The sequence below is a fragment of the Conger conger genome, chromosome 3 (genome assembly GCF_963514075.1).
Source record: "Conger conger chromosome 3, fConCon1.1, whole genome shotgun sequence".
Taxonomy (NCBI): domain Eukaryota; kingdom Metazoa; phylum Chordata; class Actinopteri; order Anguilliformes; family Congridae; genus Conger; species Conger conger.
The window spans coordinates 49751224-49868926 of NC_083762.1; the positions used below are offsets into that span (position 1 = coordinate 49751224).

Consider the following 117703-nt stretch of genomic DNA (forward strand, 5'->3'; position numbering starts at 1 on the left):
GCTGTAGATACCACAAGGGATATTTTTCCTCAGTAATTTTCCTGTTGAACTAACAGCATGGTTATTTGAGGCTGGTTTGATACCGCAGACCCTTGATGACTTAAAGCCTTTCGCCAACAAATGTGTTCCATACTGCATCAGCATAATTTACAGCTGAATATCTAGTCCCACCTTCCAATTCCCCTAGAGATGCATTCAAATGTGAAGAGTTATAGTATTGCTTGTAGGACAACCTGAAAATAAGATTCTGGTGATGTTGATCGGTCAGAGATCGGGAGTTCATGGTATTCAATTCAGTTCAATTCAATTTTATTTGTATAGCGCTTTTTACAAAGGGCCCTTGTCGCAAAGCAGCTTTACAGAGAAACCGGGCCCCAAGAGTACGCCTAGGGCAACAGTGGCAAGGAAAAACTCCCTGGAACAGGAAGAAACCTTGAGCAGAACCTGACTCAGTAGGGGAACCCATCTTCTGCTGGTTGACACCGGTTTGTAAAAACAATGGTTTTAAACAGAAAACCAGATTAAATAAAAGTACATAAATGTCCAATAACTTGAAGCACAGATGAGGTTGAGGGCTGGCAGGAACACCAATGGGTGGCACTGTCAGGCAAGGAGACAGGCTTGGGAGGAGGGAGTTGTATGGCTGGTCTTCAGCTGGAGCTCCTGCAGCAGGTGCCCAGAGCGGGGAGAAGAGGAAAGTAACATTGTTCGGGGGTCCAGATAGTAATTGTTCTGTCACAGCAGGAGGGAGAGGTACCTGCGTGCGATAAGAAGAACCCCGGCAGAATAAGGCTATGGCAGCGTAGCTAAGGGAAACAGAGGCAGTGGCCAACACAGCCATGAGGGCAGGCTTGAGACGGTCACCACCAGACCATGACTGGTTATGCTTAACACAGCACTACCAACAATGATCCACTGACAGCACTGACTGCCAAGTCCACCAGAGACTCTATAGCTTATGCCAGCCACCCACTCCTGCCCCTCAACTAAAGAGATACATTTTTAGCCTAGCTTTAAATAAGGTGATAGTGTCTCACCCCGAACATGAGCAGGCAATTTGTTCCACAGGAAAGGAGCATGATAGGAAAAGGCTCTGCCACCTATGGAACTTTTAGTTATTCTAGGAATAACAAGGAGGCCTGCACCCTGCGAACGGAGTATTCGTGAGGGAGTATAAGGATGAAGTAAATTGTTTAAATACAGAGGGGCAAGCCCATGTAAGGCTTTAAAAGTCAGAAGTAGTTTTTAGTAATCTATTCGGAATTTAACAGGCAGCCAGTGAAGTGAAGCTAACACTGGGCTGATGTGCTCAAATCTCCTTGTTCTAGTAAGAATACGAGCTGCTGCATTTTGAATTAGCTGGAGCCCTTTCAGAGAGGAATTTGCACATCCAGACAAAAGAGCATTGCAGTAATCTAATCTTGAGGTAACAAAAGCATGCACTAGCTTTTCTGCATTATTTAGGGACAGTATCATCCGAATTTTGGAGATTTTCCTCAAGTGATAAAAAGCAACCCGAGAGATGTTTTTAATATGTGCATCAAACGCAAAAGATCTGGATCAAAAGTAACACCAAGGTCTTTGATGACAGCACTTGAAGTGATGCAAATTCCATCAATGTTTGCCATATCATCAGATAATTTACATCTCAAGGACTTGGGCCCCACTACCATTATCTTAGTCTTATCTGAGTTTAGCAAAAGAAAGTTATGATTCATCCATTTCTTTATGTCTTTAAGACAAGCTTCCATTTTTGACAGCTGGACAACGTCCTCAGGTTTGACTGATAGGTACAACTGTGTATCCTCAGCATAGCAGTGGAAGTTAATGCCATGTTTGTGAATAGCTTGTCCCAGGGGAAGCATATAAAGAGAGAAAAGCAAGGGCCCAAGCACAGATCCTTGTGGTTCCCCGTATCTAACCCTGGATTGATAAGAGGAGTCATTGTTAAAGTGCACAAATTGATAACGATCTGATAGATATGATCTAAACCAAGAGAGAGCCTGTCCACGGAGGCGTACAAGATTTTCAAGTCTATCCAACAGGATCAGGTGATCAACTGTGTCGAATGCTGCACTTAAATCGAGAAGCACAAGTACAGAGATGCAGCCACTGTCAGAAGCGAGGAGTAAGTCATTGAGTACTTTGACCAGGGTTGTTTCAGTGCTGTGGAAGGGTCTAAAACCAGATTGAAAAACTTCCAATATATGATTGGGGTGCAGAAATGAACAAAGTTGTTTTGAAATGACCTTTTCTAGTACTTTAGACAGGAACGGGAGGTTTGAAATGGGCCTGTAGTTGGACAAATCATTCACATCTAAGTTTGGCTTCTTAAGAAGTGGTTTGATGACTCCAAGTTTGTGGTATGTGTCCAGATGCTAAAGAAGCATTGACAATATGTAGGAGTGGTGCTCCAATCACTGGTAGTAGCTCCTTCAAAAGCTTTGTTAGGATAGGGTCTAGAAGACAAGTAGAAGATTTTGAAGAATTAACTATGGTATTAAATTCAATGAGCTCTATTGGAGTAAAAGAGTTCAGATAGGCCATCGGTCATTCCGAGGATTGTGCATCTATGTGTTGAGTGGATGGAAGGACAGAACCTATAGGAGGGGAGGCAGAAGAACTTTGAATCTTGTCCCTGATTTTGTCATCAAAGAAATTCATGAAATCATTGCTACTAAACGATATTGAGACACAGGAATCAACATGATTCTTAGTCAATCTGGCAACAGTTTTAAACAGGTGCCTAGGATTGTTTCTATTTTCATCAATTAAGGTAGAGAAATATGATTAATGTGCTGAAAGTATGATCTGGTGACACGTGATAAGCTTGTGAAACTTGAAAAGTAATTGAATAATGGTCTGCTAAGACATTGCTATTTTTGCTATTTCTGTGTCATAAGTTAAGATCAGATCAAGAGTATGGTTATGGGAATGTGTGGACTGATGTATATGTTGATCAAAGCCAATACATTCAGTGATAGACAGGAATGCTGATCTGAGATGATCACCTTCACTTTCCATGTGAATATTAAAATCCCCTGCAATTACAACTTTATCTGAATTAATAACAAGGCTGGAAAGGAAATCGGCAAACTCAAGTAAGAAACCACTGTATGGCCCTGGTGGCCTGAATACAATTGCAAGGACAAAACTGACTGCTTTTTTGTCTGGATGTGCAAAACTGAGAACAAGCACTTCAAAAAAAGTTAAAATCAAAGCCAGATTTCAAAGTAGCAAGGAGATTGGAATTATATACAGCAGCAACTCCTCCTCCACGACCTGTCAGACGGGGAACATGACTATAACTGTAACCGAGAGGGGTGGATTCATTTAGGGCAATACATTCATCAGTTTTAAGCCAAGCTTCAGTTAAACATAGGATTTCAATTTGATGATTTAATTAATTAATTTACAAGAGTTGCTTTAGGAGCTAGTGATCTGATATTAATCAATCCAATTTTCAGTTTGGTTAGCCACATTATAAGTAGAATGACAGGGTCTGATTATTTTTTTTTGATTAGCCATACAAACACCCTTGATGGGCTTTTTAGCAAGAGCAGCACCCTCCCACGAGGGGTGAATACCATCTCTTCTCAATGCAGATGGATATGTACCTGAATATAAAACATGACTATTTTATTTGACATGATGTTAAATTGTCTCAAACACTGAAATTGGAAGGGGGGGAAGCTACATATAAAAACTGCTGTAATTACTACAACCCAAATGTGGTTTAATAAAAGCTGAGAATCTGCAGTTTACCCACATATTAATTGTTTGATTACAAACAGTAAACATAAAACATAAATTAAAAAAGCCAGAAAAGGGCAAGGTGTGTCCAAACTTTCATAAAAAAAATAATATATATATATATATATATATATATATATATATATATATTTTTTTTTTAAAGAAAAATCTAAATCAAATCAATATTTGGTGTGACCAACGTTTGCCTTCAAAACAGCATCAATTCTTCTACATTTTGGAGAACTAGCCACAGTTCTTCTGTGGATTTAGGCAGCCTCAAATGCTTCTGTCTCTTCATGTAATCCCAGACAGACTCGATGATGCTGAGATCAGGGCTCTGTGGGGCCATACCATCACTTCCAGGACTCCTTGTTTACTCCAACTTTACTTTACACTGAAGATAGTTCTTAATGACATTGTCGTTGTCCTGCTGCAGAATCAATCAGATGCCTCCCTGATGGTATTGCATGATGGATCAGTATCTGCCTGTACTTCTGATGGATAAGTATCTGCCTGTACTTCTCAGCATTGAGGAGACCATTAATTCTGACCAAATCCGAAACTCCATTTGCAGAAATGCAGCCCAAAACTTGCAAGGAACCTCCAGCATGCTTCACTGTTGCCTGCAGACACTCATTCTTGTGCCTTCTGCTATAGCCAAATATTTCATCAGTCCAGAGAACCTGCTGCCATTTTTCTGCAATCCAGTTCCTGTGTTTTCACAGTTCAGTCGCTTGGCCTTATTTCCAATTCTTCCATGAAGACCACTTCTGACCAGACTTCTCTGCACAGTAGATGGTGTACCTGGGTCTCACTGGTTTCTGCCAATTCTGAGCTGATGGCACTGCTGGACATCTTCCGATTGCGAAGGGAAGTAAGCATAATGTGTCTTTCATCTGCTGCAAGTTTCCTTGGCCGACCACTGCGTCTACGGTCCTCAGTGTTGCCCGTTTCTTTGTGCTTCTTCAACAGAGCTTGGACAGCACATCTGGAAACCCCTGTCTGCCTTGAAATCTCTGCCTGTGAGAGACCTTGCCGATGCAGTATAACTACCTTGTGTCTTGTTGCTGTGCTCAGTCCTGCCATGGTGTATGACTTCTGACACTAAACTGTCTTCACCTTGGAAGCAGAGTTTGGCTGTTCCTCACCCAGTTTTAACCCTCCTACACAGCTGTTTCTGTTTCATTTAATGATTGTGTTTCAACTTACATATTAAATTGATGATCATTAGCTCCTGTTTGGTATAATTAGTTAATCACACCTGACTATATGCCTACAAATCCCCGACTTTGTATGAGTGTAGCTAGAAGAATTGATGCTGGTTTTAAGGCAAAGGGTGGTCACACCAAGTATTGATTTGATTTAGATTTTTCTTCTGTTCACTCACTTTGCATTTTGTTAATTGATAAAAAGAAACCAAAATTTATATTTTTGAAAGCATTCAAAATGCATATATATATATATATATCAGTGGAGGCTCCTCCATAGAGGTGGAGGAGGCCTGGCCTCCCCAATAATTTGAGAGAAGAGAGAGATTTAAAAAAAACAATAAATATATTTATTTTATTTATTTATTTTAACAAAAAACATATTTTTTATTTTTTATATTCATATTATTTTAGTTTTGTTCATAAATCTAAATTTTCCCATGGCTAAAACCCAATATTGCAATTGTAAAGCAACAGGCCAGATTTCCCTATCAGTTTGTATTAAGGGAGGCCAGGCCAGGCCAGGCCTCCCCTAGGAAATGAGATTCTCATAGAAGTCAATGTAATGCATTTTTTTTCATGCCAATATGTGATTGGCCAGATCACTGAAAATGGGTGGGCAACGGAGGCCTGGCCTCACCGTGCATTGTGTCCAGGGCTGAAAGATTGACATTTTGTTCGTCCAATCACATGCTACTGGTTCATTTGGAATCAACTATCCTTTCCTTTCCTATTCAACACAGAAGCCATTTTGAGAATTCGCTAGTCACTTCAGTCAAACAAACACTCGCCATAGTGGCTACGAGTGTCCTATCAACTTGTGCTTTTCAGGAAATTTAGCGAACACCCCTGGCTATCATCCCTGGAGTTTATAGCTCATTTGGCCAAACACTTTTGCTTAAAACTACCTCGGAAGTCGGCGAGATTCTAGCGCAATTTGAGCTCTTGGGCTGGAGATATGCAGATTCCAGATACTAGGGAGTGAGAATGACATTCAATAGGTCATGTTAGACACCATTTGGGATTTATTGAACAGTTTTATTTTTAATGTAGTCCATTTCGTTTTATTACAAGTCAATTTAATAATCTTCCATATCAAATTACCGAATTGTTGCTCTGTGAGGAAATTCACTCTAAATACGAATAGAGTGCTGCCCTCTAGTGGATAACGTTAACGTTAGATAAAGCCAACTGGAACCATATTTTTACATATTTTATATTAAATATATTGAATAAAACTACATATGATAAAGAAAGTTATCTTATCTTTTTTATATGCTAAACTTGATTAAATTGGTGATTACCTGTTGAAGCTGTAGAAGAATGAAAAATGTAAGCTAAACAAAATTGTTTTTAACTACATAATTAAAATTCCTGCCTTTTACACATGTTCACTTGGCATTTATATTACATCCAAATGTCATTTATCAGCTTAATTATCAGGCAGGCTCATAGACTTACAGCAATGTCATTTCTTCAGGAAGGCACAAGGCTAAGCTCTGCACAATGAATTTCATCAGCCAGAACTTTCTGACTGTAGCTTACACTCCAAATAGTATGCCTTTGGCCAGCACAAAGACAGATAAGAGAACAGGGAACATTCCATCGCGAGTGAAGTGAGCAAGCGGAAAAAAATGGCCTCCTCAATTCTGGAAGTCACCAGCCTCCACTGATATATATATATATATATATATATATATATATATATATATATATATATATATATATATATATATATATATACATACATACATATACATATATACGTATATATACACACACATATATACATATATACACATATAATAAATAATAAATACCTGCTGCTGCCAGGAGAGGGAGGTTGAGGGATAGCTTGATAGGCAGGGGAGAGTGAGAACACTTTTACATTACATTACATTATTAGCATTTGGCAGACGCTCTTATCCAGAGTGACGTACAGTTGATTAGACTAAGCAGGAGACAATCCTCCCCTGGAGCAATGCAGGGTTAAGGGCCTTGCTCAAGGGCCCAACGGCTGTGCGGATCTTATTGTGGCTGCACCGGGATTAGAACCACCAACCTTGTTGTCCCAGTGTCCCAGTCATTTACCTTAACCACTACGCTACAGGCCGCCCTATACACTTCTTCAGAAGCATTTCAGGAAACTTCTTACAGGATCATTTTAGTAGATGTGGTATAGAAAAGAAGTCAGACAAGGACTGGCTTATCTAAATGTTAGTAAATGTTCTTGTGAAAGCAAGGTTAAGTACTGTGATAGTATCAAAAGATTCAAAGTTTTAGCCTCTTTCTGAAAACAAAGCATGAGTAGGTTTTTCTTCAGGACAGATACTATCCATGTGACAAGCCCAGTCGTACTGTGTTGACTTCCACTTAGAATTGGAATTACCTCTAAAATAACTTTTTCTACATAAACATTTAGACTTTCAATTCATAAGTCTATGGCATTCAAATTCAAAACTAAAATGGAAACCATGATCCTAATGTTATTCTGTGACAGCTGACCCCAATAGTTTGGGTGTTCTGCGTTTCTTCAGGAGGTGATGAGACACCATGATACCTCAGATTTCTGTACATACACCGACAGGCGGATCGGCGTAGATAAGGTGATGAGTGTGGCTTTTAGTTGCTTCAGGACATTCCTTTCCGTGACTGTGGAGGGGAGAGAGAAACAGCAGGCCAGAATGCAATATAGTCTGGACCATGCGGAAGTTTTCCAGAATTTACAAATTATATGGTCTCTCTCTCAAAGGTGATAGTCTAAAAATGAGATACCTGACACATGAATGCAGCAACACAAGCAGACACATTTGATTTTTGGTCATATGGGTTTTATTAAATGAGAAATGCAAGTGACATATGCAACGTCAAGGGACTTGAAAAAGTGTGACTAACATGTTTTCAGGTGGCTTGAAACCAAGCGAGTAAACGCTTTACATCTGACCCAAACATGTCCAAATCTCAAATTAAGTTCAGTGTTCAATAGTGTAGTGTCAATGGGGTAAAGATTGGTCCAACTCAAAAAGATTAGATTTCAACAATGTGGACTAAGAGAGGAGGTCTTTAGAGACTGTAGTATGATTCTCTCTCAGGCATTTACACAAATAGCTGTGTGACCTCGTCCACCAGAGGCTTCAGTGCTCCAAGGTCCGCCAGAACAGAGGACAACCCCATGCAGCACCACTGATCCTCATTGTTGGCCACCGATGCACTGAATGACTCCATCACCACACAAGCATCGGCCAATACACCTGAAGAAAAAGAGGCAGATGGTAAAGATGGTAAAAGAGGCACACTTTATTGTCCCTCCCCTAGTTCAAGCCAATGCCTTGAAGCAACCCGGAGCCCCAGATGCATTACCCCGTCCCTGTGAGCTGCATATTAAAGGCCCTTCATTTACACTTTCAACTTTACCTGCAAGTTTAATACCTCAGCTGTTACCTGCACAACCCAATTGATTATTTGCAACTACATTCCTGTTTCTTCCATTCGATCTCTACATCAGGCCGGCCAATGGAGGAGGGGCTCTCCCACTACAGGCAGGGTTTTTCTCACCACAGAAAGTTAGTTAGTTACAAACTGTGGAATGCATGACACGGCTTGCTTCAACCAGATGAGTATGTGGAGAGATGCACAAGTTATTCATAATATTCCATGACGTCACTCAAAACGAATCGCGGCCATATTGTACGGATGCACAGTGCACCAGCTGGCTAAAATACTAACCTCCATCAAGGCATTAGTCTTATCAATGGATTAGATCCATACCACATGGACAAAACAAAACTTGACAATTGCCACTCCAGTTTTCCTGGAAATAAAGTGAAGATATCATGTTTAGCCAAATGACAGACAATTCAAGATCACTAGCAGAGTGGCCAGTGTGCTCATTTAAGATAAGGATCTACCTCTGCTAATGTTAACGTAAATTAGCGAACGCTCATCACAATACTATGAATAGCAATAAGGGCGGTTTTGAACCTTTTGAGGGCTATCCTGCAAGTTAGAAATTGAAACTGCATCCATGTGATGAGATTGGCACCCTCTCCACAGACAAAAAGCAACCAGCCACATGGACCCATCCACAATCCAAAAGTAAGACTCATCTGAACATTCAGACAATAGCTTCTGAAAGCTTCTGCTTGTTCTTTTAAGTGAAGCATTTAAGTGATGTATTCTTCGCTTGGATAATAAGCAATAGTATAGATAGCTTGTATGGAGTGCAACTTGGGCAGCTACACGCAAACAATCAGAATAAGCGCCCACACTATTGGCTGTGGCAATTAGAACCTGTTTTGGGACAGAGTGATGGTCTGCCTTCAGTCTGTGAATGAAATGCTTGCTGAACTGGACTGAGGTCAGATGATTGACTTGACTGTTAAAAAAATAATAATAATTGGTTGCTTTGGCTGTATGTTTTGAATCACTGTCCTGCTGTATGATGAAGTTTTGATGCATTTGCGCATTTTTGCACATGCTTTATGTCCAACATGTGATCTATTTGAGACCACATATCCTGTATCACTCTTTCAACATAGTGTGAATAATTGATAGATCCTGCATTATTTAATCAGCCAATCATGAGGCAGCAACTAAATGCATAAAAGCATGCAGACATGGTCAAGGGGTTCAGCTGTTTTTCAGACCAAATGGCAGAATAGGGAAGAAATGGGATTTAAGTGACTTTGACCATGGAATGATTATTGGTGCCAAACAGGGTTGTTTGAGTATCTCAGAAACTGCTGATTACCTGGGATTTTCTTGCACAGCAATCTCCTTTTTGGAAATCTAGGTATACAACACTTGGTAGCTTCCTCAAAGAATGCCAAAAGGTTTGTCAGGTTTGCCCCCCAAGTCCCTAGTTTAAATAATCGTGTGCTACCCTAAGCATACGCATTTAAAAACAAGCCATGTTGACCAAAGTGCTGTACAATCAGAGCAGGCAGTAAAATAGTTAAAAATCACTATAAAAAAAAGATTGCCAAAGTTGACAGACAAACTTATATCGTAGTTAGGATGTGAACCAGGTCAAGGCAGTCCCACCAACACCGACCCCGTTCTGGAGATTAAAATGTCATGATCCACTGTTTGAGGTCAAGAAGAATCAAGACGGCGCAGTCACCAGAATCGAGAGAGAAGCAGGTCATTGGACACTTTGAACAAGGCAGACTCTGTACTATGGTCGGCCCTAAAACCTGAATGAAATCTTTCCAATATGTTATTTTGGTGTAGGTAGGGCAGCAATTGACAGAGAATTACCTTTGACAAAAATGGAAGTTTAGAGATTGGTCTGCAGTTACTAGGCGAGGTGGGGTCTAGGTTGGTTTTTTTCAGGAGGGGCTGGACCACTGCGTGCTTGAAGCAGGTTGGAACCCTGCCAGTGGCCAGAGAGCTGTTAATTATAGAAAGGATGCTAGGACCAGCTACATCCATGACATCCTTCAGGAGAGCAGTGGGGACAATATCAAGGGCGCAGGCGAGAGGAAACAGTCACTATAAGGGAGGGTAGCATGATGGGTTGGAAACAGTCCAAGTCAGATGGGCAGACCAGTGAAACAGCAAGGTCATTTGAGGAGGGGGAAATGTTCATCTTGATGTCCTCAACTTTGCTAATGAAATATGAAAAATAATAGAAATTACAGGTAATTGTAGATCATCTTTGATCTTTCTGGAGCTGATAAATGGCTGAATCTTTGCCATTCTGACTATTTTTTGATCTGTTTTAACAGTAGTTGCTTGTTTTCTTCCGCTGGTTTCGGGTTTTTGTTGCCATTTTAAAGCATTTGGGATAATTTTATCTGAGCATCCTATAATTTACTGCACTTCCTTATATGTATGAACGACGTTTGGAACGGCCCACTTTACTGAGCAATTCAGAAGGAAATATATTTTGTAACAATGTGTGAAACATTCTTACTTGACAAAGGACAATTAATGACACCTGGTTTTTCACAGAATGAATGAATTCTCTAATTAAACTCCATACTGCTATTATTTTGAACACACCCCTTTCAATGAATGAGTCAATTACTCAGAACAAGCAGCATGCATGTCATGACAGTTGGGTCTGTTGTTTTTCTACTACACTACTACATCTACAAGTAAAGTAGTTGCCATGCAGAAATATCACTACTACTAATAACAGTGGTTCATCAGGTTACTGACGCTGTACTGCTATTTTCTTGAACATAAGTTTCTTGTAAGTAGTTTATATAAACCACCTGGTGAAATCACATTCAGACAGCAGAAATGAGTTCAGCTGAGTTCAGAAAAGAATTTAGAAGGGAAGGTTTTTTTCAGAAAGACAAGACCTTTTAATGTTATCTTTATGAGTGCCTGCGATTTAGTCATGAGGGAATCAGATCTCTGTTTGTACTGATGAGCTAATTAAAAAAAAATATATATAAATTTATTTCAGATTTTTTCCCTTTTTCTCCCATCTAATCCAATTAGAGTTAGATACACCGACCACGCCTTCTTCAAGCCGTCTCGTCTCATGCTCATGACCGTGATTCCGAGGCGTCCGAGGTGCTTATTGTGTGGCGATTAGCTAACCCTGCCAAGTCCCTCCCTCTGGAGCAGCGAGCCAATTGTGCCACTCCACGTGAGCTGGCCAAACCGCAAATCCGCTGCATCTTAGCCTTTTGCGCCAGCGTGGCTCCTCTGATGAGCTAATGTTAACAACATCCACGTCTCTGTAAGGCTAGTCTCAAATACATTGCAGTACGGACCAGGTCTAGCTTGGCTGTAGGCTATCGAGATAGCATATTCATATGCCTTTGAATTGCACACAAGCTTACATGAATAATGCAGCATACACTCACTGAGCACTTAAATAGGAACAATTGTACATCTACTTGGACTTTCGGTTGGCCTCGAGGAAGTTCTGGCAAACCATCCGACAACTCAGAAAGGGAAAGCAGGGCTTGTCTCAGGCTGTTTTCAGCAGGGGAGGAGAACTGCTGACCCGGAGTGGGGATGTTGTCGGGTGGTGGAAAGAGCACTTCGAGGAGCTCCTGAACCCAAACAACACGTCCTCTGTGGAAGAGGCAGAGCCCGAAGACTTGGGGTAATCTGCACCTATATCCCTGGCGGAAGTTGCTGAGGTAGTCAAAAAGCTCCTCAGTGGCAAGTCGCCAGGTATGGATGAGATTCGCCCTGAGATGCTGAAGGCTCTGGACATTGTTGGGCTGTCTTGGCTGACGCGCCTCTTCAGTGTCGTGTGGAGGTCAGGGACAGTACCTGCAGAGTGGCAGACCAGGGTGGTGGGTCCCCATTTTCAAGAAGGGTGTGCTCCAATTATCAGGGCATCACACTCCTCAGCCTCCCTGGGAAAGTTTACTCTAGGGTGCTGGAAAGGAGGCTCCGACCGACGGTCGAACCTCGGATTCAGGAGGAGCAATGTGACCGTCCTGGTCATGGAACAGTGGACCAGCTCTTTACCTTGGCGGGGTAGCTGGCGGGGTCATGGGAGTTTGCCCATCCAGTCCACATGTGCTTTGTGGACTTGGAGAAGGCTTTCGACCGTGTCCCCCAGGGAACTCTGTGGGGGGTACTGCGGGAGTAAAGGGTACCGGGACCGTTGTTACGAGCCAATCCGGTCCCTGTATAACCAAAGTGAGAGCTGTGTCCACATCCTCGGTACAAAGTCAAGCACGTTTCCAGTGGGTGTGGGACTCCACCAAGGTTGCCCCTTGTCACTGGTCCTGTTTGTGATATTCATGGATAGGATCTAAAGGCGCAGCCGAGGTGAGGAGAGTGTGCGGTTTGGGGACCTCAGAATTGCGTCTCTGCTTTTTGCGGACGACATGGTTCTGCTGGCTTCATCGGACCATGACCTTCAGCACGCCCTGGAGCGGTTTGCAGCCGAGTGTGAAGAGATGAGAGTCAGCACCTCCAAGTACGAAGCTATGGTTCTCTGCCGGAAAACGGTGGATTGCTCCCTCTGGGTTGGGAACGAGTCATTGCCCCAAGTGAAGGAGTTCAAGTATCTTGGGGTCTTGTTCACGAGTGAGGGTAGAAGGGAGCATGAGATCAACAGGCGGATCGGTGCAGCGTCAGCAGTAATGCGGGCGTTGCACCGGACCGTCGTGGTGAAGAGGGAACTGAGCCGGAAGGCGAAGCTCTCAATTTACCGGTCTTTCTACATCCCAACCCTCACCTATGGTCACAAGCTTTGGGTAGTGACCGAAAGAACGAGATTGCGGATACAAGCTCCCAAAATGAGCTTCCTCTGTAGGGTGGCTGGGCTCAGCCTGAGAGATAGGGTGAGGAGTTCAGACATCCGGAGGGAGCTCGGAGTAGAGCCGCTGCTCCTTCCTCCTTTTAAGAAAACAGATGTCAGGAATGAGATGTTTGAGGGGAAGGTAACAAATTGAATTTTTGGGAGATAAGAATGATGATTTACGGGACTATGCAGGATTTATGATTTTGAGAATGTCCATCATTTTGTGACTCATGGAAAATGGAATGTTCCTGAAGCGCCAGCTGTTGGCTAAATGGCCCAATACTCACGTGTAGCTGGATCAGCTACTCTATAAAACATCATTATATCTTAAGAAATATATATTCAATGGTATCTGTTCATTAGAAAATCAGTAGCCTAATAATATTGTCCGCTGCCAACAGCATTGTCACACGTGCTAGCTTCATGTATCAATGTAACGTTAAGTATGTGCTCCCTTTGGAGAGAGAAAAGCGCCTGGGAGTTTAGTGCAGCGTCTGCTGTGGCTATGGAGTCCAATCTGTGAGAGAGGCAGACCCAGCCGCAGATGTCACGTGTTGGCCGGCCCTGATGATGTTGATGGTGTGGTGGTGTCCAGTTTCTTCCTCTTTGTTCTCTTTGCTTCACGGTGTTGAGCCAAGGTGTTTCATATGTTCGCAGCTGACTGCGGAGTGTCTGCTGCCACTGAAGATGGTCCTGACCAGCACCTTCCCAGGTGACAGGGTTGATGTTGAAGAACTTGAGGTTTTGCTTGCAGACATCCTTCTAGCGTAGCTGTAAGCAGCTAGTTGGCCTCTTGCCAGATGATAATTCTGCGTAAAGAATGTCCTTCAGGATTCATCTGTCGTCCATCCGCTGAACATGGCCCAGCCAGTGAAGACGTCGCTGCCTCAGGAGGGAGTACATACTGGACGCTGTGCTCTTGATGAGATTACATGATCCAAGCTTAGTTGCCATACAGGAGTGTACTGATGACACAGGCTCTGTACACCTGTACCTTTGTGTGAGCTGTGAATTTGCCATTGTCTCATACTCTGGCTGCGAGCGTCCCAAAAGTAGAGGCTGCTTTTCCAATGCGGCTGCTGAGTTCAGCATCGAATAACAGGTTCTTGGTGATGGTGGACCTAAAGTAAGTGAAAATGCTGACAGCTTCCAGTGTGTAATTGTTGATGATGATGGCGGGGGGGTCGTCAGTGCCCTGTCCGGCTGAAATCCTGGCATGCTTGGATGAACTGGTTCATGAGGGTTTGCAGGTGCCCCTGGGAGTGTGCTGCCACTGCTGAGTCATCAGCAAACAGCATGTCCCAGATGATGAGTGGTCTGACCTTTGATTTAATTTTCAGTCGAGTGAGGTTGAATAGTTTACCGTCAGTCCTTGTGTGGAGGAAGACTCCCTCAGTTAATGCTCCGAAGGTGCAGGAGGAGGAGAGAAAAGAATATCCAAAACAAGATGGGCCCCAACACACATCCCTGCTTGGCACCACAACAGATTTTGAAGGGGTCTGCTCTCTGCACTTCTCCTGCAGCTGTCTGAGATAGAAGATCATGTCTGTAGTAGATCTTCCTGCTCTGAACCTGGCCTATGACTGCTCTGTCAAGCTCTTCCATTACGGGTTGATGTTCCACAATGGCGGAGTGCTATGTCAGAGGCAGTGTTATCACTGGCATAGAGTTCAGAGTAGTGTTCTACCCAGCAGTCTAGTTGTTTGGAGCTGTCAGCGATGCTTTCGCCTGAGGCTGATTTCAGCGGAGCATTGTGTGAGGTGACGGACCAAGTGCCTTTTTGATTCCGTCATACATGCCTTTGATGTTGCCTGTCAGCAGCTGATTGGATGTTCCTACAAAGCAGCAGCCAGTTCCTACAATGCTGTGCCAGCTGTTGGCACAGCATTGTGAAGCTTGCTGGAGTTTCTTTCTTGATGTTCTAAGGGCATGTAAATGGTAAATGGTTGGCATTTATATAGCGCCTTTATCCTGTTGGGATTACAACTTCCACATTCCCACAGAAAAATTCCGCGACGTCCACCATGAATGACGTCTAACTTAGTTCAGCCAATCCCGTAATGGCGGGAGCAATAAACGGTCCCGTATAAGAGCAAGACACGTTCTTGGGATCTCTCTTCTACTTCTTCTCTTCTCTCTTCTCTTCCCTTTCCTCATTCCCTTCCTCGACGCACCCTTTTTGGCCATTCGCTTCGGCTCATCTGCTCCGAGACTCGGACAGAGGCTGAATGCTGCACAGCGCACTACCAGGCCTACGGACACACCTAGTTACCTTGCGGTAACTCCTTGGCCTATAGCGAGTGGAAACTGGTGTACGCGGAACGCTACATCAGTTTACTCCTGCAAAGCTCACCAATGAACAACAGCAACAAACTTTTCCACCCGGAAAAAGGACAAGCGAACATCCTTCCAGCAACCGAGTGGACCAGACGCTCCAGCCTGCGCATCTCTCCAGTACATTCACATTAACATCGCCGTTCTACAAGGACAGCACGTCTTTTGGATCCAGCAATGCGTATGGACTTAGTAAGACAACAAACATTCAGGCATAGCCAGTGTTTAGTTTAGTCTAACTGTTTCTGTGAATCTGTGTTTCCATATTTGCCGTCTTATCATTGGAATGTATTTTGTTAGCTATATATGTACGTGAATTGATTCGCCGTCTTTTGCACATATATAGTAAACTACACAAGTAGTCTTCTCACAGCTAACAATAACTAACACACCCACTGTACTTTCCTTGGTTCAAGTGACACGCGCGCTTGCGCGCGCCCACACACACACACACACATACGCTCACATACCCAACTAAATTTCCTTACTAACTTCCCGTTAGTTTATCGTGTGTATTGTGTATTTATTCCTGTGTTTTACGTTTGTTTAATAAATATATTTTATTAAACCCCGGTGTCCGTTTTGGAATCACATAGACATGAGAGCCGAGTTAAAGCAGTCTTTCGAAGAACTTCCAACCTTCAGGTTATCGGTATGTTCAATCATTAATATTGGTTATTTTAATTAATTAAAATACTAAATTTGTGGTTGGATATTTCTGATAACAGTAATTTTATGAGACTGATTACTTTTCGCAGTTATACTGCTACATAATATTAACTGGCGTCCCGGTTTCATAGAGTAAAATCCCTACGTTATTTGGGAGCCCCGTGCGAGGACCCCTACATATTTTGGGAGCCCGTTGCGAGGACCCCTACAATCCAAAGCCCTGTACAATTGATGCTTCTCATTCACCCATTCATACACACACTCACACAGCAACGGCGATTGGCTGCCATGCAAGGCGCCGACCAGCTCGTCAGGAGCATTTGGGGGTTAGGTGTCTTGCTCAGGGACACTTCGACACAGCCCGGGCGGGGGATCGAACCGGCAACCCTCCGACTGCCAGAAGACTGCTCTTACTGCCTGAGCCATGTCGCCCCATGTAAGTTCTTGTCGTTTGGGGTGCATTTGTAGTTGGTGAGGGACATATGTTTTCCTTCCAGGATCAGTGCCAATTTCATTGAATTGGCTTCGAACCAGTCTTTGGACTTTTGCCAAAAACCATCAAGGCCATGCTATGGATGTCCCGTAAGCTGCAGCTTTGTTTGGATTAGCTGCTTTGCTGCTGTCAATGCGAGGGGCTTGATTCATATTTTTTTGTCTTTAGCTTGACTCTGCAGCACACAAGGGAGTGGTCTGTGTTGCACTGTGCAAACTGTTTGAAGGATGCCTGTGAGATCAGCACATCATGTTATGATCAGGTCCAACTGGTGCCAGTGACCTGATAGTGGAGACTTTGTGACGGGGTTTAGTCTGAAAGTATGAGTTGGTCATGCATAGATTGTGGTAAGTGCAGAACTCAAGGAGTCCGTTCTCATTAATTTTTACCAATGCCATGGTGTCCCAAGTAAGATGGCCAGGAGTCTGCTCCAACTCTGGAATTGAAGACATCAAGCATGTAAAGCTGCTCTTGTTTGGGGATGTTTTTTTACAGTCGCCTGAAGCTCATCATAAAACTTGTCCTTTATTTCTTGAGAGGAATAGGTGGACAGCCCCCATGGTTGTGTTCAGGCTGAGGGCCAAGATTCTCTCCGAGCCGCCTGTGGGTGGTACTATTGCTCCCAGAATTCCTGACAGCAAAACCCACTCCATATTCCCGGGTTTCCTCAGGGGGCTTTCCCCACACAGAAAAAGATGTAGTTAGAAAACAATACCTTAGTTTCCCTGAGTGAGCCTGATGAGTGGAGTCAGGTTTCCTGAAGGGTTGAGATGTCAATTTGTTGCTTCTGGAGTTTGTTGTTTATGACTACTGTCTCGCTTATTTCTTGCAGGTTGTCTGTAAGCTCAGGTGTCATGGTCCTGACGTTCCAGCATCCCAGACGTAATGCTGGAGTCTTTACTTTCTTTGTTTTGTTTGGAGCACAAATTTACAGCCCACTTATTAGGATAAATCCCTAAGCTTCAAGCATCCAATGAAGCAGGTAGGCTGTGGCAGGACAGCACCTAATTGGCTGGGGGCTGCCCAACTTGAGGCGGGCGGTAGCTGTTCAGTGAGATATAGCATCTCTCTCACTGTCTGAGGCACCTATATCTCTAGGCCAATTGAGAAAGGGCTTAAAACTGGTAACTGCTGCCTCCTGTGTTGTGCCTCCACTGCACAGTGGAGCTGGAATTTCTCTCACAAGAAGCCAGGGCAAAGTCTATGGAGGCCCTGTGTTGCCCAGCAGGGCTCCCCTCTTGGCCACCCAGGCGTGGCCCAAAGGAAAGGCGAACTGGTACATTTGGCGTCAGTTTGGCTGCAGGATTTGCCAGAACAATGCTTCAAACATTAAAGGCCTGACGGAGTCCAAGCCGTGTTTTTCTGTAAGGGATTGTTCCCTTAACTTTTTCCATTCTAGAGGATGGCCACAAGGCAGCGGGGGTGTTATTTGACCCACAGGTGGGTATTATTACTACAATACAGCAAATACACTTTCTTTTTTTTTTTTTTTAAGATATTTTTTCGGCCTTTTTCAGCTTTATTGGACAGTATAGTATAGAGAGACAGGAAGAATGGGAGCGAGAGAGGGATGTCAGACAGTCGGATTCGAACTGCTGACGTCGCGGCTCACAATGAGCATGCGGTCAGTGCTCTACAGGCTGCGCCACCGAGACACCCAGCAAATACACTTTAATAGAAAAGGTTAAAAGAACCTGTGGTTAATTTCCATAATTGAGATCGCATTTTCGCCACATATATATGAGATGGCTTCTGCAGGATATACAGGTGAAACTCGAAAAATGAGAATATCATGAAAAAGTTCATTTATTTCAGTAATTCAACTAAAAAGGTGAAACTAATATATCGTATAGACTCATTACATGCAAAGTGAGATATTCCAAGCCTTTATTTCTTATATTTTTGATGATTTTGGCTTAAAGCTTATGAAAACCCCAAATTCAAAATCTCAGAAAATTTGAATATTGTGGAAAGGTTTAATATTGTAGGCTCAAAGTGTCACACTCTAATCAGCTAATTAATCCAAAACACCTGCAAAGGGTTCCTGAGCCTTTAAATTGTCTCTCAGTATGGTTCAGTAGAATTCACAATCATGGGGAAGACTGCTGACCTGACTTGTGCAGAAAACCATCATCGACACCCTCCACAGGGAAAGCCTCAAAAGGTAATTGCAAGAGAAGTTGGATGTTCTCAAAGTGCTATATCAAAGCACATTAATAGAAAGTTAAGTGGAAGGAAAAAGTGTGGAAGAAAAAGGTGCACAAGCAGCAGGGATGACCGCATCCTGGAGAGGATTGTCAGGAAAAGGCCATTCAAAAGTGTGGGAGAGCTTCACAAGGAGTGGACTGGGGCTGGAGTTGATGCATCAAGAGCCACCACACACAGACGGATCCTGGACACGGGCTTCACATGTCGTATTCCTCTTGTGAAGCCGCTCCTGAATAACAAACAACGCCAGAAGCGTCTTACCTGGGCTAAAGAAAAAAAGAACTGGTCTGTTGCTCAGTGGTCCAAAGTCCTCTTCTCTGATGAGAGCAAATTTTGCATCTCATTTGGAAACCAAGGTCCCAGAGTCTGGAGGAAGAATGGAGAGGCACACAATCCAAGATGCTTAAAGTCCAGTGTGAAGTTTCCACAGTCCGTGTTGATTTTGGGAGCCATGTCATCTGCTGGTGTTGGTCCACTGTGCTTTATTAAGTCCAGGGTCAACGCAACCGCCTACCAGGAAATTTTAGAGCACTTCATGGTTCCTTCAGCAGACAAGCTTTATGGAGACGATGACTTTATTTTCCAGCAGGACTTAGCACCTGCCCACACTGCCAAAGGTACCAAAACCTGGTTCAATGACCATGGGATTACTGTGCTTGATTGGCCAGCAAACTCACCTGACCTGAACCCCATCGAGAATCTATGGGGCATTGCCAAGAGAAAAATGAGAGACATGAGATCGAACAATGCAGAAGAACTGAAGGCTGCTATTGAAGCATCCTGGTCTTCCATAACACCTCAGCAGTGCCACAGGCTGATCGCATCCATGCTATGCCGCATTAAGGCAGTAATTTGTGCAAAAGGGGCCCAAACCAAGTACTGAGTACATATGCATGATTATACTTTTCAGAGGGCCGACATTTCTGTATTTAAAATCCTTTTTTGATTGATTTCATGTAATATTCTAATTTTCTGAGATTTTGAATTGGAGGTTTTCATAAGCTGTAATCATCAAAATTATAACAAATAAAGGCTTGAAATATCTTGCTTTGCATGTAATTTGTCTATGTAATATATTAGTTTCACCTTTAAAGTTGAGTTATTGAAATAAATGAACTTTTGCACGATATTCTAATTTTTCGAGTTTCACTTGTATATGATGGTAATCTGTTGTGGTGACTGAGAACATTACTCCAGGATGACAGACAGACAGACCCAGACAGACACATGACAGCAAACTACCCTCAACAGTAAACTAGTAGTAACGTTCAAAGAAAGCAAACCATATTATAGGCTACACAATCCAAAAGGTTAGCTAGTACTATGCTATGTCATGATCTATTTAATTGCCTAAAGGTTAGCTAATGTTACAAATGGCTACTCTGACACATTCTGAACTGGGGATGAACATCCATCATTAGGGCTATATATCCTATATTTGTATAGCATAGGAAGGTGAAGTTGGGCAATTGTAAAATATAAACCTTATCTAATGTTACCAATTTCTGAAATTGAAATTTAGTTAAATTCATTAGTTATCACAAACTGAACGGCTTGAAGAAAGTAAAAGCAAAGGTGATCGATGTTCCACTTCGCTTTTTACACTTTAAGCGAACAGGAGAAACCACTGTTTGTCTCAGTCAGATTCGGAATTGAACAACATAACGTTATTGCATCCATATCGATTGCATTTTTGGTAATTTAGCGAACCCAAGCATCATTTGGTGTTGCAGTAGAAAATGTGTTAAATACAATTTATGTAGACTGTAGAACATGTTTTACATTATGTAATGTGAAGTGTGCATATTATTGAGGCTACTAAACAAAAATAATTAATAAAGAGTTCAACTGATTCATCAGTGACTGAATTGGCAAACATGCTGTAAGTTTGATTGGTGCTTAATTGGGATTTTACCAATAGGGCATTTTATTATTAAGAAAGACTTACTATTGATTCCAACTGTGTCCTAAATTAATGTAAAGAATACGAATGATGAAATATCATATTGGAATGGCTTTTGGTATTGTAGAGGGAGAGTCAGCCTCCCCACCAGAGCCAATCAGGCCCCAGTCAGGCCCCAGTCAGCCTCACAGACAGGCCTCACAGAGAGCCCCAATGCCAGCCTCACAAAGAGCCTCCATGCAGTGCAGAGATAAAGGAGGAAGAAGCCCATGCCCTAATAAACAAATCAGTTCAAATTGTTAGTCAGGTCAAATCAGTTCCCAGTCTCCGAGAGGAGCTTAGCAGAGCATTGGTGTCTCGTGACATGGGCTGGGAAGAGTCTGACATGGATGACTGACGATATAAACCTAATAGTTCAATTTGTACACAGTCAAATTAGAGTAATTGTTCAATATCATTAAAGTGAAACATTTATCTTTTACGTAACGCTTTGCAAAATACTTTGTTTATTCAAGTAAAGAGTTAACATTACCATAATTTCTTCTTTCTGAACAAATTTCTGGTTAATGGCACTACAAGATTACATTTCATGTGATGTCAGTGTATTTGAACGTAACAAAATGCTTAAAGGTACAATAGGTCATTTCGGACTCCTAACGGTCAAGAGAGGAATTGCAACAACAGATGTTTTAGCGGCATCGTAAAATATTTAATGCAGAAAAATACCGTGAGTTGTAAGCCTTTCAAATTGCACTGTGAAAAAAGCAATGAATGCAAAAAAAAAAATTTGCGAAGCCTACTTCTAAATAGAGGCCTTACGTTGAAGGACTTCCAAGGAATCTCTTGTATGAGTGAATATTTCTGAGTAAAACAGTGAAAACACTGTTGATTCCAGAGGGCATTTTCAGTGACGTAACCCCATTTCATAGCCACAAACTAAGAACATTCTCTAAATATTTTACATTTTACATTTAAATTTTAGTCATTTGGCAGACGCTTTTAATCCAAAGCGATTTACAAGTGCAGAGAAGAAGACGGATACGGCGTATATTATACAGAAAGAACCTGCAGGTTCTGGCAGTGGAGGATACTTGCGGAGCCAGGGTGAGGCAGTTATCAAGAGTCACCCCAAGATTCTTTGCCGTACGGGAGGAGGAAAGTACAAAGTCCTCAACAGTCAATGAGAGGTCGATTGACGGAGAGGACTTAGCAGGGATGTAGAGAAGCTCAGTTTTGGCAAGGTTGAGCTTCAGGTGATGGGAAGTAATCCACGCAGAGATATCAGCCAAGCAGGCAGAGATCCGTGTGGTGATTTGGGTGTCGGGGGGGAAGGAAATGAAAAGTTGGGTGTCATCAGCGTAGGAATGATAAGAAAAGCAATGGGAAGAGATAACAGAACCAAGAGACATGGTGTATAGCGAGAAGAGGAGAGGCCCAAGAACCGAGCCCTGCGGGACTCCAGTTCGTAGGGGGTGAGGGTCGGAGACTGAGCCCCTCCAAGTCACCTGGTAGGAGCGACCAGAGAGGTAGGAGGAAAACCAAGCGAGTGCAGAACCTGTGACACCCATCCCAGACAGCGATGAGAGCAGAATCTCATGGTTGACTGTATCGAAGGCGGCCGACAGGTCGAGGAAGATGAGGACAGAGGAGAGGGATTTTGCTTTAGCAGAGTGGAGTGCCTCAGTGACCGCGAGCAGGGCGGTTTCAGTGGAGTGGCCACTCTTGAAGCCAGACTGGTTGGGGTCATGGAGATTGTTCTGGAGAAGATAAGTGGACAGTTGGGAGCAGACCGCCCGTTCCAGAGTTTTAGCGAGAAAGGGAAGAAGAGAGACAGGCCGGTAGTTGTTCAGGGCAGAGGGGTCAAGAGTAGGTTTTTGAGCAGGGGAGTGACTCTAGCCCTCTTCAGGGAAGAGGGCATGGTGCCGGAAGAGAGGGAGGTGTTGATTAGAGAGGAGAGAAAAGGGAGAATGTCATCAGATATAGATTGTAGGAGGGGAGAGGGGATGGGGTCAAGAGGACAGGTGGTTGGGCGGTGGGAAGTAAGGAGTTTCAGTGTGTCGGCGTCAGAGAGGGGAGAAAAGGAGGTTAGGGAGTTGGGGAGGGTAGGAGGGTCAGCAGGGGTGGAGGGTTGGGAGAAGGAATTGCGAATAGCATCGACCTTCTTTTCAAAGAAGGAGACAAAGTCATCAGGTGTGAGTGATGAGGGGGGTGGGGGGGAAGGGGGGGAAGGGGGGGCCAGAAGAGAGGAGAAAGTTGAAAACAGTTTGTGGGGATTAGAGGCGGCCGCGTTAATTTTCGAGTGAAAGAAGGAAGATTTAGCTAGAGAGACAGAGAATGGAAAGATGATAAGAGGGCATGGAAGGAAGCTATATCACTGGGGAGACAGGACCTTTTCCATTTTCTCTCCGCTGCCTGCAGTTCGGTTCGGACAGCTCGTAGAGCATCAGAAAGCCAAGGACTGGGGGGGGGGAGGCCCGAGCTAGTTTGGTGGTGAGGGGACACAGAGAGTCAAAGGAAGATGAGAGGGAGGACATGAGAGTTGTAGCCGCATCATCGTGAGACAGTCGAGAGAAAGACTGCGCGGATGGTAGGGAGGAGAGGATTGTAGATGAGAGGGTGGAGGAAGACAGGTGGCGTAGGTTCCGTCGACAGGTGACAGTGGATGGTGGGAGAGATGGATGGGTGTAAGAGGAGAGTGGAAGAGAGAAAGAGATGAAGGAGTGGTCAGATATATGGAGTGGTGTTACAGAGAGGTTGGTTGTTGTGCAGCTCCTTGTGAAGATGAGGTCAAGAAGGTTGCCTGCTTTGTGGGTGGGAGGGGAAAGAGTGAGGGTAAGGTCAAAAGAAGAGAGGAGGGAGAGAAAGGTAGACTGGGTGGACTCTGAGTTGAGGTTGAAGTCACCCAGGAGGATCAGGGGGGTGTCATTGACTGGTGAGGAGCTGAGGAGGATGTCCATCTCATCCAGGAGGTTCCCCAGAGGACCCGAGGGGCGATAAACAACAATAATAAACAGTTTGCACGGCAGAGTAACAGAAACCGCATGAAATTCAAAAGAGGAGAAGGAGAAGGATGAGGAGAAGACACTAGATCTCCATGAGGATGAGATTAGGAGACCTGTGCCACCTCCTCTGCCAGAGGATCTGGGTGTGTGGGAAAAAGAGAAGGCAGAGGAAAGTGCAGCCGGGGTGGCCGTTTTCTCTGGTGAGAGCCACGTTTCAGTTAAAGCAAGAAAGTCAAGGTTGAGGTGGGAGGCATAGGCAGATATGAAGTCTGCTTCCTGGACAGCGGACTGGCAGTTCCAGAGGCCACCAGCCACACAGAGATCAATACCAGGGGAACTGGGAGGGAAGATGAGGTTAGAGATATTCTGCCCATGTTGGCGGGAGGCGAACCTCCTACCTGACTGGGACCTGGGGAGAGGAGAGAGGACAGGGATGGGAAGGAAACACATGGAGGGAACTAGGGAGGACAAGAGGAATACTACACAGTGGAATGAGGGCAGGCAGCAAAAACAAAATCAAACATCAGGCTCTCGGACAGCCTCGATGGACACCCGTAGATAGACACCCCCGACTTTGTACACCTGCGACTTCGTACGCCGAGGCAAGTAGCCGAGGCTGCCGCACACAGCTGCCGCTGGTGCGCTACACAACTGCTTAAATAACACTGACACTGAATACAGAAAATGCAACCAACCCACTGCAGAACACTAATGCACACTGAAGTGAGTTCAGGTGTGCCAGTAATTATACCCTGAGCAGGGTGCAAAGTATTGGCTCCTACAACAAAAGCTGTGGCCTGCCAGCCAGTAAAACAATAGCCTAACTTAATAGCCTAGCTTACCTGAGAGAAACAAACACCTAACCCAGTTTCACTGAATCTAAATAAACACCACTTGTAATAGCTAACAAACACAACAGAACACTATAATGACAACTAAACTGAATTTAGAATCAGCAAGCAAACAAATAATACTTAACTAATCCAGGAGAAAATGCAACCAACCCACTGCAGAACACTAATGCACTAATTTTATTACCATTTAGTATGCTAATAAATAATAATAATAATAATTAGCATGTGAAATTGTGGAATGTATTTGACTTGTTGATGGGGGTTGGGCATTTGACAAAAAGTTCAATCAATGGACCTCAATGAATATATTAGTATACAAGATTCATATTACTGTGATTATTGTACTTTAAAAAAATCTATTTTTATCTTCTCAACCGGTTTTATCGTCTGAACCCCTAGGAAGAGGGTGACAGACATGGGGGAAGTGCAAACAGTTTCTTTTCAGGATAAGTGTTATAAAAAGGATAAAAAGTATTGTATAGTTTATAGTTAAGTAAGAAAAATGCAGCATTTTATACCTAATAAGTCCAATAATATAATTTTGTTTGCATATGTCCTTATGGAGTCTCCAAATATCCTTTTTTGGGAAACTGCATAGACATAGCTTAAAAAACTATTCTCAATGCTCATTTCTGGTGATAATGTCATAAAATCAGAAAATTAATTTGTCCAGTGTTGTGGCTGCGGTTGTGTTTATAACTGCACCAGCCACAGCGGCAATAATCTGTATCCAGTCAAAAACAAAAAAATATTTTGAGTGAGAAAAGAAGCTTCCTCTTTCACTGTGTTTGAGCTTCTGTAACTTTGCTTCAGTAATATTTGGAGTAATTCTTGGAGTCTTGGAAAAAAAACCCCAAAGGGCTACCTTTCAGAAGAGACCAGGATTAGGCATGTCATTTTCAAGCCTGTGTCAAGAAAAGGGGCGATACTTAAGGGGTTAAACAAGGATGCAGCAGTGCACATTACAATGGCAATTTGTAAAGCACCTTTAAAATCAACTGACTGCAGATGCCTTGGGATTTTTGGCCATTCTGGGACCAATACAGACAATACAGAGTGTAGACAACTTGTTTCTCACAGTCAGGGCCACAGAAATGATCAAATGTCAGTACTGTATATAGAAAGGTGAGGCACAACTATCTTACCAGAAATAGAGGACAGAACCTGAGGAGTTGTCCTGCCCTTGAAGAACAGCAAGTTCCCTGAGAGAGGGATAGGTTGTCTGAAGATGCTGTCATTAAGGTCCAGCAGGACTGGGACTTCCCCTTGGACTGAACCAGTCGCCTCATACCTGGACCCACCAGCAGAAATCTCCACAGTACATAAGCTCTTGGCCAGCTTCTGGTCCCCATCGGCATGGTTTCTGATGATCTGAAAACAACAAGGTATTGTATCAGGATCAAAGGCTTGTCTACAGATCCAGTCAAATAAAATGAGCGTGGGATTCTGGAGATCTTTTGAATTTCCACAGGTAAATCCCATGTTTTTCCGCTGGGGTCTCTGTTAACTCGAGTTAAACAAAAAAAATACCAAAAAAGAAAAACAAATTACAATGGGTTACAACAAGACACAGTGTACTTGTCACCGGTTTTGGAAGTTCAGCCTGTTTAGTAGGCTCGCAGTAATTTTTAGCAAATTATTTAATGACTGCCAACAGAGCTAAGAACAAGACACGACTTAAAATCAGGTCAACACATTAGAAATAGACTACAATATGTGGTTACTATACCTCTTACTTCCGGCTGTGGGTAGCCCTTGGACTGAGCCCACATGTGGATTCAATTGGATGGGCGTGTTTTCTCTTTCAGGCAACAGATTTGGCCGGCTACTCTATAAATCATCATTAGGCATATATCTTTAAAGATATATATATTTAATGGTATCTGTAAGTATACAATCAGTAGCTTAATACTATTGTCCACTGCATTGTCATACCTTCTAGCATCATCTATCAATGTAATATTAATTATGTGCTCTCATGGGAGAGAGGAAAGCTTACTGCTGCTCTCTGTGCTGACATCTTGTCATTTTCTCTGCGAACGTGATGTAAAAAGGCACCTCATCAAAATCAGCGGTGGGTTTGTTGTATTTCGTTGTATTTGTTGTAATTTCACATATTAGCTAGCTAGTTAATGAATATGTCATATCAGCATTTAGCCAGTTAACAACCTACCCTCAACCCTAAAATAGAAGAATAAAGTAAACCATATTATTGGCTACACAATCCCTAAGGTTAGCTAGTACTATCCTTTATTGTGATCCATTTCATAGCCTAATGGCTAGCTACAATTGGCTACTCTGAATAGTTTGCTGACTTTGGGTAACATGATCAAAATTAACATTGATATTAATAAGAATATAGACTACCAGGCATCATTTGCAACAAAACGTCAATTTAATAATTTCCCACACAGGCTTACAATGGACAGCAACATGCCTCCTAAAAGGAAGGCAGACCCTGGACCCGGACACCAGACAATAACAGGCTTCATAAAGAAGCAAGTTATTGGTCACTTGTCTAACGTTATCTGTAAGATATACTCAGTGAGAACTTCAGTAGGTATTTATTAGACTTCTTTTTTAGACTACTGTTGTAGCCTATCCACTTAGAATTATGATGCATTGTGTGTTCAAAGATGCTCTTCTGCATATCACTGTTGTAACGTGTGGTTATTTGCGTTACTGTCACCTTCCTGTCAGCTTTGACTAGTCTGGTCATTTTCCCCTGATGTCTCTCATTAACAAGGTGTTTCTGTCTGCAGAACATCCCAGGAGATCAGCAGTTTCTGAGATACTCAAGCCACCAAAAATCATTCCACGGTCAAGGTCACTTTTTTCCCCCCCCGTTCTGATGGTTGATGTGAACATTAACATAACATTAACTCCTGACCTGTATCTACATGATTGTTTGCATTACACTGCTGCCACACAATTGGCTGATTAGATAATTGCATAACGTAACATAAGGTAATAGTGAGAACAGGCCATTCAGCCCAGCAGTGCTCGCCTTTTCCCACTAAGTGTACCTACTGCGTAAATTGCCTCAAAGCCAAGTAGAATCTAACACCGTATCAAGCCTGGTCTTGAAAACCCCATGTTTCTGCCTCCACTACAATTTACATTTGTGTCCTCTCGTTCTGCTAACTGAACTCAATCTGAAGAATCCCCAATAATTCACTTTGTTAATCCCTTTAATAAATTTAAAAGCCTCAATCAAATCCCCCCGAAGCCTCCTTTTACAAAGCTTAAAGAGATTAAGCATCCTAAGTCTATCCTCGTAACTCTTTTATACATGGAATCAATCTGGTTGCTCTTCTCTGTGCCTCTATGTCATTCTTATTGTTTGGTTCCCAGAACTGCACACAGTACCCACCTCTCTTACTAGATCTGTCCTTCCTAATAGGTTTATAGCCCTCTATATTATATTCCTCCCCGTCTTCATCCCCAAGCCAAATAGGTAATAACTGCCTCAAGTTCCAAAAACATATTTTTTATGCTTCTAGCATTTAAACAAAGACATTTCAGTTTGTTGCTACATATCCTTTCCTGTTCCCTCACTCCCTGCTGTCCCCAGCCACCATTACTTGATTTTTTAAAAGACTTTGTTATTGCTCTCACCATTACATGTACAGGGCGTAGTGGTTAAGGTAAATGACTGGGACACGCAAAGTCGGTGGTGTAGCCACAATAAGATCCACACAGCCGTTGGGCCCTTGAGCAAGGCCCTTAACCCTGCATTGCTCCAGGGGAGGATTGTCTCCTGCTTAATCTAATCAACAGTACATCGCTCTGGATAAGAGCGTCTGCCAAATGCCATTAATGTAACATGTAGCCTTTGCAGTTTCCATCTAGGCAGTCTGTACCTCCCTGCCCATTACCCTCTAGATCCTCCCTGCCCCCCAAGTCCCTTATTTAAATCATCCTGTGCTACGCGAAGCATACGCTGACCCAGTGCAAAGGAAGGTGTAATAAAGTAAAATGTTCCTAATAAAGTGCTCTGTGAATGTATGTGTTGACTTTTGGGTTGATGCCAGGTGCTCTTTAGATAAGGGCTGTGCTTGAAGTGGGCTGGTACTCATCACAACGCAGTACTGGCACTTCTTCGTTTTGCACTTTGGAGCATTGTAACATTTTCTTGCATACTGGCACTTAATTTAAGCTCCCAGTACTCCTTTCTCTCCCTGTTCAACCATATTCTCTCCATATTAAAAGACTATTGTAGTTAGTCTGGTATTGTACAGAGGGTTCCCCAAAAATGTAAGTAGTAGGCCAAACAGAAAAAGTAGCCGGCCAGGACGGTTCAGATGATGTCCCCTGGCCTTTTCGGAGACAATTTGGAGGCTTCTGGTGCATTTTAATATGTTTAATTAATCCTTAATAAATGGCTTTATTGTTAAGCATTTTATTAAGTTTACATTCAAATATACCAACATCACATAAAATTTCATCTTGTAGTGCCATTAACCAGAAATGTATTCAGAAAGAAAATATGGTAATAACCCAAACAAAGTATTTGACAAAGCATTAAATAAAATATAAATGTTTCACTTTAATGATATTGAACAATAACTCGAATCTGACACGTTAAACTATTAGGTTTATATATTCAGTCATCCATGTCAGACATAGTCCATAGGCTACATAAATTGTATTTAAGACATTTTCTGCTGCAACACCAAATTAAGTATGGGTTCGTTAAATTACCAAAAATGCAATCGACATTATGACTGATGTTCAGCCCCTGATGTCTCGTATGATATCATCAGATTTCCGAGTGCACAAAATCGCATTTTAAGAATGAATTGATATAGGATATCTATGTCTTACAGTAAGGCAAGTGACCAATAACTTGCTTCTTTACAAATTATTGTCTGCTGTCCAGGTCCAGGATTTGCCTTCCTTTTAGGAGGCACGTCGCTGTCCACTGTAAGCCTGTGTGGGAAATTATGAAATGGTTTTAGGCTTTGAAATGGATCACGATATAGGGCAGTACTAGCTGACTGGATTGTGTAGCCTATAATATGACTTACTTTATTCTTCTAAGGTTACAACTATTTTACTGTTAAAGGTAGTTTGCTAAACGGGTAGACGCTCATAGAACTTAATGTGTTAAATAGCTAGCTAATTTGTGAAATAGCCTTCAGAAAATACAGCAAACTCACCACTGATTGTGATTAGGCGACTACGTTACATCACGTTCACAGAGAAAATGATGAGCTGTCAGCACAGAGAGTGGCAGTAAGCGTTTTCCTCTCTCCCAAGAGAGAACATAAATGAACGTTAGATTGACACTAGCCGGCCAGCTACAAGTGAGTAGTTGGCCATTTAGCCGGCAGCCGGTGCTTGGGGAACACTCTGATTATGGCATCATACAGTGGCATCATGCCCATTCTGAAATCTGACTTTTTTTGCATTAGAATAGAACTGTATCAGACAATTCAATTACAATCGAAGCACAGCCAAGTTATTTTATTGATAAACAGTTTTTCTGTGTGCAAAGAATTGGTGCATGATGCCCCTAACTATCAGTGCTTGGAGCCAGCTGGAATGGACCATATGCCGTAGCCTACCAGGACAATGGCACTTTATTTCCACTTCAAGCACTAGATAAGGGTAGCCGACAAACAACTACAACTGGCTGGGGCTGGATCAGTGTGTGGTATTTTTGCATTCCTTCCTTTTTTCACAATGCAATTTTCATTATGCTACATGTAATGAGTACAGCCAGACACACTTTGTCTGCCATTTAAGACTTATTTGGTATCTTAATTACCATGTCCATTATCTCTAGTGCCACCACGTGGCCTGGTATTATGTAAGATCATTACATCTTCCCTTTTCTGAACTTTAATTGTACAATTATTATTGGTTGAATAATAATTGATAAATAATTGGTATTTTACTCGAGGACATTGTGCTACAGGCGGCACGGATGGTGCAGTGGGTAGCACTGCCGCCGCCCTGCGCCTCACAGCAAGGAGGTCCTGGGTTTGAATCCCGGTCGGCCGGGGCCTCTCTGTGTGGAGTTTGCATGTTCTTCCTGGGTTTGCGTGGGTTTCCTCCGGGTAGTCCGGTTTCCTCCCACAGTCTAAAGACATGCAGGTTAGGCTGATTGGAGAGTCTAAATTGCCCATAGGTATGAGTGTGTGAGTGAATGGTGTATGTGCCCTGCGATGGACTGGCGACCTGTCCAGGGTGTATTTCCAGCCTTTCGCCCAATGTATGCTGGGATAGGCTCCAGCTCCCTGTGACCCTGTTCAGGATAAGCGGGTTAGGATCATGAATGAATGAATGAATATTGTGCTACAGTCAATCATGACCAATGTAACCGCTGTTACGTCCCAGTGTTTTAGGATGTATAATGCTGTTGCTTTTTGGCTGTTTTGGGTTGGGTACTGCTGTGCTTTTATGTTTCCCTATACAGGTGGAGGGGAGCATGCATTCCGTTGCTGAGAAACACACTTGGACAAAGAGGATGAAGCATCTCGTCATGTTGGAGACCGGACCAGATACAGCCGTTGCTTAGAATGCCGGCGGTCGTCGCGGAGCAACACATGCCAAGAAGAATGCAACTATATAGGAGCTGCACGCTGTCAAGAGCGAGACAACATCAATTCACATATAGCTGGAAGCTACGCCGCTTTGACCTCCGCTACCAACAAGTTGTCTGTGACTTTAAGAAGATCTTTAAGAGACCGAACTTTGGAGAAGTTTCACCCCGTTGTAGAACAACTTAGACGGTGAGACTTCTGAATAACGGACCTTTAATTATCGAAGGACATTATTAGTATAGGACTCTATTTAGCTTTGTAATGATTAAAAATTCTCTTACTTCTTTATAATGCTGCATACTGGTTACTTCTTTCTGAAGGGTTTGTGATAGTGAATGTTACGCCGTCATCAACTCTCTTTGTTATTGAAACATCGGTGAGTATCAGGTCGTAACAGATTGGGGGCTCGTCCGGGATATGAACATATATTACAGATTTGGCTCTGTTTTCGTTCATACCTTTGCTAGGCTACTTTAGAGAGGCTACGAGGTGTTGACTAGCTTCGATCTAGGTGTATTAAGTTACACAGTTACTGAGACTTAACGCTAGTTTGTGTTGTTGTCGAGGACCCGGCCCTAGGCCCTCCTGATGAGAGATTGACAGAAGATGGGTTAGGCAGGAATGCATTGTTAACCCCTCGCACACGCCAATGGGGTAGGAGTAAAAGCTCCCGTAAGAGGAGAAGTATATGGTACAAGATAAATGTACAACCGTATATGGATACTGAGGAGTCTGAAGTCAGAGGACTTAGATTCAGGGTTTTAGAGAGCAAGGCTAAAGGCCTGACTGAGGCCATGCGTAGAATGTGTTCTAGCATGACCATGGAAGATGCTGAACACGCAGAACGGAAAATTGGAGACCCAGGGAGTTTTGCATTCAAGGAGACGATAGATGTGATAACATACTTGGTTGACACGTGTGGGCTGGCTCCTACAGGGGAGGAGCACGAGGCCTGGTTAAAAAAACAGGATGAGAAAGACAATGAAGATAATTGGGAAATCAAAGAGCAGGAGGAGATTGAAAAATGTAAAAGAGATAAGGAAAATGGCAAGGACGTCAATACCGAAAGAAAATTAAGAGGCTTCAAGGGCCTCCCTGAGGATAACACAAATAATTTATCGAATAGATTTAAAAGACTGACTATAGAGGAGTTAAATGATGAATTACACTCAGCTATTAGCTGGATGACCTTTGTAGATCCCTTAAGGCGCCACAAAAAGGGGCACCTGAAGAGGGTGTTGAGATGGTGGCAGGCTTTAACGTCTGGCTTGCATGAGATCAAAGTTTGGAGGAAGTCAAGGAGAGATTATGAAACTGACACAGACACCAGTGATGAATAGGTTCATTAAAAACAACATAAGGGCTAGTGTTTTTCCACTCGTATATTAAGATGGTGGAAATTCCCAAACCAGAGGGGCCCATGAAATAAAATATTGGGGACATTTCTTTTGAGGTATGAGATAAATGTCTTCCCGCTTGACATAATGGGGGCATTTCTTATCAAAAAAGGTACACTTTTGTATGCAAAAAAGATATATAAAGAATAAGCTTTTAGACCTTAGAGCAGGATCCCAGAATTTGGCTTCAGAAGATATCTACGAGCTGGTGAAGAAAGAGCCACGCAGAACAACTATAACCAAGCTGGAGTGGTAATTATAATCTATATTACTTGTAGAAGTAGGAAAAGTAACATATTATAAGTTTACTTTTATATATCTTTTATTTCTCATTAGGGTACTATATAAAGTAGAAAAATGTAGAGAAGTTATCATATTTAGATAAATATAATATTCTAGGAATAGTTTCTTTTTAAATGTCAAGAAGGGGGAGCTATAGGATAAGGCTAAGGCCAAAGAGGATGGATATAGGAAGGGTGTACCTTGATTTTTAAACATCGTGGTGGAAAGGTAATTTAGAAAGAGCTAAGAGGGGTATATGTAACTTGCATGTGATTAGCAAACTGCAAAAGATGATATGTACACTGTAATCTGTATAACTCTATTCTTTTGATTGATTATAATAAAGTATATCTTACTATAATCATATGTGATAAAGAGTCTTTAGAGGAATACATTGAATACAGGACATCGATTACCAGATTTGCATCACACCCTTCACTTCGAAACTGGGCTGGAAGTTCAGTAGAACTTACCAGGGCTCCAGGACGTTCGGAGTACTTGAGTTCGTCCCCGAGACACCTCATTGTGAGGTACTGCTCGTGGGAACGTGAGGTCTGAGCTCGGCAAGGGGTCCGTGGCTCATGACATTGTATTCTGGTGAAATACATAGCATTTGCCTTGCAGTTTGTAACCGTATTTATTTTGTTGCTGTCTATTTGGGAGCGTGTCTATGTTCCCACAGCTCTATGTTCCCACAGCCCGATGTTCCTACAGCTCTATGTTCAGTTGACTTCACACTCAGCAGGCTGCTTGCATGGGACCTGAAGAAATCCAGTGTATGTTTGTGCAATTTAGACACAGTACACGTTCAATTATCTATAAGTTTTTAATGAACAAGCAAACAAGCGAAATAAGAAAAAAAAAATACACTATTTATGCAGTTCACTTAAAACTGGAAAGGGCTCTACATCAGTACTTTTCAACCTTTTATGTGCCAGGAACAGGCATCTGCAAGTGCTGTCCTTTGAGGACTATTTTGACATCTAAATATATAAAGTTCAGTTTCCACGATCAATAATAAACATTTAATTTTGAAAAAAAATTAAATGTGGGAACATAGGGCTGTGGGAACATAGGGCTGACCCCGTCTATTTCCTTCAGTTGGTAGCCCGAAGCATAAGTTGTGTCATTTTGAGTCGCTAGTTACTTAGTGGCGATTGTCTGTCACATTCCACTTGTATTCCGAATCGTAGGCGTTGCTGTGGTAACTGAGTAGAAGGGAGTGCTGCGTTTTCTTTTCTTGATTTTAAAAGCCGCAGGCGATAGTAGGTAGCGACCATGGAATTTAATCTGGAGAGGTTTTTAGATAGTCCTACCTTAGAGCAGCTGGACAGCTGTAAGAAAGCCGATCTCCTGGAAGTCGCGGACTGCTACTGGGTTGACATAGTTCGCTCAGGGACGAAACAGTCTATTAAAGCCTGAGTTAAGGAAGAGTTGCTAGAAGGACAACTGCTACCTATAGGTGCTGATGTCGGGCAATCGTTCCGTAGTGAAACTGACTCGTCCCCTGTTAAGCCCGAGTGCTCTGATGTTGCGCTTCAGCGCCAATTCAAGCTGGAAATGAAACGCTTAAAGCTAAAGGGGAGAGAGGCTGAGGTGCGCTTAAAGGAGAGAGAGGCTGAGGTGCGCTTAAGGGAGCTGGAGGATGAAGCTATAAAGGCTGGTTGCTCTGCTGGTAACAGAGCAAAGCCAGCTGAATTTTATGTGAGTAAGCACCCCCCATTCTGTGAGGCAGAAGTTGAAAAATACTTTTCCCTGTTTGAGCGTGTTGCTATCACGCTCAAGTGGCCAAAAGACGCCTGGGCGTTAGGCGCTTTCAGAAAGCGGACAACCAGACCTTTGTCGAGTTCGCCCGTGAAATGGAGAGCTTGTTTGACCGCTGATGCACCGCACAAGAGGTTGAAACATTTGAACAAATCCATGCTCTATTGGTCATGGAGGAGTTTAAAAACTGTTTACCCGAACGTGTCACCACCTACTTAAATGAGCAGAAAGTTACTTGAGCAGGCGGCAGTTTTAGCGGACAAATTTACGTTCACGCATTCAAGTTCGTCTGCTGGGAAATCTCTGCTACGTCATAACGACGTCACTCCTCAGAGGGAATTCCCTAGTAGGTCGCTCGTTCCCCCAAAGGCCAGTACTCCCGTTTCTAGCATGGGGCAGGAGACGTGGGGAGATAAGGGAAAGGTGGTGTGCCTCTTTTGCAAGAAGACTGGCCACAAAGTGGCTAATTGTTTGACCAGGCTGAGGAGGAATAATTCCTCAAAAGGAGTCTCCTTGGTGAAGACCTCTTTGCCAGTGCTGGGGCATGATGAGACTTTGTCGATGGAGAATAATAGTTTGCTTAAGGATTATGCTCCATTCATTACAGATGGTTCTGTGACTGGTGAGCCTGGTTCTCAGAGGCCAGTTAAAATTTTGAGGGATACTGGTGCGGTGCAGTCTTTTATCTTGGAGGATATTTTGCCCCTCTCTGAGGAATCCTCCCTAGGCACCAGCGTACTTGTGCAGAGTTTCGAAATTGGCTCGATCACCCTGATGAGCTGGCACAGGAATACCCTGACGTATTTCCAACGTGTGCAGTCACTCGTGCCATGTCTAAGCGACTGGCAGATGACCCCGATTCCTTTAGGCCTAATGGTGAGCTGGAGGAAGATAGGGTGGCTATTCAATCTGACCAAGGGACCAATTTCATGTCTAACATCTTTGCTCAAGTGCTAGACCAGTTAGCAATTAAGCATTGTCCCGCCAGTGCTTACCATCCGGAGTCACGGGGCGCTTGAGCGGTTTCATCAAACTGTCAAATCTATGCTTTGTGCATACTGTCTTGAGTTTGAGACAGACTGGGATGAGGGTGTGCATTTAATGCTTTTTGCAGTGCGGGAGGTGGTTCAAGAATCTTTGGGATTCAGCCTACACTGTACGCGGTCCTCTGAAGCTGCTCATGGAGAAGTGGTTGACAGTCACACGAACCTGCTTGATTTTGTGTGCAATCTTCGTTACAAATTGCATAGAGCAGGCGAGTTAGCGAGAGAAAACCTGAAGACTTCTCAAAAGAGAATGAAGTGCTGGTTTGATCGCAGGGCAGAGTTGCGAACCTTTTCACCTGGTGATAAGGTTATGGTGCTCCTGCCCATTACGGGATCGACTTTGCAAGTGCGCTATAGCGGCCCCTATCTGATTGAACGTCGAGTGAGTGACCATGACTACCTGATAGCCACTCCTGATCGCAGGAAAAGGAGTAGGCTATGTCACGTCAACATGATCAAGCCCTACTTAGATCGCCAAGCCGAGGAGGATAGTGAGGTGAAAGGTGTGGCACTGTCGAGTGTTATCTTTGCTCCTCCCGAACAGGAGGAGGGAGATGTGCTTGTACCCCCGAAGAGTACAAGCATGCCTACAAGCATGGAATTGCAGAGGAAAGAAAGATAGATAGAAACCTTTATTGCAGGGAAGTCCCACTGAGACCAAATTTATAGTTTGGATCCAAAGGGATAAAATAATTAAATAAATAAATAAATATATAAATAAATAAATAAATAAAAACATAGGACAATCAGATCACTATTCTTATCATGAAAGGCAGGTACATCGTATCATATCCATCACTAATTTCTTGAAGGACTCGATCAGGGTAAGGCAATCTAACTTCATTATATCCTGACATTTATTCCACATACGAGGTGAAAATGCGCTAAAAGCGCTATTGCCCAGTTCTAGTTCTGGGTGCCTCAAACGCAATCCAATCTTGAGATCTGATACAATGACTTGTGGTTTTGATGGACAGAAGCCTCGTCAGGTAAAGAGGAAGTTTGCCTAGCAAGGTTTTATAAATAAATAGCATGCTATTTTGCGTCCTTCTACAATAAAGAGAATACCATCTTACTGAACTATATAAAGCACAGTGATGTGTTTGGAAACCATCTCCTGTAATGAAGCACAATGCGCTATGATAAATTGCATCCAAGGGCCTTGAAGTACTGTTAGAGGCATGCCTGTACAGGACTTCTCCGTTGTCAAATAAAGGTAAGATTGTCACCTGCACAATCCTCTTCCTGTTGTCCAATGAAAAAGGGAATCTATTTCTGTAAAGAAACCCGATTTTGGTCTTAATATTTTTGGACAAGTTGGCCACATAAGTATTGAAAGAGAAATCATGATCCAGCCAGATACCCAAATATTTGTCGTACTGAACTTGCTCAATTTGAGCACCAGTCAATGAGGATAAGGCAGTATTTGGCATAGTTGTATTCCGTGCAGAAAAGGTCATGTACTTAGTTTTTTCAGTATTCAAAACAAGTTTAAGACCAGCTAGAGCATGCTGTATAAAGACAATTTATTCACAAATAATTTACCCCAAATGTGCCCTCAGGAGAGAAAACAATATCAAACACACTGCACCAACCCTGACCCTGGATGCCAACAAACTACTGAGGCAAATTCAACAACAATCAACAACAATAAAGACTCTCTCAATGAGTTTCAATGAGCACTTATTCGCTGAATTTAAATTGCAAAATAAGATGGCGACGAGCCAATTGCAAAACAGCAAGGGTGCTTTGGCTTGCTAACTTTCCATTGTAAAAGGGAGATTGTTTTATAAATAGGTATAGTTGGATATCTAAGTCACATAACTGAACAACAAGCTTTTAAGAATCGCCGGTAAATATAAAATTTGCTGGTTGTGCAAATCTAAAATTGTTGATTTCTTCTGCTAGCAAGCTACCTCTCCACAAATTCTTCAAGATATAACAAACACAGCTTGCAGCATCATGACAGTTTTAAAATGAAACAAAACAATTCACTGTTTGTTTATGTAGCTGTACTTGCAGCTGTATGTAGTGTCATACAGTTGCAATGAGCACTTATTTGATTCACTGAATTTAAAGGGCTAACAAACAACATGGCGATGACACAATGCTTGGTTTTGCAATTACCAGCTCGTTCAAAATAAAATGCATTTACAAAATAAGTATTGTAAAAGAACTTACATTTCAACGAGATGATCACCATTCTGTTCATTAAAAGAGTCCCCTTCGAGAAAATCAGTCGTCCATAGACTTGCTTCAGGCAAACAATGAACTCTCACTATGCAAAAAAAGACTGTAAAACTAAACTGAAACTGTTTACTATTCATAATCCAACTAATCAGGGTGGCTATATAAGATAAATAAAGGCATAAAGGCGTCACAGAAAAGCGCGTGGAAAGCAATAATACGGTCCCCAGTTTTACGTGTCGCCATAGCAGGATCCTCTATGGAAGCATAGGAGGCATGACATGTCTTGTTTGGAAGAAGAATGTCTTAGCTGTTGGTTGAATAAATTGACAGATCTAAAACACAATGGAAGCAAACCAGATCTCAATCTGGGGGCCAGGTCGGGCTCTTATCGCAACTTTGAATATACTGCTCTGCCTATCAGTCGAGATAAGTCAACCAATTGAGAATGGTTCATCACAGAACTTTGTAAAGAAGATAAACACCCCTCTAACAACAAGAACAACATAGTGAACTGCAGAGACGATTCACCATTTTGTGCATAAGCTAGAGAACACCAAACAGGCAATGAAATTACTCGTGACTAGTATTGGAAAGCGCAAGCAATTATAAACAGCCACATTGAAAGTTCTGAAGTGTATTTTTTTAAGGCTAAAGGTATAACGGTTTTTCAAACGGAAGTTTTGTGAAAAACAATAGGAACAGTCTGCTTGCTGATTGTTTACAGCCTCACAGCAGGGTGCAATAAAATAAGGTGGAGTTTCCAACATCATTGTTGGCTTAAACCCCACTTTATCAGAAAGATTGATGTCTCTTAAGGTTATTAAATGAATTTTGAGGTGATCAGTTCATTATATTTTACTAAATTAATAAATTATAAAATGTATGTAATCCCGAAGAGCCCACGCTTCCGCTAGGAGGCATCTGACACGAAGAGGCTAAGCAAAGCTTGTTTGACCAGGTTTAAAGGAAAGCTAACAGGTAAGCATATGGTCACACATCTATTAGTTAGATAACTTTTGGTATTTAGCTAATTGTTTTGCAACATGAATAGTCAAATTATTATTTGAATTGTACGTAATGTTAGCAAGGACATTTCTGAGTTGCATTTCCTGCTAGGCTATTTTCTCCTATTGCAGGGGGAAATGGCTAGCATTATTAGCAAATGCGAACAGTCTATTATGGCCAATGTGAATGGAACACTAAATAAATAATTGAAGACCCGTTCTTATGCATACAGTTCATGCTTCTTCATCTTCTACCAACTTACTCAACAAGTCAATGTCAGCACAGCTAGAATTTGCTGCAGCCATGTGGATGGGCAAAATTAAAAGCTTCCAATAACTGGAGGAAAGCAATGATGATAACTTGAATGCCAGTATATTACAGCATAATGTTATGGATGACTGCGAAAAGCTGTGATGAACAAAACATACGAGTGCTTACATTCAGCCCTCAGTTGTACTTCTAATTTTACAATTATACATGCCATACACCATTGGAAAGCATATACTGTGCACTACTAGGTGAAATAGGTCTCAATCGAACCAGAATGAACTGAAAAGTTTTTTACACAGCATAAATAGCAACTTGGTTGCTAAATGTGGCCACAAAACGCCTTTTTTCAAGACAATAAATGACTGAAGGGACATCTCTATGTGTAAAACCAATGTTAAGATTCCTTATTTGGTTGCAGATATTGACAGTACAATTACATGGTATAATTATACAATAATGCTTCAGTTTTTCACTGCAGTATCGAAAAACATTCAGACTATTTTCGCCTTATCTTTTTGATATGACAGAATACACATTTTTGGATACTGGTGGGACTCTATATTTGATTTACTTGACATGTATAGTCATCAAAACGAGAATACAGATTTAGGAGCAATGAATGTCTGAGTCGAGCAGTCTCAGCATACCATCGCCATGGCCACAAGGGTGCTTGTGCGAAGGGGTTAAATACTTTATGTTTGACAACCCATCCATCTCATTCCTATTCATCTTTTCTAGTCCATCATGTCATGAAATTATTTTTATGTTGGTCTCAATTGATCTCAATAAAATTGATCACTCAATTCAAATTAGGATTGAGTGATTGTGGTTTAGCTGGTAATAGAAGCTGAAATAATTTTGGATCACAAGTACAATATACTTTTATTGTTGATCCCCCGTCCCAGGTTCCAAAGTAATATTTTATTTTATTAATACTGATTAAATAACAAAATATTATTTTATTAACAAATTGTGTCAATCAAAAATAAATATTTTGAGCACACTGGAAATAAAGTAACAGACAGCTGCTTCCTCCTAAAACTAATCAATAGCGAGTTTACATTAATGAACAAGCAATTTTAAAGCAAACATTTCCATAGTTTCATTTCAAGTTTGCTGAGGGTGTGCAAGTTTAAGCAGAGGTACTGTACCATGATGCCTGCCTCCTGAGCCAGAGTCAGCACATTTACCAAGTTGGGGCTGTTCTTGGGGCTGTCCTTCAGAAACCCCACCATTACCGCTGACCCAAGGAAGCCAACTGAATCTTTCAGGGATTCTCCTGGTTGGGAAAAGGAACCATAATTACTTTTCAAATAACTCACAAATATCATTCAATAATTAATTTAATAATTAATAGATCATTATGAATTATACTATTATAAAGCTTACAAATATTCGCAATCTGGAGGTGACCAACCACTCAAGATTTATTTCTGATTGATCAAGCACATCTGGAAACCCCTGTCTGCCTTGAAATTTCTGCCTGTGAGAGACCTTGCCGATGCAGTATAACTACCTTGTGTCTTGTTGCTGTGCTCAGTCCTGCCATGGTGTATGACTTCTGACATTAAACTGTCTTCACCTTGGAAGCAGAGTTTGGCTGTTCCTCACCCAGTTTTAACCCTCCTATACAGCTGTTTCTGTTTCAGTTTCAGTTAATGATTGTGTTTCAACCTACATATTAAATTGATTATCATTAGCTCCTGTTTGGTATAATTGGTTAATCACACACCTGACTATATGCCAACAAAATCCATAACTTTGTGCAAGTGTACAGTGGGAGCAATAATTATTTGATCCCTTGCTGATTTTGTAGGTTTGCCCACTTACAAAGAATGGAACTGTGTAGAATTTTAATCATAGGTAAAAACACCCCCAAAGCATAAGGTTTCCACCTCCATGCTTCACAATGGGGATGGTGTTCTTGGGGTTGTACTCAGCATTTCTCTTCCTCCAAACACGGCGAGTCGAGTTGATGACAAATAGCTCTATTTTGGTCTCATCTGACCACATCACCTTCTCCCAAGCCTCCTCTGGATCATCCAGGTGTTCTTTGGCAAACTTCAGACGGACCTTGACGGTGTAGTGTGTTACTGATGGTTCTCTTCGTGACTGTGGTCCCAACTGCCTTCAGGTCATTAAGCTCCTCCTGTGTAGTACTGGCCTGATCCCTGACCTTTCTCATGATCATTGATATCCCACGAGGCGAGATCTTGCGTGGAGCCCCAGACCGAGGGAGATTGGCGGTGACTTTGTGTTTCTTCCATTTTCAAATAATTTCTCCAACAGTTAACTTCTCACCAAGCTGCTTGCTTATTTTCTTGTAGCCCATCCCAGCCTTGTGCAGGTCTACAATTTTGTCCCTGATGTCCTCAGACGGCTCCTTTGTCTTGCCCATGGTGGAAACGTTGGAATCTGATTGTGTGGACATCCATCCATCCATCATCACCCGCTTATCCGGAGTCGGATTGCGGTGGCAGTAGGCAAAGCCGGGTATTCCAGGTGTCCCTCTCCCCAGCAATGCATTCTAGCTCCTCCTGGGGGATCCCTCGGGGTCTCCGCCCTGTTGGACGAGCCCAGAAAACCTCCAAAGGGAGGCGCCTGGGAGGCATCCTGATCAGATGCCCGAACCACCTCAATTGGCTCCTTTCGACGCGAAGGAGCAGCGGCTCTACTCCGAGCTCCCTCCGGATGTCCGAGCTCCTCACCCGATCTCTAAGGCTGAGCCCCCGGCCACCCTACGGAGGAAGCTCATTTCGGCCGCTTGTATACGCAACGGTCCGGTGCAATGCCTGCATTACTGCTGACGCTGCACCGATCCGCCTGTCGATCTCACGCTCCCTTCTACCCTCACTCGTGAATAAGACCCCGAGATACTTGAACTCCTTCACTTGGGGCAAAGACTCGTTCCCAACCCGGAGGGAGCAATCCACCGTTATTCGGGCAGAGAACCATGGCCTCGGACTTGGAGGTGCTGACTCTCATCCCGGCCACTTCACACTCGGCTGCAAACCGCTCCAGTGCGTGCTGAAGGTCACGGTCCGATGAAGCCAGCAGAACCACATCATCCGCAAAAAGGAGAGATGCGATTCTGAGGTCACCAAACCGGACACTCTCCTCACCTCGGCTGCGCCTTGAGATCCTGTCCATGAATACCACAAACAGGACCGGTAACAAGGGGCAACCTTGGCGGAGTCCAACACCCACAGGAAACGTGCTTGACTTTGTGCCGAGAATGCGGACATAGCTCTCACTTTGGTTATACAGGGACCTGATGGCTCGTAACAACGGCCCCGGTACCCCATACTCCCGCAGTACACCCCACAGGGTTCCCCGGGGGACACGGTCGAAAGCCTTCTCCAAGTCCACAAAGCACATGTGGACTGGATGGGCAAACTCCCATGACCCCGCCAGCAACCCTGCCAAGGTAAAGAGCTGGTCCACTGTTCCACGGCCAGGACGGAAGGCACATTGCTCCTCCTGAATCCGAGGTTCGACCGTCGGTCGGAGCCTCCTTTCCAGCACCCTAGAGTAAGCTTTCCCAGGGAGGCTGAGGAGTGTGATACCCCGATAATTGGAGCACACCCTCCGGTCCCCCTTCTTGAAAATGGGGACCACCACCCCGGTCTGCCACTCTACAGGTACTGTCCCCGACCTCCACGCGACACTGAAGAAGCGTGTCAGCCAAGACAGCCCAACAGTGTCCAGAGCCTTCAGCATCTCAGGGCGAATCTCATCTACACCCGGCGACTTGCCACTGAGGAGCTTTTTGACTACCTCAGCAACTTCCGCCAGGGATGGTGCAGATTCCCCCGAGTCTTCGGGCTCTGCCTCTTCCACAGAGGACGTGTTGTTCGGGTTCAGGAGCTCCTCGAAGTGCTCTTTCCATCGCCCGACAATATCCCCAGTCCGGGTCAGCAGTTCTCCTCCCCTGCTTTCCCTTTCTGAGTCGTCGGATGGTTTGCCAGAACTTCCTCGAGGCCAACCGAAAGTCCTTCTCCATAGCCTCCCCGAACTCCTCCCATACCCGGGTTTTTGCTTCAGCGACTGCCGAAGCCGCAGCCCTTCTGGCCACCCGATACCTCTGCTGCTTCAGGGGACCCCCGGGTCAGCCAAGCCCGAAAGGCCGAAGTCGCCCAGCAGAACTATGGAGTCTCCGGGTGGCACCCTTTCCAGGATGCCGCCCAGTGACTCCAAGACGGCCGGATACTCTGAACTGCTGTTTGGTGCATAAGCACAAATGACAGTCAGAGCTTTCCCCCCAGCGACACGTAGTTGCAGAGAGGCGACCCTCTCGTTCCCTTGGTGGAACTCCAACACAGTGGCGCTCAGCCGGTGGCTTGAGAGTATCCCCACACCCACCCGGCGCCTCTCACCTTGAGCAACTCCAGAAAAGAACAAAGTCCAGCCCCTCTCCAGGAGTTTGGTTCCGACTCCCTGCTCCCTGCAGGTGGTCGGCATCGACGCTCGCTGACAAGCTCCCCTCCTGGGTCTGGCTCCAGCAGGGGGCCCCGGTTCCCCTTTTCCAGGCGAGGTAACTGGGTTGTTGTGTGGCCGTATCATGGAAGTCTTTGAATCGCTCTTAGTCCGGCCCCTCCCCCGGGACCAATTTGCCTTGAGAGACCCTACTGGGGGCTAACAGTGCCCCCGACAACCTAGCTCCCAGGATCACCGGGACACACAAACCCCTCCACCACGTTAAGGTTGCGATTCCTGGGAAAAGAGTCGGTGTGGACAGGGGTCTTTTATACAGCTACATAACGATGTAACGAGTTGAAACAGGTGTTTTGGGTAATGAGTTGAGATTAGGAGTGCTTCTTCATGGAAAACGAACTGGTCTGTGGGAGCCAGAATTATTGCTGATTGGTAGGGGATCAAATACTTATTTCATGCAAAAATACGATAATAAATGTATAAAATTTATATGATGTTGTTATTGTGGATTATTTTGTGATATTCTGTCTCTCAATGTTAAAATGTACCTATGATTAAAGAGATTTACATTTATTTCCGTTCAAATAATCAAATCAAATCAAATAGATCAAATAATTATTGCTCAATTAATAATTATTGTACCTAGAAGAATTGGGAACAACACCAAATATTGATTTGATTTTACTTCTGTTCACTCACTTTGCATTTTGTTAATTTATAAAAATAAACTATTAACATTTTTATTTTTGAAAGCATTCTTACTTTACAGCATTTTTTCCCACACCTGCCTAAAACTCTTGCACAGTACTTTATTCAAACTGATCCATAATCCCTGGTATACAAACCCATCACTGTAATATGAAAAACATTTTGCGCCACCATGCTTCACTGTCTTCACAGTGTACTGTGGCGTGAATTCAGTAACCGGGGTCGTCTGGCGTACTGTTGACGACCACTAGACCCGAAAAGAACAATTTTACACAGAATGTTACACCATTTCTCTTTGGACCAATCGATGTGTTCCTTGCCAAATTTTTTTCAACAATGGTGCTTTACGGGAGCTTCTGTTGTAGATCATCTTTGATCTTTCTGGAGCTGATGAATGGCTGAATCTTTGCCATTCTGACTATTCTTCGATCCCTTTTAAAAGTAGTTTGCCCGTTTTCTTCCGCTTGTTTCGTTTCTTTGTTGCCATTTTAAAGCATTTGAGATCATTTTAGCTGAGCGTCCTATAATTTGCTGCACTTATTTATACGTTGTCCCCTATCCAATCAACTTTTTAATCGAATGACGTTGTTCCGCCGAACAACGTTTGGAATGGCCCATTTTACTTAGCAATTCAGAAGGAAATATATTTTATAACAATGTGTGAAATATTTACGTCCCTACTTCCTTAATAAAGGACACTTAATGACACCTGTTTTTTCACAGAATGAATGAATTCTCTAATTAAACTCCACACTGCTATTATTTTGAACAGGCCCCTTTCAATGAATGAGTCAATTACTCAGAACAAGCAGCGTGCATGTCATGACAGTTGGATCTGTTATTTTTCTATTACTTTACTTGTAGATGTAGTAGTGTATTTGCCATGCAGAAATATCACTACTACTAATAACAGTGGTTCATCATGTTACTGATGTTGTGCTGCTACTTTATTGAACACAACTGAATATTCTGCTTTGTGTCAGCCCGAAGTTTGCTCTTTGTGACAGATTTAACAGTCTAATGTTAGCTAGGTAACTGGATAGTGACTCAACTGTTGCTATTTCAGGGAGGTAAATCAAGGAACCCTTCCAAAACTGGTACATGCACTGAAATAAAAACAATTGTTCCTGGTTTTTATCCTTATCCACCTAACTCCGTAATTCTGTTCCACAATATCCCACCTGAGCATCTGAATGTCTTCATAAATAAATAAATGCTCAAAATGAGGACATAAATACCAGCATTGTAAATAGTTATTTGGTGCAGTGTGTTCTGGGAAATAACTGTAGAAAGAACGAGGTTTAATAGTTGTGCCATTCATGAGTAGACATTCTAAACTTGTGTTCTAATCACACCGGTGTGACCGTACACTTCAGGGACCAGAGAAACAGATTTGATAACTTATACAGTGAGCATTTTTAAATGGGAAACGGCTTGGCTGCATCGAGATGGCAAAGTATGGAGATAGATGAGTCTCAATATTATTCACAAATGTGCGTAACATGATCCACAAATAAGAGAATGATTCACAAATGTGTTTTATATATCCACATGACATTACATGACATGCTTTTATCCAAAGCAACTTACAGTTGATTAGACTAAGCAGGAGACAATCCTCCCCTGAAGCAATGCAGGGTTAAGGGCCTTGTTCAAGGGGCCAACGGCTGTGCAGATCTTATTGTGGCTACACCGGGGATCGAACCATCGACCTTGCGGGTTCCAGTGATGTACCTTAACCACTACACCAGGTTGCCATATACAAATATATCTCAGCTTGTGTCTTCTGATTTGTACAAATGCATACATATGCGTACATGAAGGGCAAAAATACATCTCAAAATTTTTGCAATAACGCAGTCTCAAATGTAAAATCTGCATTTGCAGATTAAATGAGACGTGTGCATTCAATGGCGTGAGTTCTAAGTTTCCTTTATTTTTTATTTTGAGACTTTACTTTTACAGTTCCTGTGCAATCCACACACAAATAGCTATCGATCCAGAAATGTGGCAAGCTGTGTATGGAACTCCAAAAGGGTCAAAATTCACCAGGTTTTCGCCATGGTCCCTTTGCTCAGATGGCTAAAGTGCTTAAATAAGACTAGTAAATAAGAATATGACTAGATATCTAGCTTGATGTTTTAATATGCGTTTAACAATGGCAGTTTGTTAGCTGACGTGACCAGCTGGCTCGGTGTGCAAGTGTTAGAAGTAATGTTAATTCAGTTAAAATATACAGCTAGCTCGCTATGAACAAAATAAATGCTAGGCTGCATCGCTTTAGGCTCTGTTACACACACATATATCAAAATAGCAACCTAGATACCTAGGACTACGGTCTTATTTAAGCGCGCTAGCCATCTGAGCAAAGGAACCATGGAAAAAATCTGTTGAATTTTGAACCTTTTGGGGTTCCATACACATTTGCTAATCAATAGCTATTTGTGTGTGGATTGCACAGGAAGGAATGTCTCTGAGACTGGGTTATTGTAAAAAAGAATTTTGAGATGTATTTTTGCCCTTTATATACAAATATATGCATTTGCACAAAGATGAGAGATATTTGTGTGGATATACAAAACACATTTGTGAAACGTCTCTTATTTGAGGATCATGTTACGTGCATTTGTGAATAATATTCAGACTAATCTCTCTCCATAGCAAAGCCTGTCTCTGAATTATACTGAAGCTTATCTGCATATTGCAGTAAGTGCTGGGTAGATTTTTGTGACAGAAAGGAATTGTGAATGCAAGCTTAAAAAGTATAAAATACTGTACATAAGCGAGCTTGTTTAGTTTTATAGTACATATTCACTGAAACACGGATGAAGTGAATGGATAGGCTATCCTACGTCAGAGATTTGTTTGGATTACAACTCAGTGGGGATACTGCTTCTTCCACAGTTACGGTAACCTCACTGACAGGCTCATCAAAGAGTTAAACTTTGCAATGTAGGCCTACCAATACAAAGATTTGATTTCCGCTCCTCTGTTGTTCAGTTTGCTGCTGAATAGCGGGTCAGACACATTCCCACTTAGACTATTGTCAAAGGAATGTTTTCAACATCTTGTAGAATCCATACCACAAAGAATTGAAGCTGTTTTGAGAACAAAGGGAGGCCCTACCCATTATTAGTATAGTGTTCTGAATAAAGTGCTCAATGAGTGTATATCTAGTGTTGTCATGGTCAATATATCTGTTAAATGCAATATATTTTGGAAGTACAACAAGCTATTGACATAGCCATGTTACATAAAAGTTGCCAATTGTTGTTTGCTATTGTAGCTCTAAGCATGTCTTGCATTCGTTATTTTTATTGGCATTTGGCAGACGCTCTTATCCAGAGCAATGTACAGTTGATTAGACTAAGCAGGAGACAATCCTCCCCTGGAGCAATGCAGGGTTGAGGGCCTTGCTCAAGGGCCCAACGGCCGTGCGGATCTTATTGTGGATCTTATTGTGATTCGAATCACCGACCTTGCGAGTCCCAGTCATTTACCTTCACCACTATGCTACAGGCATTCAAAAGCAAGGGCAGTGACGTATAATCCAGCATCTGCTTTTTCTCTATCTAGCTAACGTATATTCAAGTTGTTTCAGTCCCAATACCTTTCTACCAAAAAAATCTACCCTGTACTACAATATGCAAGTAAGCTTTGTGTAATTCAAAGGCACAGTTTGCCATCTTGATGGGCTACAGCCAAGCTACACGTGTTCCATACTGCAATGTATTTGGAACTAGCATTATGGACTGTACAAACTCTGTACAAACATTAACTTAACATTAAAGTAAACAAATGTTTGTTATACAACTAGCTGATGTTGTCTTGCAAAGCTGGACAGGGATGCAATGTTACAAGAGACCAGAAAATAATGTTATTGTTCATTTTTGGCAGTGGTTTTAAGGTCTTGGGAACTCGTGAGGGATAAAGTGAGGTTTCAGATCAGTTTTCTGAGTAGCTATGGCCCACTATTTGCATTTGTAGTGCAAATAAATTAGGATTGAAAGAAAGGGTTTTATTGCACAACAGACCGCAACAACTGTGATTGGTCCGCTTGGTAGCATCGATTATGCATTTCCAGCTGCTTTGCCATTGATCAGTTTCAGTCGCCTGTGGCTGTGTCTGAAACTGAAGTCACTTGACTTGATGCCTTATTGTCTGATTAGGAATCTGTCCTTCAAAGGCGATTTCGGAGGTTCCTTTGCAGCACACGTTTGAGACAGACATTGAAGGCAGAAAGATGTCAGAGTGAAAGTAAAGTGATTACATGATGTGTAATTACAAGCAATTTAGCTGGCTAGCTCACAGAGGCTTAAAACATTACATATATAATTTCAGTGTGAAAAAGTGTAACTAAAACAAAATGTTGAGATCGTTGTTTACTTGCACTTGTAGAAAAGCTCTTTTACAGTTCTTTACAAACTCCACTGTTTTCAGCTGCCATTCATTTAACGGAAGTAAGAATCATACAGTTAATCGCAAATGATTTTGGGATATAATGCCCGGTAAAAACTAGCTTTTGGCGGTGTAATTGCAGAGCAACGGAGACACCCCAGCGCACAAGTATAAATTCTCACAACGGCGTAGGCCACTTGTGTAGGCTATGCCATAGGCTCTGCATTGAATCTACTTTAATCTAAGTATAAATCAGGCTTAAGACATTTTTGCTGGAGCGAACGACTCAGAGCCTATGAGGCGGTAGTTGCCTTCTATACTATATACACTTGATTGATTACACTTTTTTCTTTTTCTTTTTTTTCACTGTACTGTGTGTCCCTGTATTTGTGTCAGATTCTGATTCCCTTGGGTGTCTTGAAGGGCACTTTAGAAATAAAATGTATTATTATAATTAGTATTACTTGACTAATCAGAAACGGTTGAGAAGCCAACTGTCCAATTACTTTTGGTCCCCTAAAATGGAGGGATTATGAATAAAAAGGATGCAATTCCTACATGGATTACCTGATATGGATGTAAATACCCACCAATTAATGGTGAGTCTGCATTGTAACCTCCTTATTCATTTCATTTACCACTACCACTGACCAAATACTGCACAGTATGTACACTCTACCACACAAAAGTTTGGGGTCACTTAGAAATGTCCTTATTCTTGAAAGATTAAAATAACATTAAATTGATCAGAAATACAGTCTAGACATTGTTAATGTGGTAAATGACTATTATAGCCGGAAACGGCTGATTTTTAATGGAATACAGTATAGGAGTACAGAGGCCCATTTTCAGCAACCATCACTTTCAATGGCACATTGTGTTAGCTAATCCAAGTTTATCATGTTAAAAGGCTAATTGATCAGTAGACAACCATTGTGCAATTATGTTCAACACAGCTGAAAACCTTTGTGCTGATTAGAGAAGCAATAAAATTGGCCTTTGTGAGGCTAGTTGAGTATCTGGAGCATCAACATTTAGTCTCAAAATGGCCAGAAAAAAAGAACTTTCTTCTGAAACTCCTCAGTCTATTCTTGTTCTGAGAAATATAAAGGCTCTTCTATGCCAAGAAACTGAAGATCTCATACAACAGCATGTACTACTCCCTTCACAAAACTGCCAGGCTCTCACCAGAATAGAAGGAGAAGTGGGAGGCCCCAGTGCACAACTGAGCAAGAGGACAAGTACATCAGAGTCTAGTTTGAGAAACAGATGCCTCACAGGTCCTAAACTGGCAGCTTCATGAAATGGTACCTGCAAACACCTGTCTCAATGTCAACAGTGAAGAGGCAACTCCAGAATGCTGGCCTTTGAGGCAGAGTAGCAAAGAAAAAGCCATACCTGAGACTGGCCAATAAAAGGAAAATATTTAAATGGGCAAAAGAACACAGACATTGGACAGACAAAGATTGGAAAAAAGTGTTATGGACAGACAAATCAAAAAAAAAGTTTGAGGTGTTTGTATCATACAGAAGAACATTTGTGAAACGCAGAACAAATGAAGATGCTGGAAGAGTGCTTGACACCATCTCACCCAAAGCACAGCTCCAAACTATGCAAGAACTATTTAGGGAAGAAGCAGTCAGCTGGTATTCTGTCTACAATGGAGTGGCCAGCACAGTCACCAGGGGCCCCATTTATAAAACTGTGCGCAGGATTCACGTCAAAAGGTTCCGTACGCTTGAAACCCAGGACGTGCGTACACACAAAAATATTCAGATTTATAAAACAGTGCATACGCACGTCCCACGCCAGTTTTCCTTTATAAATCACAATCAACTCTAAATGTGGCGCACCTTTGCCAGCTTCATGTCCCGCCCACAGTTGCCTATAAATAGGCAGTGAAACACCCCTAATGAATATGCATTTCACGAAGATGACAATGGCAAACGCTGAAAAGAACGCCAAGAAAAGGGATTTCAGCCATTTGATTGCCTCTGAAAAGCTACAGGTGTGGGAATTATCCTGATTGATTGTAAATGACGAACAGTTCTGCACAACGAATGTGATGATGACGATGATAATAATAATAATAATAATAATAATACACGTTATTTGTCGAGCACCATTGAAAACACAGTTACAAAATTAAGAGATAAAACAAACAAAAATCCATAACAATAAACACATTATAAAACATAATATATAAATATGATAACAATATATGAAACTATGCACTTGTATCTGCCCGACTGACGCATTGTAAACGGCATCAGTGCAGCGTAATTTGTCCGACTGTTCACCATATTATTTATGAGAATACATTTAATAACATGAAGTATTGTTTAACAATTTGTGTACATATTTGAGGGATTATTTTACAACAACATCTCCGTTTATAGTTATCATCCTAAATCATATTTTTTGGGCACTCCAGGGAGCATCAATCAAACAGCTGTTTGTTTATTCGTTGTAAGAGAGGCTTTTATCCGTTTTTGCAAATTAACTCTTCATGTATGATACGTGAGAGGTAATACTTTGATTTATTTTACACAGTGGTATCAATTTCACACCATTTCTCGCGTTTCATCCCATTGCCATCGGAGTCACAGTTTCTCATTTCTCCAGTTAATATGTGTACACATGGGTCAGAGTTTCCGTGGAGGACCGCACATTTTCCCGTCAAGTTCGTTTTTTATAAATGCTAAAGTTTGCTTAGAAAGTGGCGTACGCATTCTTTTGTGCATACGCAACATTTATAAATGAGGCCCCAGATCTCAACCCTATTGAGCTGTTGTGGGGGTAGCTTGACTGTATGGTCCATAAAAAGAGCCCATCAAGCCAATCCAATTTGTGGGAGGCGATTCAGGAGGCATGGGGTGAAATGTATTCAGATTACCTCAACAAATTTACAGCTAGAATGCCAAAGGCCTGCAAGGCTGTAATTGCTGCAAATGGAGGAAATCGACAAAAGCAAAGGACAAAATTATTATTTCAAGTAAAAATAATGATTTCTAACCATGTTAATATCTTGACTATATCTTCTACACCATTTGCAACTCATTTGATGAATAAAAGTGTGAGTTTTCATTTTCTGGGTGACCCCAAACTTTTGAGCGGTGGTGTCTGTTTAAATGATTTCATATCGTCTAAAAATTGAGTCGTTCTCTAGATTGTTAGATCTGGGGAATGGGCCCGTAGTGGTGTAATCTCAGCTAATATGGGCAATTGGAATAGATAGGGTACAATTGGTTACCAAATTTGGGGGGAAATGGGAAAAATCTTAAAAAAAGGAATTTGCACCATACATTCTACAGAAGCCAAAACAAAATAGTGGTGATACATATGGATACATAGTATTACTAGTCCCTTACCTATAGTTGTGACCTGCACTTGACCATACGGTTGCTTGGAAGCACTGCATGTCCTCAGCACCAAGCCCAGAGCCTCTCCCAGCTTGATCCACTTGTGGGAATCAGGGGAGAATGTGCTGGCCAACACATGGGCATTCACCTGGATTCAAACAGAAAATCTATGAAAATGATGGATCGCGGCCGTATTGAGGTAATGCACTAGCCCCTTGTAGAGTGATGCACTCCACAGTTAGAAGGCTACAATTAAATCCCAACAATGCATGTCAATTGTGGCTTGCAAAGTCTGTACTTTGTAGAAACAAGACACCTGCAGTCTGCTGCATTGCCAAAACCCCCTGGGGTAAACTAAGGAACACTGGTGATGTGCCATGCTCTGATATTTGTGTAATTTTTTATCAACTTTATATACAGTGATTCCATAGTGTTTAATATTTTTGTTTTCAGCACAAACCCAGGTACAATAATATGACAGCAGTGAGTAGGTCAGACTCATATGAGGGTTGTAGAGTGCTCTAAATTACACAAATTGTAAACAGTAGTTTTTAACATGTACAAGAATGCTGTAAAAACACACACTAACCAGCAGTAATATACATTTTTTGATCACAGAAATTTGTTCATCAAGGTCTTGGGTAGCAACAGATGACAAAATAGTTTAACAAATCCAATGAGATATAATATAAATTACTAAAACTTTGTGCTGTCATTACTATTTTTCACATCAGGTGACAATGGGAGGGCTACTGACTTTTCTGTACGAGTAAGGGAGAACTTCCAAGGTAAGGAGGGTTTTCACACCAGGCCTCACCCCACCTCATCTCGAAGGCAAAGCCTTTTCACAATTAAGTTCTCAGTAAGCCATTTCGTAGACAAACAAATAAACTTTGGGGGATTTTGTAACATTTATTGAAAGCACCACACTATATAGATGGAAGATGCCATTCACACACACACATATACACACATACACACACACACCTCGAGGTATGACACCATACAAAGCCACCCAGCTGACATACAGAGTCTGTGTGGCGGTAGGCACAGGCACATGATCATAACTGGCCCTTCTGAGATGGTACCTTCTGAGACACCACGCAGCTGTGCAGCGAGCTCTTAGCTGGTGGTGAGCTAGGCTCTGTTTCATATTTAGCATCTCTGTAAATATTATTTAAAAACATTTATGGAATGTGACATCAAATCAAACTTTTTTTATAGGCTATCACACAATTAATTCAACATGCTTTACAAAAAAGGGACAAACCCACACACAACATAATAATACAATAGCAACAGCAACAATAACAAGAGCAACAACAATATCAAATAAACAATAGTAACAAGAAATTACATGTTAATTGCATCAAACACAAATGAAGAGTGCCCCTTTTTACTACATATCTACAACTAACACAAGGAATGGTCAATTCTTTACAAATAATGCACGATATCAATGATACTGAAACCACATTAGCTAAACTAAATCCCAACTCACTTAATGCCTTAATTTGGAGGAGGTCTATTTCGCGAAGTGGTTATTTTTCTTCTACATTCCAAATGCACATAGCCTACATTATACTAATATTGATCGTGCTAGGACACTCATGGTTTTAGAATCATGGCTACACCACTACACAGCAGGAATATTGACCAATACGATCCTAAAAAAAAAAATACAGCGAGCCTACACTTTCTGGTCATCTCTGTAAATAAAATAAAACCTAAATTGTTATGAAATGTGAGATTTACAATATGTACAAACACAGAATGTGTCTCTACCTACGAATACAAACAGGCACAGAGAAGTAGGCAAGTATGTTGAGATATACTGGTTAGGACTTTCATTCCTAAATTCAGTGTGTCGAAATTTACAAACCTGAACCAAATATTCCCTCAAACACACAGAGAAGATGCACTACAGAACACATATTTACCAATATGGATGTAAGAAATAGAGCTATAGTTACTCCTGAAGTTAATCAAGGGGTGGCCTGTAGTGTAGTGGTTAAGGTACATGACTGGCACCCGCAAGGTCGGCAGTTTGATTCCCGGTGTAGCCACAATCCGCACACCCTTAACCCTGCATTGCTCCTGGGAGGATTGTCTCCTGCTTAGTCTAATCAACTGTACATAAGTCTGGATAAGACCATCTGCCAAATGCCAATAATGTATGTAATGTAATCATCAGCTGGATCAGTTGTCTGTCCGAAATGACACCGTGCTTCACCATCACGATATGATTAGTTGTTTCGTGCATAAGTGAAATCATACAACTTTGCCTATGCTTTGGTATGACATTTTATTGTGCCTGACAGTAGACGTTCCCACACATGGCATCGGCTTCCCTTGCCATCTAGTAATGATCATTTTGTTACCATGTGAATGAGACGGGGCGGACTCTCTGCGGAGTACGATACGATACGATGAACTTTATTGTCCCGCTCAGGGAAATTTGTCTTGGACTCTGCGATGAAATTCACATGGTAAAGAACAATGAATAACAATAGTCTCATTTTTCTAATTTAAGGTTCTAAGGTTTCAGTCAATATTTTTGTTGCATCAACATGATAAAATCTCACGCAGTTAATCATTCAAATCGAATGGAAAGTTCACCTGATCTCGTGGGCATCGTCAACGAAGCTCCGGATCCCAGATGGTTAAAAAGAGCTACCCTCCAGTGCAATTATTCCACAGCTGGTGGACTGTTAAAAGTACAGTGGTTTCGTGTTTCATTTTACGTTTTGTCTCTGAGGCAAGAATGCTGCCGACCTGGAAAAAATTGTTGCGACTAGGTTCCGACAGTAAGGGGCAGCCACGTTGCATTTTGGCCTATAGCAGGCAGAGCAGTCATTCATAAAACGATTACCCATAAATCACCACAAGATGGCAAATGTGAAATTATTGTCAATTTATACACAGCACAGTAGCTAACTTACAATGCAACTTGAGTGTTAACCATGTATTTTACATACAGATTTGTGAAATCATTAAAAAATTTAAAAATAAAACTACTACCGACCTCCAAGCATTGGTACACGACACAAAAAGCAAACAATGCGGAAAGTGTTCCGCAAAACTTCTGGGTGACACTCATCTACTATGCACGTGTAGCTTGCAAGCTCGTCCTCAACAACCCCTTAATTTATTATTAGATAATTCATTAAAACTCACCACGTTATGGCACATGGAAAAACAGGAGGCAAATGAGAGGGTGATAGTATGCCACCTCTAAAGAAAAAACCCATGGTAACGATGCCAGAGAGGATCTGGACACCGCAATTGCTACAGCAATGAGAACCGCTTCGCTGGAGCAACAGAGTGGCCTGATGATACAGACATGAAAGAAGGGGTCAATAGCATCTTTATCCCACAATTCTATATTCAAAAAGCTTTTGAAAACAACAGGGCTAAAGACTCAATGCAGTCTCACTACAGGCAAGAGGGTGAAGAAGGATCGGATGCCGGAAGGATTCCTGATCAGAAATATGGCAAACTGGATCCAATATCACCAAGGCCGGGTCATCCACATAGAGAGCACATAGACTTCACAGCATAGAGAAAGATGCCAACAACCGTCCATGCACACTGATCTTAAAGCTGCTGGACAACACGGATCGCCACGCAATTCCAGAATCCGACTGATCAAGCATGCTGACCAAAACCTGCTGTTCTTCCCCGGTTATAGCAAGGACACAACCAGCAAGAGGAAAGCTTTTACAAGAAGATGGCTTTGCTCGGGATCCAGCCGTTTCTGCGATACCCACCCCAGCTTAAGATTACCTATCTAGGGCAGCTCCTCCACTTCTGATGCAGAAAACTTCCTTCAAAACACTTTTCAGATGCTTTGTGTCTGGCAAAGCAACAAGATTGCGCCTCTGCAGGAACCTGATGAGATAGATGCATCCTTATTTATACATACACTTGAGTTGCACAAGCTGCAGTTGGATGTAATTCACTCAGATCCGTAGACTTGACCATTTTCCTGCTTCCAACACATCAACTTCAAGAACTGACTGTTCACTTGCTGCCAAATATATCCCACAGGTGCAATTGTAAGATGATCAATCTTATTTACTTCACCTGTCAGTGGTTTTAATGTTGTGGCTGATTGGTGTACATGTATAGTACTGTGCAAAAGTTTTAGGCAGGTGTGAAAGAATGTTGTAAAATAAGCATTTAAGATCAAAAATGCTTAATTTTTAGATAATTTTGACTCATCAGTCCAGTGAACCTGCTGCCATTTCCTGTGTTTTCGTGCATAGTTGAGTTGCTTGGCCTTGTTTCCACGTTGGAGGTATGGCTTTTTGGCCGCAATTCTTCCATGAAGACCACTTCTGACCAGACTCCTCCACACAGTAGATGGGTGTACCTGGGTCCCACCAATTCTGAGCTGATGGCACTGCTGGATATCTTCCGACTGCGAAGGGAAGTAACCATGATGTGTCTGTCAAGTTTCCTTGGCCAACCACTGCATCTACGGTCCTCATTGTAGCCTGTTTCTTTGTGCTTCTTCAACAGAGCTTGGACAGCACATCTGGAAACCCCTGTCTGCCTTGAAATTTCTGCCTGGGAGAGACCTTGCTGATGCAGTATAACTACCTTGTGTCTTGTCGCTGTGGTCAGCCTTGCCATGGTGTATGACTTCTGACATTAAACTGTCTTCAGCAACCTCACCTTGGAAGCAGAGTTTGGCTGTTCCTCACCCAGTTTTAACCCTCCTACACAACTGTTTCTGTTTCAGTTAATGATTGTGTTTCAATCAAGGGTGGTCACACCAAATATTGATTTGATTTAGATTTTTCTGTTCATTCACTTTGCATTTTGTTCATTTATAAAAATAAATAATTAAAATGCCTAATTTTGAGAGCATTCTTTACTTTACAGCATTTTTTCCACACCTGCCTAAAAGCTTTGCACAGTACTGTATGTGCTAAAAGAAACACCGACAACATGTGACTGGGCCAAGAAGTTCTATGAATAGCCATATATAAACGTAAATTTGACTGTAATACAGACGAAAAATGGTATGTGTAAAGAATAGCATGTCCACATTTAGAGCATGGTGTATTTTCCTTCCTAAAACTTCCCCCCTCATTTTCATTAAGATAATGCACTACATAATGGCCCCCTTGCATCTCCACACACTTGCACTTTCAAAAAAGAAAATGAGCTTAATTCATACAAAATATGGATAATTGTGTTCCTGATTCATGGGCTCAATGTTCCTATCAGGCCATTGCCCAATTAATGTACTTAATCTGCCTTACTGTTATCCAGTCAACCCAACAAACTCATTCTGATAAAGAACAGCTCACGTATTCTCAATCAGTGACCACTGACATATGACACGGAGGTGTGAAAAGCCCAATGCATTAGCTGCTACCCCAAGCCCATGAAAGGTACCAATATGTTCTTTATTTATGTTCTTGACATGGTACTGAGAATGAGTTTGTTTTCAATGAATTAAGGGGAACTTTAAGGAGAACAAAGTTTTATACAACATTTAATTTGTCAGAACGTCTAGTGTATGATCATATGCAAATATGTAATTGCGCCATCTCAGGCTTATCGCTTAGAAACCAAAAGAGCATTTCAGATTATGCATTAGAACTCAATAAGAAATCTCTTTTCTCACATTTTTCACGTCTTACTCAATTCCTCAAAAGTAGGCCCGCGTGGAATTTGTGGCCGGGGAAATCTGACTAAATTCCATGGAATTCAAACGTTCCAAGTAATCCACAAGTAAATATAACCTTGCGTCCTCTCGTGTTTGTGTCCTGCGTGTCATTGATTAGGTCAGCTAGTTCATATAATAACTGACAGAAAACAAAACAATAGTGTTCAAAATTAGATTTACATCTGGGGAGCTAAGGAGGCTTCATTTATGTACAATGAGCTGTAAGGACAGAGCAAATTCATTCCTCAATTATCTTTTTGTGGATGGGGGAGTGTATCTATTTGTTTTATAGTTTCTCAGCACTCCGCAGACTACCTCAAGCGACACAAGCTGCTTGTGCATCTCACTTCCACAACATGCAGGAAGGCGAGTGGTTGGTTTAGGCAAGTGCCATGTTACTACTCGCTTGCAAACATGCTGAATTTGTTCAGAAACAAATCAGTAAGCAGCTAGCTAATTATCAGTGTTCCACAAGAATTTTCTCATTTTAGTTTATACATTTTTGCCTATAAACCATGAGGAGGAAGGGTGAAGATTATCATTTCCTAAATTAAGAGATCATTTTGCAATTGTTTGCAATATAACATAATGAGTTATATTGCATACAGACAGGGCCATTCTACCAGTACTCTCACACAAATGACAGGGAAATCGACAACTCAAAGGTAGTGGATGCAGTTATGTTAGACTTTAGTGCTACATTTGATGTGACTGACCATGATTTGTTAATTGGAAAGCTCAAATGTTAGGGGTGCACACCACCGGCTATTGCACCTTGATGAAGAGTTATCTTTTTGCTAGAACACAGAGGGTTTACTACAATGGTAGTTTATCCAACTAGTTTATATGACAAGACAATGTGCACCTTGCATACCATCCCGTATCCTGGAACAAGTCTCTAAATTGTTAATTTTATTCCATCTGGATTACTGTTCGGTTGTATGGGCTTCAGCCTCAAAAAGAGAGCTGTCTAAATTACAAGTTGCTCAGAACAGGGCTACTAGGCTTGTTCTAGGTTGCTCTATTAGAACTAGCATTGATAAGATGCACTCTAGTCTATTGTGGCTTAATGTGGAGAAGAGGCTAGCCTCACATGTCACATTTTTTAGTAACACAATGCGTACACATGAGCCTGAGTTCTTGCAGGATGAAATCGTTTTTTGTAACAATGTTCATAGCCACAAAACCAGAAATGCTGGCAATGGTAATATTATCCAAACCAAACCAAGAACTCAACGCCCAAAAAGAACAGTACTTTACAGAGCCATTACAATTTGGAATCATTTACCCCTTGATATTCGCCAAGAAAAAAACACGATATCGTTTAAAAAGAGACTTAAGACGCACTTATTGGGTTGCAGATGACAGGCCGCTGTTTATTTTGGTTCATTGGTTGCTTATTTTGGTTGGAGAGATGTCTGCGTATTTGTGATGCTTTTATAACAAACAAATTTTCTCTTGTTTAAATTGTATTTATTTTTATATTGTTACTGTATTAATAATGAATGCACTTAAAGAAAGATGTACCTTTTTATTTTTTTTTGCTATATTTTGTTTACTATTTATTTATGTCACTGTATTAATGTGGTTTTTGTGGCAATGTTTCTTGTGTGTGGACCCCAGGAAGACTTTTGTTACAGCATGAGGTAATGGGGATCTTTTAAATAAACAAATACACTAATTTGGCCAAATTTGGCCGAATGTGGCCAAAGGGGGGTAAATAATCTCTCTAAAAAATTGTAAAAGATTTTTTAAAGAAACATTACAAAAATTAAGATAAAAAAAAAAAGTAAAAGGAAGCACTTGTTGAAATCCGGGGATGGCAACTGTGGTTGGAAGGAAAACCAGCATACCCAGGATCATGATTGAGAACCATTGGATTAGTTTATCTCACATTTCGCAAAATAATATTCTCTGATTGGTTAGATTTTTATGTCTCCGCGACAGCCGTGGCCAGAGGCAGTGTTTTTGGGTGTCCGTCCGTCCATCACTCCCATTTTTGTGAACCCGATATCTCAGGAACATCTTGAGGGAATTTATTCAGATTTGGCACAAACATTCACTTGGACTCAAGGATGAAAGAAAGACTTCTAAAGTTCCTGATTAAACAGATTTTTCTTTTAACCTCTGTGGTCCTCTCAGCTTGAATTAGCACATTTAGCAGGGCTGTATTTGCTCAAAAACACATCGAATTGTCAGACATTTCTGGAGCAAAAAACTGCACCCCACAGATTTTCCTTCACAAACACTGCAAAAAATTAAACTGTTTCAAACTAAATTAAGACAGTACTGGTGAGCTTACTATTCACAAAGGGACTGACAGGACAAGGAAGATTTCCACAGCTGATGACAGAAGAATTCTCTCCATAATAAAGAAAAATCCCACAAAATCTGTCCGACAAACCAGAAACACTCTTCAGAGTAAGGTGTGGATTAGTTAAAGACCACTGTCCACAGACAATGTCTTGAACAGAAATATAGAAGCTACACTGCAAGATGCAAACCAGGTTACCGTTTGCCAAGAAGTACTTGAAAGAGCAACCAGTTCTGGAAAAAGGTCATGTGGACAAATTAAACTAATATGAACTTATATCAGAGAAATGGCAAGTGCAAGTATGGAGGAGAGAAGGAACCGTCCAAGATCCAAAGCATACCACCTCATCTGTGAAACACGGTGGTTGGGGTGTTATGGCCTGGGCATGTATGGCTGCCAAACGTCCTGGCTCACTTAACTTCATTGATGATGTAACTGCTGATGGCATACATACAAACCAAATATACTGCTGAAGCATCAAAGGAGTTTTTCAAAGCAAAAACATTTTTTTTTTACATTAATGGCATTTGGCATATGCTCTTATCCAGAGTGACATACAGTTGATTAGACTAAGCAATGCAGGGTTAAGGGCCTTGCTCAAGGGCCCAACAGCAGGGCGGAACCACCAACCTTGCGGGTCCCAGTTATGTACCTTAACCACTACACTACAGGCCGCCCTCTCCACATCTGACCCCAACTGAGCATGCCTTCCATGTGCTGAAAAGAAGACTTATTGGGACTACCCCCCAAAACAAGCATGAGCTAAAGATGGCTGCAATACAGGCCTGGCAAGGCATCCCCAGAGAAGATACCCAGCAACTGGTGATGTCCATGAATCACAGACTTCAAGCAGTCATTGCATGCAAATGATATGTAACAAAATACTAAACATGACTACTTTAATTTACATAACATTGTTGTGTCCCATACATTTAGTTACCCCAAAATGGAGGGACTACATAAAGACTGCTGTAATTTCTACCTGGTGAAACCTAAATGTATAAAAATTTCCTTTATTAAAATCCGCACTATGCACTTATGCACTTTAGCCATATATGATTCTTTATTATAAATCTCCAATTGTGGAGCACAGAGGCAAATAAATAAATGATGATCTTTGTCCCAAACATTATGGAGGACACTGTATAAAAGAATAGCAATAGATTTAACAAACTTTCGACCCCATACCTGGATGCAGCAAATGTAATTGTTGTCAGCCTGTGGTTTTAATTTGCATTTCTCAAGCACTATCAAAATGTACAAATCTCCATGCTGTTGTTCTCGCTTGCTCACTGTCTCGGTCATGCTATATACTGTAAAAAATGCTGCATGAAATTGCTGGATCATTTGCGTGATGGAAAGTGGAGGCGTCTTTTCTCACTGAAACATTTTTTTCATTTTTGACTGGATACAGATTGCATCTGTGGCTGGTGTGGTTAGAAACACAATGGAACCACAGTCACAACACTAGAAAAATTCCTTTTCATATTTGATGACATTATCACCAGAAATGAGCGTTCTGCATTGTTTCTTTGAGCTGTGTCTATGCAGTTCAAAGCCTCCAAAAGGACACATGGAAACAAAATGATATTATGGGTCTCATGAGGTATAAAATACTGTTTTTTTCTTACTAAACTATACAACAATTTTTCCTTTTCAAATTTGATGACACATGTCCACAAATTAGTATTCTGCATTGATTTATCTAAGCTATGTTTAGGCAATGTAAAATACTGTATTTTGCTTACTGAAGTAAACAACACTGATCGTGTTCGTTTTGGTTCTGGGTTTACTGTCTTGAGAACTTGTGGGAGGGACAAAGTGAGGTTTCAGAACTTGCAGAAAAGTATACATACCTAGTGTGTTGTTAGCGTTTACTGATCCCCAAATTAGGTTAGTACGATGTAGCTTGCATAAGCCAATAGCACCAACCCATTCAATTTGTTTTTTAACGGTATTTTGTCAGTCAAACGAAAAAATGAAAGCAGTCCATTATAGTCGGGACCAAAGATTTCCGTGGCACCATCCATAAACGGCAAAAGTCCCACTATATACAGTATACAGTATTTCTACATTTATACAGTATAAATATATGTACTGAAATAAGATAGAGATGTAATCAATGCAAAATATGTGCCTGAGACTTAATTCCTTTCATTCCAGAGGTATGATGAGGTTTGCACACCCCTGTATTCGATTATGATGTATTGCGTGAAGTCTGAGAATACGCCCTGATCTCCCCTATCTTAAGAAAGTATTCAATCTAAACATTCCATTGCTGGTCAGGGGCATGCACGACTAAAGGAGGTCACTAGTTTACACTTCAACAGGGTGGTACAGAGTGACAGTAATTTAGGAACATCACCCTTGTAAAATGTAATGCTTGCAATCAAAAATGCATCTGTCAAAAACTGCACCTAAAAAATAGGAAAATACTTAATGGAAAAAGTAACCCTTATATTACAGCAAACAGCAAAGATCTGTTGGAAGTGGCTTTATGAAATACTTTATGTTAATAAACAGAACTGAGCACAATTGTGTTCTGCAAGCCCAGTGACTCTCTGAAAGATACATACAGAATAGACGGGCTGTGGCCCTACTCAGAGAAACCTACACAGCAGAGTGTAGCAGTTACTCACCGCGCCCACAAGAGCTTTACCCTGCAGCATGTCCACAATCTGAAGGGCAATGTCCTGCCCACAGCGTGCTTGGGCCTCCTTGGTGCTAGCACCCAGATGTGGGCAGCTGATCACATTGGCATGGTTCACCAGGGTGTAGTCCTTCGGCGGTTCCTGTATAAACAAATGTAAACCTCCAAAAATTGGTGGAAAAGTGTATGCGGCAAAACTGTAAATAATCAACATGTGACAACAGTTCACACTACAAATATGTAGGTTGAAATCCCTCAGAGGGACAAACCCTCTTGATAATTTATAGCATTCATATCACTCATGTTTAAATCATCATTTGTTACACTCTACTGATTCCCAAATAAGGTTAATAAGGTTACCATTCACAGGCAGAACCACAGTATTGCTTGCTTATATATTTGTTAATTATCATTAATTATCATTTTATTAATCAGTTATTTTAAATCAGACAATATTAATGTAAGCATTGCATCAGTAAAATACACACATATAGTGGTGTGAAAAAGTATTTGCTCCCTTCCTGATTTCCTCTATTATTGTATAATGATCACATTGAATGGTTTCAGATCTTTAGAAAAATGTAATATTAGACAGAGGGAACATGGCTCAGCACAAAACACATTTTTAAAATTATTTCATTTATTTAATGAAAGTTATGAAATACCTATATAACCATTAAAATTATCTTTAGCAGCAATAACGTCAACCAAATGCTTCCTCTAATTTGATATCAGTCTTTCACATTGTGTAGGGGAAAAATTACAGAACAAAAGATCTCCCTCCTAAAAGCATGATAAACAATCACAAGTCAAAATCAGACTCCACCTTAGTGAGCAGGCTGGTTCCTCCAAAACTCTCGACGATATATGCTAAAAGTGTATCAATATATCCATATTAAAGTATGATATGTACCCTGTATAGTTTCAAACTGATTAACTGCTAAATTTTGCTAGAATTACACAGTGAGCCAGCCAGCTGGGGGGGAGGCGTCTCGAACTGTCAAGGACACGGGCAGAGCGAGATATGACTTTACAGCTGATTTCTCCGGGACTCTCAATGTTTTATGCCAGAAGTGTATCTATATGCAAGTGACTTATACTCACTATATCCCATGTATGCTGCTCATTATCAAATCAAATGAACCTAGAACATTAATCATAGCTGAGCTTATGAAAACGCAAGAAACCACAGTGAAAACTGTTGAAATGAGAGCAAAGAATGCAAAGAATGAAACGTACATTTACTCCCTTAGAAGATAATAATTAATCAAATGTTTTGTATGTCTGTATATTAGAAAAGCATATTATAAGTGAATATTAATGAAATGTTTAGTATGTCTGTATATTTTCAATGATTACTGCTGCTTAGTTCGTCTTATAAAAGCGAAAGATACAGAGTGACGTGTATGGATGACGTGTGTGTTAGAGGGGGGGCATCCAGAACTTTATGAGGTCTGGTAGTTTGCCAAGAGCAGGTGCGGGGTGAAGTGAGGACAGGGGGAGTCCTGAACTTTGTTCGTAGTTGGCAGAACGCCCTGAACTTTGTACAGAGTTGGCAGAGCATAAGGACCGTTGGCGATTTGCCACAATGACGTTGTGGGAGGAGCTTTGGGAGGAGTTACGATAAGAACAGTGTGGGTGATTTGCCAGAATGAGGTTTAAGGAGGAGTTGTAGGTGGAATAACTGTGTATAAAATGGGTGTAAAAATTACAGTCGGGGTTCAGTTCTGGAGAACTGATCCGGCTTTATGCACGTGTGCTAATAAAGTCGAATTTTCCTGAAGAACTTGCTGCCGTGGTGTCGTCTTTTCCCTCGTGAAGATGTTTTTTGACAAATTGAAGATTTGGACTCTGTCGTTTCCAAGACACCACAATTGCTGTGGATTAATTTTAGCTCACTTTCTTTGCAAAACTACTTGAATACAGACAAATATAAAATACAAACAGGCAAATTACTTGTTTCAGCTCCTGACACGTTAGATTTAGGTGTTTTCAAGACATAATGAGTTAAAATGTTTTACACGCAAGTTCTGCTCCTATTACCACACCTTCAAATGCATGTCCCCACAATCACCCCGTTTTCCCCACTCTATTTAAATTTCCTTTCCTGGCCTTGATTTGAGGTCTAGGTGCCGACAACCATTTGTCTTTGGCCTAAACAGGAAACCTGTCAATAGACATTATCATATCTAAAGGAGTGCTTTGTCACAAAGGATGAAGCACTTCCTTTCAGATAGTTTCCATTGTTCAGATACTGATATAAACGGTGTCATTCCCAATAAGGACAGTGTAAGATTGGTCAGGAGAACGTACATATTACCTGGAACTGAACTTGTCTTACACCCTCGAAGTAACGACTCTTTCCTTCCTGAACACGATTCGAAGTACCAGCAGCGAACAGTTATAATTAAGAAGAAGAAACAAGAAGTTCTTCACACAGCATGCCTCAGACTCACGACTGTCAAAAGGATTCAAAATAAATGTTGAATTTGGTCTATGTACACTTACAGTGTTACAGTAGCACATTGTGTTTCGGAATTGCCTTCATGTAGACAGCAAGTCAGCTGAGTGTGAATTAACCTCTTGGAAGCAAATCCCTGTTGGTAGGTAGTTTGCCTCCAGTGTAAGGGTTACTGATAGCGTATTTGCAAGTATAAACGTAGTCCGGATAATACTTTGGGCATATTTTTGTCTGAATAAAAATAAAGGACAAGCAAGTTGTATAGCTTCGTATTACACAGGCTCCTTTCTGTTCTTTATAAAATCAAGCAGCTACACTTGGTTAGTAGATTATATTGTTGATTATATTGTTGACCTTAGCGCCGGATAGCTTTATTTGTGCAGTACATTGAATTAGCTAGCTAAGCTTATAGTTAAGATGCGTTTTTATCTCTCTGGTGTTCTGCTGCTAGCTGTTCAGAGCCACCCCGGGCTTTTTTTAAGCCGTGGTTTTGCCGTTACATTTGGGCAGTAACTTTCAGAACTAGGGAGAGAGAACGGCATAGTGAGGGGTAAAAATGTGGCCGAAGCAGAATGATTGCTCTGCTGGAAAGCGATTTCCTTGAGTCATTCATCATCATTGTCTGCTTGTTGAGCATCTTCAGAACACGATTCTTGATCTGGAGGGCCAGCTAGCGGGCCGATTGCATAGCTCTGAACTGGAAGAGTTCCAGAAACTGCATAGCACGTCCTTTAAGGAACTAGTGTGCACGCCACAGCCGGCAGGGGGAAGACTTCAGACCAGGCAGGACGAAAGAGTTGGGTGACAGTAGGGCGCAAGCGAGAGAAAAGGCGTGCACACTACTCAGGGGCTGTATCTACAGAGGTGGGGGGCCCACCTTTTCCAGCCCAAGCAGGAATTGGACCCGGCCCCTGTCTCTGAGAGTGGGAGGATTGATGAGCCTCAGGGCACCCCGATGGCCACATCCTACAGGAAAAGGGAGTTAGTGATAGTGGGGGACTCAATTATTAGAGGTATAGACAGCATAGTCTGTGCTCGTGAAAAGGAGTCTCGTATGGTGTGTTGCCTGCCTCGTGCCCAAGTAGGAGATATCATGGAGCACACGGACCAGCCCCTGGCCAGAGCAGGGAGGGATCCAGTTGTCATGGTCCACGTCAGAACCAATGACATAGGTCAGGGTAGATTTGAGGTTCTGCAGGACAAATTTGTGGAGTTAGCAGAAAAGATTAGGAGCAGAACCTCCATGGTAGTCTTCTCCAGAATTCTATCTGTACCACGTGCAAGCAGAGGGAAGCAGCACTTTATCTGGAGGTTTAACATGTGGTTACAAAATCTTTGTAGGAGAGAGGGGTACACGTTTATGGGGCATTGGGACTTTTGGGACAGGGGTGAGCTGTACAAGTGTGAACCGGAGGGGAACCTTTGCACTGAGTCAGCGTATGCTTAGGGTAGCGCAGAATTATTTAAACTAGGGACTTGGGGGGCAGGGAGAATAGAGAGTGAAATGGGCAGGGAGGTACAAACTGTGCAGATGGAAACAGCAAAGGCTACTTGTAATGGTGAGAGTAATAACAAAATCATTTCAGGGCAAAAATCAAGTAATGGTGGCATGGGACAGCAGGGAGCGAGGGAACAGGAAAGGATGTGTAGAAGCAACAAACTGAAATGTCTTTGTTTGCTCGAAGCAAACAAAGCATAAAAAAATGCTAGAAGCATAAAAAATAGGTTTTTGGAACTTGAGGCAGTTGTTATTAGTGGGGGCTATTACATTGTAGGGATTACAGAGACATTGCTTGGGGATGAAGATGGGGGATGAGTATAATGTACTTATTATAAACTTATTAGGAAGGACAGATCTAGTAAGAAATTGATCAACACATGCCTAGGAGGATATTTGGATTCAGCTTACTGGGGAGGAAGATGAAGGTCTCAACATTGGAGTGTGTTACCGACCGCCAGCTTCAGATAGTAGTGTAAATACAATGCTCTTTAAAAATATAAAAGAAGCTTGCCAGGCGAGACTATTATCATGGGAGACTTCAATTACCCAAATATTAACTGGAATTCAGTGAGGGGAAAAAGTGAGGAGGAATTTTTGGATGTTATAAATGACCTTTTTTGACACAGTATGTCAGTCAACCTACAAGAGGGCATTCGATTTTAGATCTGGTAATACGTAATGATTCAGACAGAATTTGCAGGATAGAGGTAATGGAACCACTTGGGACAAGTGACCATTCCACAATAAGTTGATGTATTTTGGCAAATTAAGAGGGGTTCCTCCAAGTGCAGGATTTTTAATTTTAGGCCACTTTTAGGCCAACTTTAAAAAGATGTGATCAAATTTAAGTAATATAGTCTGGGAGCAAGTGTTTGATTGCAGGACTGTGAATGAAAAGTGGAGCAGGTTCAAAAGGGTTATACTTGACGCACAGTGTAAATTTATTCCTAAAGTGCAGAAATGTAAATTGAGAAAATCTCCACAGTGGATGAATACAGCTATACGTAAGAGTTTGCAAAAAAAGAATAAACTGTATCAGATATATAAAAAGGACAGCACTGAGAGTAATAAAGCAGAATACTGTAACATGCCTGCTAAGGTTAAAAAAGAACTAAGGGTAGCCAAAAGACAATTGGAAAGGAAAATCGCGGATTTTTTCAATACTGCAGTAGGAAAAGGAAAATTAAAGAGGAGGTCAACTGCATTAAGAATAACTGCTGTACAAGAATAAAGACATTGCAGACGCATTAAATGCCTACTTTTTTGAGAGTTTTACCAGGGAGGAGGTTACTAGTAGGCAGGAAGGCATAACAAGGTTTTAGACAATATTGAGATTGGGGATAATATTAAATATTGGATAAATTACATAAGCTAAGGCAGCAGGCCCAGATGGCATATTCCCAAGGGTACTCAAAGAGTTAAGTGAGATCATTTTTAAACCACTGGCAAGCATTTAGACAGTCCTTAGAAACTGGAGAAATACCAGCTGACTGGAAACAAGGTAATATAATAACAATATATAAGAAAGGGGACTGTACCGATCTACAGGCCTGTCAGTCTAACTTGTATCACATGTAAAATACTGGAATCTATAATTAGGGACAAACGTATACCTAGATTTACAAAAAGCATTTGATAAGGTACACGTGATAAACTCGTAATCACAATGAGGACAGTAGAAATTGTAGGAGCCATTTCGAAGTGGGTTCGGAATTGGCTATGGGAAAGGACACAAAGAGGAGGGGCCTTATCCGAGAAGGGTATCGTGGGAAGTGGAGTCCCACAGGGATCGGTGCTGGGTCCACTGCTCTTCCTCATTTCCATAAATGACCTAGACATAGGCATTAAAAGTAATTTAATTACATTTGCAGATGATACAAGACTTGGAGGTTTAGCTAATAGTATAGACTCTACTAAAGTAATCCAGGAAGACTTAAACAGAATCCAGATGTGGGCGGAAACCTGGCAAAAGAAATTCAATACAACTAAATATAAAATATAAAGCAGGACTACTTCTTGGGAGGTACAAAATGGAATAGTGCTCAAGTGGAAAAAGACTTGGGGGTCATAGTTGACAAAGGCTTTCGGGTTCTAGTCAATGTGTGATGATAGTAAAGAAGGCCAATAGGATGTTAGGATACATAGCCAGGAGTATTGATTATAAGTCCAAGGAAGTTACGCTCACCTTATACAATACTCTTATTAGACCACACTTGGAGTACTGTGTGCAGTTCTTGGGACTGCACAATTAGAAGGACATAGAGGCACGAGAAAAGGTTCAGAGAAGGGCAACCAGATTGATTCCAGGTATAAAAGATATAGAGTTACGAGGATAGACTTAGGATGCTTAATCTCTTTAAGCTTTGTAAAAGGAGGCGAAGGGGGTATTTAATTGAGGCTTTTAAATTCATTAAAGGGATTAACAAAGTGAAGTATAGGGGATTCTTCAGGTTGAGTTCGCTTAGCAGAAAGACACAAATGGAAATTGGCTTAGGAGAAATTCTGTACAGATATTCGGAAGTATTTTTTCACACAGCGTGTGGTCAATGTGTGGAATAGCTTGCCAGCGCATGTAGTGGAGGCAGAAACACTGGGGGTTTTCAAGACCAGGCTTGATACGGTGTTAGATTTTATTTAGCTTTTAGGCAATTTAGGTTGTAGGTACACTTAGGGGTAGGAAAAAGGAGAGCATTGCTGGGCTGTTATGTTATGTTATGAGAACATTTCTATGTGTGGATATGACTCCCTTTGCATTGCGCTCATTCAAGGCATCTTTTTTGCTTTCAAAACAGCAAGATTCTTTGAAGAAACAGTCAAGGAAATCAGATAAATAATTAACATTAGACAATTATTAAATAAATATAACAACATATTTATTTTATATATTCAGTGAGCACTTTATTAGCTAGACACGGACTCCAGCTTGTTAATGGAAAGATTTAATCATGTGGCAGCAACTAAATGCATAAAAGCATGCAGACATGGTCAAACGGTTCAGCTGTTTTTCAGACCAAATATTAGAATGGGGGAAAATGTGATCCAAGTGAGTTTGTGCCAGACAGGGTGGTTTGAGTACATCTGCTGATCTCCAGGGATTTTCACAGTCTCTAGAGTTTGCAGAAAATGGTGCGAATAACAAAAGAAAACCATCCAGTGAGCAGCAGTTCTGCGGGCAAAAACACCTTAATGAGAAAGGTCAGAGGAGAAGGGCCAGACTAGTCAAAGCTGACAGGGAGGTGACAGTAATCCAAATAAGCACACAATACAAAAGTGGTATTCAGAAGAGCATGTCTGAACACACAATGCATTAGACCTCTTAAGATGATAGGCTAGCTGATAGCAGAAGACCAATATGTCAAAAAAGAAGTCTAATAAAGTGCTCAGTGAATGTACAGTCAGGTCCATAAATATTGGGACATCGACACAATTCTCATCTTTTTGGCTCTATACACCACCACAATGGATTTGAAATGAAAGAAAGATGTGCTTTAACTGCAGACTTTCAGCTTTAATTTGAGGGTATTTACATCCAAATCAGGTGAACGGTGTAGGAATTACAACAGTTTGTATATGTGCCTCCCACTTTTTGGATTTGAGGAGCAGGGTTGGTAGTTTTAATGTAGTTTCTTTTTTCTTTGTTTTATTTTGATTTCTATTATTGATGATAATATCTTTTTCTCATGCACTTTTCATTATAGCATTACAATTTTGGGAATGTGTGTAACATTCATTTTCAGGTTAATTGCACAATAATAGTGCTGTTGTGAAAGTAATTTTGCACATTAAATCAATCACTCAAAATTAATTAATTGCAATGGGCCTTGTGATGAAAATGTTGAAGACTGGTGAGATTAATTATTGTGACAAAATCAAATAATAGTTTTTATTCAAAATACAGTGGCGTAATGTTTCAGTTTATTCTCCTTTGCTTGTTGCTGGCATCTGCACACACTTTTGCCGGTCTCTCTCAAAGATGCTCAAAATAAAATAATTTGCTACACATCAATATACAAAATGTTTTTGTTTATTTCAACAAACATAGGCTACTATATATATATATATATATATATATATATATATATATATATACATACATACATACAGTGGATAGAAAATGAATACACCCCCTGAACATTTTTTCAGATTTACTTGACATATAGCCTGTAATTAAAGTGCAATTAATTTATGTGTTTTTTCTACAAATCTACATACAGTACTTAACCTTTTCAAAATGATAAACCAATTTAAAAATTGTTTTAACATTAATTAAAAATTAACAATTGCAATAAATTGGTTTGATAAGTATCCACCCCCTTTACTGAATCATCCCATAAACTATCTCAGGAAATGGCAAATTGCCTTCAAGACCAAACAATAGTGAAATCACAGCAATTAACTTGATGACATGAATAAAAACAGCTGTTTATCATGGTCCCTTAGTATGCAAGAGCAGTCTCACCGAAAGGCAGAAACATGGGCTCCAAAGATCTCACAAAAGAAGTCTGTGACAAAGTTGTGGAAAGGTACGCATCAGGTGAGGGATATAAGAAGATTTCTAAGGCTTTGAAGATACCTTGGAGCACTGTTAAGACCATAATTAAGAAATGGAAAGTGCATGGCACCACTCACAGTCTGCCAAAATCAGGGCGTCCGTCTAAACTGGATGACCAGGAGAGAAGACAACTAGTCAGAGAGGCTACCAAGAATCCAATGGCAACATTGAAAGAGCTCCAGGATTTTATGGCCAACAGAGGGAAACTTGGCATCATACAACTATATCAAAGATATTGCACACATCTGGCCTGTATGGAAGGGTGGCAAGAAAAAAGCCATTTCTCAAAAAGGTCCACCAGGAGGCCCGCTTGAAATTAGCAAAAGAACACCTTGGGGAACCTGCAACAAACTGGCAGAACGTTTTGTGGTCTGATGAAACCAAAATAGAACTTTTTGTCATGAATGCCAAATGCTATGTTTGTGGAAAACCCAACACCGCTCATCACCAAAAAAACACCATCCCGACTGTGAAGCATGGTGGTGGCAGCATAATGTTATGGGGATGTTTCTCATCTAAAGGGACTGGTGAACTTGTCAACATTGAAGGGAGGATGGGTGGGGCCAAATACAGGGATATTCTGGAGAAGAACCTGAAGAAGTCTGCAAGGAGACTGAGAATGGGTCCAAAATTCATATTCCAGCACGCCAACCTTGTGCAGAGCTACCCAAAAAGACTGGTAGCTGTAATTGCTGCCAAAGGCGCTTCCACCAAGTATTGACTCACGGATGTGTATACTTAAAAAATTTGAAAAAAAATAAAAAGTTTTGTCCATTAAATGCACTCTTTTTTTCAAATTAAAATAATTTCACTGCATTCATATGGTATGTTGTGTTCTTTGGGTCAGGGAAAAACAAGTCCCATTTTAATCCATTAAATTTACATTCCGTGACATAACAAGACATAAAAAATATTAAAGGGGTGCATTCATTTTCTATCCACTGTATATATATATATATATATATATATATATATATATATATATATATATATATATATATTTAAACAAGACCGGTTAGTCTTGAGGAAAATAATCCATTCTGAGTTTAGAAGGACCGTTGGCATAAGGCACTCTATTACATGCAGCATGGAGAGAAATACATCAGCACGGTGCATTCTCTGAAACGAAGCAGCAAGCTCTCTGATATATGTACTCTGCCTTTTACGTCAAAACTATACACTTAGCACATTCTATGTTGTTCCAGCCATGCACATATTCTTCTTGTTCCTAATGAACAAACACACACAAGCACACACATGATTGTTTAAAAGTCATCCGTAAGTCATTAGACATTAGCCAGCACAAATCATGTGCAGAATAATCTACAGCACAATAGGTGGCAAATACTGGTTTAGAACTCAAACTGATTATCAACCTTCAACTGTGTGATTCTTTCATAGTTTCTGCTCTTTTTGACTACATCTTGAGAAATTGTGTTGGTGTGCAGGCATCTTTTCAGACATTTCAAACTATACACAAGTCACAACTTGACGACAAAAGCGGTCATGTTTTTTTTGTTTTTTTCCAGCAATGGCAAGATGAGAGGCTCCCTGTTACAATGTGACAAGTTTCATACAGAGTTCATTCTGTCAGAACGTCTAGGCGATGATGCCAATAGACCATCAAGAGTCCAAGTAACATACATACAGTGGTGTGAAAAAGTGTTTGCCCCCTTCCTGATTTCTTTTTTTTTTTTTTTTTTTTTTTTTTTTTTGCATGTTTGTCACACTTAAATGTTTCAGAACATCAAACAAATTTAAATATTAGTCAAAGACAACACAAGTAAACACAAAATGCAGTTTTTAAATGAAGGTTTTTATTATTAAGGGAGAAAAAAAATCCAAACCTACATGGCCCTGTGTGGAAATAGTGATTTGCCCCCCCCCTGTTAAAACTTAACTGTGGTTTATCAAACCTGAGTTCAATTTCTCTAGCCACACCCAGGCCTGATTACTGCCACACCTGTTCTCAATCAAGAAATCACTTAAATAGGACCTGCCTGACAAAGTGAAGTAGACCAAATGATCCTCAAAAGCTAGACATCATGCCGAGATCTAAAGAAATTCAGGAACAAATGAGTAAGAATGTCATTGAGATCTATCAGTCTGGAAAAGGTTATAAAGCCATTTCTAAAGCTTTGGGACTCCAGCGAACCACAGTGAAAGCCATTATCCACAAATGGCGAAAACATGGAACAGTGGTGAGCCTTCCCAGGAGTGGCCGGTCGACCAAAATTACCCCAAGAGCGCAGCGACGACTCATCCGAGAGGTCACAAAAGACCCCACAACAACATCCAAAGAACTGCAGGCCTCACTAGTTAAGGTCAGTGTTCATGACTCCACCATAAGAAAGAGACTGGGCAAAAATGGCCTGCATGGCAGAGTTCCAAGACGAAAACCACTGCTGAGCAAAAAGAACATTAAGGCTCGTCTCAATTTTGCCAGAAAACATCTTGATGTTCCCCAAGACTTTTGGGAAAATACTCTGTGGTCTGACGAGACAAAAGTTGAAGTTTTTGGAAGGTGTGTGTCCCATTACATCTGGCGTAAAAGTAACACCGCATTTCAGAAAAAGAACATCATACCAACAGTAAAATATGGTGGTGGTAGTGTGATGGTCTGGGGCTGTTTTGCTGCTTCAGGACCTGGAAGACTTGCTGTGATAAATGGAACCATGAATTCTGCTGTCTACCAAAAAATCCTGAAGGAGAATGTCCGGCCATCTGTTCGTGACCTCAAGCTGAAACGAACTTGGGTTCTGCAGCAGGACAATGATCCAAAACACACCAGCAAGTCCACCTCTGAATGGCTGAAGAAAAACAAAATGAAGACTTTGGAGTGGCCTAGTCAAAGTCCTGACCTGAATCCTATTGAGATGCTGTGGCATGACCTTAAAAAGGCGGTTCATGCTCGAAAACCCTCCAATGTGGCTGAATTACAACAATTCTGCAAAGATGAGTGGGCCAAAATTCCTCCACAGCGCTGTAAGAGACTCATTGCAAGTTATCGCAAACACTTGATTGCAGTTGTTGCTGCTAAGGGTGGCCCAACCAGTTATTAGGTTTAGGGGGCAATCACTTTTTCACACAGGGCCATGTAGGTTTGGATTTTTTTTCTCCCTTAATAATAAAAACCTTCATTTAAAAACTGCATTTTGTGTTTACTTGTGTTGTATTTGACTAATATTTAAATTTGTTTGATCTGAAACATTTAAGTGTGACAAACATGCAAAAAATTAAGAAATCAGGAAGAAATCAAACACTTTTTTTTTTTTTGCTTGGTTAAGGAATCGGTCCTGGAATGTCCTAGAGCGGCCTTCTCAGTCCCCAGATTTAAATACCACTGAAAATCTTTGGTGGGATTTATAGAAAGTAGTTGCAGCATGGAAGCCATCAAATGTCAATGAGCTGAAAGCTTTTGCACATTAAGAATGGGCAAAGATTCCAAAAGAGAGGTGTCAGAAGCTTGTCATCACTTACCGAAAATGCTGGTATTGGAGGTTATAAAGGCTAAAGGAAGCTCCACAAAGTACTGAAGTTGGGGGTTCAATAATAGGTCATATGGACATTTGTGAAGATAAATCTCGTTTTTTCTTTGGAACTCAAGATTAAGCCAACTTATGTTCTCAAAATAACTTAAATATTCCTTCACTGTTTAATAACGCTTTTTGTTGTGAATAGAATTGAATGAAAACATACATCACCTTAATGTCTCTATCCTGTAGCCAATTCAGAAACCCACTTTGAAATAGCTCCTATAATTCCTACCGCCCTCATTTCGATAATGGGTTTGCCATGTGGTACCTTATCAAATGCCTTTTGGAAATCTAGTTATACAATATAATAAGCCCTGCAACAATCAAACCACTTGGTAGCTTCCTCAAAGAATGCCAAAAAGTTTGTCAGGCATGACCTACCCTTTCGAAAACCATGCTGGCTGTCCCTTAGAATGTTATTATTTTCAATAAATAATTCCAGCCTGTTCCTGATGATTCCAGTGATACAAGTTAGATTGACAGACCTGTAGTTTCCTAGATTGGTACATTTAAGGTCTCAGCAATGTCTTTATTCTTATTCAGCAGTTCTCCTTTGTTATTCTTATAGTTTTGAAAGAAGCGTTTTGGATTGCATTTAGTATCATCTGTGATTTGCCTTTTGGCGAAACTTTTTTCACCTCCGCCCGCATATTACAATATTCAACTTTATTACTCTCAGTGCTGTCCTTTTAGATATGAATTTACACTGTGCGTCAAGTATGACCCTTTTGAACCTGCTCCACATTTCATTCACAGTCCTATAGTCAAGAACATGCTCCCAGTCTACATTATTTAAATTTGATGGCATCGTTTTAATGTTGGCCTGCTAATTCTGTCTGAATCATTACATATCACCAGATCTGAAATCGAATGCCCTCTTGTAGGCTGACTGACATACTGTGTCAAAAAAAGGTCATTTATAACATCCATAAATGCCTCCTCACCTTTTCCCTGTCCGGTCACCAAATTCCAGCTAATATTTGGGTAACTGAAGTCTCCCATGATAATAGTCTCGCCTCCCTGGCAAGCTTGTTTTATATCTTTAAAGAGCATTGTATTCACAGTAATAGCTGGCGGTTAGTAACACACTCCAATGTTAAGACCCTCATCTTCCTCCCCAATAAGCTTAATCCAAATATCCTCACTAGGCATGTGCTGGAATCACTTCCACACTAAGATTCTTACATAAACAACTGCACCCCCACCTCTGTTTCTGGAACTGTCCTCCCTAATAAGTTACCCCTCTATATTATATTCATACCCATCTTCATCCCCAAGCCACATCGCTGTAATACAATGTCATAGACCCCACTAAAAATAACTGCCTCAAGTTCAAAAAATGTAATTTTTATGCTCCTAGCATTTACACAAAGACATTATAGTTTGTTGGTTCTACACATCCTCTCATGTTCCCTCACACCTGCTGTCCCAAACCACCATTACTTGATTTTTTCCCTGAAAAGATTTTGTTATTACACTCACCATTATATGTAGCCTTCGCCGTTTCAGTCTGGGCAGTCTGTACCCCCCTGCCCATTACACTCTATCCTCCCTGCCCCCAAAATCCCTAGTTTAAATAATCCTGTGCTACCCAAAGCATACGCTGACCCAGTGCAAAGACATCAAGTCAGGAAAATTAGTCAGGATAAATGTCCCTTCGTAGTATCTACAGCATATCTGGCAGAAGCACAATGGCTCATCCGAAACCTTTGACCCTTGAAGATATAAAGCCATTTAGCCAATAAATGTATTCTGTACTGTTTTGGCGTAATTTACAGCTGAATCCAGTCCCACCCCCCAGTTCCCAAGGAGATCTATTCAAATGCAAAGAGACTTTCATATCACTTGTATGTCAACCTGAAAATATGATATCCAGACTCTGGTGATTTTGATAGGTCACAGACTTCAGGAACTCATGGCATGTAAACAATACACTATTTTAAATAACATTAATTTGTCTCAAAACAAAAATACCCTTTAATAAAAGCTGAGAATCTGCACTTTGACTAAGTATGAAGTATGAATTACAAACAGAGAAAAGAAAACATTAACAGATGAAAAGAGCAAGGTGTGTCCAAACTTTTCACTGGTACTGAACGTAAGTATTCAAACCCTCTGCTGGTGCTTCAAATTGTGGCCAGGTGCATCCTGATTGCTTCAATAATCCTTATCTTGAACTTGATTGGTGGCAAATTGAATTGATTGGGCATAGTTTAGAAAGGCACACAATTCACACTGCATGTATGGACAAAAACCAAGCCAAGGAACTCCAAGGAACTCTCTGTAGACCTCCGCGATAAAATTGTGGCCAGGGATAGATCAGGGCAAGGGTATAAAAAATATTGAACTCTTGGGCAGAACACCAGGCACTGCTCATCACCTGGCTAATACCATTCCTAGGTGAAGCATGGCAGTGGCAGCATCATTCTATGGGGGTGCTTCTCAGTGTTGTGTATTGAGTGAAGGATGAATGCACCTAAATACAGAGAGGTCCCTGAATAAAACCTGCTCCAGAGTACACGCAACCTCAGATTGCGGTGACAGTTCAAGACAATGTTGGTGTGGCTTCAGGCCAAGATTGTCCTTGAGTGGCCCAGCTGACGCCCAGACTGAAACCCCATTGAATATCTGTATTGACCTCAAAATGGCAGTTCAACGTGACGGAGCAAATAATTGGACAAACTGCCCAAATCCAGGTGTGCAAAGCTTGTAGAGACTTACCCAAGAAGACTTGAAGCTACAATTGCTGCCAAGGTACTGGGGGTCTGAATATTTACTCTAAGTAAGTGAGATTTCGGTTTTTGATGGCTTACCTGAACAAATACATCCAGGCCTGCCCCACCACACTGGCCAGACTCCAGAGCTCTGAGCAAAGCTGCCTCATCAATGATGCCTCCACGGGCACAGTTCACAACCTTCACACCCTTCTTACACTTGGCAAAGGAAGCATCATTCAACAGTCCTGTAAAACAAAGTAGTGAAGCATTAAAACAAGCTCGGCAAAATAACATGATTTTGCTTATTGGTGTTAACAGTTCTCTTGTTAAAAAGTCTCTGGTGTTAATTGCCAAATACGCATTAAACCTGGGAAACAGCCGAAAAGGGCTACACCTTGCATTCTATGGCTCATGTTAAATGAAGAGGTCAACATTTACATGAAGAAGAGGTTGCAGGGACAAGAACAAGAAATAAAATGTAAAAATATGCATAACCACTGATGGTTGATCACGAGAGTTCAGCTTAACCCTTTGCTGAAAGTAGGAAGGATGCGAAGTAGTGTTGCATTTATGACAGAACACGTTCTCAAAAGCATCAGAACTTAAAGTTGCCTTTACTCCATGAACGGTGTAAATATACATATAAAGTGCAGACTAGGGATACACAGATATAAAAATTTCTGGCCAATACTGACATCCAATTATTTGGGGGGACACCAATACCTATGCCAATAGTTTTGTGGTTCTGCTTCCACAAGGTTGACATTTCTTCACATTCATCCAACTTGAAATGCATTCCTCCAACTGAAAGTGCATTCCTGAAATATCAGTATTTTCTCAACAATTTTTTTCAAACCTGGTGGTATGCCCTGAAAAAAACCCAAACAAGGGCACCAAGCAGGGTGACATATTGGAACGGTCGGAGAGGATAACGTAATACGCCGCATTTATTCCAAAAAAATAAGCCCTGTAACCTATGCCACATTATAATTTAGAGTCTACAATTGAAAAGAGCATCTTTAACAATGTTAAATGTGTGACAAGGTATTTGAGAACATTCAATAAAAATATTAGATCAAATGAATTTACATAAGATTAAATTAAAAGGACAATAGTTAAAACATTGTTACAAGACCATTGTAAAAATCCCTTCCGATCGTTGAAAAAGGCTGACTGACATGTTAACTCACTCTCTGCCTGTGTTTATAGATTCAAAATATACAGTTGATGAGCCGTCACTCGGTACCAAAACATTGCACAGCTATACAATAATTCAAGTTCATTGGTTGAAAAATTTTCTAGTTTCTAAGTTTCTAATTGCCACAGCCAATGGTGTGGGGGCTTATTCTGATTGTTCGCCAAATTTCACTCCAGACAAGCTATCACTGAAACTCTGTATACTATTGGTTATTATCCAAGCGAAGAATACATCATATCTAGTTGTAAAACAATACCAGTTTGCTATCGGTAGCAACAAGCAAATTAGCCATAGTTAGCTTGACGAATTCACAAATATCCATATAGGCAATACGAACATAGTAGCGAGCTTTGCGAGCATAGTTGCACAAGCGTTGTGTCTCAGGTGGATATTTGTAAATTCGCCAAGCTAACTATGCTTGTTGCTACCGATAACAAACTGGTATCATTTTATAACTAGATATGTATTCTTCGCATGGATAATAAGCAATGGTATAAACAGTTTCAGTGATTGCTTCTCTGGAGTGCAATTTAGGCAGCTACACGTTGCTTTTATCTCTTTACATGTTGAATCATGTGTGTTTAGCTAAACCTTTGTCTCAAACTGTAAGTTGCAGTTGCATCATTTGTGGTACACTATCATATCTTAGTTATATAGCCAGCTAGTTCCACAGTCAAATAAGTTGCTTGCACATAATATAGTTGGTTAGCTAAAGTGAAAACTTCTGTGCAGCAAAATAAAGTCAACATTTCATAAAGTCACCCGTTCGGTGAACATTTTCTTACTAGAACACTACGAAAAGACAGCAGGATCTGTCGCGTTTGTCACTGTCAACTTTCCAAAACAGTGCATGTTGTGGTTTGAGGGTGTTTGTTGCTGCAATTCCTCTCTTTACCATTAGGAGTCCGAAATTGTATCATTAAGTTATACAGGGTACTGAAACATAACCAACCACCGATGGTAAATATGGCATTCAGATTGGTCGAGACGTGTCACGTGGGTATGCATTCATTTCATATAACCTTGCTGATGAGAACAGATCCAACATGGGTGCAGAATTTTTTCACAGCTAAAACATCCGACAAATATCAATGCTTGCAATGAATCATACACAATGCATTTTTAATTCACACAGTTAGTCTGGTTATTGCCGACCTGGTGATAATAATATGTTACTGTAGGCTGTATTGCATTGAGTTACACTTCATAATGCCGAAAAAATAACCATGAGAGATGTAACATAATGTAACCGAGTGTTTTAACTTAAAACACACATGCTCCTGAGGATAGCACCCCACTGATTCTCCTTGGAGACTTCAACATCCACCTTGAAGCCTCCCAGGCTGCTGCCTTCCTACCGCTAATCCACTCCTTCGGCCTCTCCCTGCAACACTCTCCTCCAACCCACAAGGCAGGCAATGTCCTAGACCTTGCCTTTGTGAGGAACAGCACATGCTCCGATTGCACGGTTACCCCGCTGCATACATCTGATCACCACTTCATCTCATTCTCCCTCCCTCTTCCTCCCTATCCTCCTCCCCCTCCTCCCACCCACACTTCCTCAGCCCGCCGTAACCTCCACTCCCTCTCACCCTCTTCCTTTGCCAGCACTGTCACCGCCTCACTCCCCCCTCTCGAATCCTTCTCCAAACTCCCCACTGACTCTGCATCTGCCACCCTCCTTTCATCTCTCTCCTCCACCTTTGACTCTCTCTGTCCCCCTGTCTCAAAGCCACCTCGCACATCCCCTCCCAGTCCTTGGATATCTGACACCCTCCGTACCTCCAGGACCAGCCTCCATGCAGCAGAGAGGAAGTGGGGAAAATCCAGAGATCCTTCAGACCTCACAATTTACCAGTCTCTCCTGGCGGCATTCTCTTCCGCTGTCACTGCCGCCAAAGCAAAATACTATCAGACACAAATTCAGAACTCCGCTTCTAACCCCCGGAAACTATTCTCCATTTTCTCCTCTCTCCTCAACGCACCGCCTCCTCCACCTCAGTCCTCCTTCGCTGCTGATGACTTTGCTGATCCTTTACAACCGCCGCCCTTACTGTGCCCTTCCCCCCCTCTAGGCCCATCCCTTCCTTTTCCACTTTCTCCCCCCTTACAGACTCTGATGTTTCTCAAATCCTGCTCTCCCACCGCCCTACAACCTGTGCTCTTGACCCTATCCCCTCTTCTCTTCTCCAGACTATCACACCTGACATTCTCCCATTTGTCACCTCCCTTGTCAACTCCTCCCTGTCTTCCGGCTGTTATTATTACATCATGAACATAGGACAGAGAAAAAAAAAAGAAAAAAAAGTGGTTGTCCACCCCACACATTTGAGATTTTTCGAATTTTAGGTGGTACATGCTCACGTTAACTATTGATTCAAGTTACTCACTGTCCGCTGCATGACAGAAAAATTATTTTAGGGTATGTTAACTTGCTCAAAGTGATTACAAAATTGATAGCTAATGTTTGCTAACTATGACAGTATCAGTGTTATTGAGTAAGTTGTGGTATGGTGTGGGTATATAGAGGGGAAACCTTATCGATACAATGCGGTAAAGTTAGTTTATTGTTGACAGTGAAACCAAGAGGTACAGAGTCACGGTTCCATGAGAAGATGATAATTATCAGAAAATGACTTTCAAATTACGTCAAACCTTGGAGAAGACTCAATGAAGATAAAGAAACCAGCATGGGTGTGTCCCAAAACTAAAAAACCGTATACACCACCTACTCACTCGGCAGTAACAGAATGGGACCACTTTTGTAGAAGCAGATCACCACGATATAATAGACCTCTATGGACCACTCATTTTCTGGTAATCAATACACAAACATCACTGGAGTTCAAATACACATACTTTAATCCACAATTATTAAAATTCCAGGATTTGAACAACAGTATTGATGCAAGCAGAAGTTTCCAATGAAACACACCAGTTCAACACTGCGAGCTAAAGAGTTCCTTTATTGTTTTGCCACAATTTCGCTGACAAAAGGTGTTGTCACACGATGCAATTTGGTTGCGGCAACTCGTTGCTCATGATGTCATTTTATGCAATTCCACTGTTACACGCTAGGTTAGCCTAGTTAGCCAGTTCATTTAGGTAATATTAGTTAGCCAGTTATAGTTTATCATTTAGCCAGCTTGTTGTGTTATCGTAGTAGGCTACGCGCAGACAGGTCTGCATTCGCGTGTGATCAATATCTCTCTTCGGATTGGTTATTGCATGCAGTCAGTTGCATGAAAGTTGAACTGCTTTCAACTTGTTGCAACCAAGTTGCACAGAAATTGCAGGGAATGTCACACAAAGTAATCTACGCGTTCAGCAATAAAAGCAATAAAATAGTTTTGTGTAACAACACCTTTAAGTTCATAGCTGGCGAATGTCCACTTTGATGTTTCAATATGCAGGCCAAGCGCAGCAAACAGCTGGCTAGAATACTGAACAATTCACACTTTGCCCCAGAATACTGGTGTGCTTTTTTCCCCCCTGCTAGCACAGACACAGTTGGTAAATCCCGGCAGTAGTTCTGGATGAAGATATGGATTTGAGCCATCGATGTTGAACAGAATGCAACAGGACACAACCTTTATATCTGGAGTAGAAAGATAATTTTGGCATTTTTAGAAAGGTTTCTCCACTTTCAAATAGGTTCTAAAACTCAAAATACATTTTGGGGTCAATGCAACTGATTTTGATAGAGCAGGTCACTATAGGAAACATACTTTAATTAAATTTTTAGGTGAACTGCCCCATTAAATAAATTAATCATATATAGAACTTGATTGCAAATTATTTGGATTCAATGACTGCATCAAGTCTCCGAACAATAAACAGCACCAGATGCTTTGCCATGTACAGCATCCATTTTCAGTTCAAAATGCTTCATAACTGTTCAACAGATAAAGAACACTTCTCCAGGATGTAGGTCTGTCAAAGACAACCATCAAGAGAAGACTACACCAGCCTGACCTTATAAGATGCAAACCCCTGGGAAGCCTCAAGAATAGAATCGGCAGGTTACAGTTTAAAAAAAGAAAACGTACGCAAAAAAACATGTAGTGTTCTGGAACAAATTGTGATAAACAGATGAGACGAGGATCAACCTGTACCAGAGGGATGGAAAGAGGAATGTATGGAGAAAAAAAGGAACAACTTTTCATCCAAAGCATATCACCTCATCTGTCAATCATGTCAAAATGCATACACAACTCACATTAACTCAATTGATCAGCTGACTGACAACATAGATTACATACTTTGCAGGTATTCCCTCCATGCCTGGAAAGACAGCCTACTAACCTATAAACATGCCCTCTCCACAGCACTTTCATCATATTTCTTAATTGATGAAAATAGAAAATAGAAACAATCCTAGGCAACTGTTTTAAACTGTTGCCAGATTGACTAAGAATCATGTCGATCCCTGTGTCTCAATATTGTTTAGTAGCAATGATTTCATGAATTTCTTTGATGACAAAATGATAAAAATCAGGGACAAGATTCAAAGTTCTCCTATAGGGTCTGTCCTTCCATCCAGGATCTGTGCTTGGGCCTTTGCTTTTTTCTCTATATATGCATCCCCTGGGACAAGTTATTCACACAAACATGGCATTAACTTCCACTGCCATGCTGAGGACACACAGTTGTATCTATCAGTCAAACCTGAGGAAGTTGTCCAGCTGTCAAAAATGGAAGCTTGTCTTAAAGACATGGATGAATTATAACTTTCTTTTGCTAAACTCAGATAAGACTGAGATAATGGTAGTGGGGCCCAAGTCCTTGAGATGTAAATTACCTGACGATATGCCAAACATTGATGGAATTTCCAACACTTCAAGTGCTGTCATCAAAGACCTTGGTGTAACTTTTGATCCAGATCTTGCATTTGATGCACATATTAAAAATATCTATCGGGTTGCTTTTTATCACTTGAGGAAGATGCTGTCCCTAAATGATGCAGAAAAGCTAGTCCATACTTTTGTTACCTCAAGATTAGATTACTGCAATGCTCTTTTGTTTGGATGTGCAAATTCCTCCAGCTAATTCAAAATGCAGCAGCTCGTATTCTTACTAGAACAAGGAGATTTGACCACATCAGCCCAGTATTAGCGTCACTTCACTGGCAGCCTGTTAAATTCCGAATAGATTACAAAATACTACTTTTAAAGCCTTACATGGGCTTGCCCCTCTGTATTTAAACAACTTACTTAATCCTTATGCTCCCTCTCGAATACTCCGTTCGCAGGGTGGAGGCCTCCTTGTTATTCCTAGAATAACCAAAAGTTACATAGGTGGCAGAGCCTTTTCCTATCATGCTCCTTTCCTGTGGAACAAATTGCCTGTTCATGTTCGGGGTGCAGACACTATCACCTTATTTAAAGCTAGGCTAAAAACTTCTCTTTAGTCTGTCCTATAGTTGAGGGGCAGGAGTGGGTGGCTGGCATAAGCTATAGAGTCTCTGGTGGACTTGGCGGTCAGTGCTGTCAGTGGATCATTGTTGGTAGTTAAGCATAATCAGTCATGGTCTGGTGGTGACTGTCTCAAGCCTGCCCTCATGGCTGTGTTGGCCACTGCCTCCGTTTCCCTTAGCTATGCTGCCATAGCCTTATTCTGCTGCGGTTCTCCTTATCGCACGCAGGCACCTCTCTCTCCTGCTGTGATTGACCAATTACCATCTGGACCCCCTAACAATGTTACTTTCCTCTTCTCCCCGCTCTGGGCACCTGCCCGGAGTGCTAGCCCAACTTTTCCTGCGCACCCCCTCCTGGCCCGGAGCTCCAGCCCAAGACCAGCCGTACAAGTCCCTCCTGCCACTGCTGATTCAGCTGTAGCACCAAGCCTGTCCCCTTGCCTGACAGTGCTATCCATTGGTGTTCCTGCCATCGCTCAACCTCATCTCTGCTTCAACTTCATAATTGGACATTTATGTACTTTTATTAATCTGGTTTTCTGTTTAAAACCATTGTTTCTACAAACCGGTGTCAACCAGCGGCAGATGGGTTCCCCTACTGAGTTAGGTTCTGCACAAGGTTTCTTCCTGTTGCCAGGGAGTTTTTCCTTGCCACTGTTGCCCTAGGTGTACTCTTGGGGACCGGTTTCTCTGTAAAGCTACTTTGTGACAAAGGCCCTTTGTAAAAAGCGCGATACAAATACAATTTAATTTAATTGAATTGAATGGTGGAGGTAGTGCTATGGCTTGGGCATTTATGGCTGCTACTGGAACTGGCTCACTTGTGTTCATTGATGATGTCAATGCTGATGGCAGCAGCAGTCTGAAAGCCAAAGTATGCAGCGATATCTTGTCTGCTCAGATCCAAGCAAATTCATCAAATGTCATTGACAATGCTTCATCAGTGCAGCAGGACAATAATCCAAAACAGAGTTTTTTCAGGCCAAAAAGTGGAATGATCTTCACTTGACCTCAATCCAATTTTACACCACCATGTTTGTCTAAAAGGGTCTTAATATATTACTTCTTTTAAAAAAATTGGTGAAAATATATAGAAAAATACGATCGTAGGCAATGAGAACAAAAAAATTATTCCCACAACTACATTGGGGTAAAAGTATGGCTAATAAACAGAAACACTGCAAACATATATTTTTTTGAAAAATTAAAATTTTTATTTTTTTTACTTTTGCATAGCATGAATCCATGTTTGAAGGCTCATTCCATGATTGTTGATGCTATTTGTTTGTTTAATTTGTTTAAACTGGTTTGAGCAACATTATTCTGCAAAATTACTTCTGATTGTCAGTTGTTCCAGTATATAAGGTAACACAAACTTTGAGTAGTGACACAGTGTTAGGGCGGCCTGTAGCATTGTGGTTAAGGTACATGACTGGGACACACAAGGTCAGTGGTTCGATTCCCAGTGCAGCCACAATAAGACCCGCACAGCCGTTGGGCACTTGAGCAAGGCCCTTAACCCTGCATTGCTCCAGGGGATCGTTGCCTGCTTAGTCTAATCAACTGTATGTCGCTCAGGATAAGAGCATCTGCCAAATACCATTAATGTAATGTAATGTTAAACACGATGGCACGATGGAAGGAGCTCTCTGAGATTGTTCGTAGCCACATTGTAGCCTAACATGATGCCAGTTGAAAATAATCATCTGGTGAGATAAAAGTTATGACTTGGCCTGCTCAAGACCCTAATCCGATTAAGCACATCTGGGATATGCTGGATACCAAGATAAATAAATATGTTGTAACATCGAAAGAATCTCTTTGGAATGAACTTCAAACCATATGGAATGGTTTAACAAGTGAAGATATGCTGTAATCAAAGCAAAGGGTGGCCATACTAGATATTGACTTTTTTCTCCAAAAGAGACAATTATTTATATTTTCACAATATATTGTTATTGGTTTACTTATTTTCATCTACATGAACCAATATTACATGAAATAAATACTTGAATAGTACTTGGTTTCTGATTTATCTTTATTGTGTTAAGTGTATTATCATCAATGCACACTACTGTACTTATTGTGCCTGTCAGGAAGACTATCAGTACTATTGTATTAGTCCATATGACAGGTTTGTATATTCAATTACAAGCTATTTTTAAATTATTGTACTGGACTGTGTCAATACATGATCTACTGAAAAAGAACAATTAATCACCAAAAAACTATGTTTTAAGTAAAATGTTTGCATTTGCTGAAAGCCTCAAAAGAGAGGAAATTAAATTGATCAGCCCTAACATGAACATCAGCTTGCTCTCTATCAAGGCATCAACACAGATATCTGACAACTGCTACAGCCATGTATAATGCCTACTGTACCTCAAACATGTGCTAACCACTCGGCAGATTGTGGATTCTTTCAGAGGTTTGAATCTTAAAATAGTACACTAAAGTGTATTGGCAATCTTGCATTTTAAAGTTAGAGGCAATCTATTAATTTTGCACAAAATAAGTATGCTTAATTTCCAACATTTCCATGTGGCCTATTTAAGACAACATATCTTGTATCAATTTTTAAACTAGTCTGATTAATTGCTAGATCCGTCATTAAAGTGTACAGTGGTTTCCTGTTTCAACTGGCGGTTTGGCTCTGCGGTCAGAATTTCACTCGCAGGGAAAAAATAATGAAGAGGGCTTTCGACCTGTGAAAGTCAGATACTTAGCCTTGTACTAAAGTCTTTTAGCCATCTGAGCAAAGGGACCATGGAGAAAACCTGGTGAATTGTGACCCTTTCAATCAAATTGGGCTTCAATATGCAAGGCAAAGGCAAGACTCAATTTAAATAAATCTTTTTTTTTTTTTTTTCGCGATTTTTGGATTTACTCACAGATTAATCACATTTTTGCCTCGATTTTAGATTTTCTTATTGATGTTACTTCACCTTTGAAATGTTTTTGGAATTAAAATCTATTATGGATTTGGTTCTCTAGATCATTGCCGTTGTTGGTAAATGAGGGTATTCAGCTTTAACAGTGGGAATCCAGTGATTGGTCTGTGTGTGTATGTGGGTACGCTGGGCATGGTGAGAGAGTGAGTCGAGTTTTGCGCCCATTGTTTGTGTGTTTTCAAAGGTAGCATGGTCACAGAGAAAAGACTGTAGTACAAGGGAGTTAATGTAATTTTCAGTGCAATAAAGGAAGCAAATGCCTAAGTACTGCTCCTTTTTGCAGCAGAAACCAGCTAAGTCGTTAAGTTGAGTGTTACTCCAAGGTTGCTCATGAGTGAATGGTCCCAGCTACAGATAACTATGGAATCATGGCTGTGGAATCGAAAAGGAGTAGTGGCCCTGTTCCTGTGTCTCCCAACCATGGTTCGAAGACAGAAGCAGGAAAAAGTAACACCATGAAAAAAATACCAATTTTATCCTGATTCAAGTCATCTGTGAAGTTATGCATAGAAGGTATTTTCCTTATTTTATGTGCTTGTTTTGTCACCACGCATAAAATAAGGAACCTTTGTTGCTAAAACAATGATATTGCAAAATCATTTATACAAATAGAACTAACGGTTGTATTACAATCACCGTTAAAAAGAACTGAATGGAAGTAAAGTGACTCTGGCCACATGGTTTAAGGGATTAAACAGGATTCCTTAATATTTTGTATTAGAATGATTTGTCAATATTACAGCAATGTTTTCCCTATTGTTTGTATATGTCACTGTCAAAACGTCATTAAATAGTTGAAATATCAGGTGCAACGTATTGAATCTCCTGAAATGCTAACTATCATTGTTCCATTCACAAAGAAAGGACAGTGTTTAAAATTAAAACAAAAGATTTATCCTGGAATTCAGCATCATTGTAATTATATAATGATATTATGTATTTTTTAAAATGTAATGTCACTTCTTACATCACATTTTTACCCATTTAAAAAAAATAAAAAATGAACTCTGAAATTGATGATCCTGACACATCAGATAAGAAAGGAACAATGCGAGAGATCTATGAAATCACTGAGGGAGGCAGACGGGTCCAGTACCTATGATCCTGTCCTCATCAAAAATACTTTTAAAGAATATTACGTGTCTTCATGAATCACATAAGGCATCAAAATCTGACACAGCATCATTCCTTGATAAACTACCACTTTCTACCATATCTGATGCCGTTAGAGGAAACCTTAATGCCTCATTTTCTTTGAAGGAGGCTTTGGAGGCAATTCAGTCAATGCCCTCAGGGAAGTCGCCTGGTCTGGATGGATATCCATCAGAATTTTATAAGACATTCTGGCCAGAGCACCATCCTATTTTGTTACCGGCACTCAACAATTCGTTTGATCAAACCTCAGCTCCTGAAACTTGGAAAATGACATTGATTTGCTCGCTTCAAAAGAATGATAAAGACCCTCAGGACTGTGCCTCCTCTAGGCCCATAAGCTTCGTACTCAATACAGATTGCAAGTTGGTAGCCAAGGTGCTCGCACAGTTATGTGTTATCAACAAATAAACAAACAAACAACAAAGCAAAAGTGACCAAACATAACTATCCAAATACTGCTTACCTAGCCAACTAAAAATACCGAAACACTACGTAAATCACAAAGACAACAATTAAGGTTCACAGGGAGGTAGGGAGGGATGGGGAGAGGTGCTGCTTGAAGAGGTGCGTCTTCAGTTTGCGCTTGAAGGTGGGGAGAGATTCTACAGTTCTGACCTCAACAGGGAGTTTGTTCCACCACCGTGGAGCCAGAACAGACAGTAGTCGTGAGCGTGAGGTGGAAGCGGCCTGTGGAGGCTGAACGAAGAGGTCTGGCAGGGGTGTAGGGTCTGATGATTTTTTGTAGGTAAGCTGGGGAAGACCCCTTAACTGCTTGGAAGGCTAGCACCAATGTTTTGAATTTGATGCGAGCCATGACAGGCAGCCAGTGGAGGGAAGTAAGCAGGGGGGTGACGTGTGAGTATTTGGGAAGGTTGAAGACCAGACGAGCTGCTGCATTCTGGATAAGTTGGAGGGGTCTGATGGCGGACGCTGGGAGGCCAGCCAAGAGGGAATTGCAGTAGTCCAGGCGGGACAGAACCATCGCTTGGACCAGGAGCTGGGTCGAGTAGGGGGTGAGAAAGGGGCGGATTCTCCGTATGTTGTATAGGAAGAACCTGCATGACCGGGTCACCGCCACAATGTTCTCGGAAAGGGACAGTCTGCTGTCCATCACCATGCCGAGGTTCCTTGCACTGGGTGATGGCATGAGTGTGGTATCCCCGAGGGAAATGGAGAGATCCAGGTGGGGAGAGGTATGAGCAGGGATTAATATCATTTCAGTCTTGCCTGGGTTGAGCTTTAGATAGTGGTTGTCCATCCAGCTCTGGATGTCACTCAGGCAAGCAGAGATACGGGCAGAAACCTGTGTATCAGATGGTGGGAACGAGATGAAGAGTTATGGTATCATCCGCATAGCAGTGGTAGGATAGCCCATGTGCAGTGATCACAGGGCCAAGGGAACGAGTGCAAAGAGAAAAAAGAAGCGGTCCTAGGACTGAGCCCTGGGGAACCCTGGGGGCCGAGGTGTCGATACCGTACCAGCCCAGGCAACCTGGAAGGAGCGACCAAAGAGGTAGGACTCAATCCAGTCCAGGGCTGTGCCACAGACGCAAGTTGCTGACAGGGCGGACAGGAGGATGGAGTGATCCACAGTGTCGAAGGCAGCAGAGAGATCTAGAAGAATGAGGACAGAGGAGAGGGAGGCTGCTCGTGCGGCATGGAGCGACTGACGGAGAGGAGCGCGGTCTCTGTCGAGTGGCCCGATCTGAAGCCAGACTGATGGGGGTCTAGCAGGTTGTTGTTAGAAAAGAAAGAAGAAAGTTGAGTAGAAGCAGCTTGTTCTATGGTCTTAGAAAGAAAAGGAAGAAGAGATAGCGGTAGTTCTGGATGATGGAGGGATCCAGGGTAGGCTTTTTTTTTGTGTCTGATAGTATTTTGCTTTGGCGGCAGTGACAGCAGAAGAGAATGCCGCTAAGAGAGACTGGTAAATTGTGAGGTCTGAAGGGTCTCTGGATTTTCCCCATTTCCTCCCCGCTGCGCGGAGGCTGGTCCTGGAGGTACAGAGGGTGTCAGATATCCAACTGGGTGGGGAAGTGCGAGGTGGCTTTGAGACAGGGGGACAGAGAGAGTCAAAGGCGGAGGAGAGAGATGAAAGGAGGGTGGCAGATGGGGAGTTTGGAGAAGGATTCGAGAGGGGGGAGTGAGGCGGTGACAGTGCTGGCAAAGGAAGAGGGTGAGAGGGAGTGGAGGTTACGGCGGGCTGAGGAAGTGTGGGTGGGAGGAGGGGGAGGAGGATGGGGAGGAAGAGGGAGGGAGAATGAGATGAAGTGGTGATCAGATGTATGCAGAGGGGTAACCGTGAAATCGGAGCATGAGCAGTTCCTCACAAAGACAAGGTCTAGGACATTGCCCACCTTGTGGGTTGGAGGAGAGTGTTGTAGGGAGAGGCCGAAGGAGTGGATTAGCGGTAGGAAGGCAGCAGCCTGGGAGGCTTCTTGGTGGATGTTGAAGTCTCCAAGGAGAATCAGTGGGGTGCCATCCTCAGGGAAGGAGCTGAGAAGGGTGTCTAGCTCATCAAGGAAGTTTCCCAGGGGCCCTGGAGGACGGTAGATAACTGCAATGAAAAGGTTAGTAGGGTAGGATACTGCAACAGAATGGAATTCAAAAGTGGATATGGACAGGTCAGAGAGGGGGAGAAGAGAGAATTTCCATGAGGGGGAAATTAAAAGACCAGTACCACCGCCACGGCCGGAAGGGCGGGGAGTGTGCGAGAAGGAGAAGGAGGATGAGAGGGCAGCGGGAGTGGCGGTGTTGTCAGGTGTGATCCAGGTCTCCGTGAGGGCAAGGAATTGTAGGGACTGGAGGGAGGCATATGCAGGGATGAAGTCAGCCTTTCGAGTGGCAGACTGGCAGTTCCATAGTCCCCCTGTGACAGCAAAGGGGGTTAGCGGGGGGTAGCTGAGGTTCGAGGGGTTCCGACGCCGTGGAGGCCCAAGTCGCAGGGGGGGTCTTCGAGGGACAGAGCAGATTGGGATGGGGTGAAACATAACATCACAAACTGGGACGGAGTGTCCCTCTTAAATCGCCAACAATTGCTCACAAGCAATATCAAATCAAAGCTAATCTACTGATAAATTCCACAGCTATTTCGCTATTCGACCACTTTAGTAAGTTCAGAATAAAAGAAATCCCAAGCATTTTGAACATCGAGTATTAATTGGAATCTTTCCCATTTAATATCAATTACATCAGAAATAAACTTGTCTGGGCCCATTTGCTTATATTGTCTAATTCTAATTCGTTTTGGCGGGGATCTCAGTCGGCTATGGAGTGGTCACTAAAACAAGCTGACAAAACACCAGCTTTTTGAGATTCTATTCGAAAGTGAGACATGAATCCAGTCAAGTAATAGCTGAGAGGTAGGAGTAACTCTGGTGGGTTCATTAATTAGGTGAGTTAGGTTCAAATGAGAAGAAACTGTTTTATCTCTGCCAGAAGACCTATCTAACCAGTTTTTGAAATCACCTAAAATAATGAATTAATTACTACAGTCAATTGAGTTAATGGTTGAACTGAAGAAATTAGATGATGGTGCGGCTGGGGGCCTATATACATTTCCAATAGTGACATATTTATTCTCATGAAAAATTACTTTTACAAAAAGACACTCAAAGTATTTTGGTTCTATATGAGGTATTATTAATTCGGAAGCTAAATTTCATGAAACATTTGCAGCCACACCACCGCCTCTGCTACATCTGTCAGCTCCATATAACACAGTTTGGAAGTTTGATTTCAGTGTCTGCAATTTTGCTACTCAACCAAGTTTCAGAGAGTGTAATTATACCTGGTTTGTGAAAAGTAACCCATGTTCTGAGTGAATCAATTTTAGGTCCAAGGCTCCTGATATTCACATGTATGATTTTTACTCCTTTAGTATTATCCATGTTATAGTCAAATAATAATCAGCACTGTTACTGTTCAAACAAAAGCAAAAAGACATAGTTGACCCTATATATAAGAAAAGGTTGAAAAGAAGACATTCATAACAGACACAAAAAAAAAAAAAAAACCACATCACAAACAAAACAAAATTGGATTGTAGCCCAACACCAGACCCAAAACCAGTAGGCCAGGGCATCTCAAAAGACACATGAAATAAGGACGTAAATAGCCTCAAATTGAAGGTGAGGCTGGTTTAAAGACAGTACAAATAGTATGAAAAAAGATATTTTTTCTTGTTAAAAGTATATAAATAAAATAAAGTACAGTACCTGTTGTAGAGGGCATGAGAGGTGTGTGCACAGTGATGTAATCACACTGAGGCCACAGCTGTTCCAGAGACATCTGCTCAACCCCCCAGGTAGCAGAGATATCGGGGGGGGTGATGGGGTCATAGCCAATAGTCTGTCAAAGCAAACACATTCTTTCAAAATACAATCATCTAGAGACTGCTTCCAACAGAGTAACTGTCACCAATTGCCATTTTGAGGACACAACAGAAAACAAAATCCAATTTTCAGTTCACCAACCTTCATTCCAAAAGACTGCATCCTGGTTGCAACTTCCTTCCCAATTCTCCCAAGACCAACAATTCCAAGAATTTTGCCATTCAGCTCTGTACCCATAAACTGCAAAAAGTGTAAAACAACTCTGGTTGGGTCATAGTCAGCAGCACATTAAAGACCAGTGCAGTGCTCAGACCTGATTATGGAATTCATTTCTGATTTATTTCACAGTCAACTGGCTTGTTGTTCTTTTCCAGAAGATTACGACAAAAAGCAACAGAAAACAGCCATAGCAAGGTCCTTGTGTAGCTCGGTGATGGGAAAACAGTGAAGCAAGAAAAATTATGAAAATGCTTTATTTTACAGCCATTATTTACTTTATCTGGTGTAAATATCAGGTAGGCTACTTGAACTATTTTGATTTCAGAGGTACAGTGAGCACCATAATTCATTGGACAGTGACGCCTTCTTATTGTTGGTTCTTACATTTTTGTTTGGCAGACATTCTTAATCCAAAGTGACTTACAAGTGCATAGGTTCTTCCACAAGCTAAAAGCATCACATCCATAAATAGCAAAACATGCATGAAGCACTGTTCTAAACAAAAAGACAATAGTCATTGTAAGTGCAATTTTTAAAATTATTTTTGTATTAAGGGTTAGGGTTAGACAAGAGGGATATTGGAAGGGAGGGAGGAAGAAATCAGGAGGGAGGACTAAGGTAGAGTCTGGAAAGGTATGTTTCTAGTCTGCGTCGAAATATGTGGAGGGATTCTGCTGTCCTGACAGGGGTAGGCAAGTCATTCCACCACTGAGGAAACAGAACGGAAAACAGGCGTGAATGTGCAGCTTGACCACCTGGTGCCCATATGCTCGTAATGAAGGAACCACAAGGTGACCACAGCTGGCAGACCGGAGTGGTCTTGCTGGGGTGTAGGGAGCAATTAAAGGCTGGATGGAAGTTGGGGCAGCCTGGAATGCCAACACTAGCGCCTTGAAGCTGATGTGTGCACCAATAGGCAGCCAGTGGAGGCCAATGAGGAGTGGGGTGACATGAGCTGACCTGGGCGGACTGGTGGTCAGGTGGGCTGCAGCATTCTGGACCAGCTGGAGGGGCTTGATGGCACAAGCTGGGAGACCGGCCAGGAGGGAATAGCAGTAATCCAGACGGGAGATGAGTGCCTGGACTAGGAGCTGGGTAGCGTTCTCCATCAGGAGATGACAGATACAGCGTATATTATAGAGGAAGAACCAGCAGGTTCTGGTAGTGGAGGATATATGTGGAGTGAGGGTGAGGTGGTTATCAAGGGTCACCCCAAGATTCTTGGCCATATGGGAGGAGGCTACTACTACATTGGTTTTCATGGTTTTTGAACCCTTTTGACAACAGGCACAATTATGGTCTATTCTGAAAAGTAACCCATGGGAGTGTTTGCCAAAAGCCAGAACCGCTCTAAATTCTATGAAAACAAAGTAACAAATGTCCATGGTTATGTTGGGGAAGCTTAGAAACAGAATGGAACTACAGCAAAAATCCTGGACAAATTCCATGATATTTCATGACAGTATCACCAAAAATGAGTGCAATTCTGCATTGCTTTTTCTAAGCTACAGTGGTGTGCAAAAATGTGGGTGCGTCTGGTCAAAAAGCCTTTAACAATAAATATCTAAGAGAACAGAAGCGAACCTGACCTCTAAATGGTACAAAGTTAAACATGACATTTCTTAAATCAAGATTACATTTTATTGACCTTTTTTTACATTTTCTTTTAAAAAGGAAAAAGGCCTTGGGCAAACGTTTTGGAACCCTGTCAGTACTTTGTAACTCCTCCACGGCATATTTGAGATCTCCCCACAGATAATATTCAACTCTGGTGACCGTGGTGACCATTCCAAAACCTCCATCCGTCTTTCCTAGATATATTTTGTGGTTGATTTCAAGGTATGCTTTGGATAATTGTCTTGCTGGAATACTCAACCTCTCTTCAACTTCAATGTGTAGATTGACCTTCAAACATTAGCTGACAGAATTTCTTGATATTTGTTGGAATCCATTCTTCCATCCACTCGCACAATATTTCCTATGCTCCCAGCTGCCGCACAACCCCAAAGCATAAAGGATCTCCCTTGAGGCTTCACAGTTGGCATGGTGTTCTTCTCTACAAAGGCTTCACCCTTGTTTCTCCAAATATACCTTCTTTGGTGGTGGCCAAAAAGTTCAATTTTGGTTTCATCAGCACATTGTTCCAAAAGGCTTCAGGCTTCTCAATATTTTCTTTTACATACTTCAGACGCTTAATGTTGTATTGAGGTCGTTCTTTCTGGCAACTCTGCCATGTAGGTCTTTGTTGTTGTATGTTATATTGTTGTCCTGTGATCAGCTAGACCTGTGCCCGCTACACTTTCTTTCAGCACTTTTGCAGTGATGTGTGGGTTCTTCTGAGCATTTCTTGGGCTGTTCTATTTTAAATCTTTCTTGGTCTTCCAGACCTTGAATTGACTTCAACCGTACCATTCATCTTCCACTTTCAAATAATGTTTCTGACAGTGGAAATAGGTTTGACACTTTTGAAAGTTGAGGAACCCATGGTTTTTAACACCAGACAGAACAGCTACTGCAGTTGGATACATTAGAAGGCATGGAGTTACTTCAGAACAAAAAGTTCAGCCATGGAATTATACTCACCTGACTCCTTGAAACCTTAATGGGTAAATCACCTGGGTCTAGGCCTTGGTAATCATCTTTTTAAAAAGTAACAAAGACTAATCCAAAAGGGCTCCCAAACATTCGCACAGGGCCTTTTTCCTTTTTAATATCATTTATACAGTAAGAAATGAAAATAAAAATTGGCAGAAAGGTCTCATGTTTAACTCTATGCCATTTATAGTTCAGGTTTGCTTTTGATCACGTACATACTCATTTTAACACATTTAAACCATTTTCAGAACGTATTTAGATGGTTTCATATCACTTGAAAGTGCCATCTAGTGTGGAGTCAAATGTGTTTTCACTGTCCTTTCACTCAGACGAGTCTTCTATTTAGACTTAGTCATCACACAATACTTTTTTTGTGGTAAAACATCAACCTTTTTAGGCAAAAAGTCTCTGTGTAATTGTCTTAGCGTGTATAGTGAAAATTAAAGCACATGATTACGCCAGCGTAAAAATTCCTGTTATTTCATGCAAGCCCAGACATCAATACATCGTTTAGCATTTTGGCAAATGTCACTTGTACTCAGTCAGCACTCTAATACCATACTCGTAACGGGCTGTATGATGAACAGAAGTCATACTCTAGGTGATTGGTCACGGCGAGGGCCGTTGGCAATACCATGCAACTGCATTACTGGGACTGGTCAGAGAACCTTGTAGTTTCGCTGAACGTGTTCAAGAGCCAATACAAAACATTAAAAATAGCATTCCTATGTACAAGTATGTATACATGCAACGGTTCAACGGACAAAAATGAGAAATTCTAAGCAGCCAAACAATCCATTCTATCAATGTGTAAACAAATTAAAAGTTTTTGAAATAAGCTATAATCGATTTGGTTCACTGCACAATCGCTGTGAAAAGGACCCCCCTCGCTTGTTTTTCCACCCCACAAAAAAAGAGTTGCAGTCACTAAAGCAATGTCATCATAAACTAGTTTATACAGATAGAACCGTGAGTTTTAACACTTGAACACCTGAATACGGGCCGATGTGACTTAAGGGGTTAAGGCACGACAAGTATTTGTTGAATTGGCTTCACAGATGTTGGCTTTACAATTACTCCACCCTGTAACATCGGAGTCTACAATGTAGACAAGTCGTACTATCACTTCTTCCATGGTCACAAACTTTATTGACATATTAACGGCTTACCTTGATGTCAACATTTCAGATGGATTCGCTATTGCTTTAGGAAAAACACTTGATGCAGTTGCTACATTACATTCGGTGTGCAACTGCATCAAACTGATGTCTGCATCAAGGTCCGATGCTTTAGCAGTGCACCACTATGGCACAACAAGACACAACTTTATACATCTTTTAAGCCAGGTGAAGCTGTCCAGCTAGCCAAATTGGAGGCCTGTCTTAAAGATATTAAGGCCTGGAGGAAGGCTAAAGTGATCTCTTATTGAATTCAGATAAGACTGATATACCGATAATAGGTCCCAAATCACTGAGAGATAAATTCCTGCAGTTTTCTTTGAAATGAGATGGTTTCTGTTTCTACCAAAGCGGTTGTTAAAAACCTTGGTGTAACTATTGATTGAGAACTGTCTTTCCAGGCCCATATTAATAATATCACCAGAGCGGCCTTCTCCAACTTTTTTCAAATGAAGGAAAATGAAGGACACTGATCAGATAGTGCATGCATTGGTTACCTCACGGTTAAATTACTGTAATGTTTTACTGTCTGGTCACATTAATTCAGCCCTTAAATGCCTACAACTTGTACAGAATGCAGCCGCTAGGGTTCTTCCTAGAACTAAGGAATGTAAGCATATCTTTCCGGTGCTCAAAACCCTTCTGCCATCAGACCCCTACAACTGATCCAGAATGCCGCAGCCCGTCTGGTACTCAATGTTCCCAGACATTCACGTCACCCACCTGCTCAGCAACCTCCACTGGCTGCCTGTTATGGCTCGCATCAAATTTAAAACTTTGGTGCTCACATACCAGGCAGTTAAAGGATCAGCCCCTGTATATATTCAATCGCTTATCAAGATATATACACCAGCAAGACTCCTCCGTTCCGCCACTTCGTGCCATCTGGCACCTCCCCCTCGCCACACCTGCACTTCTCGCTCACGACTGCTGTCTGTCCAGGCCGTGGATGTCAGAACGGCAGAGTCTCTGACCTCTTTCAAACGCAGACTGAAGACTCATCTCTTCAGGCGGCACCTTTCCCTCCCTACGTCACCACCATGAATAGCCTTGTATATGCCATAGACTATACACTCTATAATGGCACTTATATAGTTATATATAGTTATTGTTGTGTTTTGCATTAGCTATTGTATTGTTGTACTTGGGGTATCCTAGCTACCAATCATGGTATGCTAGTTTGTAAGTTGATATATTCTTCAAGGGTTCCGATTGTATCTGTATGGTCACGCTAGGACTTGGAACTGTACTGTACGGCCTGTAGCGTACTGGTTAAGGTAAATGATGCCAATAATGTAATGTAATGTACTGTCCTCTAGGGTCCTCTTCACACTTCTTCCTGTGTTCAATCTGCACTTCACACGTTGGCCTGGATAAGAGCGCCTGCTAAATGCCTTGTAATGTAAAATGTCAGGACCACTGTAGTGGATGACTCTATGGTGAAGAAAACAGACAGGCCCAACAGATCAAAAACACACTCCTGGATGCAGATGTAGATGTGTCAAAGTCTACCATATGTAGAAGACTACACCAGCAGGACTACAGAGGGTACACTACAAGATGCCCCAAGAGTTCTGGAACAAAGTCTTGTGGAAAGATGTGGCAAAGATGAACATACACCAGATTAATGGAAAGAGTGGAGAAAAAAAAGGAAATGCCCATGACCCAAAGCATTTCACCTCATACGTGAAACATGGTGGAGGGGATGTAATGGTCTGGACCTAGCATGCCTTCATCGATGATGTGACTGCAGATAGTCGATAGCAGAATAATGAATTCTGCAGTCTTCAGAAATATTTTATCTGCCAAATGCCTCCAAACATGATAAAGTAATTTGAAGGTACTTTATCATGCAACAAAAGACAATGACCCGAAACATACTGCTAGAGCAGAGAAGGGGCACATTTTGACAGCCAAATAATAAAAATACTTTATTCCAAAGATGCATAAATATTAGCTTGTGCACAGGATATTGCGATCACAGTCCAATTGCATGCATTAGAAATGCCAAATGCCAATACATTGCCAGTGTCTTCACAAAAAGGAACTTTAAGAATTTTGTAAAACAGGGGTCCTATGGCGATTTATTTTATTCAGACATAGAAAGAACTTGTTCTATCCCTGAGCCTGACCAAGCTTCGGATAATTTCTCTCAAGCTTTTAATTCCCTTGCTGACAAACATTCCAAATAAACAAACAAACATTGAATAAAAAAAACAAAAGAACAACAACAATCAAAACCCGGGTTCTCTGCAGAGCTTTCTGCAGCCATTAATCTCAGAGATAAAGCTTGGTCAAATGCTCGGAAAACTGACTCTCCAGCTGTAGGCAACGATTATTACCTGATCTTTCTTTCTAACTGTAATGATAATGCTCCTAGCTTTTGGAAAATGGTGAAATCTATAAATAACAACTCAACTACAGGCTTTCTAAAGATAAATAATACTTTACAGCCACAGCAATTAAGATCTAGACCAGGTCATAGCACAGTGACAGCAGCAACTCTCCCCCTGATTTTTCCCTTTTTCTCCAAATTTGGTAGCCAATTGTACCCCATCTCATCCAATTAGTGTTAGCTGGGGGATACAGCGCCCACACCCCATCCCTCAGTGACCCGAAGGAGAGCAACACGCTTCCTTCTTCCAGCCCTCTCGTCTTATGCTTGTGACTGTGATTCCGAGGTGCCTGGGGTGCTGTTGTGCGCGGCGATCCGCTAACCCTGCCAAGTCCCTCCCACAGGAGCAGCAAGCCAATTATGCCACTCCACGAGAGCCAGCTACACTTCCGTGTGTCCACTTTTTGTGGAACTTCCCAAGGCATTTGACCCTGCTAACCATAATATTCTATTGAATAAATTATCCACAACAGGATTTGATGACCTCTCTATAAACTGGTTTCATGCTTACCTCACAGGGAGAACCCAAGCTATTGTTGCTAATGGTATTAAATCGACCTCTATAGAATTGAGTAAAGGTGTACCTCAAGGGTCTATTCTTGGCCCACTTTTGTTCACTCTTTATAAAAGTAACATAGTCTTTCCAACATTGCATTGTAATGTCCACTTTTATGCTAATGATACAATCCTCTATGCCACTGGCTAAGCTCAATGTGGCCATCACCAATTTGCAGTCTGTTTTTGATGGTTTTCAGATGCCCTCATGGATCATAAACTTGTTTTAAATTCTGATAAAAATAAAGTGTATCTATTTCTCAAAAACTAAATTAAAAGTTGCCCCCTGTGTTGGTATTCACACTCTCCATTGTACGCAACTTGAGATTGTTGATTCCTATAAATATTTAGGCTTATGGCTAGATGGTACAATGTCCTTTAAGACACGTGTGGACAACCTCGCTCAGAGTCTTAGAATTAAACTGGGATTCCGTTATAGAAACAAAGCATGCCTTTCTCCTGCTAATAGGAAAATCATAATACAATCAACAGTTTTGATGCGGTCGATCACATCGCTTTGCGCTTTATTACTGGGGATGGATACCGCACTCTCTATTGTATACTTTCTGATAAAGTTGGAGGGCCCTCCTTAACAAAAAGAAGAGAGTGGTACTGCATTATTTAAATATACAAAGCCCTTATCATGCAACTTCACCCTTCCCTCCTGATTTTAATCACGCTGAAAGCCAATAACTATTCCACAAGCCCTGATTATTTGATTTTAGACACACCACGTGTGAAAATCAAGTTTCATCAGTGCTGTTTTCAATTCTTTGCCCAATTCTTTTGAAGACACACAAGAGAATAAACATCCCTTGTCCCATAAATATAAATAATAATAATAATAATAACAATAATAAATAATAATATAATAAAGAATAATAGTAATAATAATAATAAATAATAATAAATAATTTAAAGGAATTTTAGACTGATTTGTTGTTAATTGTAACATTTAAGCCTGAACTGTATTGGTCTGTCTCTATGCCTGTATGAGTTCTTTACCTATGTCCCCTCAAAAATTATTTTTTGCTATACACTGAAGATTATTACCTGGTATTTTTATCGAGACTTATTAAACAACCTCAAACATATGACCTTTTGTATCAGACCACCAAGCCATTTTGAAGCTTAGAAAAGAGGGTAAATCGATCAGAGCCATTGGGGATAGCTTGTACAGCACAAGCATTGGGGATAGCTTGTACAGCACAAGCATTGGGGATAGCTTGTACAACAAAAAGAAAGAAACCAACAGACATTGAACAGGTCAACCAAGGAAAACAGTTGTTGATAATAGAAACACCGTGAGAGCTGTGAAGAAACAATTATTACTGGTTGATGCCTAACTGCCAAAATCACAGGCGTCTCCAAAATGAATCTGGTAATATCAGAAATGATATACAGTCGCCCACCCCAACAACATACTATTGCATTCAATTCAAAATGCAGGTTGACAAAATCTTTTGGGGGAAAAAAAACAGTCCAAAATCCAAAATTTCAGTATATTTACATCAGGCCAGGTCTGGAAAGCCAGTTAGGAGTTTGCCATTTTGTGCCATTTTGCAAAAGTAGCAAGTGTTGTTAATTGGTACACAAATTACCACACTTGGTTTTCGGATAGTCTTGTTCTCTCATGAACAATACAACTCATGCCACGGAAAACCCTCCCACTCCTCACTTACCGATTTTCGATCCCAATTCCCTGCTTTCATGGACATGACTGCTTGCGGAAGGCGTCTAAAAAACCACAAAAAAAAACAAGTTATTCCACCTGGCCACAGAGTACAAACACTGAAGAAAACTATTACAGAGTGTTGCCTTACCTGGAGAGACAGATCAGCAGTGCACATGTCAGTTCAGCAGCACTGACAGTGTTCCCACTAGGGGTGCTAAAGGACAAAAGAATTTAAAACACATTTTGCAATCTGAGGCTAGATGGGGTGGCTAAAATTAGACATTGGTATTGCTGCATTCATAATCCATATAATTGGAAAGTATAGGTCATGATTCACAAAACATACATGACTTCTAATATTTTAATATTATGATATATTTATGCCTGTTATCATAAACTTAGTGTCCTCCATAATGTTAGGGACAAAGACCCACTATGTCTTGATTTGCCACAATTTTAAGGGTATTTTTTTTAAATAAATTTTGGTTTCACCATAAATTACAGCAGTGTTTATACATTGTCCCCCCATTTCAGGGCACCATAATGTTAGGGACACATGGCTTCACAGGTGTTTATAATTGCTCAGGTCTGTTTAATTTCCTCCTAAATGCAGGTACAAGAGAGCTCTCAGCACATACAGGTAGACTTTCCTCTAATCTTTCGATCACATTTGGACACTATTATTGCAGTTTATCAACATGAGGACCAAAGTTGAGCCAAAAATCAACTGTTTGGAACATAATTAAGAAGAAAGAGAGCACTGTTGAGCTTACAATGTGCAAAGGGACTGGCAGCCAAGGAAGACCTCCACAGTTAATGACAGAAGAATTTCTCTCCATGATAAAGAAAAATCCCCAAACACCTGACCGACAGATCAGAAACACTCTTCAAGAGTCATGTATGGATTTGTCAATGACCACTGCTCTGTCTGCAGCAGACTTCATGAACAGAAATACAGAGGCTACACTGCAAGATTCAAACCACTAATTAGCCACAAAAACAGTATGGCCAAGACAGTTTGTACATAAAAGAGCATGCAGAGTTCTAGAAAAATGTCTGGTGGACAGATGAGACCAAGGTTGACTTGTATCAGAGTGATGGCAAGAGAAAACTGTGGAGTATAAAAGGAAACTGCCAAAGAACCAAAGCACCTCCCCCCATCTCTGAAACATGGTGATGAGAGTCTTATGGTTTAGGCATTAGATTACATTACATTAATGGCATTTGGCACTCTTATCCAGAGTGACGTACAGTTGATTAAACTAAGCAGGAGACAATCCTCTCCTGGGGCAATGCAGGGTTAAGGGCCTTGCTCAAGGGCCCAACAGCTCTTATTGTGGCTACACCGCAAATCCTCAAATTGTGGCCGGGGTCCTTTATTTACTTAGGCTGCACAAAGCACAGGCCTTTATTTGGGGCAGGCTTGTATTCAAGGCAGGCCTTTATTTCTTATTAGGCTTGTGTTGTAGAATTTTATTCTTAGAAATAAAGTAAAAGGCTACACTTAAAGTGGGCCAACACTGTTCAACACTTCCTGTAACCGTTCAGAAATGCAACTTGAGTAGCTAAACCATTAATGAAAGCCAAAACAGATGCGTCTTCATATAATACCAACTTGCCAGACACGCCTTCATGAACAATAACAAATTAGCGTAGATAACAGCAAGTTAAGTTAAGCTTTTTTTTTCCTAAAGTGCGTTTTATTGTGAGACATGCATTTCGTTTGGAGCAGCGTACCGGTAGGCTATCAAAAGATTTTCGCTTTGGTTTGCGATTTAATTTACTTTTGGACTGTTTGATTCAATTGCTAAATGTTGGGACTGATGGGCACTGAAATCTGGGGGGTATTCGATGGTTCACTGTTAAGTTTTATGTAGTTGAAAGAGTGTTGGGATTTCCACCCGTCTGTTTATTGCGAGTCAAGGCAGCCGCTTTCATTCATTCATTGAACGTGCGCTGTGCTGTAAATACATGGAAACCTTATGTAGCCGTAGCCAAGTAGCCTAAATTGAGTTCATTTTTAATTTTGGATGATTTACTTTTTATTAAATGCGTAGGCTGGAATGCCTCGCGGCAACAATTGTGTTTAAATGTATACTGCTTCAGCTTTTGGCAAGCGACTGGTAGCTTGAGAGCAACGTGTTGGAGACCCATGGTGTAGGACAACGACTTTTCATTGGCAACAGTATTAAACCAACCAACAATATAAAATATTAAGAAGAGCTCTTTTATTTCATTGAGTTAAATCGAAACAATATCTTTTAGTGCTCATGGACTGATAGCCCTACTGGTAGGCAATATTACCCCGGCTTGTATTTGGGGGCCGGCCTTTATTTGTCCGAATCGACCACACCTCCGGCTATTATCCGAGGCCCGGCTTCAAATAGAATCCTGGACACAATTTGAGAATTTACTGTATAAAAATACCCTTCAGTCCAGAGGCAAATAAATAAATGATGGGCCTCTGTCCCAAACATTATGGAGGGCACTGTATTGAAAGCCCACATTTAGAAATGAACAAGAGCATTACAATCTATGAAACCAAAGTTGCATGGAAACCTGCACTCCTTCTTGCCTTAAGTTATTCCATTCCAATCATCTTACTTCATGACAATGATCCCTCTCTTTGTAGCTGCATCCACGTCCACATTGTCAACACCAGTTCCTGCTCTGCCGATTATCTTTAGATTAACAGCTGCATTGATGATTTCGGCGGTAACTTTTGTAGCAGATCTAACCACCAGTCCATCAAAGTCCTGCCAAAACAACATAGAAATAATTGAAAATAGCACAGACATGATTATTTACCTTGAATGAATGTCCTTTGACTTGCTGGGACTTTCGATTTTATGTGGATTTCAGCAACAACCATATTTATTTCTGGGTCATTCCATTAAAAATCAACCGGTGGTGTGGGAAGTGACCACTCAAATTTCCTCAATCGTTGTACAAATGTTCTTTACATATTCAATAAGGAACATCCAAAACATTAGACTCATTGGATTTGTCATTCTAGAGATACTGGCTCTTAAAAAAGGGAGAGGTGGTAACAAAAAAGTCAGGTACACAATTTCCTGTCTACTTTCAGACCATGAACTTTGATTTTCATAATACTGCTCAGGAAAATTTTCTTTCAATATTTGATGGTGTACTACATTAGCACCACTGGGTGTTTGACTTCCAAACTTCTAAGACGAACAAATATTTTGGTTCAGCCACAAGGATAGATACATTTTGAGAAATTATACAATGCCAGAAAATTACCAAAAATGTTTGTATATTTAACCAAGTAGTTGGTAAGGTGGAATGTTTCCGATCAAAATGAAGCTTTATATAGTCCCCTCCAAAAGTAACAGCAGGTTCCAGGTAAATTCCTTAGTTTTTGCTCTACATTGAAGACAATTGAGATTGAGGTCAAAATATGTACATGAGATGACAGATCCGAATTTCTGCTTTTATTTCCTGTATTTTTATCTAGATTTGTTGAAAAACTTAGAACATATCACCCAATTTTTTTAAGCGAGCAACGTATTGGAACACATGACCGACAATAAACAGAATGAATGTTTACTCTGAATGTTGTTTTCAGCCTTGGGTTTTGCCTGCATTTGTGTTATAGAAGATAGACCAACATGAAGACCAGAAGGTCATTCAAGATAATGGAATGTCCTGAAAGAGAAAGAAAGTGCTGGCATACTGAGCAACAGACATCGAACAGGTCGACCAAGGAATATAAAACAAGTAGATGCAAAAAACATCAGTAGTTAGAATCAGAAGGCAAGATTACACAATACATTCCTGTTTCAGGGTGTTAACGACTAGTAAAAATTATCCTGATGCTCCTACTTCCCTCTCTCCCCTTCTTCCAACATCTTGTCATCCTGACTCTGATTAAATTTGAACTGGGGGGGGTCTAGTCGTTTTAACGACTTGTTATTCTTTGGTTTCGGCGGCATTATGCTAATTGTCTGTTACAAAGAAGCTGTACATGATTGAAAGCAAACCTGAACTCAAAACTCTTTTTTTTGTTGAGTTAAACATGAGATCTTTCTGCAAATTTTAAAGCAAGATTGCTTTTTTTTTCCCGTTTATAATAATTACAAAAAAATGAAAAGGGCCCTGTGCAAATGTTTTGGAACTACTTTGAATTATTCTTTGTTACTTTTTTAATTAGTATTAAGGCCCAGACCCATGTCATTGACTCGAGTCAGGTGAATAGAATTCCAGGGCTGAAGTTGTTATTCTGAAGTAACTCTTCTGAAAAAACTCCCAACATTTCAAACTACCCATTTCCACTGTCAGAAACATTATTAGAAAATGGAAGATAAATGCAAAATCTGAGGTCAAGGTCAGGTCTGGAAGACCAAGAAAAATGTAAGAGCGAATGGCCTCAGACCTGGTGAGAAACACTCAGAAGAACCCACACAACACTGCAAATGAGCTGCAAAAGAGTTGCAAAAACAGGTCAAGCTGTTCACAGGACAACAATACAACATGCTTTGAACAACAAAGACTGACATGGCAGAGTTGCCAGAAAAAAGCCTTTCCAGCAACCTCAACACAAAAGGTGGATCCGTCATGATTTGTGGTTGTGTAGAAGCTGGGGGCACAGGAAATATTGTGCAAGTGGAAGGAACAAAGGTGGAAGTAACAAATTACAAGGACTCTCATTACTGTAATTGAGTAGTTTTCGAGTACTCTTGAGTATTTTTCAAAGTCGAAGGAACAGAGGTGGAAGTAACAAGTAAAAATACTCAAGAGTACTCAAAAAAACTGCTCAATTACAGTAACGAGAGTCCCTGTAATTTGTTACTTCCACCTCTGTTCCTTTTACTCGTAATTTGTTACTTTTACTTGCGTATGGTCTAAATCAGGGGTGCACAACAAGGGCCGATCCATTTCAGGATTTTGTGTCAACGTCTGGCATTTGTTAGCGGTCGATAGATATGGGTTTTTTTAATGGCCGATGCTGATGCTGATATTCAGAGAGCTGGGTGGCCAATATAATACTAATATATTAATATTTATTTATTATTTTTGCACCTAATAACATATATTGAATCGAATATTGAATTGAAAATTGAAATTTGAAAAATAAGTCTAATAAATACCTAATAAGGTGCTCGGTGAGTGTATGTAATGGTTAGTTAAGTTTTTGGTTTAATCACAAGCAGCTGTTAAATCGCTCTCTTCAAAGTCAGCATACTCCATTAACAAAAACTAACATTTTTTACTTATATTTGAGAACAATTTCAGTCAAGTAACAGTACTTTAGTAGGATATTTCAGTGCAGAATGGATTCCACCAAATATCAAGGATTGTACAGGTTTCTATTCAAAGGTTTTTTATTATTTCGAAACCATGCAAAATGAAAATAAAAAGTAGTCTTGCTTTAAAATTTTAAGATATGTGTCATGTTTAAAGTTGAACCATTTAGAGGTCAAGTTCGCTTCTGTTCACTTAGATATTAATTGCAACAGGCGTTTTGACCAGGGGTGCCCTGATTTTTGCACACCACTCTAGATATAGAAGATTTACACAAAGTTTAGCTAAATTAGAGTGGTCACCCTCCACACCTTTTTCACAGAATGACCCTTCTATAAATTAGCAACAGGCTACATCAGCATTGCTATAACACTGTTTTGTTCAACATGACATTCTTCAACTGCTCGACAAGCAAAACAAAAGAGTAAGAAGCCTAAATTTGACAGTGGCTTCAGGAAGTATTCAGCCCCCTTGACTTTCTGCACACTTAATTTCACATAGTTACACATGGCAGATTTCATTTTAAATGGGGGGGGGGAGGAGAAATCACTTTTGTCCATCTACACTCAATAACCCATAATGACAAATTGATGTCAAACCCTTAATTCAGTACTTTGTAGAAGCCCGAGAGCTTCAAGTCTTCTTGGGTTAGTCCGTAGCTTTGCACACCTGGATTTGACCTTAATAGAGAGCAGGCTGATGTCAGCATTAGGGCTGATCAATTTAATTTTATGTCTCAGCAAATGCAAACATTTCGCTTAAAACGTAGTTTTAATAATAATAATGTCATTATTTTTGGAAGAATATTTGCTTTCCAGATTTTTTACAATTGTGTCCCAGAATTGTGTACAGTAACGTTACAGTATACTGTGCAATTTATGAGGAAAATAAGTGAATGAGTACTTGAAAATAAATCCGTACTATTGCATCAGACAGTTTCGAGGTGGCACAGACGGCTGTGCAATTTTTGATGAGAAATAACTCGCTATCTTTTCGAAAATGCAGCTTGAAATGTAAATGTATATACAGAAAAAATCTCTGAAAAATTAGACAAACCCAAATTAAACTGACTTTATAGTTTGTGCCACAAACGTTAACTTAAACGTAAATTATGAAGGTAATGAATTACCTGGCTCTATCGGCGTGTTCATATAAAATAATGTATGGATGTATGGAAACATTCGACTCAATGCTACTTAAATGATAGCTAGGCCTATATAAGATGCGATCTTACCTTTATTTCAGCAATCAGTTCGTCTTTGGTCATGTTTTGCTTTTCCGTAACCTGAATGTCATTATCCTGCAGAATCTTCTTACAGCATGGATCCACACTTTCGCTGATCAAAATCCGTTTAATGGAAACCAATGCCATTTTGCTCACCTGTTTAACAGTCGAGAGACAGCTTTTCAAATGAATGAGTCTTGACTCTTGTATAACTTTCAGAGCATGCGAAAAAGAAAAGCGACTTCCCAAAACTATTCTTCTTCTTCTTCTTCTTCTTCTTCTTCTTCTTCTTCTTCTTCTTCTTCTTCTTCTTCTTCTTCTTCTTCTTCTTCTTCTTCTTCTTCTTCTTCTGCACCACCACCACCACCACCACAACCAAGATTTGTGCATTACCCTGAAGCCATAACATGCACAGTTCACAGTGACAAATGCTTTTTAGTTCTAGTAAGAAAATGTTGCTGCACAACACTATTTATATATTTTCTGTTTCGTAGCAACAAGCAAATTAGTAACCTTGGTGAATTTGCTAATATCCGCCTGCGACACAATGTGTGTGCAACCTCAAGTCAGTATTTGTAAATTCATTGAGCAAACTATGGCGAATTTGCTTGAAGTTATCCTCTTCCCCAATCTCCAATTTTGTGGCCATCCCTTAAAAACGGAATTTGCCTCCCACATAGCTCCACCAACCTTCATTCCAAAAACAAATCTCTCTTCATCATAATCTTTGGATTCCACTCACTTTTTCCTTTTCTTTTTACCCCTCCACCTCATACTCCATTCATCCGCAATCCTAACTCTCCATGCCAATTCAGTCAAAATCAAAGAATCCATAAAATAATATTACAAATCTTGCACCTTCCGTTCACATACTTTCACATTTTGCCGACTACTTAATTTAGTAGATTGGGCAGTCTGTCTGACTGTCTGCATCATGGCTCCACATGGAATCTGATTGAAAAATGGAAAAGGATACAGGAAGTTTGGTGACCAACTAAAAATCAGGAGGTATCGAACAAGCCATAGTACCACTAATTGAGCCGCAGCGCCATCCTCCTAAAATGGTGCCATGCACAGTGCACAGTTTACACAGTCTAGCTCTGAAAAAGAATACAGGCAAGTGCTTCAGACTTGGAACAGGGGTTATCAATGGAAATCTGTGTTTCTGTGACAGCTCAGCCAGTGCAACGGATATTGCATAACATCAACCCTTGCTTGCTCTTCAGCACAAAACTGCAGAATTGAACTTTGCTAAAGAATATGAAAATACCCTACTATTCAACTTAGAAGTAATGCAATTACTGTAAGGTGATACAATTTAGAATCATTTCACATTCATGTGATATTGCACAGGGGTGTGCTCACTTCTGTTGTATACTGTAGATACATTCTTCTGCCCACTGTAGTGCCATCATAATTTCCAATCTCTACAGTGTAAACCTCGAGCATGTTAGATGTGTGTTTCCTCATCTCTATTTTCTTTCCTGGAACTGCTGGTAAGGATGGCGTTATCAAATAATTGCACTCTGGAACCTGTTAACGTTAACGTTTTCAGCCCTCCAAAACGCTGGTGTCATGTAAACGAAAGGCTTGAATGCAACAAAAGTTCGCCATTTGTGGCAGGCACTGTTGTCGTGTAAAGCCACCTGCAGATTAACCCAGTAGTTAACCATAAGTTGCTTCCTTCTGATGTCCAAAGGGGTTTCTCCAATTTCTACCTGTATGGCAGCTGAGATGTTCTGAAAGTGCACACAGCAAACTCTCAGTGTCTGAGCTTGAACAATGTCCAGCTTTCCTAAAAGAGACTCAGCTGCTGAGGCATATACCAGATGCCATATTTGTTATATACTAGAGGCAACAGAAAAGATGCATTTAATGAAAAGGATGTGAGAAAGGATAAGACATTTTATGTATTAATTAATGATTGGATAACCTTTGCCCTTGGATAAGGATTTGCTGAGCATGCCAGGTTAAATAGCGCCACCCTGTGCATTTGGCGCGCTCTCAAGTTGAAGGCCTAAAAATATGCTCCTTGTCTGTGTTGAGTGAGCATGAACCGTGCTTTTTCGGTTAGCAAATAAAAATAACTAAGTAAAAGACCCAGTCATTGTGTTTACCTTCATTTTGAGTAGATACATGACAATATTCAAACACAGACCTTATTAATGCCACATACATTGTCTTAATTTGCTCGCCGTTCCCTACCTGTCAGACACCTCATCACATTTATTACTTTCTTTTACATTTGTCAACCATTTTACTTTTATTTAAACACCCCATTTCGTTCTCATTCTCTTCCATACAACCTTAGTTTTATATATAGATAAACCCCAATTGTATACCCATTGCTCCACCTCATGAATTGCTTCTAGTACCTTCCTAGTAGTACGTCCAATACTTCTTCTTTTTTTCCACAGCAATGATCTCCAGATGGGCAGATTGAAGTGGACCGGGAAAAAACGTATGCTGTAGCAAATTGGCCTCCCCCCACCTACCGTAAGGAGCTTCAATGCTTCCTGGGCTTTGCCAATTTCTACCGGAGGTTCATCAGGAACTACAGTTCTCTCACTGCTCCCCTGTCTGCCCTGACCTCCAGCAAAGTTGGCTGGACCCCTGCTGCCTTCCTGGAACTCAAGAGGCACTTCTCCTCCACTCCTGTCCTGACCATGCCTGACCCAGAGAAGCAGTTCACCCTCAAGGGGTGGAGGGTGGAGGAAGCCCTGAGGAGCTGTCCTGTCCTGGACAACACTCCTGAGAACTGACTCTTCATTCCTGAAGCGGTCCGTCCGCAAGTCCTGGAGTGGGCTCACTCGTCCCTTCCGCTGGATTTCATTACCGGTCTACCTGACGCTAGAGGCATGTCTGTGGTCCTGACTGTGATAGACTGGTTCTCCAAGTTTGTTCATTTCATTGTCCAGCCCAAGCTTCCATCTTCTAAAGAAACTGCTGAACTCCTGTTTTTGCATGTCTTCTGCCTGCACGGCCTACCCCTGGAGGTGACCTTGGACCAAGGACCTCAGTTCTCCAGTCAATTCTGGAAAGCATTCTGCAAGCTCATCAGCACCAAAACTGGTCTCTTGTTGGGCTTCCACCTCCAGACCAATGGGCAGAAGGAACGTCTCAATCAAGAGTTGGAGAAGAAGCTCCGCTGCATGGTGGAGAAGTTGCCTTCCTCCTGGATGGATTCCCTCCCATGGATCGAGTACGCCGACAACTCGCAACTTGTCTCCTCTACTGGTCTGTCTCCATTTGATTGCTGCCTGGGCTATCAGCCACCCCTGTTGCCAGGCAGTACCTACCCAGCTCCTCTTTTGTCACGCCCATTGGGCCTGGAAGAAAGCCCAAACCACTCTGCTGCAAAATGGAAATGAAGAAATTTGCAGACCGCCGCTGTTGCCCTGCCCCCCATTACACGGTTGGCCAGAAAGCCTGCCTGTCCTCCAAAGACATTCCCCTCCACTCCACCTGCCACAAACTAGCCCCTAGATTCATTGGCACCTTCACCATTACCTGTGTCCTTACCCCATCTGCTGTCAGACTCTGCCTCCCACCTCCCCTATGCCGCATCCACCCAGTGTTCCATGTCTCCCAGGTTAAGCCCTGTGTTACTTCAAACCCCCCCTCCCCCCCGACTTGTCAAAGGTAGCCCTGTTTACACTGTCTGCCGCATCTTGAAGGACAGTTTCTGGTAGGATGGGAGGGGTCCAGGCTCGGGAAACTCCTGGATTCCTAAACGTCACATCCTCAACCCCTCCCTTTTTTTACTGGGGGGGGGGGGGGGGGGGTTCTGTCAGGTTCCGTGTTTTCTGTATCAGTTTTCTGTGTAAGTTTTGACCCACTGTTTTCGGACTCTGTTTGGTATTCAGTTTTTGATTTTGGATTCAGTTTTTGTTTGGACTGCCTGTGTGTTATCAACCCTCTGCTTGTGACATTGACTACTCTCTGGATTATCCCGGTTGTACCTGTTTGCCTTTGTACCAAACCTTTTTCTAGACTCTTGTTATCAAACTGCCTGATTTCTGTTATTACTGTTTGCTGGAAATCGACCCTTGCCAGTCTGAAATGTTCGAAATCTAATAAAGACTATTACTTGCATTTCGTCACCTGTTGTCTTGCTCTTGGGTTCAGTGTTCTGGTGCCTGACAATAATGATTGGCAAAAGCCAAAAAAGACAGGAAATTCATACAAGCACCGAGACCTATGCACTGACAGTGCATTAATACCTGCTATGCAATGCCAAATAGATTATTTTCAGAGGAACGCAGGACTGATCAATTAGGCAAGTATTTAGTTGCTATTGATGCTTAAAATGTACCAATGTGTCTTGTTACTTTCTAGTAATTAATCCTCTGTAAAATAAACTAAAAGAGGTAATCACTGCCAAATTGCATAAGCACATAATGTACAGTATATCTGAACTAATGGTAGCAGCCATGAAAATCAATGTTCAGACAACTGTACAATCAGATCACAGAAGAGAACATTTGTGCATGTTTTGTAGAATTTGTATATTGATTTGATTGATTTTACTTTTAAATTGTATTAGTTTCTATTTTTAAATGTATAGTTCTATTTTAAATGTATCTCCTGTGGTATTGTACTGATTCTACTGATTTGTTCCAGCATTTATATTTTGAAGATGGGGTCTTAAAGCAATAGTTCACTATAGAATTATCAGCTGATTTCTTATCTCAAAAATGGTCTAATGGCAAAATGAATTCACATTCAATTGGATTGTTTCCATACATACATTACCTTGCTATGAAAGCATTTATGCTGAAATTAGCAGGTTCATGTTTTTCTATTGATTTTGGTATTAAGACCAGTACATAATCTACTATGCAATATGCAATTTTCAAGGGAAGAGAACAGCTGAGACATTTTCATTTTGGGGTGAAATATGAATGTAAGTATCCGTAATGATAGAGAAATGACTTCACTTAATTAATAAAGCCTACATATGTGTTATTCAAGACTAGATTAAATTAACATTTAGAAATACATGTGTATATTTCAAATTAAGATATGGAGATATATATACATATATATACTGATTTAAACAAATGGGTGTTCATATTGTCACGTTTCATGTTTGTCACGTCATGTTTCATGTTTAGTTATTGTCTTAGTTACGTTATTGTCATGTCACGTATTATAGTCTTGTTTCGCCATGTTGTTATGCTTACATTTAATTTTCATTTCATGTTACGTTTCATGTTTAGTTGTTGTTATGATTTAATCGTTAGTCTTGTCACGTCACGTTATGTAGTTTATTCATGTCACAGTTGCAAACTTGTTATGTTACGATTTATGTTTGTTTCATGTTATATGGTTCTGTTCATTGTTTGGCATACACTTTTTCATGTCTTTCTGCAAACCTTGCATTCCTGCTTTTTCTTTCTCTCCCTTTCTGTCACTCACACTTCCCTAATTGTTTCAATTTCCCTTGTCTACTTACTAATCTACTAACTTTAGATCAGGATTGGTTAATACTAACATTCTAACCATGTGTTCATGTTTACATTACGTTTCTTGTGCATGTCATTTACTAATTTACTAACGCTAGGGCAGGATAGGATTTGTTACTAACAATTACTAATTATCTCGTTAACTTCACACCTGATTTCCATTCTCATGCTGCTCTCAAGCTAATTGTCTGCACCTGTCTACACCTGCATATAAACTCAATTTCATGTCATGTCCTGGTGAAATTGTTGCCTCCTGTTCGTCAGTGCACCACTTTAGCGGTTTTGTCAAGCCATTGTCTACCCGTTACGATCCAAGCCTGTTTATTGACCAGAGATTATTGACTTCTGTTTTGTTGACCATTGCCTACCTGTACCACGACTTGGCCTGCTGTCTTTGTGCTTTTGCCCCGTGGAGCAGACTTCGGTCTTGACTCTTGAGCTGTCATCGACCCTGAGCCTGCCTACCGTCCGCCTGTACTTCTGCCCCGCTGACAGCTTTCCTGGCTACTGGTCTTTTTGCATGGTGTACCGATTACGAGACTGCCTTCTCCCTCGGTACTGTACTTAGCTGGATTTTACGTGTATGAACATTGCTTGTTTTTTGACTACGCTCACTGGACATTCCCTGAATAAAGCCCTGACGGGACTTTATTACACCCCTGTTTCTGAGTCATGCGTTTTGGGTCCAACCCCCCATGCACCCGTCTGAGATATTCCTTTATAACTATATATTCTTTACATTGTCAGACATTGAATGTGACAGTGACATTTTTGACAGTTTCATTTGTATATTCATTGGAATATATTTCATGGCTGCTACCATTAGTTCAGATATGCACATGTACTTATGTAATTTGGCAGTGATTACTTCTTTTAGTTTCTTTTACAGAACATGAATTACTAGAAAGTAACAGGAGAGACACATAATTGGTACATTGGTACTGTCAGGGTTGGGAGGGAGTACCGGCTGTGGCCACCAGGGGGGTGCTTTATTACCTTCACCTGGTAGTCATTAGTGCCAGCCAGGTACCCAGTATTTAATGCTCTCATTTTCCATTGGTCTTTGCTTCGGTGTACACTTACGCTCTGTCACCCAAGCTGGTATAGCACACGGTAGACTCTGGTAGTTGAGTCAGGTATTGTGCTGGGTATCGGTTCTTTCTGAGCCTTTTTTCTATTCGCAAAACTATTAATATAGGTAAGGAAGGGGTTCTGCTCGCTGGCAGTGTGCCTTTCGCGAACACCTTCCTTGGGGTTGAGTTTCCTGGTTTACTTTTACTTTTCGGCTCGTGTGAGTCCGTGGGTAAGGGACTGTGTCCCGGGTATGTACTTTTATTTCTAAGTTTTCCGGAGCTGCGACTCCTGGTGTTTTATTTTCTGTGCCTAGTATTTTACACTAGGTTGTACGTTTATTTGGGGTTTCCCCCTGGTTCGGGGGTTGAGTGCTCGCGTTTATGCACTCTGTTTTTTGCTGTTATTTCTTCGCCCTGGTTTTGATGGGTAGCTTTCTTTTTTGAGCTGTTATTTGGGGCTCTTATCTGTGCGGAGCTGTCTCCTTTTGTACCACGGTCTCTGCTATTCCCCCGGGGTCTTGGTGGCGGACACTTCTGTGTGTTCGCTCACTTAGGATCACCTTTAGTCGCGCTTGGCTCTCCGCACCTCCTCGTCACAGGTACATATAGCAACGAAATACCTAATTGATTTCTAGAAATTAATAAACTCTTTAAAGTCCTCTGAAATGAATCTATTTGGGTGTTGATGCAAAGCGAATACTTGATTGAATCCTCAGCAGCCTGCCCAGTGGTACATGTTGTTTGAAGAAACATTCTGTGTTGGAAGTCTGGTCAGTGAATATGTCAAGATCATGGTTGTGTGAATTTCCTGTCTTTTTCTGCATTTGGCAATCATGATCTCTTCTTTAAAACAGTTTTTGGGTTGAATAATATATATAATGCAGTGTAGTAAGATTGAGAGAGTAATGGCAGTTTAAAAAACATTCTAAAAATTCTCAACTGTCACACTCTAACTGAACATTGCACCATTCCTTTCAATAGCAAGACAATCTGAATACAAAGTTAAATAAACTATAAAAAAGTATAAATTATATCAATATGAGAAGAAATAGAACAGCATTCCAAAGCACACTGAATAGTTTTAAGTTTGAACAAAGTTCTAGGTGAAAGTATGGCAAATGGTATTGCCAAAAAACTAGGGGGGCAAATAAAAAATAAAGAAAAGTACAGTTCCTGAAGAAACTGTGTGGGCTAGCTGAAAGCTAGATTGACACTAGTAATTATAGCACAAGTAGTATAATAGTGTATAATAGTGATTATAGTAGTAGTGTTAATTATCATAGCAGCAGCAGCAGTCACCAGGATTACAGTATTTTAGAAGTGTTTCTAGGTGGTGTAAAGGAGTTGCTAAGGTGTTGCTAGGTGATTGCTAGGGTTTTGCTAGGTGGTTGCTAGTTGGGTTCTAAAGGGCTGCTAGGTGGTTGATAAGATGTTGCTAGGGTGTTGCTAAGGCATTGCTAGATGGTTGCTAGGGTTCTGCTAGGTGGTTACTATGGTGTTGCCAGGTAATCCTTAGGTGTCGCTAGGTCATTTGTAGGGTGCTGTTAGGTGGTTGCTAGGGTGTTGCAAGGTTGTTGTGATGGTGTTGGTCACCCTATCCTCTACACTGTCATGGCCTGACCCTAGCAATGATATTGAACAGCCATTGGGTTATATCTCACATTGAAAGTAAACACCGACTTCAACTATTTTTCTTAAAGGGATATTTAAATAATATACAAATTTCCACAAAAAAATGGTTGCATTTGTGTCCACATTCTAAATATTACATTTTGATTTGAGGAATGGAATTTGTCCACCCTATTCACCTGTGGTATGTTCCACATTCTTATTTTGGTGGTTGCTAGGGTGTTGCTAGGATACTGCTGGGTGGTTGATAGGTGGTTGCTAGGGTGTTGCTTGGTTCTTGATAAGGTGTTGTGAGGTTGTAGGGGAAAATTCACAGAACGAAAGATCTCCCTCCTAAAAGCATGATAACCAATCACAAGTCAAAATCAGACTCCACCTTAGTGAGCAGGCTGGTTCCTCCAAAACTCTCGACGATGTGTCGTCGATAAGTAGGATATGTACCCTGTATAGTTTCAAACTGATTAACTGCTAAATTGTGCTAGGATTACACAGTGAGCCCAGCCAGCTGGCAGGGGGGGGGGCCCGTCTTGAACTGTGTAGACCAAACTGTCAAGGACACGGGCAGAGCAAGATATGACTGTACAGCTGATTTCTCCGGGACTCTCGATGTTTTATGCCAGGAGTGTATCCATTTGACCTAGAACATTAATTACAGCTGAGCTTATGAAAACGCAAGAAACCACAGTGAAAACTGTCGAAATGAGAGCAAAGAATGCTACGTACATTTACTCCCTTAGAAGAGAATAATTAATCAAATGTTTAGTATGTCTGTATATTAGAAAAGTATATTAGAAGTGAATATTAATGAAATGTTTAGTTTGTCTGTATATTTTCAATGATTACTGCTGCTTAGTTCGTCTTATAAAAGCGAAAGATACAGAGTGACGTGTATGAATGACGTGTTAGAGGGTGGGCATCCAGAACTTTATGAGGTCTGGTAGTTTGCCAAGAGCAGGTGCGGGGTGAAGTGAGGACACGTAGTTGGCAGAATGCCCTGAACTTTGTACAGAGTTGGCAGAGCATAAGGACCGTTGGCAATTTGCCACAATGACGTTGTGGGAGGAGTGTTGGGAGGAGTTACGATAAGAAAAGTGTGGGTGATTTGCCAGAATGAGGTTTGAGGAGGAGTTGTCGGTGGAGTAACTGTGTATAAAATGGGTGTACAAATGCCAGTCGGGGTTCAGTTCTGGAGAGCTGATCCGGCTTTATGCACGTGTGCTAATAAAGTCTGATTTTCCTGAAGATCTTGCTGCCTGGTGTTGTCTTTTCCCTCGCGAAGATGTTTTTCGACAAATTGAAGATTTGGACTCTGTCGTTTCCTAGACACGACAAGGTGGTTGCTTGGAAGTTGCAAGATGGTTGCAAGGGTGTTGTGAGGTGGTTGCTAGGGTGTTGCGAGGTGGTTGCAAATGTGTTCCTAGGTAATTGCAAAGGTGTTGCTATGTGGTTGGGAGGGTGCTGCTTGGGTGTTGTTAGGTGGTTGCTAAGGTGGTTCCTTGGTTGTTGCCAGTTTGTTGCTCAGAATACTATATGTACATTTATATTTATATATATCACCATGAACAATGGACACAAGAACGATTTTGCAGGTAACATTATTATTAGTCATGTTTACAGTGATAATATCAAAATAATAACATCATAAAAACAATAGGCTATGACACCGAATGTGGATTCGTGTAATCATCGGTCTCTTTTGGGCTGAGACGCGATCTACGCAGGGAGCTCTATCTCTCTCAACATTTTTCAGCTATCAGTCGATGAGTCCATCACGGCCTCATACTCGTTCAACACTGGTGTGCCTGTGAACAGATGCGTTCAGTGTGACGTTAAACCATGCGGACCAAACTGGAATTAAATAAATCATATATCTTCTTCTGTATAGCTCAGAAAAGAAATCGGT

The 117703-nt window shown here is 41.3% G+C and overlaps 1 protein-coding gene across 1 annotated transcript; it reads right to left on the minus strand.

Annotated features, from left to right (window-relative positions):
- Positions 1-7770: 7770 nt before the first annotated feature.
- Positions 7771-107921, minus strand: phgdh (phosphoglycerate dehydrogenase). Its single transcript, XM_061236990.1, has 12 exons — positions 107640-107921; positions 103745-103896; positions 101289-101354; positions 101148-101202; positions 92665-92763; positions 92407-92539; positions 77569-77717; positions 62695-62847; positions 52068-52206; positions 40308-40435; positions 25797-26022; positions 7771-8212 (listed from the first exon to the last, which is right to left on the minus strand). The coding sequence occupies exons 1-12, from the start codon at positions 107775-107777 to the stop codon at positions 8058-8060; spliced, it is 1593 nt and encodes a 530-aa protein (XP_061092974.1). The 5' UTR covers positions 107778-107921; the 3' UTR covers positions 7771-8057.
- Positions 107922-117703: the final 9782 nt, after the last annotated feature.

Coding starts and splice junctions, on each gene's coding strand:
- phgdh (XM_061236990.1), bottom strand. CDS start 107,777: ATGGCATTGGTTTCCATTAAACGGATTTTGATCAGCGAAAGTGTGGAT. Junction 101,355..103,744: donor AGAGGGATCATTGTCATGAA/GTAAGATGATTG, acceptor TTTGTCCTTTAG/CACCCCTAGTGGGAACACTG. Junction 77,718..92,406: donor TCTCATGCCCTCTACAACAG/GTACTGTACTTT, acceptor TTTGTTTTACAG/GACTGTTGAATGATGCTTCC.